Below are 144,179 nucleotides of genomic sequence, written 5' to 3'. Positions count from 1 at the left end.
AGATCCCTGTCCACCCTACAGACAACGAGAAGCACCTACTGTCCAAAGAACAACGCTGGATCTACAGATTGTCAGCCCACATGGAGGGTTTGAATGATAATATTCCGTGGAACAGCCTCAGTAGATAAGGAGTCCCCCCTGTCAATACCTGACACATCACACTCTCCCAGTGCCATCTCACCAACAGCACCCTTGCTGGGCCTGGAATGTCCCTGCCCTGCCACATGTTCCAATGCCAAACGTCCACAGTGAGACGTACTGGATCTAACACCTAGGTTGTGACCAACTCACTCACAGTTCCTTCTTAGAATGCGCTAACCCAACACTCTGTGGGACGACACTAGATCTCGCCCACTGATGCTCCCCGAACCTTACTCCACCGACAGGGCACTGAGCCTCCACGGCCCGACTTACTACACCGTGCCAGGGTATACACCCACACGGGACCATCACGACCCCAAGATGTCCCTTCCAAGGAGAGCGCGTGAAACACCACAGGTGTAATCCCCCTGCACATCCCCATGAGCCCCCACACAGCGGGTTTATCACCTCCCTTCATGGCAGAACCAATATGCATCAACATCACTGCATACTAGCGCCCGTTACCATCTTTGTCCCGCCTAGCTGCTGCAATATGCATAAATAGAGAGGGCGTCCCTCCATTAGAGTGCACAGATGGAGCACGACTGCCCCAATATGGATTAGCACTCTCCTACATGACCGCACACTTGCACGCGCATATCAACGATCTAGGCTTTTGTAATCCTGCCTAGCAGCGCCAATGAGAAAAATTAGAAAAAGCGCTACATACACCAGCATGCACGCCTTTCTTCTATTTTTCTTCTATTTCCTCTATTGCGGGTCTTTCTTCTGGAGAAGTGGAGAAGTGAGGCTCACTGGTTAGAAGCGGCATACCCTGAAGCAGAGGTCGGCCCGGGACCAGGGTTCAATTCCCGACGCGGCAGGGTCTTGGGTCAATGTCCGCGGACTCGATAATTCTCGCCTAGGTGCCTACGCTAACCATGGGTCCCACTCTGCAACTCTGGGCAATAGCTTGCTTAATCTTCACAACGGCCCTAGCAGCGCCGGGATGCCTGGCTTCACCTTGTGGGTGCCCTCTCACAGGGAAAGCCAGGACGGGTTCCCCAGCAGTATACAGCGCCAGGACGCCCCGAGTGATGGGGTAACAGTGCGCTTTACAAGTATACATACATACATACATTTTCTCTACAACAGGTACCTCCTCAAGACACCAGGAAGCTGAACACGCCCCGCTACAAGTACCCAGGCCAGAACACCTGACACTGCTAACAAGCAACACCTGGCGCTTTCTCCTGGTATTTAAGCGCTCTCCACACTGAAGCTCATTTCTCACGGAGCCTCTGCCCGGACAACAGGTTCATTGCGGGCCCAGCGACATCGTGCAGTAAGTACCTGAGCTCGACTTTGTTAACGGTACAGCCACCATTCATGCTGCCCCCGGCCGTGTTTGTGTGTGCATCCTTTTACCATTACCTTGTTGGGTCCAGACTACCCCCCTCCCCCAACAGCGTTTTTCCTTTTCTTCCCCCAATTTAGAGTGCAATTTAGAGTGCGTTTTCCCCCAAGCGCTCTTGCCGTGCTGACCCCTCCGCCTCCATTTTGTTGTTGTTGTCCTCCTACGTAGCCCGCCCCGCCTCCCAGCTGAGCCGCCCTCCCACAGACTACAACAGCGCTCCGTTACCTGGAAGCGCTGTGACTCGCTCTACGCTTCCGAGCTGAGTGGTCGCTCCCCTGTGGCTTTGGTATCGTTGTGCAGCGCATTGTACCGGAAACTGATTGAAATCTTTTGCCTGCTGTGTGCTTTGAATGCCGCTTTGTTTATCTGCATTTTAATATTGCCAGCGCTACTTTCCTGCTGTATTTGCGTTTTCCCCCAAGCGCTCTTGCCGTGCTGACCCCTCCGCCTCCATTTTGTTGTTGTTGTCCTCCTACGTAGCCCGCCCCGCCTCCCAGCTGAGCCGCCCTCCCACAGACTACAACAGCGCTCCGTTACCTGGAAGCGCTGTGACTCGCTCTACGCTTCCGAGCTGAGTGGTCGCTCCCCTGTGGCTTTGGTATCGTTGTGCAGCGCATTGTACCGGAAACTGATTGAAATCTTTTGCCTGCTGTGTGCTTTGAATGCCGCTTTGTTTATCTGCATTTTAATATTGCCAGCGCTACTTTCCTGCTGTATTTGCGTTTTCCCCCAAGCGCTCTTGCCGTGCTGACCCCTCCGCCTCCATTTTGTTGTTGTTGTCCTCCTACGTAGCCCGCCCCGCCTCCCAGCTGAGCCGCCCTCCCACAGACTACAACAGCGCTCCGTTACCTGGAAGCGCTGTGACTCGCTCTACGCTTCCGAGCTGAGTGGTCGCTCCCCTGTGGCTTTGGTATCGTTGTGCAGCGCATTGTACCGGAAACTGATTGAAATCTTTTGCCTGCTGTGTGCTTTGAATGCCGCTTTGTTTATCTGCATTTTAATATTGCCAGCGCTACTTTCCTGCTGTATTTGCGTTTTCCCCCAAGCGCTCTTGCCGTGCTGACCCCTCCGCCTCCATTTTGTTGTTGTTGTCCTCCTACGTAGCCCGCCCCGCCTCCCAGCTGAGCCGCCCTCGCCCCTCCCCCCCACCTTCCATATATGACAGCTGTTCCCGCGCGCAGCATTTACGCGCAGCGTTCGCGCCAAATCCGCGCCGAAGGTGCGCCAAAGGTAAGCCCGTCTACGCCCGTCCGCGCCTGTACCGCGCCCAGCGCCATACCCCCTGGCCCTCGCATTACATACGACTCCTCCACCCTCCTAGCCCTTAACCCCGGCCGCTCCCCCAACTGCGTCCAAGCCGCTCCTGGACACACCCATGGACCTTTCTCATGCTACTCCTGCAAGTTCATCGGCACCCTCAACAACTCCGCTACGATCGCACCTCAGATTCCCGACCCCAACCACCTACAATGCATCTTGCTCAACACCCGATCGGTCCACAGGCATGCCATTGACCTATGGAATCTATTAGACACCATCTCTCCGGACGTCGCCTTCCTTACAGAAACATGGATGAACGCCTCCTCCGCCCCAGACATCACCATTGCCATCCCACAAGATTATAAGATCATACGCAAGGACCGTACCGGCCACACAGGAGGAGGAATCGCTATCGTCCACAAGAAATCTATCCACATCTCAACCAGCTCTGACATCAATCTCGCCAACTCTGAACACCTTCATTTCCAGATCCACATCGACCCCAAGACCACACTCAGAGGCACCCTCCTTTACAGACCACCAGGACCCCGCGCACAATTTAGTGAGGACATCACGGACTTCATCACTCCACACGCACTCCCCTCCAAAGATTACATCCTTTTGGGAGACCTCAACTTTCACCTCGAAAAGAACAACGACCGCAACTCCACCACCCTTCTGGACAACCTCGCCAACCTCGGACTTAGACAACTGGTCACTTCCCCCACCCACATCGCAGGTCACACTCTCGACCCTATCTTCACCTCCAGCAATCATGTCTCCTTCAGCCACACTACGGCTCTCCTCTGGACTGACCACAGCTGCGTTCACTTTACCTACAACAAGCCCAAACCCAACAACCACCCCCAACCAACTCTGCAAAGAAACTGGAACAAAATCACCATCGACCAGATCTCCTCATCGCTTCTTCTAAACCCCCCAGCCCACTCCTCAAACCCCGACCAAGCCGCCACCAACCTCTCCCTATGGCTATCCAACAGCGCCGACAGCCTAGCACCACTGAAAAAGCGACAAAGCAAACTTGGCAGCAAGAAAACCTCATGGTTCAACGATGATCTTAAGAAATCCAAGAAACTCTGCCGATCCCTTGAGAAGGCCTGGAAAAAAGACCCAACCACCAGCACCAAGGACGCCTTCAAAAACGCCACCCGCATACACCACCAACTGATCCGAAAAGCCAAGAAAACCGCCTTCAAGGAACGACTAGATAACAACGCCCACAACAGTAAAGAACTTTTCAACATCGTCAAGGAATTCACCAATCCCTCGGCCAACTCTAACGACATCACCCCCTCTCAAGCACTCTGCGACTCCCTAGCCTCATTCTTCCACAACAAAATTGCAGACATCCACAACAGCTTCGACAACAAACCCGGAGACCAACCCTCCCAACCATCTACCGGACCTTCACCCCCCTCGAACACCCTTAATGACTGGAACCCTATCTCCACTGAGGACACCATCCGCCTGATGAATTCCATCCACTCAGGATCCCCCACAGACCCTTGCCCTCACCACATCTTCAACAAAGCAGACTCCATCATAGCACCGCACCTCCGAGACGTCATCAACTGCTCCTTCAAATCCGCCACCTTCCCAGAAAGCTGGAAACACGCCGAACTCAGCGCCCTTCTGAAAAAACCCACAGCGGACCCCACCGAACTCAAAAATTACCGCCCCATCTCGCTCCTTCCTTTCCCGGCCAAAGTCATCGAGAAAGCAGTCAACAACCAGCTCGCCGCCTTCCTCGAAGCCAACAAATCCCTCGACTCCTCACAGTCCGGCTTCCGAGCAAAACACAGCACTGAGACCGCCCTCATCGCAGCAACAGACGACATTCGAACTCTACTGGACAATGGAGACACAGTCGCCCTCATCCTCCTCGACCTCTCCGCAGCCTTCGACACAGTCTGCCATAGCACCCTTCTACAGCGCCTCAGAAACATCGGAATCCAAGGAAAAGCACTGGAATGGATCACCTCGTTCCTCACCGGAAGAACCCAGAGAGTCCGCCTTCCCCCATTCAAGTCAGAGGCCACTGAAGTCATCTGCGGCGTGCCACAAGGATCTTCACTCAGCCCCACCCTTTTCAACGTATACATGAGCCCCCTCGCGGCCATCGCACGCCAACACAACCTCAACATCATCTCCTACGCGGATGACACTCAACTGATCCTATCACTCACCAATGACCCTGGCACCGCCAAAACCAACCTACACGAAGGAATGAAAGAAGTAGCCGAATGGATGAAACACAGCCGTCTAAAACTGAACTCAGATAAAACAGAAGTCCTTATCTTAGGTACCTCCCCCTCTGCATGGGACGACTCTTGGTGGCCAGAAGCCCTTGGAAAAGCACCCAGACCACGCACGGAACCTGGGCGTCACCCTGGATTCCTCACACTCAATGAACAGACAAGTCAACGCCGTTTCTTCATCCTGCTTCAACATTCTTCGCATGCTCAAAAAAACATTTCGCTGGATCCCTACCGAAACTAGAAAAACAGTCACCCACGCTCTAGTCACGAGCCGACTGGACTACGGAAACACCCTCTACGCCGGCATCACCGCTAAACTCCAGAAAAAACTACAACGCATCCAGAACGCCTCAGCCAGGCTCATATTAGACATCCCGCGTAAAGAACATATCTCTGGTCACCTGAAAAACCTCCACTGGCTTCCCGTCACTAAGAGAATCACTTTCCGGCTCCTAACCCACGCACACAAAGCACTCTACGAAATCGGACCAGAATGCCTCAACACACGACTGTCCTTCTACACCCCCTCCCGCCAGCTACGATCATCCAACCAAGCCCTTGTCACAGTACCTCGCATCAACAAAACCACCATGGGAGGTAGATCCTTCTCCTACCTGGCAGCTAAAACCTGGAACTCACTTCCCACCTACCTCCGCCTTACCCAGAACCACCTAGCATTCAGAAAGCAACTTAAAACATGGATATTTGACAAGTAATTCCCCACCCCTCCTCAAGCGCCTTGAGACCCTCTGGGTATGTAGCGCGCTATATAAATTCTATGACTTGACTTGACTTGACATGGCCTGGCCCCCGGCTGAGCTCCATGCTGAGTTGTTCGCTAAAATCTGGTGTAAGCAACTCCCCTTTTAATGTATTATTCCTTCACCACAGTTTACTTCGGTTACGGTACTCAGGCCTAATTTCACATACATTAACGCATATTGTGAGATCGGCCACACTTTCACTACCCGCCACTGACGCCAACATAACCTCCTTGTCCGTGGTCACCTCTAGGCACCCAGCGCGGCCTCACTGAATGCTTTTAGCCTGCTACAAGGAGCCTTTACTTAAATGTTATGTCTGTTTTCTTTACCCCCACAGGTACAACTCGAGAGGAAACACCTTTTGCACATATAAGCACCATAGTGTGTGCTTTACACACAGGGCACTGACAAACTCATACAAACCCCTGTAACACCCTACACATATAAGGTCCTGAAGAAAGCCAGTAGAAGAAAAGGCCTGGCTGAAACTAGTTGATCGCACAGGACGTCGGAGGCCAGAAGCCCACTGTGCACGTCCAAAAGCCTTTGTTTTTATTGACTGCCTGGGGCCCACCATTAAAACAGTCTTTGGGACCCCTAGGACAGTATTTTAAACCTCACTCAGAGCACACTCACAGCACCTTCACGAACCAAAAAAACCCGCTCCGCGGTAACCTGGCGTCGAATCGGGTGGCGATGATGAAGCATGCCACCAACTAGGTTGGTGGGTGAGGGCCTTCATAAAACCTAATGGTTTTCCACATACAAACACTTTAAATCAGAGCTAGTTCTAATGGATTGCTACAGTCAGATTTCCAATTATTAAAACAGAAACTTCATGTATTCAAGATAAAATACCAATTTTTTTTTTTTTTGCAAAGACTTTTATTAAGTGCTTAAAAGTTTGCGATACATAGTTTTCAAGGAAGTGGTACCTCCCCCTTAGGGACGGCAGTCCACTTTAACTTTTTAATCAATGTATTTAAACATTTTACAAGTCGTCAGTTTGGGGTTCAAGAATGTCTGCAGATAGCGTTTGCAGTTTTTAATGGGGCCACTTTAAAGAGTCTAGTGGGGTAGAGGGGGGTGTTACAGTTCTTCCCCTTCCTGACTTTTATGCTTGTCCATGGCTGCATAGTCTCTAAGCAGGCTGAGCACCATCCTGCTGCACCCTTCTCGGTTCACCACCTCTCCATTGGTCACCAGGCGGGTCCTGGCGCACAGGAGAATGTCTTTAATACAGCAAAGGAACCTCTAGCACCCCTGGATAGCTTCCTCTGTGTGTGTCCCTGGAAACAGCCCATACATCATGGACTGTTCAGTAATGTTCTCGTAGGGGGATGAGGGCTACCAGTTCTTGGCGTAAGACAGCCCGTAGTCTCTGGGCAAAGGGGCAGGCCCAGAAGAGATGGTGTGCAGATTCCTCTGTGGGGCTACCCCTTGGACAGTTCCTGTGCGGGCAAAGTCCTCTGCTGTGCATGAAGGACCTTACTGGCAGGCCCCCCTTCACAGACATCCATGTCCTTGTGTCTGTTGGTCAGACTTGGGGAGGATACATTCCCCCACACGTGCGCTGCCGTTGCTGGGGGCAGGTTGCTTACTGGTTCGGTGGTGTCCCTGGTCCTGATCAGTTTGCGGATTGTCCTGGGCTTCCAAAGGCAAGGGATGACACAGTTCAGCCCAAATTCACCCACAAACTGTTCCACCTCCCTGTAGTACCATGGAAGGTCCCAGTTGAAAGTTACTGCATTTTCCCACTTATCCCATCCCAGCCGTCTTCACACCGGGAGGAGGAAAAAGCGGAAGACTTTGTAGGCAGAGTGGTCCTTGTTCATATTTAACAGAGTTATTCGGACGCAGCCACACACAAAGAAAGCCCTGAGGATTGTTGGGATGTCGGGGACTGCCTTCTCCCCTTTGCGGTGCTCCTTGTGCATGACCGACCGTTTCACCCTGTCCATCTTTGAGTGCCAGACGAAGTGGAACACCATGCTGTTTATGGCCCGTGCTACGTTGGCCAGGAGTGGCCAGGCCTGTGTCACATATTGCAACACGGGCAGGGCGTCGTTCCTGAGCACCAGAGCCTTCCCCTCAATGCTCAGGTTTCTCAGGCTCCAGAGACCCAGTTTCTGCTTCACCTTGGCCAGGCATTCGTTCCAGCTCTTCGCTGCTGCCCCTGGTCCTCCAAACCAGACGCCAAGGATCTTCATCAGTCCTGCCTCAATGGGGAAGGAGAGAGGCTCGTTGCAGAGGTCCCATCGCCCGAAGAGTTTGGCCTGCGACTTGTCCACGTTGATTCTCGCCCCTGATGCCTTTCCGAAGTCTGTGCACGCCTCCAGCAGGGATTTGACTGATTCTCCATCCGGCAGAAGAGAGTGACATCGTCCATGTACAGCGAACACTTGACCTCCTTCTTCGCGTCGCCGGGTGTCTGGATCCCTCTGATGTTTGGGTTCTTCCTGATGTACTCGGCAAAAAGTTCTATAACCAAAACAAACACAGGTGGCGAGAGCGGGCAGCCTTGTCTTACCCCAGACCTGATAGGAAAGGGGTCTGTTTTACAACCATTTACAATGACTGAACTGAAGATATTTTTATACATTACTTTAACGTAACCGCAGAAGCGCTCCCCCAGCCCAAACCCGCGCAGAACCCTCTCCATGAACTCATGGGAGATGTGGTTGAATGCCTTCTCCTGATCTAGACAGACCAGTGCAGCCCGGATCTTGCGGTCCGTGATGTACTGGATCGTGTCCCTTATCAGTGCCAGGCTATTTGCGCCCCTGCGCCCCGGGACCCCACAGGTCTGGTCTGGGTGTACTAACTCTCCCATGGCGCCCTTCAGTCTGTTCACTAGTGTCTTTGCAAGGATCTTGTAGTCTACATTCAGGAGAGAGATGGGATGCCAGTTCTTTAGGTCACATCTCTCGCCCTTATGTTTATACAAGAGAGCAATCATTCCTTCCCTCAGAGTGCGGGGCATGATTCCCTCGCTCTCCATCTCCTCATACACCTGCAGGAGATCCGGTCCCACTAGGTCCCACAGTGAGGCATAGAACTCGACTGGGAGACCATCACTACCTGGTGTCTTTCCTGACTTGAAGGATTTCACTGCAAGGTGCAGCTCGTCCAAAGTCAGGGGGCATTTAGGGCTTCTCTCACTGTTGGGGAAACAGTTCTTGGGATACCAGACAGAAACTTTTCTGCCTGGTCTCCCTCTGGCCTCTTCTCTGAGTAGAGGTCCCCATAGAAATCTGTCACTACCTTCTTAATGTCCTCCCTTGTGTCACAGAGGGTCCCCTCCTTAATGCGCAGTTGAACCAGAGGGGTGTGCGAAGAGTGGATTTTCTTAAAGAAGAAGGAGTTGCATTTCTCCCCCTTCTCCAAGTTCTCCACCTTGGAACGGAAAATGATCCTCCTGGATTCGTCGTGAAAGTGCTCGCTCAGCTCTTTCTTGACTTCTTCCAGGGGGCTCATGACGTCCCATCCCCGGAGTTGGAGGTCGTGCAGTTCTTGCAGCTCTTGCTGTAGTCTACTGAACTCCCTCTTTCTCCCCCTTTCAACCTGCCTGCCCACATTCTTGAAAAAATCCTGGAGCCTGCCCTTGACCCACTCCCACCATTTCCCTGTGGACTCGAATGTGTCTTTCATGGCCTGCCACTGGGTGTATGTCTCCCTCAACACCTCCATCACACCCTCTTTCTCCAGCAGAGAGCTATTCAGTTTCCAAGTGCCTGGACCTGTCAGGAACTTGCCCGTCGGTTCCCCTTGGAAGTGGATAGCTCTGTGGTCAGAGAAATGAACTGTCACCATTGAATGTTGCTTGAGCTTCACTGATTGAGAGGTGAAGATGAAGTCTATCCCGGAGCGCAAGGAACCATCAGGGCGACTCCAGGTGAAGTTCCTGGCGTCCGCCCCCATGGTCCCAATGACGTCTGTCAGGGAGGCCTCCCCCACCATCTCTACCAGTAGTCTCGCAGCGTCATCCATCCGTCCTTCCCCAGCCCTGGCCCCACATCTACCACCTGCTTCTAAAATACAGTTAAAATCCCCACCCATCAAAATTGTTCTAGAGGTGACCAACTGTGGCCTGAGGCGCTGAAACAGCTCCCGTCGCTCGCATACGTCAGAAGGGGCGTACACGTTGATGAGTCTAACTGGCTCTCCTGCCCACGAACCGTCGACGACAAGAGCCCTGCTGCCCTCCAGCTCGGTGACTGAGTCCATCGTGAAACGCCTTCCTCTGACTAAGGTAGCCACTCCTACAGACCTACTGCTGTTCCCCCCAGACCAAAAGGAAGGCCCTATGGTCCACTGCTGCTCTAGGTGGGAGTATGACGTTGCAAAGGGGATGGAGCATTCCTGAATCATGTACACATCACACTCCTGGCTGGCAAGAAAACTCAAAGTACTAGCACATCTGCGCCTGTCTCTAATACTTCTGACATTTATGGAAAATAATGAAATAGCCATCATTAATTAGTTTTTAAGAGTAAACTTAATACTTAAAGACTAATTATCAAGTCAAGGCAATTGGTTGCAAAAACATTCGACAAGGCTACTTACGGGGCTGGTTGAGCCTCCTGTCGGGTCTCTTGTGCTGGGCTTTCCTGCCCGGCGGCTGTTGCTTGCTGTTGCACGATGGCTGCTCCACCTTCTTGGCTGGGCTCGTGGTCTGCCTCCTCTGGGGTGACGGGCAGGTCTTGCTCTTGGCCCTCGATGGTGATCTCAACCTCTTCTACTCTTGTTGGCGATGGGGGTGGGGATGCTTCCATGGAGTTTGCCAGCGCCCTCATCTCCCTCAGCACTTCTGCCACTTGCTTGAGTTGCTCATTCGTGGTGTCTTGTGCCGGCTGCATTTCTTCTTCTGGATCCTCGAGCGCGGAGTAGGAATTGTGGGTGCTCAAGGGTCTCTTGCTTGCTCCTTCAGAGTCCGTTGAGTGTCTCATTTTCCTGCGCTCCTGTGTTGTCCAGGCACCTTCCTCCGGGGCCTCGGTGGCAGTTGGGGTGGGAGTCTCCATTAGCTCACTGTGCACACCGGGCTCAGGGATGGTATCGTTGGGTGTCTGTGTCTCTGGGACCTTGGCGGTGTCCTGCTTGGGCTTGGGCGCGTTCTGGTTGTGGCCCTTCCCTTTCCCGGTCCCCCTCTCCTGCCGCGGGGCTGGGACTGGATGCAGGGTCACTTCTGCCTCCTCCTCCTCTGGTTGGCTTCTCCACTGAGGTTGGGCAGCATGGGCGTAGGATTTGGCTCTTTTTGGGCAGTCCTTAAAGAGATGGCCTACACCCCCACAGAGGTTGCATGGGGTTTTCTATTTGCAGGTTTTTGCTGTGTGGCCTTCTTTTTTGCAGTTCCTGCATATTTGCGCTGTGCAGTCTTTGCCAGTGTGGCCTGGTTTGCTGCACCTGTTGCATAGTTTGGGCTGCCCAGGGTAGTACAGGTATCCTGAGTCGCGCCCTAGAGAGACACTGGAAGGGGGGTGGCAAATTCCATCTGGGGCCAACGGGTCCTCCTTCAGCTTCACCATTGCTGTCCATTTACCATCCCAGATGCCATCACTGTCCAGGTTGCGGGAGGGGGCTTTAGTCACTGTGCAGTGGCGGCGTAGGAAGGTTGTCAGGTCTTGGACATTGACATGTGGGTTGTAGACATGCACGGTCATTCTCTTGACCTCCAGCACGAGCTGGCATTCCAGGTGGAAGTCAGAGAAGGGTTTCTCCTCCCGTCGTGACCAGCACATCTGCCAATACCTCCTGCAGATTTGTTCGGACATGAACGTCAGCAGGTAGGTGCCTTTGGGTGCATCCGTCATGATGCACTAGATTTCTGCTGCTGTGAACCCCATCTTAGTTACCAGCAGCTCAGTGAATATCTTCCTGCTTAGGTGTTGTGTGGTGTTGTGTGGTGCCATCTGACTCCACCTTTCTCTGCAGCTTCACAGTGTTGTGGCACCATGGATTCAGAGGTCTGCTCATCCTGCTGCTCCGCTGTGCTGTGCCCAGGAGAAGAAGAAGGATTCCTCAAGGAGCTAGGGGGAGAACCAAGAAGATGCCTTCAAAACAAAGAGCACATATTGCTGAACGATTCGAATCGGTGGTGGTCCCATCCTCTTAGGACTACCACAAGCACAGTTATGGTCACAAATACAGTCCCAATTAAAAGCCCCTGCAAAGCATTATGGGACGAGATTAGCAGTGGGAAGTGAATATTATAGTATCCAAATAATTCTACAAAGAGCTGCAGTTCACCTCCTCATCCCCAGATGTCCCTGATGAGGCAAATGCAATAGCATTTAAAATATTATACATCAAGCTGCAGTTCACCTCGTTGTCCCAAGATGTCGCTGATGAGGCAAATGCAATAGCATTTAAAATAGTACACATCAAGCTGCAGTTCACCTCGTCGTCCCAAGATGTCCCTGATGAGGCAAATGCAATAGCATTTAAAATATTATACATCAAGCTGCAGTTCACCTCGTCGTCCCTAGATGTCCCTGATGAGGCAAATGCAATAGCATTTAAAATATTATACATCAAGCTGCAGTTCACATCGTCGTCCCTAGATGTCCCTGAAGAGTAAAATTCAAAAACATTGAAACCCTTTCATGAATGCTAATAATGATGCTAATCTTATCCCATAATGCTTTGCAGGGGCTTTTCGTTGTATTTTTGCCCATAACTGTGCTTGGGGTGGTTTTAAGAGAATGGGACCACCACTGAATTACTGCTCATACCTACAGAAGATTTAACAGATGAATTGATGGAATATTTACCTGCAACCTGTGAAGTCATATATACTAATGGATGTATTAAACAAACTCTACAAGAAATGCCAATTGTAAAAAATATATAATAAAGGAATACTTGTAACATCTAAGAAAAGTAACATGTTTATTTACTTTAATACAAAACTGCCTTAGAAAAAAAGTTACCATTCATTTACCTGTATAATAAAACTTACATATATATATATTCACTGACAAAACCAGTTATAGTTAGCTGGAAATTTTACTGACATAAAACCATTGAAATTCCCACGTTATAGTTAGTTGGACTCACTATAACTTGCGCGCCTGCAATGCACTGCTGATGACGTCACATATTACATCACTCATGACATGGTCAGTGACATCACTCATGACATCACTGATGACACCATCCAGTGAATGTGTGTCTTTCTGAAAAATAAATTTGTTTTATATATGTATTTGTAAAGGTCGATGGAAGAATAAATGTTTAAAAAAGTGTGTAAATGGATATTTTTTTAAAAAAAATTGGTTGGTTAACTGGCTTATTAAGTGTATCTTAGTGAATACATATATTAGCGAGTATTGTTTAAATATTTAAATGTTTGTATCAGTGTTTCTCTTTGTGTATAAGTGGCTGCAGGGGTTGGTGACTGACTCACTGTTTGTATGTGTTTTGAAGACAGCATATGTGCAGGACTGTATGGGTGGACGAGTGTGTATATGTGTGTGTTAGTGAGTGAATGACTGTCTCACTAGTGTCTTCATTAGTAACGAAATATGTTTTAATCTAGTATATGTGAGTATTGAGGTATATAAGTGAGTATAATATATATAGTGAGAGATTGTAGGAGTTCCTGTTTAAATAAGTATGTGTTTCTATAAGTGATTGTTTAAGAGAGTAAGTATGTGTAAGTTTCCTTAGAAGTAAGGTGGTAGTGTGTGTATAAATGTATATGCAAATAAATGGATGTTCAATAGTTTATGTGCATGTGTGAGTATGTGTGTGAGTAACTTTTGGATGACTGCTGATGTGTAACAGGATGTATAGGTGTATCACTACATATGATGAGTGAGTATATATATGAGTGACTATATAGAACTGTTGGTGAATGAGTGGATGAGTATATAGATGGTGGAATTACTGAATTGGTTGTTGTTACTGGTTTGGGTATCTCCATTTTTTTGAAAATGTTTGTTTCTATTTTTGAATATGTGTTTCAAGCGTTACATTACACTGAAATTAGGTCTGTCACTCTGTCACAAGGATGGTGTCATCAGTGATGTCATCAGTGATGTCACTGACCATGTCATGAGTGATGTAATATGTGACGTCATCAGCAGTGCATTGCAGGCGCGCAAGTTATAGTGAGTCCAACTAACTATAACGTGGGAATTTCAATGGTTTTATGTCAGTAAAATTTCCAGCTAACTATAACTGGTTTTGTCAGTGAATTTAATAGGTTTTTTAAATGCTAATTCCTAACTATAACTGGTGTGAAACCTATGGTTTTTTCAGTGAATTTCAAAGGTTTTTTAAATGCTAATTCCTAACTATAACTGGTGTGAAACCTATGGTTTTTTCAGTGAATTTCAAAGGTTTTTTTAATGCTAATTCCTAACTATATAAGACCTGAAAGCCCACCAGGAATCTCCAGTATGCGCCAGGGGACTGCATTGCAGAGAGGTGTAATGAAGCCACAACCCTTTTTACACCTCTCTGCAACGCAGCCCCCGTGCATGTTTGAAGAGGGGAAACTAATTCCCCTTGCATACTGGGGGCCCCTGGGGGCCAATTAGCCCACTTGGAACCTCCAGTATGCGCCTGGGGCTGCATTGCAGAGGTGTAATGAGACTATGCCCCTTGTTACACCTCTCTGCAACGCAGCCCACTGCCGCGTTTGCAGAGGGGGAACTAATTCCCCTTGCATACTGGGGGTCCCTGGGGTCAACTAGTCCACCAGGAGCCTCCAGTATGCGCGAGGGAGCTGCATTGCAGAGAAGTGTAATGAGGCCACACCCTTGTTACACCTCTCTGCAATGCAGGCCACTGGCGCGTTTGCAGAGGGGGGACTAATTCCCCTTGCATACTGGGGGTCCCTGGATCATATCTGCCCAAACACCGATATTCCGAACGATTGCAAATGACTTTTCTTGAGAAACATTTGGATTTGGATTATCATGTCCTATACTTTGGAATTTTTGAAAGACTGACTTTGAGGATGCTATAAATTACTCAAGTCTGCCCGAATTGTGTGGGTAAAATTGATACCTAGTCACTTTTAATAAGAATATACTTATGTCTTGTCTAACATTTGGAAGAAATATCTAGTTATATGACAACGGGATACCGACATAACTTGAAGGAAATAAGAACGCCCTGAAGAAGTTCTGTTGTACAGAACGAAACGTTTCGGCTGGCTGTGGTACATAAACTTAAGGAAAATAAAAGCATTTGAATATACACCAAGATTCAGCGCTTCAATAAGTACTCTAAGTGATATGATTTGATTGGACTCATTGTGAAAGTGGTGCTGTGCCAAACTTTGGAATATTCTCCACTACTCTCTACTACTTACTCTCTCCTACTCTCTATTACTCACTCTCTACTGCTCTCTACTACTCACTCTACTACTTACTCTCTACTACTCTCTACTACTCACTCTCTACTACTCACTCTCTACTACTCTCTACTACTCACTCTACTATTCACTCTACTACTCTCTACTACTCACTCTGCTACTCTCTCTACTGCTCTCTACTACTCTCTACTACTCACTCTCTACTCTCTATTACTCACTCTCTACTCTCTACCTCTCTACCTCTCTCTTCTTCTCTCTCTACTAATCTCTACCTCTCTACCGCTACCTCTCTACCTCTCTACCTCTACACCTCTACCTCTCTACCTCTCTCTACACGCACACATATAGACATATATGCATATATATATGTGCATATGCATTTATATATGAAATCCGATATCGTTTAATGCGCACAGCATCATTCCTCCATTCCACAGGAAAACGAACAAGTCGGACCCAAAGCTTCGTGCAAAAGTTAAGTGTTCTTTATTTCAGAGAAATAAAACCCAAGCAGTCCTGCCATTTATGCATTTATATATATGTATGTGTATGTATAAAAAAAACAACTAAACATTTTTTTTTCTAAACAGCTACTTTTAAAACTGTCATTCTTTTTCCCCATGGTACGCTCCCCGGTACGCTCCCCGGTGCGCGTACCGGGCGCTCCCCCCTTTTATGGCCCCCACATCAAACCTAGGGGGTCAAGGGGGGGTCTACTCTGCCCCCTTATGGTCATTTTCCTCTTTGTTTTGGCCACCTCTCGTGTCTCGATCCTACCGAGACACAAGATGGCGGCCGCTCCGGACTGTTTAGAATGTTTACAGACACCCCAGAGCCAATCAGCTTTCTGCGCGCAAGTCGCGTGGCGCGCCCGGTGCGCGTACCGGTGCGCGTACCGGAGCGCTGCTATAGATATATATATTTTTTGGAACCTTAATTACTCAAAATCCACTGGAGCACATATCTTGAGACATAGCAAAGGCACATCGGGCTACCAGTCCCTACAATTTTGCCAAGTTTGGTGGAAATCCATTCAGCCGTTCGGGCTAAAAGTGAAATCGACCGCCCTATAGAAATTAACATGGGAAAAACGCGTTTTGGGACCCCCCTTTTATCTCGGCCCCCGCTTGATGAATCCCCCCCAAACTTTCAGGGAAGGACCGGAACGCCACGAGGCCATTTTGAGGAAATTTTCAGGCAGATTCGTCAACCGGCGCCAAAGTTATTCCAAATAGAATTTTGAGATTTAACATTGAAAAAAATCCTAACTATAACTACCTACTGGCAACCGCCAGTAGGTAATATATATATATGACTTATTAAGAAAGATCCAAGACTTCGTATGGTGCCCTAATTATGTGCCCTAATTATGTCCTTGTATCTATGGATGTTACATCGCTGTATACAAGCATATTCCATGTTGATGGTTTAAGGGCCGTGCAACATTTCTTGGAGAAAAGAAATCCATGCTTCCATGACCATTCTAAAATGTTGTTAGATATGATCAATATCTGTCTTGAAAATAACATCTTTCTCTTTGCCAATCAGTTATTCATACAGACCAGGGGGGTGGCAATGGGGGCCTGCTTCTCTCCCAGTTACGCCTGTCTACATATGGGGTACTGGGAGGAGCAGGTCCTGAAGAAGAAATTTGCTACCGTAATGGACACCAAAGTTAAACTTTGGTTAAGATATATAGATGACCTGGTTTTTGTATGGGATGGATCTGAGTCAGAGGTGACCCTTTTCATTGAGGAATTGAATATTAACAACTTGAACATTCAATTCACGAGCACTCTGAGTAGGGTATCCATTGTATTTTTGGATGTGGAGTTATATGTTTGTGATAACAGCTTGCATACCAGATTATACCGCAAACCCACGGCTGGGAATACACTGCTGCATGCTGGAAGCCATCACCCAGCACATCTGATACGCAGTATCCCTTATGGGGAGATGCTGCGCATCAGAAGAATTTGCAGCAGTGAGGAAGAGTGTCGGCTGGCACAATCAGCATGTAGGGCCAGATTTGTTGAGCGTGGCTACAAAACAGATACGATAGACAATGCTACCCACAGGGCTAATAGAATTGATAGAAATGCACTCCTGGGCTCAGGTAGTGCACAGGCTAGCTCTGCCACTGTGGGCACTGATGGTGAGACAAGACTGATTATGGCATACAACAAACAACACAAAAGTATCCATAAAATAATCAAGGACAATTGGTCCTTAGTCTCTTGTGATCCAGTGATCGGATCAGCCATCAGTACCAATCCCAGCATTACCTATCGCAAAGCACACTCAATGAAGGATAGTCTTGTATCTAGCAGCCCTGAAGTGGTATCAGGAACATGGCTCAATGATAGTAAAGGCTTTATAAGATGCTCAAGCTGTAAAGCGTGTAAACATGGCATCAGCAAGACTGAGGTCTCCACTCCTCTTTCACCCTTTCCAATTAAGATCCAACAAAAATTAAACTGTAAATCAGAATTTGTTGTGTATGTCTTGGAGTGCCCATGTGGCCTAAGATATGTTGGCAGCACCAGGCCACAGGTGCATAAGCGCATACTGCAACATCTGCGTGCGATCACCCATGCAGATGCAGCTTACCCAGTGGCCAGGCACTTCGAGAGCAAACATGGAAAGGATGCATCCCTACTTAGGTATTTCGCGATAGATTGTGTTCCTCCCCAAAGGAGAGGCAGTGATAGGGAGTCCCTTTTAAGAAAGCTTGAGACTCGCTATATAATCTTTTTAGACACCAAGGCACCGCTTGGCCTTGATCCATGCTACCATATATCCTCATATAGTTAATATATTGGAGCGAATACCGCGCAATCCGACCGATATAATCAGTGAAGACAGAAGCTCCATCCGTCCATGCATCTATAGACCTCCGTCAGAACACTTTCAAGATAACCATCTACCAGCAAGTGGATTGATTCTTTTATCACACAACAGTACATTCTCATCCGCTTGGGCTTTATTCGCCAGCAGATTTTGGTGCATGAATACAGACTTCCTGAAGAAGGCTCACGCCGAAACGCGTTGAAAAGGAATGCACTTCTGTATTTTTTAATAATTAATCAAATTGTCCAGTTTTACACCATTTGCACATATTTTGTCTTTTTTATCTATAATAATTTGCACGTATAATGAACTAAAAAAACAATTGCTAAGAAAAAAAGATGTTACAAAAATAAAATATCATAAGAAATCAACACTAGAGTGTTTTCAGTCATTAGTTATTCAGTTTTCGTCCCCCTTCCTTAACAGGCACATAACCCGGTGCACTTTTGCTCTGTCTTTACCCCCCCTTAACACAGGGGAGGACTGCCACACCTATCTTTGATACTATCTGAGTGGGACACATTGAGCCAGCCATCCAAATCCTTGAGTTACTTTGAGTTGATGCATTTTGTACAGTATTGTGTGACTATGAACTGTAGATTGTACATTATGTTTAAATATTCGACATCCCCTTCTCCCTCCATGACCAATAGATAATTTTCTTCCAATTTTAACATTTCACGCACTTGGTAGCACTTTCTTGCCATCAACTTATGTTGCACAATTAGCATATTTTGCACAAGTACAATGTTTACATCTTTGGCATGGGTACATGCCCACTGGGGCGTTATTGCACTCAATTGATCTATGGATTTCAAAACATAATACCTTGATCAAATGTGTTTATCAATTAATTACAATTTTAGTTATATTTTAATATTTATATAACTATTTATAGGTCTTTTAACTTTTATAAGTATTTTAAAAGTTTATTATTGCCAGTGCCCTGTAAATATACATGCATGAATTTGTACTGTAATAAGAGTGAACGTTTTACATTGTGCACAACTTTATAACTTATATTGTATTAACATGCATTTGTGATGCTAATATGTGTGACATTTTGTAATATTATACGGGCATTCATGCCGTAATTATTTGTTTCGAGGACTAGAAACATTGAGAGTATTTTTTCTGTTTCTAATACCTTGTGATGGCATATTGCACTTTAAAAGGGTGATCAGCCCTCGTGACGTTGTCATGTGATCAAGGCTATCTCTATCCGAAACGCGTCATGGCGGACTGGTGCTGGGCTAAACACTAAATAAAACATTTGCACCAAACTACGGGTCTTGCTGGTTCCTGAGTTGTCTGATCGGCTGAATGCTGTATGCTGCCTAGGAGCGCCACGTACCTCATATATATATATATATATATATATATATATATATATATATATATATATATATATATATATATATATATATATACACTATACACTATACACTTTCAATGTTTACAAACTACATTGCACAAAAAAAGAGATTAAATACATTGTTTTACAAATATTATACAGCATAAGATTTTAACTAGAACTATTTGAACACTGATTTATAAAGAATTTCTTATTATACAATTTTTAGGCATTATGTCTTTGTAAACAATAGGAAAATGTTACTGTATATATTTTTATAAAATGTAAATAATAGTAGAAAAAAAGGAAAAAAATGTTTTTTACTTACATATAAAACTACCTTAGAAAACAAACATCATTAAATATTAAATAGTGAATATAAAATACTAAAGTATTAAACCATTAATTTGACAACAAATCTGTAAAAAGCGTAAAATGATAGAATGTCAAGCTAGTAAAACATAAGTTACATATTTCATTAAAAGAATGCATTCTGAATAATATAAGGGAATGCAATATAAAGAATTCAGAATCACACCAGTAGTAAGTATAAATATAACAGTAAAAGGTTGACCAATTGAAGACAATACACCATAGTCATAAGTCAGTGAACTAACAGTACCCAAAGGTCAATACAATATAATGAACAAAATAATCTAAGAAGTAAGGTTAGCAAGCAGATTTAAAAAAAAATGTATACTTGTTACTGGAAAACCTTTCCTCCATAACTTATTTTATTCTGTCTACAAAAGTTAAACAAAACTTCCAATAAATCATGCACTTTCAATGTTTAAGAGCTACACTGCAAAAACAAAAGTCAAAATTTTAAGAGGAGACAAATACACAGTTGTACAAATGTTATACGATAATGTTTTGAAATATATTGGATAAATGTAGCTTTATAATAAGTATCACATTTTACAATAGTTTGTATTAAAAAAATATTGTTTTGAAAGAATCACATAAATTCCTGCATATATTCTTTTAAGCCATTGCAAATGTCTTAACAGTACAACAAAATAACATTACTTATGCAAGTTAATAAAATAAATTACAACATTTAAAGCGTCATTAATTTTGTTTTTTGATAATACAAGTAGGCAACCATTATATAATAATTAAAATGATGATATTGTATACAGCACATACCAATAACATTGAAAGAATATTCTTTAGTAAAAATGACACCACTTAACACAAAAATATAGAGAGACTGATTGACATTGCCAGTGCTTGTTTAAAACAATGTTTTTCCAGAATTAAAAGTTATACAAACAACATGACGCAAACAAGTTGTTACAGGAACAATCAAGTTGATCAGTTTCCATGTTACCACTCCTGTGAAAGGTGCATCATTGTGGAACTATGAGGTACTCTATCATCAATGTTAACAAAGTTGTGTTCATAATAACGCACTACATACCCATGAGGGTCTCAAGGCGCAGAATAATGTGTAACCATAGAGACACTGTTGACTGTTGAGAGGTACCAGAGCGTCTATTCTGCTCACTTTGGAGCCATAACTGACCTTTGAACCCCTGCCATCCATGTGACCTCCTGTCTCTCCCTTTTTAGGTCTTGCCTAGGCAGCGCGCACGCGCAGCTCTAGTAAAAATTACCTCTTGGAATCGCTCTTGACTTCCGGCCTATTGCTTGCTGTTATGTGCATCGGCTCAAAAGTGCTCGTGCACCACTCGCGGGACTTCCGGCCTATGGTTTGCTGTAATGAGCAGCGTCTCGCAAGCATACGCGCACCACTCGCGGGACGCTGTAGCTGTATTCGTGGCCGGGCTTGTTTTAAATCAAATACGTGAATTGTTCCCACTTTGCTGTGCCCTTCTTGTCTACATGTGTAAGTGCATGCATTCCTCAAGCTAGGGAGGGCAGGCGTGTCCCTTCTCAGTCTTGCTTGCTTACACCAGCTGTCACAATGGAGATCACCGGTCAGTATTTAGGGCTTGCTAATCTTCACACTTCGGCAACACTGACCGATATATACCAGTCGGTACCTGTTGAAACACCAGCAGCCTGAATCATGAAGCGAAATAGCGCCCGCAATGGCTGTGAAAATGCAATTGCGGGTGCAAAATACGGAATTGGCATTCAAGAACAAAATAGCGAATTCGCAAACACAGAATAGCGATTATAATAGCGATTACGCTATAATAGTCGCAGATTCCCGGTAGTCGAGCATTAGCGATACGGAAATAGCGACCAACCACGGAATCTGCGAAATGAATAGCGAAACGCAATATCGGCATTCATGAAAAATATACAATAGCGAAAAACCCCAAAATCGCACTTTTGCGCGGCGCAAATTAAGGACAACTCAAAGCAGGTGGTAACCATAAAAGCCACGATTAAGTAAAATTTGAAAAACAGTTGGCCAATCACCAACAGGTCCAGGCCTGACCAATCACACATAAGGACATTCAGCAGCAGCATTAGGCGTTCCACAATGCCAGGAATGTACATGGTGGTGAGGCGGCGAAGGCTACAGCGAGCAGCACGGAGGAGACGCATGAGGCAGGAAAGGATTTACCGGCAGCGGGTCACCTTGCTGGGCCAAACCAGAGAACAGATATATGCTAAGTACAAGCTGAATGGGGAAATGATCATCTGGCTGATACATGAACTTGACCCCCTCATGCAGCACCCAACAAGGCGAAACAATTCGGTGCCTACACATGCGCAGGTATTGTGCAGCCTGCACCTCCTGGCCTCCGGCAGTTTCCAGGGCATAGTAGCGGCTGCTGGGGGGATATCCCAGCCCACCATGTCACGCTGCCTCCACACTTTCGTTGACGCCATGCTCACCCAGCTCCACCGCCACATCACATTTCCCACGAGCCAACAGGAATTGGACCTGAGAAAACTTCAATTTTACAATGTAGCAGATTTTCCCCATGTCCTCGGCTGCATAGACTGTACCCACGTCGCCATCTGCCCACCAGCTGCCACGGAGTATATGTACCGCAACAGGAAGTCCTACCACTCCCTCAACATACAGATGGTCTGCAATGCCAAGACCATCATCACTGACATTGTCGCCCAGTACCCAGGGAGTACCCATGACTCCTTTATCTTCAGGCACAGCGGACTCCACACATGACTGCTCAGGGGAGAGTTTGGGAAAGGACACCTACTTGGTAAGTACACTTTGTCGACAATGTCACATTGCAATGAAGTCACTGCGCTGCACAGGCAATCAACATCTGCTCCTCTCATTCAGGTGACAGTGGCTACGCCCTACGGGAATACCTCCTGACCCCTTACCTCAACCCTGCCACACCTCAGCAACGGCGCTACAATGTTGAGCACATCCGGACAAGGAACTGTATAGAAAGGACATTTGGCCTGCTCAAGAGCAGGTTCCGTATACTGCACAAGACAGGTGGGGCCATGTATTACAGTCCTGCTGCCTGCTGCCGCATTGTGGCTGTCTGTGCAATGCTTCATAACATTGCAACCAAGCGCCGGATACCTGTTGAGATCTCAGGCAGTGAATCAGAAGGGGACGACCGGCCACCAGCACATGAGCAGCATGCACGCGGGGAGAACCCAGCTGAAGGCCACAGACGTCGCAACCACATCACAGAGAACAATTTCTAGCCCACCCTCTTCCCCCACCCCACATATCACAATTGCATGCAAAATGTAATGATTACACAAGGCTAATGTGTGCTGCAAAATAAATATATTTGTTTCATTCACAAGAAAAAGGTAATCAGTACAACTATTTACAACTAACAGTATTCCTTCATACTGCAGTGTGAAAGTACATGGCAGGCTTATAGTCAGCCTGTGCCAGTGTTTTTCTGTCAGAGTCAAGAGCGCCTCCTGCGCGTTATGCCCAGGCGCCTCTGAGGCTCATCCTCTTCCAGGGCACCTGTACCAGGCGTTGCCCTGGTGCTGCGCCTAAGTGGCGGGACTAGTGTGGCAGATTGGCTGCTGACGCTGGAAGCCCCCTCACTGCCATCGTCACCCCCTACAGTGGCAGGTAGAGCAGGAGGGTGTAGTGCCGTTACCGCGGTGGTTAGGTGCTCCAGGACCCTGGTGATGTCCTCACAGCACTGAACTAGTTGGTGCTGCTGTGTGAGTGACCGGCGCGACAACTGTGAGGTGGCATTTGCAGCCACATAATTTGACCTGCTGTAGGAGGCCAGCCGGCTCATGATCTGGTGGTGGCGCCGGCTTGCTGCACTGCGCTGCTTGATCATCGCAGCAGTGTTTGCCTCCATGGCTGCAGTCATGCGGCCCATGGCTGCCGTCATGCGGTCCATGCGGTCTCCCACTCCCGCCACATTGCGCCCAATTTTGTGCAGCTGGAGCTGTATGGCACCTTGCTGCTGTGACTGGCGCTGATGGATCCTGAGCATGCGTCTCTCTACGCTCAAACAGGCATGGCGCTGTCCATTGCCCCCCTTGCTGATTGGAGCTGTGGTGTGACGGCGAGAACTCCCACGCCTGCTCTGCTGGCCTGTCACAGTGGCTGGCCGCTGTGTTGCTGCTGTCGCAGGCCCAGATGTCGTAGCACCAGCTGCAGGTGGTGTCACAGCAGGCGTTGCTGGTGCGGCAGGGACTGGAGGCACATTAGTGGAGTGCCTGGCTCTGGCTGCGGGTGGGACGGCAGATGCAGAGGCCACAACGGTGGGGGGCCTGGCTTTGGCTGCGGGTGGGACGGCAGATGCAGAGGCCACAACGGTGGGGGGGCCTGGCTTTGGCTGCGGGTGGGACGGCAGATGCAGAGGCCACAACGGTGGGGGGCCTGGCTTTGGCTGCGGGTGGGACGGCAGATGCAGAGGCCACAACGGTGGGGGGCCTGGCTTTGGCTGCGGCTGGAACGGCAGATGCAGGGGCCACAACGGTGGGGGGCCTGGCTGTGGCTGTCGGTGGTCCTCCAGATGCAGGGGCCACAACGGTGGGGGGCCTGGCTGCTGGTGTTGTTGCAGCGGCAGGGGCTGGTGCCTGGGTTTGCGGTTGAAAATCCTCCTCCTGGGCCTCCTCATCTATTTGCAGCCTCTCACTGTCGCTGCTTTCTGCGCCACCTGTGAGGGTAAGTGGATACTCATTAGTTGCATGTGACTGTCAGACGTGCTGATGTTACATGCATGCTGGGTGACATTCCCTGGATGGCTGTGGATTTGCGTACTTTGGAACCTGTCTGGCTGCATTGTGGTACTACTACATTGTGGACATACTACATCTCCCACAATGCTTCAGGGCATTTCCTGATGCGCAACAAAGGCATGACTAAGGGCCATTATGTGAGCCTATTTGGTCAGGGACGGTCATAGGGGACAGGGTCGCAGTCGCATGCCACTTACCTTGGGTGTCTTGGGTAGGGCGGGAGGAGTCCAGAGGTGTAACGCCAACGCACGCCTCCCTCTCAAGGGTGTTCTCGACCTGGTCCTCCAAGGGTGTGTTGGGAGGGACTGTAGGTCCGCCACCTCCAGTGCCCGATGCCTCTCCAAGGCGCTCCGCCACCCTCTCCTTGGCACGACCTCGGAGGTCATACCATCGCTTCTTGAGCTCCTCCAATGACCTATCGGCCACACCCACGGAGTTCACACTGGAGGCTATTCCCAGCCAGATCCTCCGTTTGTCTTGCTCTGGGACCTTCCTGGAGTTGATCCCGAAGAGTCTGTCGTGGTTGGCCACCACCCCTTCTATCAGATTCTCGAGCTCCTGCTCGGAGAACTTCAGTTTCCTCTTACACCCTGCGCTGTTGCTGGGGCCAGGAACAGGTTCCTTAGACATGGCAGCAGTTTGGTAGTAAAGTCGCTATCACTAGTTTAGCTGCTGCTTTCCGACTTGCTCCCTCGAGGTTTGCCTCACTGTGGTGTTTGGGGGTGGGAACTGCCTGCATTCTGGTTGTGATGTCATCACTGTGCTCGAAAAGCGACTTCCCGTTTTCCCGATCGCGCGAGATTGCGACTCGCATTCCCGATCGCACGAGATTGCGACTCGCATTCCCGATCGCACGAGATTGCGACTCGCATTCCCGATGCAGGTAGCCGGAAATAGCGATTATTCTGCGATTATAGTTAGTCGCTAACGGATTTAGCGCCCGCGTGCGAGTCGCTTTTTTTTTCCCGTAATGTACATGAATTCTGATTTGCGAGTTCTCTATAGCGATTCGCATTTTATCGCTATTTGAGACTCGCAAATGCCGTTTTTCATGAATCAGGCTGCAAGTGTCCACAGATGCTGGAAGGCTGCCGTGCTTTGCCGTCCATTGACTCTCTCAAAGATGACCTGTCCTGACCAGGGAGTTACTTTTGTCCAGTGTGAGTGGTGTGTGTGCTGAAGCTCTTGTTATGGGTGTTGGGATACGCGTGACCTATCTGTGGGAGACTGCAGCAAAGAATACAGGGGCATATTATGAAGGACAGGCGATACATTATCGCCGCTTTTATCGGCAGGAAACTGCCGATAACGTGGCGATAATGGCCTTGATAATATGCTCTATGAATTCCAATCGAAGCCCATGTTAGATGTGTTCACATCTAACATGGGCTTCGATTGGAATTCATAGAGCATATTATCAAGGCCATTATCGCCGCTTTAGCTGCAGTTTCCTGCCGATAAAAGCGGCGATAATGTATCGCCTGTCCTTGAGAATATGCCCCACAGTTCTGTCCTGGGAGCTGGGCGCTCTGTGAGCAGAAAACGAAGTCCCCTGACAACATGAAACCTCTTTTATCAAGACTCTGTTCAGATTACGCACAATTTGTTTTATTTTCTGACGTGTAAATGGCACAGTTGGGATGCCCTGACTTTGTACCCGTGTTTGTTCTTCAGTGTAGCACAACTTGGCAGGCGTAAAGTTCAAAAGAAAGAGCCAACTTTTGCCATTGCAAATGGTACATGTAGAGGGTGGCTTGGCAGGTGGTAAATATTGTCCAGGTGCTCCAGTGTGTTTTTTTTTGTTTTTTTGCATCTGGGAGAAGTGGGGGCTGGGAGATAAGCTCTTTGCTCCGAAGCCCTCATTTTGGTCATGTGGAGATGAGTGGTTTGGAGTCTAGATGCCCTTCGGCAGTCTTCAGTGTGGCCGCTTCACTCACTGCCTTTCTGTGTAGCCCACACATGGGTGCATGGTAATAAACCCTACCTCCATAGGCAGACCATGCAGTATGTGCCCCAGTTTTTGTGTCTCTTTTAATTTCTGGAACTGGGTTCGTTAGATATATATTGGCGACCCTGTTAGCTTGTGTCGTGGGTGACTGCCTAGTACTCTCATACGGCTGCACCACTCCTGTGTAAACCTTCATATGGGTGATAGCACCATAAAGGCAAAAACAAGCACGGCCCTTAATAACACGAAACTTAGAATTCTGTTTTTGATTGCATTTTGTTTCTGTCTCTTGTTCCAACTAGCTTCTGTGAAGTGCCATTGCAGCTGCCTGCAGTTTAGGTGCTGGGTTAAGTGTGGTCTCCTTAAGAAATGATCAAATGCATTTGTAAAACATCACTAGTAAAACAACCACGAGTTGCTGTTTTTACACTGCACATTTTTATTGCAAGCACATGGGGGCAGTGTTTATCATTTGCTTTCAGTCTGTGACACATGCTTCCAATTTAACTAAGAGTTCCACCTTCTTGCAAGGCTAGCACCATTGGTTTTGCAAATGCTTGCTTGATCGTGTTATTAGCTCCTGTTGGTAAGAACTCCTACAGCAAGCTAGAGCCTCGAAGGGCTGCATGAATCGAGGGATTTGTTATTTGTAGACGTGCAGTGAAGTCTGTGCTGGCCAGCCTGTGGCATGTTCATGCAGACTCGAGGGGGTGCTTTTCCTACAGTCCCCACTTTGTTTCTGGAACTCAGAGTTTGTTGCTTCGGCCTGCATGGCGGCGCTCTCAGGGGGCGCTGCCCCCACCCCAGATGACCCCTAAATGTACATCATTCAAGGTGATCAGTAAAAGGCGATGTTGATGAGCTGGTGTCTGAAGGGTGTGATCCTAACCTTGGCTTCTCCACTTGACCACGATTGCATGAACCTGTGACACGAATGTCTCGTCCTGCACCTCTGGCTCTCTACCTGGCGAGCACCGGCAGCAGACTGAACCTCAACATCAAGAGTATCTGTTTGGACCAGCCACGCCTAGAAGCGTCTCCCTCGCCTTATATTGTACTAGTCTCACTATTCACCATCTGGTGAAGTGAGACCATGAGAGCTGTCTCGTCTGCTACAATAATAACCTTTATGAAGCGCTGCGCCGGCGTCTAGGCCCTGTTCATCGGGTGAGGTGCATGCTAGGTGGAGGCCACGATCATGAAAGGCTTCTGCTGTGTCTTAAGAGGTTGGCGGGGTGCTGCTTGCTTGCGCTGCCGCAGTCCACAGGTGACCGGCCACTTCGACATGTACAGTGGGGTTGTAGGTGGTGGTGCTGTGCGGTGCATCCTGCTTTGTCCTTCCACACCGGCTGCTTTTGAGTGGAGTGGGAGTTGTAGTCCATGTGTGCTGTGCGGTGCATCCTGCTTTTTCCTTCCACACCGGCTGCTTTTGAGTGGAGTGGGAGTTGTAGTCCGTGTGTGCTGTGCGGTGCATCCTGCTTTTTCCTTCTACAACGGCTGCTTTTGAGTGGAGTGGGAGTTGTAGTCCGTGTGTGATGTGCGGTGCATTCTGCTTTTTCCTTCCACACCGGCTGCTTTTGAATGGAGTGGGAGTTGTAGGCCGTGTGTGCTGTGCGGTGCATCCTGCTTTTTCCTTCCACACCGGCTGCTTTTGAGTGGAGTGGGAGTTGTAGTCCGTGTGTGCTGTGCGGTGCATCCTGCTTTTTCCTTCCACACCGGCTGTTTTGGAGTGGAGTGGGAGTTGTAGGCCGTGTGTGCTGTGCGGTGCATCCTGCTTTTTCCTTCCACACCGGCTGTTTTGGAGTGGAGTGGGAGTTGTAGGCCGTGTGTGCTGTGCGGTGCATCCTGCTTTTTCCTTCCACACCGGCTGCTTTTGAGTGGAGTGGGAGTTGTAGTCCGTGTGTGCTGTGCGGTGCATCCTGCTTTTTCCTTCCACACCGGCTGCTTTTGAGTGGAGTGGGAGTTGAAGGCCGTGTGTGCTGTGCGGTGCATCCTGCTTTTTCCTTCCACACCGGCTGTTTTGGAGTGGAGTGGGAGTTGTAGGCCGTGTGTGCTGTGCGGTGCATCCTGCTTTTTCCTTCCACACCGGCTGCTTTTGAGTGGAGTGGGAGTTGTAGGCCGTGTGTGCTGTGCGGTGCATCCTGCTTTTTCCTTCCACACCGGCTGCTTTTGAGTGGAGTGGGAGTTGTAGGCCGTGTGTGCTGTGCGGTGCATCCTGCTTTTTCCTGCCACACCGGCTGCTTTTGAGTGGAGTGGGAGTTGTAGTCCGTGTGTGCTGTGCAGTGCATCCTGCTTTTTCCTTCCACACCGGCTGCTTTTGAGTGGAGTGGGAGTTGAAGGCCGTGTGTGCTGTGCGGTGCATCCTGCTTTTTCCTTCCACACCGGCTGCTTTTGAGTGGAGTGGGAGTTGTAGGCCGTGTGTGCTGTGCGGTGCATCCTGCTTTTTCCTTCCACACCGGCTGCTTTTGAGTGGAGTGGGAGTTGTAGGCCGTGTGTGCTGTGCGGTGCATCCTGCTTTTTCCTGCCACACCGGCTGCTTTTGAGTGGAGTGGGAGTTGTAGTCCGTGTGTGCTGTGCAGTGCATCCTGCTTTTTCCTTCCACACCGGCTGCTTTTGAGTGGAGTGGGAGTTGAAGGCCGTGTGTGCTGTGCGGTGCATCCTGCTTTTTCCTTCCACACCGGCTGCTTTTGAGTGGAGTGGGAGTTGTAGTCCGTGTGTGCTGTGCAGTGCATCCTGCTTTTTCCTTCCACACCGGCTGCTTTTGAGTGGAGTGGGAGTTGAAGGCCGTGTGTGCTGTGCGGTGCATCCTGCTTTTTCCTTCCACACCGGCTGCTTTTGAGTGGAGTGGGAGTTGTAGGCCGTGTCTGCTGTGCGGTGCATTCTGCTTTTTCCTTCTACACCGGCTGCTTTTGAGTGGAGTGGGAGTTGTAGGCTGTGTGTGCTGTGCGGTGCATCCTGCTTTTTCCTTCCACACCGGCTGTTTTTGAGTGGAGTGGGAGTTGTAGGCCGTGTGTGCTGTGCGGTGCATCCTGCTTTTTCCTTCCACACCGGCTGTTTTTGAGTGGAGTGGGAGTTGTCGTCCGTGTGTGCTGTGCGGTGCATCCTGCTTTTTCCTTCCACACCGGCTGCTTTTGAGTAGAGTGGGAGTTGTCGTCCGTGTGTGCTGTGCGGTGCATCCTGCCTTTTCCTTCCACACCGGCTACTTTTGAGTGGAGTGGGTGCAGAAGGCCTTGTAGCTACCTGCTGGTGTCCCTTCTATCCACCTGGTCCACCCCCTCCCATGCATACTGTTTGCACTACGCGCCTGTGCCACTGAAATCCTTGCACTGCCCCTACCTGCCCGCCACTGCCCCTACCTGCCCTCCACTGCCCCTACCTGCCCGCCACTGCCAGGGCATCGAGCTCTGGTGTTCATTGCAGGGCAGAAAGGCAAATTCCTCTTCTTGCCACTACATCTTCACTGGATGGGGCTTGGAATAAACCCGATCCTTCTCTGCACCCCTCTCCTCAGCCAGTCATCTATTAAACTTCACTCCTCCCAGAGCAGGCTCTGCTATCCACCCCTGCTAGGGGAGCTCCTGGTGCTCCAGGGTGGACCTTACAAAGCATGTTAACAAATTGCTGTATTTAGCGCATGCCTTCGGGTCCCTCACCTCTGGCCTGAGTAGACTCTGCCATGGATGCGTTATCCTGTCCTTGCCGTCGGGTGGACAGAGTAGAGAATGTACCGTCTGTAGCCTGTCTCTGTAGAGGGTGCTTCACGCCTGTGTGGCCCCGGTACAGCTTTACTGGCTGCCTGTAGTTAGTGTATGACATGGGTTACGGGAGTTGGTTTTTTTCTTTACTCCTGGGGGGAGTAAACCGGGGCAATGAAATTCTGACATTTCCATTTCACTTATAATTGGTGATCATAACTAGCTCACTCTCAATAACTCACTCACTAACTCTCTCACTCTCACTAACTAAATCTAACACTCTCTCACTAACTATCGGGAGGTGACAAGAGGTGGATGGGCGCAGGGCGGGCGGCGGTGGGGTCCCGGACTGCGGGGTCAAGGGAAGTAATGCTGGGGGGCAGGTTGGAAAGACAGATCGGTGGACATAAGTCAGGAGGGGGAAGGTCTACGTCTAGACGTTAAGTGCGGTTTAAAGTGATCGGGATGGTCTTGGTTGCGGTTACACGTTGAGAGAACGTCATTTGATTAGGAGGGCGATGCCAACTCTTAAATATAATAACCGGAAGGTAGATAAGGAAGGTGCGGAGTGACTATGGGATGCGCAAGAACGTACATGCAGGGATATCGAAAAAGGGCGCCAAGCGGGTAGCCATGGAGGAGGCATAATGGGGGTCGGATTGCGGGGTAAAGGGGGGATGAATGGGGTTGGGGGAGGGGGCCGTCCAGGAGAAAGAATGTAGGGAGATAGGGTTATGGGCGCGGGCGAGAGACGTACAGTTAGGCACCATTCGGAGAATAGGCCTCCGATGCAAAGGGAGCAGAATTAAGAAGAGCTATACATGTGTAGCATCAGCATATCGTTTGCTTGGCACTCGTGGCGAATAGGCACTAAAGGTATACTGCAGGAATTAGGCATAGATTGTGTAGCACGGAACTTGGTGGCCTTTGGGGGGTCCTAGCAGGGTGAACGAGAAAAAGTTTCACTTTTCCATGAAGGGATAACGATATGAAATTCAGGTGGGTTTGGGCTGCGGGGGGTGGGGGGGGGTTGGGGGAGAGGGGGGTCAGGGTGCAAAAGGAACAGGGGGCGGGGGTACGGTAAGGGCGCCACAAGGTAGGGGGCGGGATGGGGCTCCAACGCAGGCAGACAGGGATGACACAGCGTAGGGGGTTAGTGACAGGAGGGAGGGAATCAGCAAAGGAAAGGAATTTGTAAGATGAGGAGAGCAGGGAGGGCCGCCGATGGTAAGGCAATTTGGGGTAGAGGGGGGGGGGGGGGCGGAGCCTGCTCCACCAGGCATGGCAGGGAGCGGCAGATAAGGGGGGTGGGGGAGGAGAGGGTCAAGGGTGCAGGGAGCTTGGAGAAGTGGCGGCCAGGAGTAGTCGAATAAGGAGGCAAAGGTCAGCACAACAGGGATACGTATGGCTACAGAACAAGTCGAGAGAGTGAAGGTCCCAGTCCTGGCATCGGCGGGGAAGAGTGCGATGAGCGAAAATTAAAATCCGAAGCATTGTTTCCAGGAAGAGTGTGTGAGGGCATTTAGGACAATGGCACGAGCAATGTGCCGACGGGGGCGGGGGAACACAGATCGGCAGTTAAAGTGAGCATAATAGTGGATAGAGAAGGGAGGGTAGCAAGGCACACCGCTGGCGTTTCAACGCTTCATTGCCCTACTAGGGTCTCGTTCCGGCACAAGCGAGGACTGGGGCCCAGACGGTGTAATGTCTAAAGGATCACTTCAGAGTTGGCAGTATAGGAAAGGTGTGCACCCTATGGGTAACGTGGATGTGCTGGTGAAATACAACGCGACTGGGCAAATTGAACGAAACTCCTTACGAATTAATTAACTATCTAAGACCGTTCACTCTATACCCTTCACATGTCGGATGGTGTTCAACGCGTGCTGCTGGACACAACTGATACGCTGGCTGCCGATAGTATTTCGTGTTTACTTTTGGATACATTATTGCTGTAGATCCTCAGTAACATGTGTTATGGTGTCCTAAGAGTTGATGTTTGGGTTTGAATGCTCTTTGTAGCATTACGTACGGTTCATGCATTTTAATTTAAAAATGGTATTCACCATGGGATCCAAAAGTTAATAATGGGGTTATGTTATCTAGTTATATAAATGCCAAACTTCAGCAGATGTTACATTTTATGTTTCTGGGCTGTGATGTTAGAAAGGTCATTCAGTCACTGCGGGTCACCAACGTCAGCGAGTCCCTGTCTGTGAAACACACTCAGACCCCAGGGGGGCCCAGGGGCTGGTCTTAAAGTTCAGGGGTTGGTCCTTGTAATAGGATCTGTTTAAAGACCGAACTTGACAAGAGGGAGGTCCCCTCTGACCCATCAGAGCTCTTACATGCTGTGGGTGTCACAAATATGATAATAGGAGGAGACTGGGTTGAAATGCTGGGCCGTTGTCATACCTTTGCCCCTCGGCCACCATCGTCTCAACGTCAGTACCACCTCCTCTATAAAAGAGGCCTGACAGGAATGCAGTCTGAGGGGTCAGAGGGCAATCAGAGGTTACAGGGCCATAGTTGTATCAAGGAGGGGTGTTAACCTCCAAGCCCTGGGGCCTCCGTACTCTGGGCCCCCAAACTAGGGACCAGGCCCCCCTTTTAACACTTGACTCAGAATAACAAGACAGGGCAGCCGAAAGCTGACATGTATGAAAGGAACACAGGAGGATATTAAACTGCACCCTGACCCCATTAGTGCACACTTTTACATGTATGAAAGGAACACAGGAGGACATTAAACTGCACCCTGACCCCATTAGTGCACACTTTTACATGTATGAAAGGAACACAGGAGGATAATAAACTGCACCCTGACCCATCAGTGCACACTTTTACATGTATGAGAGGAACACAGGAGGACATTAAACTGCACCCTGACCCCATTAGTGCACACTTTTACATGTATGAAAGGAACACAGGAGGATAATAAACTGCACCCTGACCCATCAGTGCACACTTTTACATGTATGAGAGGAACACAGGAGGATATTAAACTGCACCCTGACCCATCAGTGCACACTTTTACATGTATGAAAGGAACACAGGAGGATATGACACTGCACCCTGACCCCATCAGTGCACACTTTTACTTGTATGAGAGGAACACAGGAGGATATTAAACTGCACCCTGACCCCATTAGTGCACACTTTTACATGTATGAAAGGAACACAGGAGGACATTAAACTGCACCCTGACCCATCAGTGCACACTTTTACATGTATGAAAGGAACACAGGAGGATATTAAACTGCACCTTGACCCCATCAGTGCACACTTTTACATGTATGAAAGGAACACAGGAGGATATGAAACTGCACCCTGACCCTATTAGTGCACACTTTTACATGTATGAAAGGAACACGGGAGGATATGAAACTGCACCCTGGAGTGAAGTGGAGAAGTGTGGCTCAATGGTTAGAGCGGCAGACCCTGATGCAGAGGTCTAGCTTGGGACCAGGGTTCAATTCCCCGCCTCGGTGGGTCTTGGGCTCAAAATTCCACGGACCTGATAATTCTTGCCTCAGTGCCTATTCCAATCATGGAGTCCCACTCTGCAACTCTGGGCAATAGCTTGCTTAATCTCCACAACGGCCCCCACAACGCTAAGGATGCTTGGCCTCCACCTTGGGGGTGCCCAGGAGTGGACACCTCACAGGGAAAGCCAGGATGGGTTCCACAGCGGTATTCGTACAAGCGCCTTGAGACCCTTGCGGGTGAGTAGTGCGCTATACAAGTATCAATTTACATTACATTTACATTTACACCCTGACCTTATCAGTGCACACTTTTACATGTATGAAGGGAACACAGGAAGATATTAAACTGCACCCTGACTCCATCAGTGCACACTTTTACATGTATGAAAGGAACACAGGAGGACATTAAACTGCACCCTGACCCCATCAGTGCACACTTTTACATGTATGAAAGGAACACAGGAGGATATGAAACTGCACCCTGACCCCATCAGTGCACACTTTTATATGTATGAAAGGAACACAGGAGGATATGAAACTGCACCCTGACCCCATCAGTGCACACTTTTACATGTATGAAAGGATCACAGGAGGAAATTAAACTGCACCCTGACTCCATCAGTGTACACTTTTACATGTATGAAAGGAACACAGGAGGACATTAAACTGCACCCTGACCCCATCAGTGCACACTTTTACATGTATGAAAGGAACACAGGAGGACATTAAACTGCACCCTGACCCCATCAGTGCACACTTTTACATGTATGAAAGGAACACAGGAGGATATGACACCGCACCCTGACCCCATCAGTGCACACTTTTACATGTATGAAAGGAACACAGGAGGACATTAAACTGCACCCTGACCCCATCAGTGCACAGTTTTACATGTATGAAAGGAACACAGGGGGATATTAAACTGCACCCTGGCCCCATCAGTGCACACTTTTACATGTATGAAAGGAACACAAGAGGACATTAAACTGCACCCTGACCCCATCAGTGCACACTTTTACATGTATGAAAGGAACACAGGAGGATATGACACTGCACCCTGACCCCATTAGTGCACACTTTTACATGTATGAAAGGAACACAGGGGGATATTAAACTGCACCCTGGCCCCATCAGTGCACAGTTTTACATGTATGAAAGGAACACAGGGGGATATTAAACTGCACCCTGGCCCCATCAGTGCACACTTTTACATGTATGAAAGGAACACAGGAGGACATTAAACAGCACCCTGACCCCATCAGTGCACACTTTTACATGTATGAAAGGAACACAGGAGGATATGACACTGCACCCTGACCCCATTAGTGCACACTTTTACATGTATGAAAGGAACACAGGAGGATATTAAACTGCACCATGACCCCATCAGTGCACACTTTTACATGTATGAAAGGAACACAGGAGGATATTAAACTGCACCCTGACCCCATCAGTGCACACTTTTACACCTGGTGTAAATATGGGTGCATAGTTTGATTCATAACTTGTTTACATTGGGCATGAATAAATATGGAAACATTTGCATTGATGAGTGTTTCATCTGACCCCCCCCCCCGTCCCCCCCCAGGCTGCAGGCGGATTCTACCTATTTTAAAAGTTTCCTCCATGCGATTCTTTTGAATTGAAATGATGTCAAAAAGGAACAATAGACAGAGAATGCCTACAAACAGGCCCGGCTCCAGGAATTTGTATTTGGGTGGGCCAAGGGTGCATTTGGGTGGGCCACTGCGGGCTCGATTTGTCGCATATATGTCTGAGCAGGCCTGCTTCAGAGCCCGCCTTTATCACTTTTTAGTCTTACAAGGCCCAGTAAGACGCACTCTTTTCCAAACCTCTTTCTATATATGATCACTCTTAAAAAATGTTTTTTCCATGTAATGTTCCTTTGATGGGAAGAGGAGGTTTCTGAGGTGGGAGGATCAGGCAAGTGACACTTAGCAGGCTCTCTCTGTGCGAGCCTTCAAGGAGAATCCCTCTTCATTACTACCTCGACCTGACCCCAGACTCTACAACACACTCCCTTACAGGTTTGATTATCCACTACTCCTCTCCAGTGCACTTTATCTCACAGCTAACCTTGGGCCCCAGCCCCATATCAGGCACCATTGGGCTCCACTTTCATTTTTCCGGGTAAAAACCACTAGTAAGGTCACCTTCAAACTTAAAATATTGAATGTAGCAGTAAATATAACTGGTACGCATTTTAAAGTATGTTCCACAGTAGCCCTTATGACCCGGCTGCTAAATAAATAAACAACAACAGAAAGGCCATGACAGGGTCGGCTTTATCGCTGATGCAAAAGTCTTTTTTGGTGCCACACCAATTACCTCTTTCTCCGTAAATACCTTTATAACCACCTTCCAACAGTGCCCCTCATCTCTCCGTAGCCCCCCTCATTGACCACCTTCTCAAACTCCCTCACTGCCACCCTCCAACAAAGCCCCTCATCTCTCCGTAGCCCCTCCCCCTCATGACCTCCTCCTCAGACTCCTTCACTACCACCCTCCTCCAGCGCCACTCATCTCTCCGTAGCCCCTCCCTCAAATGCATTTCATTTGTTGTATAGCGCTACTCATATCAGTGTAGGGTGTCACAGTACTTTACATCACACACACATTATACAGAGACAATGAATCATACAAGTATGTAAATCAGTCTATAGGGAATGTCACATAAGCCATTGAGGATTACAAGGTGCAGGAATCACGTCATCCATACTGGTGGGCAGTATATTTTAAGAGGGTTTGCTCTGGGAAAACACAACTGTAGGATTTAAAGAGTATTTCATGAGGGTCAGCTTTACTGATAAAAATGTATATCTTCCCAAAAATACTCATTTTGGCAACATTAGAATGATGAAAGACTGGGGAAGTTCCAACTATATCACAAAACAAAAAACGCAAAGTTCTAACTCTACCGTTCATGTTTATATGCAGCTCTTTGGTGACAGTTCATTGGTCTCTGTCCTATGTTAGGATTGTAACTTCTGAACTGGAAGTAACACAAGGATCTCTGTGACAAAGGTAGTGACCCACTGAGCTTCCACATAAAATACAGTTCATCTGCATTTAAAAACTACTAACAGACAAAAGATTGCTCTCCAGCAGGATCATTAATCACCAGCCTTATCTGGGCATTTTCTATTGTCTTATTGTTGTCCTGCGTCAGCCATGATAATGATAAAAATTGTTCAAATTAAGCACACACTGACTTTATTTATTAACTGTACAATGAATTAAAATAATTAAAGTAAAAAACATAAAAGCAAACAGCTAAAAAATAACCACTGTAAAAACATATGAAGTCCTCTAATAAAGTGTAGTTTCTGTGCCAAAAAGGATGTGTCCTGCTGGGCCTGTGCAGATTTTAAAAAGAAAAACAAATAGTAACACATTCTCTTACCTCCTCCATAAAACAAACTTTGTGTCACAGCCTAATCTGATATGCAGCTGCAGGGGTCACGAAAGGTGAATAGGATTCAAGAAACTTTTCTCCTGCACCGCATAGAAAATGTAATATCTACACTGCCGAACAGTAGGCAAAGGTGACCTTTGTCGCCTTTTGCCAGTGGGGATGAATGGGTGAAAAATAAACAAAGCCTTGTTAACATATCAATGGTCTTTTAAGGACCTGTAAAGTACACGGGTGCGGCTGCAATAATCTCAAGAACTGTCTGTGTGTGCGCTTGCCAGGGAAGCTGTCTCAGCCCGGGCGCACACACAGACACCCTTTGAGGCCAATTCTGTTGCGCGCCTGCCTTCAAGCCCTCACTGCGAGGGCCAAGGCTCCTGTTTGGGTGGGCCCGGCTTATGTTTGGGTGGGCCCGGCTTATGTTTGGGTGGGCCCGGCTTATGTTTGGGGCCCGGCTTATGTTTGGGTGGGCCAGGCTTATGTTTGGGTGGGCCCGGCCTATGTTTGGGTGGGCCCGGCTTATGTTTGGGTGGGCCAGGCTTATGTTTGGGTGGGCCAGCTTATGTTTGGGTGGGCCAGGCTCCTGTTTGGGTGGGCCAGGCTTATGTTTGGGTGGGCCAGGCTCCTGTTTGGGTGGGCCCGGCCCACCCTCTAGAACCGGGCCTGCCTACAAATGGGGGTTATTGTTTTTAACCTCAGAAATTCAAGTCACGGTGGGGTGGGGGCTAATACTACACAGAAATACGAAAATGCAAAAAGGGCTGTAGTATGTTTTCATGCAGAGCGTTATAACGTCGAGGGATGGAGAAGAGATAACTTGTCACTGGAGGGGGCGTGGCCAGCCACAAACATTTGCATACCCAGAAGCCTCTGCGGCAAACACCTGATTCATCACTGCAGCCGACACAGGCGTTTGTTTAATATTATAAGGAGTATATGTAGCTGTGCACACACATGCATTCATGAATGACACGTTACCGCTGTAACGTCGCCCTACCAGTAATAGGTTATATTTTTATCGTGACTGTGGGGACAAAACAATCATTTCAGAACAACATATTATAGCTCTCCGCGGTTCACGTGCACTTCGAGGGGCCGTGAGAAGCGGAAGAGTATAAATTTTTGGAGGGTTTCTGAATAAGAAACTCCGTGATAGGTTGAAATGAGAACAGCCGCGGTGTGTCTTCGCTCAAGAAGGCGCTATAGACGCGCGTGCGACACTGGACGACGTAAGACTCAAAACGAGGCGTCGTTCGTAAGGAGCACCACTATTTCCTGTCGCTAGAGGGCGGGATCGCCTGAGGAACATTTAGCGCGTCACTTCTAATCTGCATACCCACAATCCTGTGCGCGCCTCATAAAGCTGCTTTACTTTCATATACATGCAGGGCTCTTTGTGGCCTTGTAAACGATAAAGAGCGGACGTTTAAGAACGAAGGGGCAGAGTATTAGCCCTCTAAATTCCGGATTTTAGTGTATTGTACTGCTTGTTACATAAGCATTGTCAAAGCCAATAGTGCCCAATAGAGGGACCTTGAATACTGAGTGTAACTGACGGATCGGTGTCAGAAATGACGCCCTGACAAGGAAGTAAACAAATGAAATACATCCCCCATTACTGCAAACGACTCTGGACGTAAACTATGTATTTGGGATCCAAGAGCGCAAGTCCCCGTGGGGCTGCTGCAGGAGCCTGGCTGTCACTGGAGGGGGCATGGCCAGCCACAGTTATTTGCATACCCAGAAGCCTCTGCGGCAAACACCCGATTCATCACTGCAGGTGATACAGGCGTTTGTTTAATAGGAGAGGGAGCGCCTGTAGGTGTGCACACACAGGCATTCATGGGGGTGACTGACTCGTCACCGATGTAAAGTCACCCTACTAGTAGTAAGTTATATTTTTATTATGACTGTGCGGACAGGAAAAGTTCCTGCCATCAAAAAAGAAATTGGCGCTCCGTGGGTCAAGCGCACCTCGAGGGGCCGTGAGAAGCGGAAGATGTTGACATTTTTGGAGGATTTCTGAGCAAGAAGCTCTGTGACTGGTTGAAACGTGAGCTGATCGCAGGAAACATCTTGAGAGTCACACGTCCCAGCTCCTAAGTTGTACACACACACACATCTGGTTATTAAACACTGAGCTTTTTATATATATATATATATATATATATATATATATATATATATATATATATATATATATATATATATATATATATATATATATATATATATATATATATATATATATATATATATATATATATATATATATATATATATAAAATAAAAATATTTAAAAATAGTAATAATTGCTGATTTATTGGAACATCTGACCTGAGCAGAGCGGTCATACCGCATTGCTCGCTCTGTGGGGCATCTAGCTTGATTCTCAATCAATTTTAACAAACCTTCGTTTTTTGTATTTTCTTTAATTTTAATTTTGTTTTCCCTTGCTTTTAATAGCTGCTCCTCATACCTGCATTATAATTGTCAAACCACCGCGTTTTGCGGGTCCTGGGTCCTTTAGTTGCTGCCCCTCGGCAGTTGGGAAGTTCGGCGGCCATATTGGGTGAGGGGAAAGACGCTGGGCGTGCAGTACACGCTCTAGCGCCTAAGGAAGCTCGACCTCCTCTTAAGGAAGTCATGCTGACGCGCAGCGGTCACGCGCGGCGGGAACGCCGGATTACTGCCGGAGTCACGCCAGAGTCCAGCCCGTCTGCGCCCGTCCGAGCCCAGACGAGCCTAGGGCCACCCACTCTGCCGATTTCCCCAGGTACCCCTCGCACCTATTTTAGAGAAGCATTACTTCAGTTACGCTCTCTGCCACCTTCATATTGCTCCTTGTTCAATACGGATTCGGCACCTTTTACTCATTGCGCCCGATGCCACCCCCCTAACCCAGCATTGGGAAAACACACATTTCGCCTTGGACTGCTGAACTGCAGATCCCTCCCCAGACACTCGCTTGAGGTGAACCTCCTCATCCGGGAGCAGGAGCTAGATATCTTGTTTCTAACAGAAACATGGCTCACACAGGGTGCAGAGGCAGATGTGGTTAACGCTCTCCCCCCTGGCTTTCATATCCTTTCACAGGACCGGCCACTTGGTCGAGGAGGAGGCGTAGCCATTCTGTATAAGAACTCATTGACCTGCAGAACTCAGAAAGGTGAACTGGAAGACTGTGAGAGCTGTAAGTTCTCATTCCAAGTCTCATCTACCAGCACCTTGTCTGGGCTGTTAGTCTACCGCCCCCCTGGAAAGTCGGGTAATTTTATCAGTTCTCTTATGGAAACGGTAACGGTGGATGCTGCCTCTGCTACAAACTTCATCGCTCTGGGAGACTTTAATCTCCATTTCGACGACCAGGAAGAGCGGCTGGCGACTGCCCTCCTATGTGACCTCAAAACTTATGGAATAGATCTTATTAATCTAGATCCGACTCACAACAAAGGCCACCTGCTAGATCCCATATTTGCAAATATTCCCACCAATGAAAGCATCCCCCCCTATTCCTCTGCCATGGATGGATCATCTTCTGATCCCCTTCACCTGGGAAATTAAACGCGAAAGCATCCCCCCCTCTAATGTTGGTGTACCTGACAGACCATGGGCTAGGCTTTCAGTGGAGAATTTTACTTGCAGCCTAGAAGCCTCACGTCCATCTCTTCCACAGGATCCTATCTTGGCTGAAGCAGATTTCTGCAGGTGGATCTCGAACACTTAAGACGCTGTCCTTCCTATAAGATCGGCAGGCATAAGGGAGGCGTGCAAAAAATTGGAGCGCTCCTGGAGGAAGGACTGGGAGGAAGCTAGTAAAACGGAATATCGAACGGCAATGAGGAGGTATAAAAACGCCATCCGGTTGGCTAAAACTCAGTTTTTCGAGGAGAGAATTAACAATGCCTCTAACTCCTCAAGAGAAACCTTCCTGGTGGTCAAAGAACTCCTGAAAGTTCCAACACCATCTGCCCCTACGGAGAACTTGGAGGCCAAATGTAAGAATCTGGCGGAATACTTTCATACGAAGATTGAAAAAATTCTTATTTCACTTCCCCCGCCCAAGATTGGACCCGGGCGTTGGGAGGAGGAGGGATGTCCCCAGACAACGTTGGAATCCTTTGGGCCAGTCACCAGGGACGAAGTCCTCAAAGCCCTATGGTCTATTAAGAGTGGCTCCCCCCGGGATGTTGCCCCCATGAGAATTCTCAAACAGGTGGCCCCCTCCATTGTGGAACCCATCACCAAAGTCATCAATGCCTCGTTAAGCACTGGCATTGTCCCACCTAATTGGAAGAGTGCAATAGTGAAAGCCCTTCTGAAAAAACCCTCTCTGGACCCTTCAGACATGGCCAATTATAGGCCCATTTCGCTCCTTCCAGGGCTGAGTAAAATCTCAGGAAAATTGGTTAACTCTAGGTTATCCAATTTTGTCGAGACCAATGGAGTGCTAAAAAGCTCCCAAACTGGCTTTCGTCCGGGCCAAGGCACTGACACCGCCTTGTTGGCAGTCATGGAGGAGGCACGCTGCATTCTAGACTCGGGGGGATCAGTGGCAGTGATCCTCCTGGACCTGAGTGCAGCATTCGACACTGTGAACCACCAAGTGTTACTCCAGAGACTATCAGATGCCGGAGTGAGAGGAACAGCGCTAAACTGGCTTAGGTAATTTCTTAGCGAAAGATCTTTTCAGGTATGGGAAGGGAGCGCACGATCGGCATCCACCCACCTCCATTGCGGTGTGCCTCAGGGCTGTTCCCTGAGTCCTACACTATTCAACGTGTATATGGCTCCCTTGGAGGAGGTGGTGGCTCCATTCAACATCAAGATCGTGAGCTATGCCGACGACACCCAACTGGTGTTCGCCCTCTCCCAATCCTTGGAGAATTCCCAGATACTCCAAGCCTGCCTCTCACAGGTCCACTCCTGGATGGGGGACTCAGCACTCAAACTGAACGGGTCCAAAACGGAGATCATGGTGATGGGACCTAAAAACCCATCCCTTTCCAGCTTACCCTGGCCTAGTTGTTTAGGGTGTCTCCCTGAACCTAAGGATGAGATCAAGAGCCTGGGCATCTGGATGGAACGAGATCTCTCCCTCAGAGCCCAGGCATCCAAATTAGCGGGTGTCTGTTTTGGTCTCCTTAGATCAGTACGTAAGATACTGCCCCTCATCCCTTTTCTATCGAGAAAGCTCTTGATCCAGGGTCTAATTATGTCCAGGTTGGACTTTAACAACGCGATCTACCTTGGGGCCCCCGAGAGCACTTTGAACAGACTCCAACAAGTTCAAAATGCGGCAGCACGAATGCTCTACAACATCCCCATGTCCCGCTCTGCTAAACCAGCACTGAGGGCACTACACTGGCTGCCAATACGGGAAAGAGTGAAATTTAAATCCCTATGCCTCGCACACAAAATCTTGCAAGGCAAAGGCCCCCCCGTCCTTCAGAAGATGGTGATCCCGTACAAAGCGAGCAGAACGTTACGTTCAGACCAGCAACATCTGACGGTCGTCCCCAGGGTAAAAAAGGCCCGATCGGGAGGTAGGAGATTTTCGGTCAATGTTTCCACTCTTTGGAACGCCCTTCCTCTAGGTTTTCGCGCGGAACCATGTCTCCTGCGCTTTCGAAAACAACTTAAGACCCTCCTCTTCTGTTAATTTTTCTTCGTTTTCTGCTATCTCTGATGTCGGTAGTTGGCAAAAGCGCAGGGATGCTCCAGGGTAACCTGGCGCTATACAAAACCGATTTAATAATAATAATAATAATATTAATAATAATAATAATAATAAAACTCCACACTCCTGCACTTGGAACTAGTGAGCCCAGAACCACTCTTGGCGGCACAATTGGACCAACATGGATTTGTGCCAAAATGTAGCGCCACTCCAGTTCTGAGACAACGTGTGCTAAGGCCTCTATCCGCCAAGTCTCTCGCGCGTACTTGTCTTGTATCGTGTTGAGCGGTTCAGCGACCCACTGGGCCACAGCGACCACAGCATCAATCGCCACCTGACAATCTGTCCTGAAAGGCTCCGTCCTCCTCTTCCCTCTCCTCTACAACAGCAGGTCTTGCTGCAGTTCTCAGTAGACTTGGAGTGGGTATTGTTCATACTTCCTGATACTACAGGTACTTCCTGTTCGTTAGTACTGCCCGACAACACAATGGGGCATATTTACAATAAGTGGCGCATCCCTGCATATCAGCAGGGATGCGCCACTTATTGTGCGCATGCCTCCGCCACCATGGATCCGCCGCATTTACAATGCGGCACACCAAGGGGCAAAAACGTGACGCATTGCTGAAGTTGCATCGCAAGCGCGACGCAGCTCCAGCAATGCTCTAAGGGGCCCTATCTTGTTAATGCTGCTTCAATCCTTACGCCTGCTTCAAGCAGGCGCATGGTTTTGAAGCAGCATGGGCCCCAAAGTGACTGAGTGAAATCTACTTTTAGAAGGCGTTCCTGTGCCGGAACGCCCCCCCCCGGCCACTCCCCCTGCGCCGGAACGCCTCCTTCTGGCGCAGGGCTTTACAACATGACGCATCTCCAGGATCCGTCACGTTGTAAATACCCCGCACCATGGCGCATCTTTTGCGCCGCCGCTGCGTCACAAAAGTGACGCAACGGCGGCGTAAAAGAGGCGCAAAGGGCTTGTAAATCGGCCCCAATGTGTTTGACCGCATCACAAGAGGCTGGCGTGTTAGCCCATGGCCAGTTTGTGCTGGTCAAAGGCCTCGCTTATGTTCCACAGGAACCTACGGTGTAAAAATGGGAGCTGGAGCCCGCTGAAGTAGGGTACTCTGAAGCAACACCCCCAAACCCAGCTAGATCAAATGAATGGGGCTGACTGCAACTCCCGCACAGCAGAGGAGGGGTCGAAAGATCAAATAAGGCATAGATGCCACCTGAGATGGTAAGACAGAAATTAAAATGCTTTGTGATGCTCAGGTCTACTCAAGGGGTCCCTGGCGCCACAGACCTTTACTGTAGACAAGGCCGGGCCAAGGACTAGAAAGGGAGGAAGCATCCCTTGAGAGAGCAATGGAAGAGCCATCTTCCCAATGATGATGGATTGAGTTATCTGTCTTGGTTGAGCGCTTATTTGACCTTGTAAGGACTGTGACACGGACGAATGGTGAGTGGAAATGAAAGCAGTGGCTAAGCTAGCAATTATGAAGCAGATGCAGTGTCACTGGGATTTTTCAGGGTCAAATGCACTCAAATTATGGCTGCATTTTACTGTCACACCAGTGGATGTGGGGTCCATTATCCTTGCTTACTTCGGGGCCCATACCCCCCTTGCTATGTCCCTGAATGAAAGTGGACATTTCTGGTTGTTGTCGCAGTGTAAAGATTGTAGTTCAAGGAGGCTCGAATCAGCTTTACACCTATGAGTAAATCTTAAGCATCACAACATCTTTGTTTCAGATATCACAGCAGTAAACAGTTCTGATGTGCTGGGAATACATGTTAAAGGTGCCAGGGGAGAGGCTCATTAGTCTTTGTGAATCTTCTCAGCATTAATTTAAGATGTTTGCTTGGTTTCCCCAGGGGACATGAAGCCCTCACAGGCTCGGCCTGGAACAGCTTCAGCTCGGCCTGCAATGCATAAATAGAGCTGCTGCGCACATTGCCTCAAGACCCTGCAGTGGCAGAGAGGGCTGCTGCCGGATCACAGCCATGTGGGCTTCCAATCCAGTGGAGGTGTCCACCAGGAAGATGTGCCCATGGTAGGGAGGGCTGCCCCTGCCTATTGCACTGTCTGCTGGGAGCCCTGGCCAGGTATCTGCTGTGACCCCAGCTGAGACTTCCACCAGAGGACCCTGGCCCTGAGACAGACCACCTTCAGAACAAAAAGATATGTTTAATTACACTGTCTATATGTATATGATATTTCTATTGGGTAAACCTAACCAAAGGAACATTTTTTTAATCAATCAATCAATCAGGGCATTTGTAAAGCACGCTACTTACCCGTGAGTGTCTCAAGGCGCTGGAGGGGGGTGGGGGTGGGGGGGGGGGTTTGCTGCTACTGCTCGAAGAGCCAGGTCTTGAGGAGTCTTCTGAAGGCGAGTAGGTCTTGGGTCTGCTGTATGTGGGGGTGGGAGGGTGTTCTAGGTCTTGGCGGCGAGGTAGGAGAAGGATCTGCCGCCAGAGGTCATTCGTTGGATGCCGGGGACAGCGGTGAGGGCGAGGCTGGTGGAGCGGAGCTGGCGGGTGGGGGTGTAGAAGCGGAGTCTGCTGTTCTGGTAGGCTGCTCCGGTGTTGTGAAGTGCTTTGTGTGCGTGGGTGAGGAGCTTGAAAGTGATCCTCTTGTCGACGGGGAGCCAGTGTAGGTCTCTCAGGTGGGGGGTGATGTGGCTGCGACAGGGGACGTTGACGATCAGTCGGGTGGAGGCGTTTTGGATGCGTTGTAGTTGTTGTAGGTGTTTGGCTGGGATTCCTGCGTAGCGTGCGTTGCCGTAGTCCAGTATGCTCCTGACGAGGGCCTGTGTCACCGTTCTCCTTGTTTCGGTCAGGATGTACTTGTAGATCATGCGGAGCAAGCGGAGGGTGTTGCAGCAGGAGGAGACGGCGTTGACCTGCTTAGACATGGAGAGGGAGGAGTCGAGGATGAATCCTAGGTTGCGTGCATGGTCGGTGGCAGCGATGGGGGCTATCTCGGTGCTGTGGTTTCATCTGAATCCGGACTGGGACGGGTCCAATATGTTGTTGTCTTCCAGGTGGTAGGCCAATTGCATATTGATGATTTTCTCGATTACCTTTGCCGGGAACGCAGGGAGATGAGGTCCTTGGGGTCCGTCTTAGGCTTCTTGAGGAGGGCGTTGATTTCGGCGTGCTTCCAGTTTTCCGGGAATGTCGTTGTTTCGAATGAGATGTTGATGCCCTTCCGTAGTTGGGGTGCGATGGCTGCGTCTGCTTTGTGCTTTGTTGAATACGTTGTTTGGGCACGGGTCTCACGGAGATCCTGAGTGTATGGAGTTCATGACCTTGCGTGTCTCGTCGTCATTGACGTTGGACCAGGAGGTCAGGCGGCTGGCACTGGTGGTGTTCACAAGGGAGGTGGAGTCTGGCGTAGTCGGGGCGGTCGTGGTGTTGAAGCTGTCGTGGATGTCAGCAATCTTGCGGTGGAAGAAGATGGCTAGTGAGTCGCACAGTTCTTGTGGGGGCGGGATGTCGTTGGCGTTGGCGCTGGGTTGGAGAGTTCCTTTACGATGCTGAGGAGCTCTTTGCTGTTGTGTGCGTTGTTATCCAAGCGATCTTTGAAGGAGGATGTCTTGGCGTCGGCAGACCTATATTCTTTCCTGGAGGCAAGATGGCGGCCGCTTAGGACGGCTGGGAAGCAGCGAGACCGGGGAGATGCCGGTGTGAACACAATACGCTGACCTGGCATAAGATCCCACACCACCCACGGAGTATCATTGCTGAGGACGGAGGATAGTGTAAGGCGCATTAAGGAGGAGCGCTCAACTGTAAAGGCGGAGAAAAAAAAAGAATCGCCGTATGCTCCGTACCTGCTGTCGGCCGCTCAAACGGCTTCTTCAGGAGCTAGCGCAGACCGCAAGGAGGCTCACGTCGAGAAGCGTATCAGGAGCAGGATTACTAGCGGAGCTCGCGGAGTTTCTCGAGCAAGAAGGGCGAAGTCTAAACAGCGGGTGGAGCCTGCTGGCAAGGAAGCGGCGGAGGCTCTGGAAGCCCCAGCAGACGAGTCTGTATCAAAAAACGGAGGAAAAAGCACGGGGGGCCCTCGAGGCGGCAGTAGAAAAAGAAGGAAGAAATTGGGGCAATAGATTTTGCGGTAAGGAGCAGTTTGGGGACAAGGAAAGGAGGAGGGAGATTATGGCTCCCAAAATGAGTGCTAGTGCAAAAGCTGCTGCAAGAAGGAAGGCTGCAGCTGAGCAGGCAGAGATAATGGCAGAGAGGGAGCTAGATGGCAATAAGAAAAAAAAGCAAACATCCCCTGCCAAGAAAACAGTACAGCAACAAAATGCAGCTAAGGTTAATCATGGCACTACCCCGATCTCTGACATTTTCCAAAAACTAACTAAAGATAAAGACATTAATAATGAGGTTTTGGAGGAGCTGTCGGGGGAGGGTGGCAACTCTAAAGACAATAGTCTTGCTGCAGAGAATGTGGATATACCTGCTCAGTTCAACGACCCCACAAAGAAGGAGGAATACATTAAAGGGAAAGCTGATCTAGTGGAAGAAATCGAAAATGACACACCTCTTTCTTCTAAGTACCCTGAATCCGATATTGCCCCCCTGGTGCTGGAGGAGGTGCTGGAAGAAAAGGCCAGCGAAAGTACAGGCGACAAGAAGGAAGTCCCCAGTGAGGCTTTCTATTCGGTCTCAGAGGGGGGGCAATGGTCAGACGAAGTCGAAGATGAGGATAGTCTGGAGCAAGAGGTCAGCGGCTCAGCTACTGATAGTGAGCCAGAGAAAGAAGATTTCAATCCTCCTACTACTGCTGTGAAAGCCAATACAGGCGTAAAAATACATGGACATAAACGTGATCATACGACGATCTGCTGTCGTCCTCCCTATTCTAAAAAAATCTGGCCTAGATCCCTCCCTTCCCGCTAACTTCCGTCCCATTTCCCTTCTCCCCTACCTGGTTAAGATCCTAGAGACCCACGTTACCTCCTGCCTCTCCTCATACATCGAGGACAATGGCCTCTTAGCTTCCCACCAGGCAGGCTTCCGCCCTGGCCACTCTACAGAAGCGGTGGTTCTCGCGGTTTTGGATGAACTTAAGGGCAAGGCAGATGTTAACCTTCCCCAAGCCCTGGTGCTTCTCGACTTGTCCGCTGCGTTTGACACGGTCGACCACTCTATTCTTCTCGACCGTGTCAGCGCATCAGGCCGTTCATCTCTCTGGTTTCTCTGCCCCCTCCCGTCCGGTCACCTGTGGTGTTCCTCAGGGCTCCTCTCTTTCCCCTCTTCTCTTTAATCTGTACATTTGTCCTCTTGTTTCTTCCCTTCTCAAGCTGGGGGTCTCTGTATATAACTACGCAGATGACCTCCAGCTTGTCTTTGATCTGTCTTCTTCTCCCGACTCTATTCCCAAGTTCAGTTCTACTCTTATTTTTATCTCTGAGTGGATGAGCGCTAACCATCTCAAGCTCAACCCTGATAAAACGGAACTTGTCCTCACGGGTGGCCCTTCCAACCCTTGGTCCCCTGCTCACTGGCCCCCTTCTTTTGGTCCCCCCCCCACGCCCTCTTCCTCCGTTCGTACCCTTGGTATTAAAGTCAGCTCTGACTTAACCATGCACAGCCAGATTAGCTCTGTTGTGTCCTCATGTTTCCTTTCCCTCCGCCTTATCCGCAAAATCTCTCGTTTTTTTACCATCGACGCGCTTAAAACCATAGTCCTGGCTTTAGTCATCTCTCGCCTCGACTATGGCAATGGCCTGTACGTGGGTATCCCTTCCCACGAATCTCGACGTTTACAGGCCATTCAAAACCAAGCCGCTCGTCTCATTCTCTCCCTCCCCAAATCCTCTCGCATCACTCCGGCTTTGAAATCCCTTCACTGGCTCCCCATCCGCTTCAGATCCCTTTTCAAATTAGCCTGCTTTGCCTTTCGTGCCCACTCTCGCTCTGCCCCAGCTTACATCACTTCCCTTATTTCTTCCTACGTTCCTAGTCGTACCCTCCGGTCTTCTTCTCTCTCCCTTCTTCACATTCCCCGTTTCCGCAAAGCCAGATCCGGGGGCACTCGTCTTTCTGTCTTGGCTCCCCAGTTCTGGAACAGTCTCCCACTTCATCTTCGCTCCATCCCGATCTTTAGTCATTTCCGTAAAGCCTTAAAAACTTTTCTTTTTTCTTTGGCTTTTCCTTCTTAGGTTCCCTTTGTCCCCCTCTGTGAGTTCTGACCCAGGTCTCCCAGCGCCAGGAAGCCGCTTGGCAGCAGTGCGCTTTATCAAATATTGTTTTCATTTCATTTCATTTCATAAGTCCGTGTTGGAGAGCCCGGGAGGTGAAGCAGCACAGATGTCCCTTCTGGAGGTGATACACCAGGAAATAATTGATAATTGCACACAGGGAAGAGGCACGACAGGAAAGCCGCAAATCACAGGCTGCGGTCAGGAAAATACAAGGAGCGGTAAGAAAACTGGCCAAGGTGTGTACGAATCTGGGAGAACGGGTCACCAACTTGGAAGAAAGAGTGGTTTCGACAGAAGCAGAGGCTGCAGCAACCTCCAGCAAGGCAGATCAACAAGTTGAACAGCTGACAGACGTGCAATGGAAGCTGGATGCGTTGGAAAACAAATCTCGCCAGAATAACCTCCGTGTATTGGAGATACCGGAGGGGTCAGAAGATACAGACATGAGGGCCTTTGTGGTAAAGTTGTTTGAACATGCGTTCCCGGAGTTGAAGGGATGGGATTGGACAAAGGAGATTGAGAGGGCGCATCGCGTCCCCTTTAAAGTTCACAAAAATGCCAAGGAGGGAGATAAGCCCAGAGCAATCTTAATATTTTTTGGAAACTTTAACTTGAGGCAGGCAATTTCATGGAGGGCAAGACCGGATCGAAAAAAGAATATTGATGGATTCTCCTTCTTTGTCTGCCCAGATTTCTGCCATGTTACGGTGGAGAGACGCTGGAGATTAAGACAGATGATTAAACCATTTCAGGACAAGGGCATGCAGGCATATGTAATCAATCCAGCACAGCTTAAAATAATTAATGGTGGAAGAACATTGTACTTCTCCTCCGAAGTGAAAGCTAAGGAATATTTGGACACACAAGGGGCTTAGTATACTCCATAGATGCGATCAGATGCAGATACGAATAACTCCTTGGCAGATACAATTAATTTAAAAAATCTAACAAAATGTAAAACATTAATAGGTGGGGTGTGGTGTGGTTTGACATGTAGGGTGGTGGGGAATATAAGGGTCACAGGCACTATGATGGGTATTTAGAAATCTCCTCGGTCATCAATGCGAACCATCACGTGCACAGACCAGTAGGTCTGAGCGCCTCTGAGAAGAGGGGGTGGGAGAGGGGGGTTGGAGGGTTTGAAGGGGGGGAGGAGAGGGGAAGAGAGGAGAGGGGGATGGTGGGGGGAAGAGAGGGAGCGTTGAGGGGAACAAAAAAGAGAAAAACTTTGAGATGGAAATGGGGTTGATGTTGGCACATAGCAGACACATGGATAACAATCAGGTTAGAAGTAAAAACTATGTTAATAATGTCAAACATTAAGATATGTACTATCAATGTAGGGGGCCTAAATGATTGGAAGAAACAACAGAGATTGAGCCACTTTGCTAAATTTAATAATATCGACATAATGTGTATACAAGAAACACACTTGCCTTGGGCTAAAAGGAAGCTATTGAATATGCTCGGATATAGACTGCTAGGATGCTCTTCACAATCATCTACAACAAGAGGGGTGGCCATTATGGGGAAATGTAATGCGGGGGGGGTGAGACGTACTAAAACAGATGGGTCCGGCAGATGGTTTTTGGCGGAATTGGAACTAGGCATTACATTGTGTGTGATCTATGGATCAAATGAAGATGATCCAGCAGTATTTGATGGGCTAGAAGAGGAGTTGGCTAATTGGGGTACCCCTATGGTACTATGTGGAGACATGAATATCTCGGCTGTTTGGAGCCAGGGTGGTAAATATACAGGACGCAAACATAAGGTTCATAGAGCATTAGGCTCTCTCTTGCGGTTGCATGGTTTGACCGATGTTTGGGGGGAAAAAGTGCCTGGGGACCCGGGTTTTACTTATTTCTCATATCCGGCTCAGAAATATTCTAAGTTGGACTATTTTTTTGTCTCGACGGGGGAACTCAGCAAAGTTAAAATTGTTATGCTCCCAAGAATAGTATCGGATCATAATCCGCTGATAATGACATATAAAATATATAACATACCTAGGAGAACAACTAAGTGGACATTCGAGAGGAAATTACTAAACGATGATAGGTTTGTCAAGCATCTTAAACAGTGGGCGAAGGAGTTTTTCGATATAAACAGATATAGTTCATCCCGGAATGGGGTTTGGGAAGCATTCAAGGCATCACTAAGGGGGGAAACGATTAGCTGCTCCGCTAGGCTAAGAAAGGAGGATAGAAGTAAGTTGGAGAAGCTGATTGAAGAGTTAGTAGTGTCAGAGAATCGGCATACAGAGGAAATAGGATCAGGCAAGGATGGTAGGGAATCGGCTAGAACTATGGCTCTGATCAAGGGAGATATTTTAAAAGCGATTACGCAAAAGGAGATTAGAGAATATCAGACGTCCCGAGCAAAACGGTATGAGACAGGGGAACAAGCCGGGAGGGCACTAGCATTGCGTATAAGGCAAGAAACCAATAAAAACAACATCCATAAGATTGAAGATAATGGAATAGAATATACGGATCCAAAAGAAATAATGGGTGTATTCCAAAAGTTTTATCAAAAACTGTATGATCAGGAGGCGGGGTGGGTACCATCTAGGCATGAGTCTGGACTTGTATGTCTGGCTTTAGAGGATAAAGATAGGGAGATACTGGAAAAAGATATAACCATGGAGGAGATAAGGACTGCATTACAGGAGCTTGCAGCAGGTAAAGCGGCAGGTCCAGACGGGATACCTTTGGAAGTCTACAAGCACTTAGGAGAGGAAATTCTTCCATTATTTGTGGATCTCTTTAACGGAATAATTTGCTCCGGGAAGATCCCTGACTCTTGGAAACACACCAATATTGTAGTATTCCATAAAAAGGATAAACCTGTAGAAAGTCCGGGCTCTTATCGGCCAATTTCGCTAATAAATGCGGATACCAAACTGTATTCTAAGGTCTGGGCAAAGAGGTTAGGGGGGATCATTGGCCAACTTGTCTCTCCATGGCAGCACGGCTTTGTTCCAGGGAGAGGCACTACGGATCACACCTCACGGGCGATCTCGTTGTTCGATGCCACGGCGGTCACGGGGGGAGAAATGGCCATGATCCTCCTAGACGCCGAAAAAGCCTTCGACCGTGTGGTCTGGGAATTTATGTGGGAAGTTTTGTCCAGTAGAGGGTTCGGAGAGAAATGTATGAGAGCAATAAAAGCTATGTATTTAGATCCAGTAGCTAGAATTACAACTATGGGATTACAGTCGGAAGAGGTGGTAATTAGGAGAGGCACTCGTCAGGGATGCCCTTGCTCTCCTATACTCTTCGCACTATATATAGATCCCCTAATTAGGGAAATCTTAGCTTCGGATAAAATCTCCCCGGTCATATTAAATGGGCATACTACCAAATTATTGGCCTATGCGGACGATTTGGCAATTGTGACTACTAACCCGCAGACGGCTATAGTAGAACTGAGTCAACTGGCTAAGGCCTTCGGAATCCGATCCGGGTATAAGCTGAATGAGGAAAAAACCATAATAATTAGCACTATTAATATCTTTAAAGCTGATCAGAGGTATGTGGAATCTTCAGTCTATCTTGGGGTGAGGATTAATGCAAATGTGGAGAAAATTATACAGGAAAACTATGTACCCTTGATCACAGAAATAGATAAAGAGTTAAGAAGAATAGATGTTTTACACCTATCTCTGATAGGCAGAGTTAATGTCTTAAAGATGTCAATGTTTCCGAGAATATTGTATTTAGTTCGTGCCATACCTCTGCTAGTAGAAGAGGGTCTCTTGAAAAAAATGGAAGCTGTTTTCTTCCAATTTGTGTGGCAGTACGGGAAAATACGTAGATCTTTGGCTCGATTATCAGCACCACTGGAGGGAGGGGGTCTGTCTGCACCAAATTTGAGGCTGTATCACTGGGTGTGTCTAATGATGCAAATGAATGTGCTATTCAAATATGATGATATAGTTGTACCGACTGGTCTGGACAGAACCCCCACAATATTTGAATTGTTAGTAGGAAGAAAAGCACTGGGGCTTCTTACACGAGAAACAAACTGTAGGTATTTTAAAAGGTGTAAAAGCAAAGTGATGTTTAGTGCGCACCTGGCAATCCATAATGAGATTTCTGAAGATTCCTAAAATTAATAGCATATTAGACCTGTGGCGGTTAAAACCATTTGTGCATCTTGGACAGAACAGTAATAGTAGGTTATGGAAGGAGCTGGGTATTAGCTGTTTGGGCGATGTCATGTTTGAGGATGAACTACTGGGTTTTGACTCACTTCAGCAAAAGTTTGGTATACCGGCTAGCCAATGGCTTTTATATAGACAATTGGAGCAAACAGTTAAGTCTATCAGACCCAGGATCTCAATTCAGGCGCTTAACCCAATTGTGAGTTATGTAAGGAAGGGTGGCAAGAAGATCAAAATTGGGTATAGCTATCTGTTGCAGGGTCTGGGGATGACATTGGACAAATTGAATCAGATTGGGCGGACAGAATTGGAGATCCTGATATAGATATAGATTTTGCCCTAGCATTGAATAAGAAAGTATTAAGAGCTTCAAACTTAAAGGCACAACACTACAAGACTATTTTTAACCTATATTATACGCCTGCCAAGCTGTTCAAGTGGGGTAAGAGAGAAAATGATAGGTGTCCCAGGTGTGACCATAGCCCTGCAGATATATCTCACATGTTTTATAATTGTCAGAATCTTACTCCTGTATTTAAAGAAATTGAAAGATTTTTAACGGGGCTGCTAGAGATTCAGATCACTCTATCCCCTACTACTGTTTTGATCGGCAGGGATGAAAACCTAAAATTAGAGTACGAGGCTGAAGCATTTATCTTTCTATCTATGGCTGTTTTTAGGATTTTAATCTCCGCCGTCTGGAAAGATTCAGCAGCCCCCACTTTTCAGACGTGGTTAACTAGGCTGTTGGGAACGCACAATATAGAGGAATGTTTGTATGATTGTAAAGGAAAGAGGTCGAGAGAATTTGGTAAGAAGATATGGGCTCCTCTTAGAAATTGGAGAGAAATCAGATGAACAAGAGTTTAAAGATATATTGGTAACGCGGATTGTAGTCCCCTATGTACTTCTGTCCGAAACAAACTTGGTTTTATGATTCTTACGACTGTATTTATAAGATGTATTCTGTACTTTTAATGCCTGATTTTATTCTGGTGATTAATGTATTTTTTTTTGTGATACCCGGAACCATCTCAATTAAAAAAAAAAAAAATAATAAAAGAAGGAGGATGTCTTGGCTAATCTGATGAGGTGGTGATGTCTGCGGGTGGCGTCCTTGTGGACTTCGTGGTTGTCCGGTGTGCGTTCGTGGAGCCATATCTTCTCCAGTTTCCGGCATGCACGTTTGGAGGTCTGGAGCTCATCGTGAACCAGGTGGCTCTCTTGCTGGTGTGGCTGTTTGAGGGTTTCTTGAGCGGGGCGAGAGTGTTGGTGCAGTTGTCGATCCACTGTCTGAGGTTGCGGGCTGCGGCGTCTGGGTTGGTGGGGTTGGTGGGTGGGTTCTGGGCGAGGGTGGGGATCAGTTGGTCTTCGGTGACTTTGCTCCAGCAACGGCGAGGCAGCTGTTGGGTGCGATGGTGCGTGGTTGGTTTCTTGAGGGTAAAATGGATGCAGCGGTGATCGGTCCAGTGGAGTTTGGAGGAGTGGTCGAAGGTGACGTGGGTGCCTGTGGAGAAGATGTGGTCCAGCGTGTGGCCGGTGGCGTGGGTGGGTGTGGTGATGAGTTGTCTGAGGCTGAGGTTGGCGAGGTTGTCGATCAGGGTGGCAGAGTTGGCATTGTTGTGCTCGAGGTGGAAGTTCAGGTCCCCGAGGAGGATGTATTCCATGGAGGCGAGTGCGTGGGTGCTGGCGAAGTCGGCGATGGAGTCACTGAACTGAGCCCGGGGTCCGGGGGTAGATGAGTGTTCCTCTGAGGGTGGTGTTGGGGTCGGTGTGGATCCGGAAGTGCAAGTGTTTGGCGGTGTCATCTGCGTGGGTGGCAACCTTGAGGGTGGACTTGTGGACGATGGCTATTCCTCCTCCGATTCCGTTGGCGTGATCCCTGCGGGTGCCTTGTAACTGTCCGGGATGGCTATGGCGATGTCGGGTGCCGAGGAGTCGTTCCACCAGGTCTCAGTCAGTAAGGCCACGTCTGGGGCGGTGGTGTCGAGCAGATCCCAGAGCTCAATGGCGTGTTTGCTTGCAGAGCGGGTGTTGAGGAGTATGCAGCGGAGGTGGTTGGGTCCAGTTCTTGGAGGTTTGGTGGATCTGTTGCAGGTGAAGTTGCAGGTGCGGCAGGAGATGGGTCCGTCGGTCCGTTTCGGGGCGGCCTGGAAGCAGGTGTGGTTTCGGCCTGCGTTGAGTGCGTGGAGGGTACTGGTGTAGTAGTGGAGTCTGGTGTCATGGCGATCGCGGGGTCCAGGGGTTCTGGCGCTGGGTGCGGTCCAGGCGCGGCATATATGGGGAGGTGGGAGGGAGGGGCATCTGGGAGCAGCAAGTGGGCAGGGGGGCGGGGCCGCAGATGGCACAGCAGCGGGGAAACAGTGGTACAGTGGTACAGAAAGCAAAATAGGGCAACGAGTGGCGCAGAGGAGAAAACGAGGCACAAAAAGGGGGAGACAGTGGGATAGAAGGCAAAATGGGGCACACGGGGGGAAACAAGTGGCACAGAGGAGAAAACAGGGCACAAAGAGGGGGAAACAGTGGCCCAGAAGGCAAAAGGACAGAGGACACTTACCAGCAGCAGTGGCAGCGGCAGCAGGGGCACACAGTTGGAGCTGCGTGAAGGGGGAGCAACCTACCAGGAGGGTCAGGGGTCGCTCACCTCACCGCGCAGCGTTTGGCATATATGGGTAGGTGGGAGGGGGCCAGCTGGGAGGTTGGAGCAGCAAGTGGGCAGGGGGCGGGGCCGCAGGAGGCACAGCGGCGGGGAAACAGTGGTACAGAAAGCAAAATGGGGCACAAGGGTGGGCGGACGAGTGGCACAGAGGAGAAAACGAGGCACAAAGAGGGGGAGACAGTGGTACAGAAGGCAAAATGGGGAACAAGGGGGGAAACAAGTGGCACAGAGGAGAAAACAGGGCACAAAGAGGGGGAAACAGTGGCCCAGAAGGCAAAAGGACAGAGGACACTTACCAGCAGCAGTGGCAGCGGCAGCAGGGGCACACAGTTGGAGCTGCGTGAAGGGGGAGCAACCTACCAGGAGGGTCAGGGGTCGCTCACCTCACCGCGCAGCGTTTGGCATATATGGGTAGGTGGGAGGGGGCCAGCTGGGAGGTTGGAGCAGCAAGTGGGCAGGGGGCGGGGCCGCAGGAGGCACAGCGGCGGGGAAACAGTCGTACAGAAAGCAAAATGGGGCACAAGGGTGGGCGGACGAGTGGCACAGAGGAGAAAACGAGGCACAAAGAGGGGGAGACAGTGGTACAGAAGGCAAAATGGGGCACAAGGGGGGGAAAACAAGTGGCACAGAGGAGAAAACAGGGCACAAAGAGGGGGAGACAGTGGCCCATAAGGCAAAAGGACAGAGGACACTTACCAGCGGCAGTGGCAGTGGCAGCAGGGGCACACAGTTGGAGCTGCATGGAGGGGGAGCGACCTACCAGGAGGGTCAGGGGTCGCTCATTTAAAGATAAGATCTGTGTCAATTTATAATCTAATAGTGTTTGCAACTTCAGCCAGCCCTAACTGGTGTTATATGTAAGGGCAGGTGAAAAAAGGAGGCCTTATTTAAGTGTCAGAGTGCTTGCCTAAAGTCACAGCTTTAAATCTGATGCACAATTAGAATATATTCATTATTAAACACCTTGTCAAGAGGGTGAGGAAATTTAAATCACGAGGCAGTCAGTGTCCTGCTCTCCACAAGTGTTCTACACATATTGACACATCTCAGTGGCAGGTTGAAATTATTCATAAAGCGGCCCCCTGTCCTAGTCAGGACACCACTCAGTGTTGTTTGAAGACCCTCTCACACCCTATTGGTGTCATGCTTCATCATCGGGTCTCATCCTGGTCCCTCAACAGGGATGGGCTCAACTATCTTCCATGGAGCACTTAAGATCATTTCATGTACCGGGGTCTTATAGTAGGAAGAAGAAGGACACCAATAGGGTGTGTGAGGGTCTTCGAAAGAACACTGAGTGATGTCCTGAGCAGGACAGGGCCCACGTGATCAATAATTTTAACCTGCTGCCGAGATGAGTCGATACATGCAGGACACTTAAGGTGAGAGTTGTATTGAAGGGGGGTCGTGTCATCTCCTCCACTGCTTTTTTTTAGAACTTTGTTTCGAAAGACACCTGGATACTATTATAAGGATCCAAATTATGCTGCAGAAATCTAACTGTGGGAGCACAGGCTGGCCACACACTCACTACAAATCTAGAACAGGATACAGGCCACACACTCACTTAACCCCTTCGACGCGCGTGACAAGGTCAGCTCGTCATGGGCGTTACCTGCACTGCGCGTGTGACGAGCTGACCTTGTCACGTAACGAGGGTTTTTGCGAATCGCAGCGCACAGCGGGAAAACCCACTAGCGCGCATGCGGTTAAAATCTAAAACAGGATTCAGGTCACACACTCACTTAACACCTGGAACAGGGTGCATGCCACAAACAAACTTAAAACCATGAACAGGGTGCTGGCCACACACTCACGTAAAACCATGAACAGGGTGCTGGCCACACACTCACGTAAAACTAGGAAGAGGGTGCTGGCCACACATTGACTTAAAACCAGGAACAGGGTTCAGGGTAAACACTCACTTAAAACCAGGAGCAGGGTGCTGGCCATGCATTGAATACGACTGCAGATGTCGGATGCAGTCCCCACATTGTGCTTCACGTTGATATGATATACGTATACCCCGGTTAGGAGTATGTGTGACTGTCCTTCATAAACTCTCTGGCTGTTGAGATTCTGTTTATTTATTTATTTTTATTTAATTTCTTGTATCGCGCTGGAATCAATCCCATAAGGGTATCTCCGCGCTTTGCCAGCCAGAAAATTGTCGTAATCTTCAAGGTGCATTAGAGGGACTGAAATGCTTCCTGAAAGAGGAATGTTTTCAGGGCCTGTTCATCCTCATTTCTGTGGGAAGTTTATTCCATAGGGCAGGACCAATTGATGAAAAAGCTCGGTCTCCCTGCCTAGCTCTTTTTGTTGCAGGGGGTTTCAAAAGTGCTTGGTTGCTTGAACGAAGTGAACGGCTGGGTTGGTAAAGTTCAACAGATTGGGAGAGATATTTAGGGCTGTCCCCATATAAGCATTTGTGGACCATGCAGCATATTTTGAAACTGATGCGCTGCCGTATCGGGAGCCAGTGTAGCTCCACCAACAAAGGCTTAGAGGGGGTCCTAGCCGGCACACCCATGACCAGCCTAGACGCCGTATTCTGGACCACCTGCAAACGACCTACTGCATCAGCGTTTGCTAGCGTCAGCAGGCCGTTGCAGTAGTCTAGGCGGCTAGTAACCAAAGTCTGCACGAGTGTCTTCCTGTAAGTATCAGGAAGATATGGAAATACTCATCTTAGAAGGCCAATGGTGTAAAAGCATAGTCCTTCAATGTGATTGGCATGCTCCTTGAGGGTCAATTTTTGGTCAATCTTAACCCCTAGATTTTTTACATGAGGCTTTGATGTGGGGACTGGGCCCAAGTCTAGCGGCCACCATTCAGGAGACCATAGGAGGCTCGCCCTGCCAAAGAGCATAACCTCCGTTTTTGCAACGTTACATTGGAGGCAGTTTGCGGCCATCCAATGTGACACTGCCCTCATACCCTCAGCAAAATTTTCCTTGACTGTAGGACCAAGGGAGCTGAAAGGGTAGAGGAGCTGGGTGTCATCAGCGTAGGAAACTGGTATGAACCCATACTTCCGCACAATCTCAGCAAGGGGGGCCACATACACATTGAACAATGTAGGGCTGAGACATGAGCCTTGTGGCACCCCCTTTGTGAGCGCCTTCGAGGTGGCCCAGGCTGACAGATTGCGATCTCCCGGAAAGGAAACACTCCAGCCAAGATAGTGCTGAGCCTCCAATCCCTACTCCCTGCAAGCGGCTGAGAAGGATGTTATGGGACACAGTATCAAAGGCCGCAGACAGGTCCAGCAACACTAATATCATGGACCCTCCTCTATCCTGTGACATTTTGATATTATCAGTCACAGATAGGAGGGCCGATTCAGTGCTGTGGTTGGGCCTGAACCCAGATTGTGATTGGTCCAGGCCCCCTGTCGCCTCGATAAATTTGGAAAGGATGGTATTAGCGTGTTTCTCAGCCAGCTTGCTAATGAAAGGGAGAAGGGAAATAGGGCAAAGGTTGGAGAGTTCTGACCAGGGAAGGGTGGTGTTTTTCCGTATAGGGTTCACTACCGCTTCTTTCCAAGGTTGTGGAAGTTGTCCCTCGGCAAAGGAAAGATTCATAAGCTTCTGAATAGTAGGGCCTAATGATTCCACCAAGGGGGAAATCATTTTTGCAGGGATCAGATCAGTGGGGGAGCCAGTTTTCATGTTACCAATAAGTGTGGTCAGGTCTTTTAAAGTAACTTCTGGGATTGCATGGAGCGTTTTGTCAGGGGTCGTTGAGGGGAGGGTCTCAGGAGCCATAGTCTCTAAAGGACCTGTGACTTTCGTAATTTTCTTATATATCCCCTCAATTTTTTCTTCGAAGAACTGGGAGATGTTATTGCAGAGATCTTGAGTTAAAACATCCGGGCTCTCATATATTACAGGGTTGGTAAAGGTCTGTATGATTTTAAATAACTCTCGAGTGGAGTTACCTGCCTCTGTTATTTGGGAGGTAAGACTGACTTTCCTTGCTCTTTTGATATTTTTATAGTAGTTGGTCATAGATGTTAAATAACGATCTTTGTCTTCCCCCTTATGTGACCGTCTCCATAGTTTCTCCAATTTCCTGCACCCCTGTTTTTCTATTTTAAGGGCCTCAGTGTACCATGTTTTCCTTTTAGCTATGGTAGGTTGTTTGACTACTTTCTGAGGAGCCAGAACATTAATGGCTTCCATCAGTGAGGAGTCAAATTTTGAGAGAGCTGTCTCAATGTCATCCAAATTTGTAAAGACTGGCTGTTTCCAGACTTGGGTAAACCTATCTGGAGTGACTTTGTGCCATGGTCTGCGTTTGATAGTTTGCGTGATGGAACGATTGATAGGTTCGGGTAGATGGAGGAAGGAAAAGTCTAACATTTTGTGGTCCGATCAGTAGATATATTTAGGAGGGTGGCAGTAGAAGGCATTAGAGTTGTCACCCCTGCTCATTGCGCCATCAGCCTGGTAGGTTGGAGGGGATGCACAGACACCCTCTGGGACCCAATCTAGATGGCCAATATCTCATGAGAAACAATATAATTGTAAATGTATCTAAGTCCAAAGTAAAGCTGTGATAACTCTAATGTAAACGGCAGTGTGTACCTCTGGGGGGCGCTAACAGGTCAGAAGTCTGGCCAGCACATTATCAAAGATAGGATCAGCTTCCCACAGAGAGGGGTCTCTGGTACCAGATCACTCCTACATTTTGTGGTGGTGTCACAGGAACCTCTGGAAGTTGATTACAGTTGTCAGGGAGTGGCTTGTTTATTTAGGTTTTCAAACAGCTGAGACTGGGGATATCCTGGGGAGCTCAGAAGGAGTGCAGGCTTCTAGGAGTAGGAAAGGTTGTCATGTGTTCAGGCTCAGGGGGAGGAGAATAGACAACATGACTGCAGTAGAAACATTTACATGTTTTTGGCCCAGGATTACCAGACAAGGAGGGTAGATCCGACCTTAGCCATGGGTGAGCTGGGCCCACGCCCAGGGCGCCAACACTATAAAGAGTGCAGGGAGCTATCTGCATATGAGGCATATTGTAGTCTCCTAGTAGGCAGGAAGTACTTGGATCAGCAGTTGTTTGCAGATGTATTATTATGCAGCCCTGCTCCTCGACACAGTCCATTCTCTCCATCACTTCCGTCACTCATAAGGGTCTGTAGCACAACATGTAAAAAAAAACCTTGATTTACTTGATTGGCTAGACACAGAGTAGGGTTTCTATGTGACTGAAATGTTACATGCACTGAGAGTGGAAGATGGCTCAGTGAGTTAAGCGCTCACTACTGACATGTGCTTTGAGTGGAAGCTGTCAAACCAGACTTTCATCTTCCAGAGGTTGATAACTGAGTAACACTAACTCTAAGGATGATAATACAAAATATACTCAGCTCTCTGTAGTATGACGCGATCAATAAAAATGAGTTACACTGAAATCTAACTTCTTTCTGTGATGTTTGTATGAATATTTCTATAGCAATAACAAGGACGGTAAAAAGACTGGCAGACCAGTCTCAAGGAATGTAGGATTTAACAGAACTTAAACAAGTGACATAAAGATGATCTAATGAAATTCACATGTATATCTATTTCTGACTTTAAAACAGAAATCAGTGGGTGTCAGAAGGTTTTGTGAAACTGCTGTTTTGTCCAAGCTGAACACTCCCTGCCAGTGAGATGTTTGCTCATAAGGTGTTGCGTCTACCGATGGCTCATGACCTGTCCCCTGGTGGTGGCCGATGAGCCCGGGGACTAGACGTGTCTCACTCAGTGCAGGGTGCCCTCTAGCCTGCGGCGATCACGTCCAGGACCAACCCCTGTGGGTAGAACTGGGCCCTGGCTGAGGAGGATGCTGCCCCCTGGCAGCAGGAGCATTATACTAAGGTTGTCCAGGCGCCCATACAATATGGCTTCTTCTTTTTACCGTTTTTGTGAATGATGGACTGGAGTGTGGTGATGGAGACGCCTATGGGATTTAAATGACGATTGTATATATATATATGTGTTGGTATCGGCTATTTACCAGGTTATCGAATAAATAGTGATTATTTTCTGCTATTCACCCTGTCCCTTGCTTAATGAATTAGTAGAGATTCTGCACTGATCGGCCGGCGGCCATGCAAATAGCAGAAAAACTTTACTATTTATTGGTCCGCTGGCTAAAGAGTAGAGAGTCTGCACTGTTTGGCCTGAGTCTGTGCAAATAATGAGGAAACGCTACTATTTACGAGGCCACTGGCTAAATAGAAGAGGTTTTGTTCTATTCGACCAGCAGTTAAGCAAACAAGAAAAGTTCACGCATTACCCAGCTGCTGGCCTATTATGCCAGCAGTCATGTGAACGTATATGGCTGCTGGTTAAATAGCAGAAATTATATATTATTTGACCAATAGCATTTCAAGTAGCAAGGAAATTACAATATTTAGTCAGCAGCTAGGTAAATATTAGAAAAGATGTACTGTATTGCTGGTGGGCTGGCAAATAATCTATTTCATTAACTATGTAGATAGATAAATAGCAGAGAGTGTGCTCAACATGGGCAGTAGCCGTGCAGATGGCAGAGGAACTTCACTATTTACCCGGCTGCTGTCTAAACATCTTAACTTTCCTTTAATTATGCCTTATGCAGATTTCAACAGGTACGTACACCAAGTAGAACTGCAAACAAGGGAGAAAACAATTGGCACCCATCTTCTTATTTAAGTTATGGTCGTGATGTATTACTATTTCATTCTCAAAAAGTGGCAACAAATACAGCACATAATTATTGCGATTGAAATAGTCATAGTGCTTGCAGGTCAGGCCGCTCCCTCGTCGCACAGCTCCACCTGTGTTGCCCTGCCCTTGGTGACCAGCTGTTCTGCCGCGCTGTGAGTTCGCCCCCCTCCCCCGCTCAGTGTTATTGGCAATAGATAAATGCTATCGTGTTTTACCATCTCTTCAGCAAGAGACAGTAAAAGAGCGTGAAAAAGATCCATTAATGGCGCACTTGCTAAATTCGCCACCACCCTATGCGCAAAATGCCACAGCACCTCCGCAACCTTTAGTTGCACATCTGGTAGCTGTTATGCCGGCTCCTTTACAGCACTCACCAGCCGCTCTTCAGCTGGCTTCTATTTCTCTGGTGCAGCCTCCTCAAGGCTCACCGATCACATCTACTTGTCCTACTGTTCCTCCTACAACTTCGCCTAGCGCACCTTCTATTTTTTCTGATACTCGTTCTACGAATGCTTCTGTTTCTGCTTTGCGTGACTCTGTTCTGCCACCAGTTATTCCTCCACTTTCACCTTCCGTCTGGCATAAAATGGCCAGCATTGTTACTAACATTCATTCACCACTGTTTCGGTCGCCTAAAACAACCCCTAATACGGGACAAAGACAATTACAAAGCCAAATGCCTGATTATCAGGAGAGGGAATCATTGAATAAGTTAGCACGGAATTGGGCTATGGATACAGCGATGTAGAGTCTGTCATGAACGTCATCCGTCAATGGGATGAACCGACGCAAAGATATGTTTTTGAGCAGATGTGTGTTTTTCTGTGTGAGGATTTGGAAGATAATGGTCAAGAGAGCAACACGCGAGAATTGTGTAATGTACGATTTAAATTTGGGGAAGGTATGATCATAGGTCCCGACGTCGAAAAAGCAGTTGAGATATTATTATCATATCGAAGTACGGGTGGTAATTCTGGGTCATCATCTGAATGTGGTACATCTAGTAGGAAAAGAGCGAGACAGTACCCCATGAGAGAGGTTCCTCCGGTTTGGAGGGAAGGCGATGCGAATGCAGTACCGCCAATTCTGCCTCATTTCCAGCGTGTATGGGTACACGTCCCCTGGAAAAGATCAGAAGTTTTAGCACTCAAGCAGTCACTGCCTGATCCTCGTAAAAACCCGACTGGGTATTATAAGGAGTTATCGCAAACTGCAAGCTCATGTATAATGAATTTAGCGGATGTAGACATGCTGTTTGGGAACGTTGTTCCACATCCTTTATGGAGCAAAATCCGTCATACGGATCACGATCAGGAACTAGGTGACTCGTGGGCGAACATTACGACTACAGATGCTAGACAAGTCGGTGGTTTTAAACCTGAGCCGTTAATAGCTGAACTTCCCGGTAGAATTATAGCGTACATGAAAACAATAATGCCTGAAGTACGCGTAAATTGGGACAAGCTATCTGCGTGCAAGCAGAAGAAGGATGAGAATGTGTCTGACTTTTTCACGAGATTTGAGGAAACTTTCACCGATCATAGTGGTCAAGATATGGCTACCGAGGGTGGTCAAAGATTGTTTGTAGACAAGTTCGTACATAATTTGCTTCCTGAACTGTGTACTAAACTAAAAGATTCAGAGAGTGCTTGGGCTGTCTCTACGTCAGCGCAGATTTTAGCCACAGCCCAGTACTACGAAAATAGGCGCAAAGACGAACTAGACAAGGCAGACAAAAAGACTAAAGATTTGAAAACTAAGGTTCTTCTCCAGCAGGCTTATCCGCCTCGCACGGCTAGTCAGCCCAATTATCAACCACAACAGCAGTATTCGAGAAACGCGCAAGGAAGCGAGTTTTCCCATCAGCGTCTTCCTTATGGCCCGAATCAATGTGCATATTGCAAGGAAGAGGGTCATTTCAAAGGTAATTGTCCGGCTCTTGCGCGACGTTTAAACGGTGCTCCAGGTGTAAGGGGAAGAGGTGTTCAACTCGCCCCTAGAGGTAAGGGCCGTGGAAATTTCACCCAGAACACAGCTTCTTTTCCGCCTCAGAACTCGATGAACAGCTTTGACCAACAGAATAATACATCGTCTAGATCAGCTCAGTACTATGCTGACGACTATTACACCGAACAGGAAAATGAGGGTAATGATTGCTAGGACAGCCATGGACAAAGAGAGGGAGTTGTTTCAGTTCCAGTAGATCAGAATGGACCTTATGTCGAGGTGGTTGCCTCAGGAGTGTCAGAGCCATTTCTGCTGGATACTGGTGCTACAAAAAGTTCTATTATGCACTCAAAACTTCCTGGCGCACCTTCGTCTGGCGAAATGAATGTCTCAGTAGGTTTCTCTGGCGCCCCTGTTAGAAACCCGATCTCTAGTCCCATGTCCCTTTCTGTTGGCCCATGCGAATTAGAAGCACCCCTCATTTTGACAACAGGTTGCGGTGAAAATTTGTTAGGTTTGGATTTACTAAAAAGATTATATGCAACTTTGTACTGTTCTCCCTCAGGAGTACAACTTACTTTAGGTAAGAAAGTCATTTCTCCAATGTATTTGTCAAAGGAAAATATTCCAACTGAATTGTCATAACTTCCTGATATACTTTGGGCTAATGGTTCTAATGATGTAGGTCGTTTGGAGATAGCACCGTATGTCATAACTTTGAAAGCCAACGTTAGGTTGCCACGTATTCCCCAATACAAAATATCCAGCGAATGCGAAAAAGCGTAGTTGACGATTGTTTATGATCTGATTGACAAAGATGTCATCGAAGAAACAACAGGAAATGTTTGTAACAGTCCAGTTTTGCCCGTCTTAAAGCGTACTGATCCTTCACAGCCCCCTGTGTACAGGTTTGTGATTGACCTCAGAGAAGTGAACAAGATAGTTATCCCACAGTTTCCAGTTGTCCCCGACATTACTGCTTTGTTGACGATGGTTCCAGTTTCAGCAAATTGGTTCTCGGTGATTGACCTGAAGAACGCTTTCTTCAGCATCCCGATTGCTGAGGAGAGTAGAGACGTTTTCGGATTCAATTTAGGAGGACGAAGCTTCCGCTTCAAGTGCGCTCCTCAAGGCTAATGCGAAAGCCCATCAATATTCAGTCAGGCCTTGAAAACACAACTGGACACTATTGTTCTGCCAGATGGGTCAACTCTGATTCAGTATGTAGACGATCTGCTGATGGCTGCAGACACTGAAGAAATTTGCAAACAAGCCACGTTGTCATTATTGCGTCACTTATGTGACATGAAGCACAAAGTCTCTCTTTCCAAACTACAATTTTGCCGACAAGAGGTAACCTACCTAGGTCACATCTTGTCAAAGGAGGGAAGGAGACTGACACCAGAAAGAATACAGGAAATTGCAGAGCTGAGTGCCCCAAGGACACAGAGAGAGGTTCGAGCCTTCTTGGGCATTACATCGTACTGTAGACAATGGATACCGAATTTCTCACTACTAGCTAAACCCTTGCTGGCACTACTCCGTAAAGACACGCCCAATCCTATGCCCTGGTCTGAAGATTGTCAGACGAGTTTCCACGAGTTGCGTGATGCATTGTGTTCGGCTCCTGTGTTGGGAAACCCCAACTACAGTAAGCCTTTTACATTATACGTCCATGAGAAGGAAGGTTGTGCATTATCAGTCCTAACACAACACTTTGGGGACAAACAGCGCCCATGCGTGTATTTTTCGGCAACTCTTGACCCTTTGGCTAAAGCCCTACCAAGTTGTCTGAGGGCTACCGCCGCAGCAGCTGTCTGCATTCGACAGTCTGCTGGATTAGTCATGAATAATACTCTGATCGTTATGGTTCCGCATGCAGTAGACATTTTGCTAAACAGGACGAAGACACAACATCTTACTAGCGCTCGACTATCCAGTTACGAACTTACACTGCTAGCGAGTCACATACACATAAAGAGGTGTGATACACTCAACCCCGCTACGCTATTACCCATCCCGACAGAAACAGACACAGACAAGATTGATAACCATGACTGCTGCTTTAGGACAGAAGAAGAGACAAAAGGGAGAGTAGACTTACAGGACACTCCCCTTCCTGAATGCAACGATACTTTATGGGTTGATGGTTCATGTTTCAAGTTGCCGAATGGTGATACGACTGCAGCATATGCAGTAACGACATTACACACCATTATAGAGACCGCGCGTATTTCCCACAATTCTGCACAAGCTGCAGAACGTATTGCACTTACCAGAGCATGTGTGTTAGCAAAAGGAAAGCGAGTGAATGTGTACACGGACAGCCAATACGCCTTTGGCGTGGCTCACAGTTTTGGGAGATTGTGGCGTGAACATGGGTTCTTTACGTCACATGGTGCAAAGATACAACATGGTCAGCTAGTTAATGAACTCCTCGAGTCATTAACCATGCCGCTACAAGTTGCAATTATGAAATGCAGTGCACACAAAAAGATTCAGGACGATGTTGGCCGCGGGAATGCATTTGCAGACGAGGTTGCGAAAGAGACTGCAAGGAACACAATGAGTCGGATGTATGTTGCGGGTCCCGCTAGATGGATTACTGATGTGGGAATGTGTGAGGACACCATTGAAAGCGTGAAATCTATACAGGCCGAGGCAACTGAGAAAGAGTTGAATGAATGGAGAGAAAGTAAGGGTAGGTTAGATGCGAATGGTTGTTGGGTCGAATTGTCGGAACACCAGCGATGGCTATTACCTAATGCATACGTACTTGCAGTAGTAACGATGGCTCACGGAATTGCGCACATCAGTTCGAAAGGAATATGTAAACTATTGGCCCCAGTATGGAAGAATAGTAATATCCCAAAATATGCAGAGAATGTGGTCAGAAACTGTATGGTGTGTCTGAAGTACAATCCCGGTAGGGGAACCCCAACTCCAGCTGGTCATTTTGCGCCTCCAACGTATCCGTTCGAGGTTTTGCAGCTCGATTTCATCCACATGGAGAGGTGCAACAATCTAAAGTATGTGCTCGTTGTTGTTTGCGCCTTTTCAAGGTGGGTGGAAGCGTACCCCCTTAAGGACAATACCGCCTTGTCAACTGCCAAAGCACTTGTCAAAGAGTTCTTCCCTAGATTCGGTATGCCTAGAATTGTCTGGAGTGATAATGGAAGTGAATTCGTAGGACGCGTGATGAAGAGAGTGTGTGAGTGTCTAGGCATATACCAGAAGTTCCACGCTGCAAATCACCCCCAATCAGCTGGATTAGTAGAGTGCTACAATGGCACGTTAAAGCTGAAATTAGCCAAGATCCAAGCCAGTACAGGTCTTAAATGGCCTGACGCCCTGCCTCTAGCACTCCTGTCGACCAGAATGACTGTCCATTCCAGATTAGGACTTAGCCCCCACGAGATAGTGTTTGGCCGCCCAGCCAACGTCTGGGGCGTGCCAAGGCCAAAGAAACTCAGCGAAATAGAACACCCCGTACTGCTTGACTATTTGTGCGAATTGACAACTAAATTGCGTGTTTTACATCAACAGGTTCTCAGTTCCTCTCCGCCAGCCTCTGACGATCCAGATCACACCATCGTACCCGGCACGTGGGGTTTGGTGCGGAATTTCCAGCGCACCAACAACGGACAACCGAGGTGGACCGGACTATACCTGGTACTTCTTTCCACGAGGTCAGCCGTTCGGGTGGAAGGCAAAAAGAACTGGGTACATGGGACCCATTGTAAACGGGTCCCTCTGCCCCTTCCATACGACCGGTGGGTCAATGAAGGACTTGCCGACTCAGAGACAGAATCCATACCTCGTTTCATCCCTTTCAGCGATGCACGTTTGAAAGAAACTAGTACCGAAAAGGAGAGTGATCATATTTTACAAGGACTTGTGTCACCGTCTATGCAATTGGACACTACCGAACCTGAGACATTGTTTGAAGACCACACCGTACCTGGGAAACGACGGTACAACCTAAGATCTAGCCCAAGAGACTAATAAAAAAAAAAGCAAACTAATGTGATTTCCTTTTCCCCTAAGAACTATTTTTGATTTTTCAGCTCTCTCGTCCCAGGGAACTTGCTCATTTTTGATTTTCGAACCGCCATCCGGTTCCGCTGCTAGGGTCGCGGTTGAAGTCTGGGGAGTGCAACTGGGGAAGTTTTAGGTCAACGGTTCTGGTTGGTCCGAGGGAGTTACCCTGGACTGAACGGAGCGCACTCCCTGGCAGAATCAACCTACCTTCACATAGAAAAGGGGGATTGGTCCTTACTAGGGTGGTTCTGGGAACTGATCACTTCCTGGGAATGGAAAACACTGATCTTCATTGGGATGATCTTAGCACTTCTGTTTATGTTCTGCCTGTGTGTACAGTGCGCTCCTGCACTCTGTGTCCTCTGTGCTACTTCATGTGTACGGAAGCCTGTGTTAAAGGACGAACTGAGCAACAGAATGATGTTACAGCAGCATCTCCACAAATTCCTTCATACAGATTTAGACTCAGATTAACATGAGTTATTGCCTTACATAAGGGCAAAAGGAGGGTCTGTGGTTCTGAAAATTTGGGCCCTGTTGTTATCCCGATATTGAGGTCCAACACCCGTGTCACAAAATATCAACGTACCATGACGAATTGGGTGTCTACGAACCGATAATGATTAGGACATCATTCCTATGCGTTTGCGTCATGATCGAGGGTTGCTAACACCCCTAAATCGTAGTTTCCGTCCCGACCCCTTAGACTCCATTTTGTAAACGGCATCCATCTTACGTCTTGCCCTAATGATAAGTCAATTAAAGGTCGAGCTTGATCTAAAAGGACACGTCCACCTTCCCTGACTTCCCCCTGACCTGTCCCAACTGACTCCATTGCCTTTAGCCAAACCTGTATGGGCAGCTCCTCGCCCAGTGGCCTAATACGATAGCATCAATGCATAACATTCCACAAACCATTCACTACATACAGACCCTGCTTTCTACAAACATGCACCTGTCCACGTTCCCTGTTTATGGCCAGTTTTATGACTAGGAGGTGCCTTTCTTTATTGGTGTTTCGTCGATATCTGATGGGAGTTCCGGGCCTAACCGGGTAATCTATCACGAACTGGACATCTAAAATGTGGGCTTGCTTACATGACTTCGCTATTTGTATTATTTTAGAAATATGTGTATAGCCATATCATAAACTCAAGAATTCTTGCTTGCAGCTATTATTTCTGTATATAAGGAGAAGGCTGGTTCTGTAAAAACGAACAGTCTCCCGAGAATATACTCCCCGTGTGGTGTACTTCTGGGACACGTGTTACTTGGTAGCTGCCAATAAAACTTGATCTCTGACTGCAACTAGAAGACTCAGTGTTTCTGTGGTCCGGAACAAGGGAGAACTCAGAGGTCTTCGGGTGTTATCCCCTGGCACCACCGGGTTCCTAAAAACCCGGCACCTCAGAAGTTTTCAGGGAAGAGGGTTACCCTGTTAGACTAATTACTGATAATGGAACGCAGTTGGTTTCAGAGGATATGGTCACGTTTTTGGATGCTTGTGGTATTGTCCGCACCAGCACCTCATTATACAATCCACAGGGTAATGGTATCGTCGAGAGGGCTAACAGAATGGTGAAGGGTGCAATTCAGATGGCTCTTAGTTCTGGTGGGTGTGTGAGAAACATGGTTAACGACTTAGTTTGGGCATATAGGACTACGGTGAATGGTGTCACCAGTAAAGTTCCGTTCGACTTGATGAGGGGTAGTTTGGCTGGTACCAAATTAGTTCCAGCTTGGATGAAAGAGTGCATTGGACTGGCAGATTTGGGTGGTGATGCATCCAAGACAGATTTGGGTGGTAATGCATCTAAGGTTTCTGATAGGTTGATTGCGAAAAGATTGGCAGTGAATGATTGGGTAAAAGTTAAACCTGGTCGTGTTTGTTCAGGTTTAACCAAGTTCAAAGTTAAGTCGGACCATGACAAATTTGTGACACTTTACAACGGTGAACGTTGGAATTTGAGGAGGGTTGCCCTCTACAAGAAAGTGAATGGCGACAATGGTGGTGATCTTCAGTCTCATTCTTTTCCTGATAAACAAAATGGAAATGATACTACCGTTCTTGGTGATACTAGGGCTCTTCCACAAAGGATCAGAAGGCAACCCAGTTATCTTCAAGATTTTGTGTGCCATTAAGCTTGTGTATGGAAAGTATGTGCATATGTTCTTGTTGTTTTTTTCCTTTTATTTCCTGTGTTTTGTTTTTTTACTTTTGATTAGAAGGACCCAGGATATGTTGTATTCTCTTATTTTATTTCTGCTTGCATTTCACTTTAATTGAGAACATTCTATCTTTGCTGATGTCATGATGCTACCTGCTGTCCTTGCATTCTCTGTTTGCCAGTTGCTCCTGAGCCTTTACTGGGTACACCAGCTTCTACTCTGTACTTGCATTAATCTCTTAATCCTTTATATTGCTTCCATGACTTTGTATCTTCGATTATATCACCCACACATGGGTGCATGCCAATGAACCCTATCTCCATAGGCAGACCATGCAGTACGTGCCCCAGTCGTTGTGTTTCTTTTAATTTCTGAAACTGAGTTCTTTAGATATATATTGGCGACCCAGTTAGCTTGTGTCGTAGGTGACTGCCTAGTACTCTCATACGGCTGCACCACTCCCGTGTAAACCTTCATATGGGTGATTGCACCATAAAGGCAGAAACAAGCATGGTCCTTTATAACATCGAACTTAGAATTCTGTTTTTGATTGCATTTTTTTTCTGTCTCTTGTTCCAACTAGCTTCTGTGAAGTGCCATTTCAGCTGGCTGCAGTTTAAGTGCTGGGTTAAGTGTGGTCTCCTTAACACACAGCTTTCCAAACTTTCTATGTTGGTGAGACACCTTTTTGTGGAAAAAATTTCAGGGACACGGTAACGCGAGCGAGCGAGCACAAACCACAACCACCCGATACACACAACCCCCAACACACACACACAACCCATACCCTTACAACCCCACACACCCCCATCCCACCCCCCCACACCCTCCCCCACACACAACCCCCCCCCACACACACACACACCCCACACATCCCCCCCACACACACACCCACACACACACCCACACCCACCCAAACACACATACCCCCTCTCCCCCCCACACACACACCCCACACACACACACACCCCCATACCCCCCCACACACACACGCCCCCACACTCACACACACACCTCCCACACACACACACACACACCCACAGCAGCCAGGCCATTGACACCATTTGAGTAATACCTTCTTATGGCCCCCAAGGACTCACGTGCAATATCCAAAAATATAGGGCCTGTGAGAAAGAACTCCACATTATGTCAGATTCAGACCTCTGGCAAGAGATACTCCAGCGAGTGACTTACTTTATCTCTCATACTGCCAGGAGAGTGCGAACACTCAACATCTTATGTAGGTGGCAATACATTCCACTGTGCATTGCCCGTATGAATGGGGAGGGAAGCCCTTCACACTTGGAGGAGTGTAGTGGGGACGTATCTCTGACACACATCCTCTGGACCTGTCCAAAGATTCAGACTTTCTCTGCATGTATTTTGATAGCGATACACCTGATTGAAACAGACCTGCTGCCCGGAATTTATTTTATTGTGCAACCCAGACGACGAGAACGATCTCCTGGGATGTAGAAAAGGACACCTCATCTCTCTCCTACTGCTGGTGGCCAAACAATCTGTGCTGGCCCTACTATGGGGACAGATTTCATCACCTAAGGAGGCACAATGGATCGAGAGGCTGTGGAGGCTTCTGACGATGGAAACGCTTTTTAAGTGAGCTAGGGGAAAACGAAAGATTTTAGTACACAATGGGAGCTCCTATTGCACTACTTTCAGGTGGATAATAAGGAGCTTACCTGCTCTCTAGGCCTGCACACCGCCGCTGAGACTCCAACAATGCCAAACACAGAAGAGGGGCGAGGGTCAAGACTATTTATACTCTACCACCCCAGACCCCCAAGAAACTCTAATGTACGCACAAAGGGGGTGTATAGAGTGAATAACAAAAATAAACAAACAGAGAAAGCCCCAATAAGGCAAATCACTCTATTTGAAAAAACTACCCTCACTCACATACCGAAGTATGTGACATGCTTCATCATCGGGCCTGCTTGGAATACGCCCTGGTGTAGCCACACACAGGGTGGCGCATTAGGGAGGGGGAAAAATAATAAACTTCACTTAACAAGACATACAGTCAAGACAAGTGGACATAAACGACATGTAACACAAATCTTGGTGAAAGCCGTGCGAGCACCAAGTGACCACCACTGAAAAAGTGCGAAGAAAAGTGCAGTTAGGAAAGGTGATTAAAACTGATTAAGGGTGTCAACCAGAACACAACCTTTATTAAGCTTTTCTTGACACCCCTATCAGGATTAAAAATAAGGAAGAGGATGGGAAAAAGCCACAACGAGATAGTTAGGAATCTCAAAGCTTCCCTCCTACCACTGCCAGAGTCAACATGTTTCGATTGCTCTGTATGTGCCCATCGGGTCACTCCGGTCTTCTTCAGGACCGTCGCATTCAGTGCCACTCTCAGTTTCTCCGTACTTCAGAGAATGATACCTCTAGGGTGAGGTAGGTCCACTAGATCCGTACCCCTCCCGTGATGAGTGTGGAGACAGTTCCCTCAGATGCGGGAAAACATTCACTGTCGTAATAAAAGAGACGATAGTACAGACACTCTTAGTAGTCACTTATTCTTGCTATCATTCCTTTTCCGTTATGTCTCTCTAAGGTAAAAACCATTAGAGCCCCATTATTTAGTGTAGAGCTATATTCCCGGTAACAAATTGTACCCTTCAGTCCTGCTCAAATATGTCTTATCACTTGCCCATTCTTGACCTGATTTATGCAGAATGCAGGCCCTTTCAATCATTCCTTTCCTCACATTTAACATGGTCATTCATATCTTATACCTAGCCCCCTTGTTGTTCATGAGGCTGTCATTAAACTACAATCTACTTCCTATCCTATCTCAGTGCCCCCACTCGAAAAGAGTGTTTATATAGTTGTGCACTTACCGAGGTCATAATATTTACAAACTCGAACTGGTGTCCGGTGAGAGGGACGCCAAGGAACACAATCTGGAATGAAATGGAGTAAATACGGGAGAAAATGTTACCTTAGACGACTCCACCGCCCGATGTGCACCTCTGTTTACAAACGCTTAAGCGAAGTCTAGCATTATGGTGCCTTCATCGGGTCTTCGCCGCCTAATGCGCTCCAAGCGCTCACCCCCTTGAGCCCTCTACTTACCGTTCTGCAGGCGAATCCCGGCTTAGTCACCTGCAGACCGTGACACCGCGCAGATGATACGCGCGGTGTCTTTCAGAGCTTAAAAGATGTTCACTGCCGATTAGAGCGTCACACGTGACCGCGTCATCAGCGTCGTCACGTGGAGCGTTCTCCATATCATGGGAAATGTAGTTTTACAGGCATGTAACGGCCCACATCGTAGGTTCGAGGCTCCTACGGCGCCACGGTGTGTGTTGCATTGCGTAGCAAGCGCTCTGCAGTCTAATACATGACATTACAATAGCTCGTATTTTACCGCAGTGTGCCCCCTAGGTGTCAAAGTAATAATTAATGGGGTAACCCTGCCAATGATAGCCCTGGGGAATTATAGAGTCAGGTGGTCAATAGGAATAGAACAGTCATTCCGGGGTAAGGCAACCCACGACACAATCCCATCCATTCCATATGTGGTATTGCCATGGCTGTAATGTGTGCTTTATGTCATAGGGACTGTATTACTACAGCTCAACAGGTGAATCACTTCCTTAAGATCGAGCTCAAACCCCTGTGGACCATTATAGTTGTCTCTCCCCGGTCGCATTGTTAACTCCCAAGAGCCCGAGAATAAATATTCGCGTTTAGATGTTATATCTCTTAGGGAATCTTCAGGATTTGGGAGGGGAAATGATGTATAGGCGGTAATAGCCCATGGAGCCATGCAACAGCCAATAAGGGATTCTCATTGTTTTCAATGGAATGTACAAGGTGATCAAAGTTATCCAACCTTATTGCTTAATAGCACTTCACTGCCTGCTCAATGCTTGCCATGGGATATCATCATTTAGTCCCACCACATGGCTCTTCAACCGGTACACCCATCTCTGCTCCCGCTGGAGCAAAAGGCTTTGTTCGGCAGCTTGGTGTCTACCAAATTGAATTTTCTCAATAAAGGTCCACCTTAGGTCATCAATACCATGTCCTTTTTCTAGAAAGTGGGCAGTGAGTCTTGTATTAGTCTTTCCACACCTTATCGTGCTCCGATGTTCAGTGATTCTCACGCGCACTTTTCTACTTGTCATCCCCACATACCTTTTTTGGCAGGGGCATGTTATTAGGTATATTACTCCCTGGGAATTACAGTTGGTATGGGATCTCTGTTCCCAGGGAGTACGGAGGCCGAGATCAAGAGTTTTAGAGTTGCACGTAAGGTGACAGACGCTGCATGAACCGCATCTGGTGTGACCAGTCAGTTTTGGTAAGCCAGTTAGTGTGTTAGTTTCCCTCACTCCTCCCAGGTCCCTGGGTCTAGTGTGTATCAGGAGATCTTTCAAGTTTTGGCTGCGCCCGAAGGAGAAGAGGGGTGTTTCCATATTCGTACCCCCGTGTTGAGAATTTTCCAGTTCTGTAGGACCAGACGTTTTATTTGATGTGTTGCCGTGTTAAAGGTAGACACAAACACTGGCTTTTTCATTTCCGGTCTAACAGTTTTCGTGAGTAATAACTCCCCATTAGCATTAAGGGCCCTTTTCCTAGCCTTCTTAATCACTCTCTGCGGGTAGCCCCTCTGTTGCAGTTTCTCTGTCAAAATCTCCGATTTGGCCACAAAATCCTCCCTATCTGAACAGTTCCGGCGGATACGGAAGAATTGGCCCACTGGTAAATTCTCCCGTAAGGAGAGCGGGTGGAAGCTCCCAAATGCCAGTAAGGAGTTCTTGTCTGTTGGTTTGTGGAAAACCTTGGTCTTCAGGGTGCCATTAGAGGATTCGATCACTAGGTCCAAGAATAGTAAATGGGTTTTGGTGATAGTCGAAGTGAAATGGAGGAACGGATTCTGGGCGTTGAGCCACTCCAGAAAAAGGTCTACAGATGTTCTCTCGCCCCTCCAAATCACTAGGACGTCATCGATATAACGCCGCCACAGTTGCAGATTGTTAGCCCATGGACCATTGGCATCAAGGATCGTCATCTGTTCGAAAGCCTCCACATATAGCCCTGCTAAACTAGGGGCGAACACACTCCCCATTGAGGTCCCGTGGGTTTGGAGATACAATGACCCCTCAAATTCGAAAAAGTTCCTGGTCAAGGCTATTTCGGTCAGATGTAAGATGAAGGACCGAGGTGTTTTGTAGGGCCACTACCCCTCAAAGTGTAACGTTTCCAAAACCCTGAGGGTTTCCCGTTGCGGTATATTTGTATATAGGGCTTCTATGTCAAGCCCTATCAAGAATTCCTTGTCCGGGTTGAACGGCATCTCTTTCAACAAGTTCAGAACGTCTAAAGTATTTCTTAAGTAGGTCGGTAGTTTTTGGACCATTGGCTTTAAATAGAAGTCGCAGAACTCAGAGAGGGGTTCCAGCAGGGACCCCATCCCGGAGACAATGGGTCTCCCGGGAGGGGGTCACACTGCTTTATGGATCTTAGGCAAGGCATAGAAATACGGAGTCCTTGGTTGGTGTTCACTAGGAACTCCGCTTCCTGCTGTGTGATCCAATCATTCCCCTTCGCCTCCTCAACCATAATTACAATTTCTGTGGTGATCTCTTTGGTAGGGTCTTCTCTCAATTGTTGATAGGTTCATGGGTCAGCCAAAAGGCGGAGACATTCGCCTCGATAGGTATCAATGTCCATGATTACAGTCGCCCCACCCTTATCTGCAGGCTTCAAAATGATTTCTTTATTTGACCCCAATTCCTTCAGTGCTTCTTTTTCCCGATTCGAGAGGTTGGAGAAATATCCCGAGTCTGCCAGATTTAATGACTCTAGATCATGGATCACTGCTTCCTCGAAAGCAGCAATCTGGGGTGGGAGGACTGCTAATTGCGGTGTAAAAGTCGACTTAGGGCGAAAGGGTGTATCGCCTTTATGTCTATCCAATGAGTCTTGGTTCTCGAAGAAGACTTTCAATCTTACGTTCCGGAAAAAGACCGCTAAATCCTGTCGTAATTTGAATAGATCAGGATAATTCGTAGGGACGAACACCAAGCCCTTTTCAAGAACTTGTTCCTGAAGGTCAGATAAGGAGTGAGAAGACAAGTTGACCACTAATGATTGTCTCGGCTCGTGCTCAGTGTCGTTCCCTGTGCCATGCTCCTGGTGATTCGTTGGGTAATCTCCGGGTCCTGGTTGGACCAGTTGACCCTCGCTGATGTCTTTTGCTTGCCTCCTCCCCTCCCCCGGGCCCCCCCTAAAAAAGGCCCTTGGAAGTTTTGGAACTGAGCATTCTGAAACTCCGGGTTCTGGAATTGTTGGTTCCCATATGATTGATTTTGATATTGCCCCGCAGGTGGAAAGCCCATCACTGGCCAGTTAAAGGCTTGATTAGGGTATGGTTGGAAGGGTTGTTGGAAAAATTGGGGTCTCGGGCCCCTCCAATTACCGCAACCTCATTTTCACTCCCTTCACTTGAACTGCTGGTGGTATATTGGCGAGGGCGGCCTTGTTGGTTGTTCTTATTACCTTCTGCCATTTTCTGTTTGGCATACTCGTCTGATGTATAAGGGTATGCCTTTTCCCTTGTAAAATTCTTCAAATCTTTTTGTAACTTGGCGATTTTAGAGTGAATCAAATGGTCCCTGTACTCCGCCAGTTTCGTGTTAATCTGATCTAATTTATGGTCAAATGTTGCCATGACGATATCCGCCTGTAGACCTGCTTCGGTCGTCTGTATTTTAATCAATAGAGCATCTGACAATCGTTTTGCTGTTCGAATGATTAGCACCAACCAGTCTCTGGTGCATTTCCATGACACCAGAGCCCAGTTCGTCTGAATTCCTCATCCTCCAAGAAGATAAGAGGCTCGTTGGTCACAATAAGGCCTCTAGGGGTAGCATTAACCCGCAAGTATTCAGTGCAGATTGCCCCATGAATGATAGTTCTAACTTGGTTCTTTTTGAGCTCCAATAGAGTATTCCAACCTTCCCCCTGAGCTAGCACTGCCGTGACAGTCCTATCACCTAAAAGGGAGGGTCCTGCCAGAATATCAGAGACAATATCCACCCCAAAGGATAGACCTGGAATAAGATCCATCAGTGACGTTTATTCGGAGATGACTAATAAGAAATTGAGGTGGCACTAATAATGTAAAAAAAGGTGTAGGAAAGGAAAGATACTAAAATGTCTACCCTAGTTGGAATGAGGTGTAGAATTAAAACCTAGTAGCCCCTGCGGCTAAGCTGCCGCACAGAAGAGGGGTGAGTGTCAAGACTATTTATACTCTACCACCCTAGACCCCCAAGAAACTCTAATGTACGCACAAAGGGGCTGTATAGAGTGAATAACAACAATAAACAGAGAAAGCCCCAATAAGGCAAATCACTCCATTTGAAAAAACTACCCTCACTCACATACCGAAGTATGTGACATGCTTCATCATCGGGCCTGCTTGGAATACGCCCTGGTGTAACCACACACAGGGTGGCGCATTAGGGCGGGGGAAAAATAATAAACTTCACTTAACAAGACATACAGTCAAGACAAGTGGACATAAACGACATGTAACACAAATCTTGGTGAAAGCCGTGCGAGCACCAAGTGACCACCACTGAAAAAGTGCGAAGAAAAGTGCAGTTAGGAAAGGTGATTAAAACTGATTAAGGGTGTCAACCAGAACACAACCTTTATTAAGCTTTTCTTGACACCCCTATCAGGATTAAAAATAAGGAAGAGGATGGGAAAAAGCCACAACGAGATAGTTAGGAATCTCAAAGCTTCCTCCTACCACTGCCAGAGTCAACATGTTTCGACAGCTCTGTATGTGCCCATCGGGTCACTCCGGTCTTCTTCAGGACCGCCTCATTCAGTGCCACTCACAGTTTCTCCGTACTTCGGAGAATGATACCTCTAGGGTGAAGTAGGTCCACTAGATCCGTACCCCTCCCGTGATGAGTGTGGAGACAGTTCCCTCAAATGCGGGAAAACATTCACTGTCGTAATAAAAGAGAAGATAGTACAGACACTCTTAGTAGTCACGTATTCTTACTATCATTCCTTTTCCGTTATGTCTCTCTAAGGTAAAAACCATTAGAGCCCCATTATTTAGTGTAGAGCTATATTCCCGGTAACAAATTGTACCCTTCAGTCCTGCTCAAATATGTCTTATCACTTGCCCATTCTTGACCTGATGTATGGAGAATGCAGGCCCTTTCAATCGTTTGTTTCCTCACATTTTACATGGTCATTCGTATCTTATACCTAGCCCCCTTGTGGGGCTGTCATTAAACTACAACCTACTTCTTATCCTATCTCAGCGCCCCCACTCGAAAAGAGTGTACATATAGTTGTGCACCTACCGAGTTCATAATATTTACAAACTCGAACTGGTGTCCGGTGAGAGGGACGCCAAGGAACACAATCTGGAATGAAATGGAGTAAATACGGGAGAAAATGTTACCTTAGACGACTCCACCACCGGATGTGCACCTCTGTTTACAAATGCTTAAGCGAAGTCTAGCGTTATGGTACCTTCATCGGGTCTTCGCCGCCTAATGCGCTCCAAGCGCTCACCCCCTTGAGCCCTCTCCTTACCGTTCCGCAGGCGAATCCCGGCTTAGTCACCTGCAGACCGTGACACCGCGCAGATGATACGCGCCGTGACACTCCAACAATGCCTCCACTGTAGGATCCAGAACTCACTGCAACACTACACCCACTGAGTCCGGGATCGAGCGCCTGACCTCAAGGCTCTCCTCTGCAGCTGCTCCACCTTACGCCTTGCACGTCACATGCACTTCACAATCCTTAAGTGAGGGGGCTCGAGTCGCATTCCCCGGCCTAAAATTGGGCAGACGTTATTGCGTTGCATCGCGCGACACACCTACGTGTGGGGCGCGACACAGTAACGTGTCGCGCCACACAGTTTGGAAGGCTGTGTCTTAACAAATGATAAAATGCCTGTGAGAACTGACAGCATTGGCATTTGTAAAACATCACTAGTAAAACAACCACGAGTTGCTGTTTTTACACTGCACATTTTTATTGCAAGCACATGGGGGCAGTGTTTATCATTTGCTTTCAGTTTGTGACACATGCTTCCAATAAAACTAAGAGTTCCACCTTCTTGCAAGGCTAGCACCATTAGTTTTGCAAATGCTTGTTTGATCTTGTTATTAGCTCCAGTTGGTATGAACTCCTACAGCAAGCTAGAGCCTCGAAGGGCTGCATGAATCGAGGGATTTGTTATTTGTAGACGTGCAATGAAGTCTGTGCTGGCCAGCCTGTGGCATGTTCATGCAGACTCGAGGAGGTGCTTTTCCCACAGTCCCCACTTTGTTTCTGGAACTCAGAGTTTGTTGCTTCGGCCTGCACGGCGGCGCTCTCAGGGGGCGCTGTGGATGGTACTCCCCACCCCAGGTGACCCCTAAATGTCCATCATTCAAGGTGATCAGTAAAAGGCGATGTTGATGAGCTGGTGTCTGAAGGGTGTGATCCAAACCTTGCCTTCTACACTTGACCACGATTGCATGAACCTGTGACACGAATGTCTCGTCCTGCACCTCTGGCTCTCTACCTGGCGAGCACCGGCAGCAGACTGAGCCTCAACTTCAAGAGTATCTGTTTGGGACCAGCCATGCCTAGAAGTGTCTCCCTCACCGTGTACTGTACTAGTCTCACTATTCACCATCTGGTGAAGTAAGACCACGAGAGCTGTCTCGCCTGCTACAATAAGAAGCTTTATAAAGCGCTGCTCCGGTGCCGGCGCTGTTCATCAGGTGAGGTGCATGCTAGGTGGAGGCCACGATCATGAACGGCTTCTGCTGTGTCTTAAGAGGTTGGCGAGATGCTGCTTGCTTGCGCTGCCGCAGTCCACAGGTGACCGGCCACTTCGACGTGTACAGTGAGAGTTGTGGGCCGTGTGTGCTGTGCGGTGCATCCTGCTTTTTCCTTCCACACCGGCTGCTTTTGAGTGGAGTGGGAGTTGTAGTCCGTGTGTGCTGTGTGGTGCATCCTGCTTTTTCCTTCCACACCGGCTGCTTTTGAGTGGAGTGGGAGTTGTAGTCCGTGCGTGCTGTGCGGTGCATCCTGCTGTTTCCTTCCACACCTGCTGCTTTTGAGTGGAGTGGGAGTTGTAGTCTGTGTGTGCTGTGCGGTGCATCCTGCTTTTTCCTTCCACACCGGCTGCTTTTGAGTGGAGTGGGACTTGTAAGCCGTGTGTGCTGTGCGGTGCATCCTGCTATTTCCTGCCACACTGGCTGTTTTTGAGTGGAATGGGAGTTGTAGTCCGTGTGTGCTGTGCGGTGCATCCTGCTTTTTCCTTCCACACCAGCTCCTTTTGAGTGGAGTGGGAGTTGTAGGCTGTGTGTGCTGTGAGGTGCATCCTGCTTTTTCCTTCCACACCGGCTGCTTTTGAGTGGAGGGGGTGCCGAAGGCCTTGAAGCTACCTGCTGGTGTCCCTTCTATCCACCTGGCCCACCCCCTCCCATGCATACTGTTTGCACTACGCGCCTGTGCCACTGAAATCCTTGCACTGCCCCTACCTGCCCTCCACTGCCAGGGCATCGAGCTCTGGTGTCCATTGCAGGGCAGAAAGGCAAATTCCTCTTCTTGCCACTAAATCTTCACTGGATGGGGCTTGGAATAAACAAGTTCCTTCTCTGCACCCCTCTTCTCAGTCAGTGATCTATTAAACGTTACCCCTCCCAGAGCAGGGTCTGCTATCCACCCCTGCTAGGGCGGCTCCTGTTGCTCCGGGGTGGACCTTACAAAGCATGTTAACAAATTGCTGTATTTAGTGCATGCCTTCGGGTCCCTCACCTCTGTCCTGAGTAGACTCTGCCATGGATGCTGTATCCTGTCCTTGCCGTCGGGTGGACAGAGTAGAGAATGTACCGTCTTTAGCCTGTCCCTGTAGAGGGTGCTTCACCGTCACGCCGGTGTGGCCCCGGTACTGCTTTACTGGCTGCCTGTAATTAGTGCATACCATGGGTTAGAGGAGTTGTTTTTTTTCTTTACTCCTGGTTGGAGTAAACCGGAGCAATGAAATTCTGACATTTCCATTTCACTTATAATTGATGATCATAACTAACTCACTCTCAATAACTCACTCACTAACTCTCTCACTCTCACTAACTCAATAACTCTCTCTCACTAACTAACTCGCTCGCTAACTCTCTCACTCTCACTCTCTCACTCTCTCTCACTAACTCAATAACTCTCTCTCACTAAGTCACTCGCTAATCTCTCACTCTCACTAACTCTCTCACGCTCTCTCACTAACTCAATTACTCTCTCTCACTAAGTCACTCGCTAACTCTCTCACTCTCACTAACTCTCTCACTAATTGTATCACTCTTATTAACTCTCTCAATCTCTACCTAACTGTCTCTCACTAATGAACTCACTAAATCTATCACTCTCACTAACTAACTAACTAACCTTCACTCTCCTGTTATTTATACCACCCCTTTAACAATAAACACCATAAAAAGCAACAAATAGAACAGGCAGATACAAGTTGTCAGCATTCAAACATAAAAAAAACCTCAAATCATTACTTCTAATTATTAGTTTTTTATCATCGTCATTTTCTTGTAGATTATACATCATAACTAAACTAACAAAAATGCTTTGCACACTTCTTTATTATAACATGTCAGCATACTGCAGACTTCTGCACAACACAGCTTAAAAACAAACACAAACTCAATATCTCTGCCTTAACACTTATTAGTTCCCAAAGGCAAGACCTATTGGCTATGCCAATGCTTGTTTTGTTTATTTCAGCAGGATTACTTCTGGTGGGACTTCTAGTGTCACTTTTTGTCACTATTAAATTAGCTTCACACATACCCTTTATTGCTGGATTTTGAGATTCTTCATAGCCTGGATCCAGAGCACAAGTCCCCAGGGGGCTGCTGCAGGAGCCTTGCAGGCACTGGAGGGGCGTGGCTAGCCACAAACATTTGCATACCCAGAAGCCTCTGCGGCAAACACCCGATTCATTACTACAGGTGACACAGGCCTCTGTTTAACAGTAGAAGGAGCGCCTGTAGGTGTGCACACAGAGGCATTCATGAGAGCGACCAATACGTCACCGGAGTAAAGTAACCCTACGAGTAGTAAGTGATATTTGTTATCGTCATTAAGCGAACAGGTCAGCTTGCATCCAACCTTTTTTACTAATTGTATCACTCTTATTAACTCTCTCAATCTCTACCTAACTGTCTCTCACTAATGAACTCACTAAATCTATCACTCTCACTAACTAACTAACTAACCTTCACTCTCCTGTTATTTATACCACCCCTTTAACAATAAACACCATAAAAAGCAACAAATAGAACAGGCAGATACAAGTTGTCAGCATTCAAACATAAAAAAAACCTCAAATCATTACTTCTAATTATTAGTTTTTTATCATCGTCATTTTCTTGTAGATTATACATCATAACTAAACTAACAAAAATGCTTTGCACACTTCTTTATTATAACATGTCAGCATACTGCAGACTTCTGCACAACACAGCTTAAAAACAAACACAAACTCAATATCTCTGCCTTAACACTTATTAGTTCCCAAAGGCAAGACCTATTGGCTATGCCAATGCTTGTTTTGTTTATTTCAGCAGGATTACTTCTGGTGGGACTTCTAGTGTCACTTTTTGTCACTATTAAATTAGCTTCACACATACCCTTTATTGCTGGATTTTGAGATTCTTCATAGCCTGGATCCAGAGCACAAGTCCCCAGGGGGCTGCTGCAGGAGCCTTGCAGGCACTGGAGGGGCGTGGCTAGCCACAAACATTTGCATACCCAGAAGCCTCTGCGGCAAACACCCGATTCATTACTACAGGTGACACAGGCCTCTGTTTAACAGTAGAAGGAGCGCCTGTAGGTGTGCACACAGAGGCATTCATGAGAGCGACCAATACGTCACCGGAGTAAAGTAACCCTACGAGTAGTAAGTGATATTTGTTATCGTCATTAAGCGAACAGGTCAGCTTGCATCCAACCTTTTTTACATTTTAAATAAGCAAATGGTACACTATCTGAGGGGTTCCACATTGAATCGGGGGTCAGACAAGGATGCCCCTTATCACCGGCACTCTTTGTATGTGCAATTGAACCTCTCCTATGTGCCATCAGGAAGGACAAGTGCATAACTGGCCCTCTGGTACCGGGCAGCCAAGGCAAACAGGTCAAATGTGTAGCATACATGGACGATGTCACCATTGCTTGCACTGATACTAGATCCATGAAAAGAACTCTCCTTATAACCCAACTCTTTTCCCTAGCAGCTGGGCTACAGGTGAATGTGGAGAAAACACACTGCATGACGGTGGGACAATGGGACAAACTGTCTCAGCTCCCAGTGAAACCTTCCAAAGACCCAGTAAAAATACTGGGGATTCTTTTTTCACAGGACATGAAGGGAGAAATAAACTGGGAGAAGATCCAGACAAAGCTCAAGCAGAAAATGGCGCTCTGGACGACAAGAAAACTTTCCCTGGAAGGGAAAGTCTTGGTGCTGAAAGCAATATGTCTACCAATCCTGATGTTTATTGCCATGATTTTCCCTCCATCATACAGGTGGACAAAAGTGACACAAAGACTTTTTGCAAACTTCTTTTGGGGGTCAAAAATTGAAAAACTAAAAAGAGACACAGTTTTCAAACTACCCACAAAAGGAGGGAAAGACCTGCCAAACCTCCATGACTTCCTGATGTCACATTTTGTTAAAAACATACTGGGGAATGCAAAGAAAGACTCACATGTGGCTGCCTACACTCTGTTTGCTACAAGTTTCATCTTATCAAGAGAGGGCATATGTAATCTGGACAATACAAAGCCTTTTTTACTAGAACCACCCCCTGCGTACAAAGGCATCAAGCCTTTCTTCAAGAAGCTGGAAGAGAGACAAATTCAAGCGAAGGACATCACACCCCAGATGGCCTTAAGCAAAGAACTGAAAGAAACAGACTCAGTGACAATGGTAAACAACTTATCAGAGAAGCAATCAGGGAAGGTTTGGGAGATGGTGAACCACAAAGACTTGACAAACTCCCAGAAAGACTTGGCATGGATGATGGTATCCAAATGCCTACCCGTGAAACAATTCCAACATGCAAGGAAACTGGCAAAAACAGCAAGGTGCCCAACACCAGGCTGTGCAGCAGATGAATCCCTGATGCACTTCATTTGGAACTGCGGCGGAGCACAAAGCATGTGGAAGGCAATGGGACAGCTCATTAAAGAATTAACAGGACAGGCATCCCTGTCCTATGAACTGGTTCTATATGGGTTGGGCATGAATTGCAATGCAAATAAAGAAAGGACACTATGGAGAATAATAAACTGTGTGAAAGAGGCGATGTGGGAAAACAGGAACCTTTCCTTGTACAAACACCAAGCAATCACGGAAAAAGAATGCCAAAAACTTGTTTTCACTAAAATGTTCTCTTACATGTGCATAGACACCCATAGATTTGGACAAGAGTGGGCAAAGGAAACCTGGAAAATCAGGAGTTGGTCTGGATGGGTAAAATGAGAAATCTTGATGGAAAACCACCAAAGATAGCCTAATGCGCTACTTTGAGAATGGTTAAATGTACAGCACCCAAATATAAGGGACTGCTTAAAATGTAAACCTGACAAATAATTTTAAATAAAGTATATTTTTACAAAAAAAAAAAAAACGCGCACCTCAAGGGGCCGTGAGAAGCGGAAATGTCTTCAATTTTTGGAGAGTTTCTGTACAAGAAACTCCGAGATTGGTGTAATGATATCTTCCTAGGGACGGTCGGGCCTCCTCGGCCGCCGACGAGGGGAGGCTCCCGCAGGCGCCATTGGAAGGCGTCACACAGTCACGTGACGCAGAACGAGGCGCCGTGCGTAAGGACTGACGCGCCCCTACGTGAAGGAGCGGGAGGTGCAACGCTCCCTTATGTCGCTAGAGGTCAGGATGCTCGAGAGGAAGAGTCAGCGCGTCACCAGCACTCTGCATACCCACAATCCTGTGCGCGCCTCATAATGCTGCTTTACTTTCATATAAATGCAGGGGTCTTTGTGGCATTGAAAACGATAAAGAGCGGACATTCAAGAACGAGGGGCCAGAGTATCAGTCCTCAAGCAGGAAGACACGAAGCGTAGTTAGGCATACTACTTTACTAAGGGAAATTTCGCCTCATTAGTGTTTCGTGCGCAAACTCATGATTTTACAAGAAAAACAAGCATTTGCAATGCAATTGGTTTGACTTCATGGACCGTCTTAGTATCTCCTCTTGCAGCGCAGGCTGGCACAGTTGAGGAAAAGGCGAACACTTGGGATGTTTAGGTCACATACAGCCTGATTCATCATTCTCCCGTTTTGCGAGGCCCTAATAGCGATTCATAGCGAATCGCTATTAAGGACTCGCAAAACGGGATTCATGTAGAAATTGCATGAAGATATGCGATTCCTACATATTCCTTATTTGTGATTAGCAAATTGCTAATCGCAACTAAGGAATACCTCGCCATTCATTCCTATGGGCCAAAAGGCCCATAGGAATGAATGGGGAGTATTCCTTATTTGCGATTAGCAATTTGCTAATCGCAAATAAGATAGCGATTTGAAGGGTGCCAGGGGTGTCCAAAGGACACCCTGTAGCACCCCTCAAATGAAATTTTACACAGGTGTTGCACACACACATGTCCACACACATGCATTTTTCTGAGTTTTCGCAATTTACCACGCGGTCTGACCTCGCGGTAAATTGCGGCTAGAAATTGCGAATTCGCAAAATTAAATTGGATGATGAATTGCATTTAAGGAATCTCAAATTGAGATTCCTTAAATGTAATTCCTCGCAAAATTGCGAGATCGCAATTAGCGATTTTTACATTTGGGATGCTGAATCCCAAATGCAAAAATCGCTCTCGCAAAGCGCCAGATTCTCAGAATCTGGCCCTTTGCGAGCGCTATTTTCTTTGATGAATCGGGCAGTAAGTAGGCAAAGGACGCCCACACACTCACCTCTTTAACACCAATCTTGTTCAATTCCGGCCCCTTTTAACTCTCTAGATAAAGCCGCCTCCTAAGAAAATAATGCCCTCACCCCCTAAACACCAAGTACTGGCACATTCTGTCTTTGCCAATGCAGGCGATATCGGCAAAAAGAGGAAGGGGGGACTTAGAATGAGGAATTACCACTGGCACCAGTATGCAATGCAATCAGAGAAAGTTAGAGCTATTGGCGTTGCAAATTACACTTTTTTTAGTTATGCTTTTTTGTTTGCGGTGGAGTGATCATTTGCCCTAGGAAATGGGATGGAGAGGAAACAGTGGAGAACAGGGGTGGTAGTAGTAGGGGTTTGAAATCAAAATGAAAGACTTTGGGGCAGATTTACAATAAGTGGCGCAACTCTGCATATCAGCAGGGATGCACCACTTATTGTGCGCCATGCATCCGCCACCATTGATGGGGCAAAAACTGCACAGAAGCGCGGCGCATCTGTGCCGTAAAGGCGGCGCATTGCTGGAGTTGCGTCGCAAGCGCGACGCAGTTCCAGTAATGCTCTGGGGGACCTATCTTGTTAATGCTGCGTCAACCCTTACGCCTGCTTAAAGCAGGCGCAGGGTTTTGACGCAACATGGGCCCCAAAGTGACTGAGTGAAATCTTGTAGATTTCACTCAGCCACTTTAAGGAGGCGTTCCTGCGCCGGAACTCCCCTCCTGCGCCGGAACGCCTCCTTCTGGCGCAGGGCTTTACAACGTGACACATCTCCCAGATGAGTCACATTGTAAATACCCCGCACCATGGCGCATCTTTTGCGCCACCGCTGCGTCACAAAAGTGACGCAAAGGCGGTGTAAAAGAGGCGCAAGTGGCTTGTGAATCTGCCCCTACATTTATGCACATGTAACGTGCACCCCATTGCTGCAATTGCACCACTGCACAAGACAATAGGAAGAGGACACACAGGCAAGCACGCATGTGCAGGACATCTAACCTGGGATTCTATTGGAATTCTATAACGCATATTAGCAAGCCCATTATCGCCATTTTAGCGGCAGTTTCCTGCCGATAAAACTGCGATAATTTTAACGAGGTTCCTTGCTAATATGCCCTTCAGTGTTTCAAATAAAACAAGTATTTCCAAATTTTGTGTTTGTGATATAAAAACAGACCTAGTGCAAACATTTTTTTAAATATAAGTTTCTATCAGAAGGACAGCACTTTTACATTTACATTTCTTTCGGGGCGCAGGCACCCAGGCTTGTTTCTCCCTCGCCTCCCACATCATGGAGTCAAAATACTGGCGGCACCTTATCGGCAACTCAAGGTCGGCACTGTGGGCCCGATTCACAGCATGAATTTAAGACTAAATCCTAAACTTACTACTATTTGGTATTCACAGAATGCACTTACTACTATTTGGTATTCACAGAATGCACTTACTACTTTCGGGATTTACAGAATGAACTTACTACTTTCGGTATTCACAGAATAGATTTAAGACTACTAACTTTACGTCCGCACTCGGAAATTCCGGCCCGGGGGTGGAGTTTTCTGCCTGGAGGCGGAGCTTCTGGCTTGGGGGCGTGGCTCAGCACGGAGGCGGATCTTCCGGGCCGTAGGTGGAGCTTGCGGCCCAGAGGTGGAGATTTCAGCCATGGCTAAAACCCCACCTCTGAGCCGGAAGCTCCGCCTCCAAGCTGCAAGCTCCACCTCCGGGTCAGAAGCTCCGCCTCCAAGCCGGAAGCACCGCCTCCGGGCCGGAAACTTCACCCCCGGGCCAGAATTTCCGGCCCGAGTGCGGACGTAATGTTAGTAGTCTTAAATCTATACCGAAAGTAGTACGTTCATTCTGTAAATACCGAAAGTTGAACGTTCATTCTGTGAATCCCTAAAGTATTATGTTCACTCTGTGAATCCCTAAAGTAGTAAGTGCATTCTGTGAATACCAAATAGTAGTAAGTTTAGGATTTAGTTTTAAATTCATTCTGTGAATCGGTCCCTAACTGTTCAGGAGTCGTGCTGGTTGTTTTATTAAAGCAAAAAGTGGGGGGAACTGTTTATGTAAAATTAGAAAAAGGCTCTTCAAGTCGTTCCCCAAATAAATTCACCTCTCCAACCACTGCCGCTTTCAGCTCAGCGTCTTGCAAGGCTTACCAAAGCCTTCAAGTTCCAAAAGCCGTCCCTGGTTCCTCTTTCTAACCTGTCACAGCCTTCCTCTAAACCGCACCATGAATATTGGAAGAACAAACACCACACGTTTTCAAAATAACTAACAGGATCAAGGCATCAATTATCATGTTTTGAAGAAGTGCGCTGAAGTACTTCACGAGTCAGCAGAGTGATGACAAACGGAGGAAGGACAAGAGAAACGGAAGTGAGGGGCAGGCCGGGAGGAAGTCAGGCAAAATAGAGTGCGCATTGAGTCAGCCAATCCCAGTAAAAATAAGCATTTATAAATGCAATAGGACTCGTATTTAAACAAGCCCTATTGCATTTTTTTTAAAGTGCGGGAGTCGAAAAAGGCATGAAATGGAGGGGTGGGGGGAGTGGTGCAGGGGGTTGAAAAGTGACGGACTGCAGGAGAGGGGGGGACACAAGGAAAAAATAGCATTACGGTAAAGGGGCTGATAGCCTCGGACGGCTACAAATGACAACATGACCGTTAAGAGGAGGGACTAAGAATGGGAAAACCAATGAGAACACTGCATTTATGATGTAACCCAATCAAAACATGGGTGTAGAGTCGGCGGAGCTTAAATTAAGCTTACCCAGTATAGTGTATGCAGCATGCCTCACAGAGCGATGGCAGTGTGTTGCACAGTAACGCTATACGCAAGACCTAAAAAGCATTGGTATAACCTTTAGGTGTCATTGTTGGGACATTGATGATCCAAAAGCTTCCTTCCATATATGTTGGATAATTGATAAGCATTATTAAAGAAAAATGCGACATTACATTGTTGGCAAGAACACAAGTAGGAGTTTGTAGCAATCAAGAATAAGGTTGTAAATGCGCCGTGTTTGAAGTTGTTTGTAATGGGGGTGGATTCAGGTAGGTTCACCTAGTCTGGGGTCTGGCTGGGAGGTCTGACTCTGCTCCCCAACACTTGAAGGTGCTGGGCCTGCACTCCTTGGCTTGTCTGAGATCAGGCTGCGCACCAACGAGTAGAGGGAGGAGGAGTCCAGGGAGAACTCGGGGTAGGCCAACTAAGGGGCTGGGACTCGTATCTGGTGAGGCCGCGCTACCTGGGAAAGCCAAACTTGAGGGACACCTGCATCATGCGGACGACTGGTCACTGCACATAGCTGAAGGACGAAAGGACTGAATGCGGCTCCAATTTTACCGCAACCAGGAGCCCGCCGGCCGTCTGGGCTCCCTCCACCTCTGAGGGAATCTCACACCTGAGCCCGGAACCCGTGAGACGCACGTCCATCCGCCACCCCTGCCTGCTGCGACAACTCCACCTCGGGGCCCCTCCTGCCCTTGACCCGCAGGACCAGACTGCCCAGTGTCGGAAGAATATCGCTCCAGACTTAAATCGCCAGATTTTGCCCCCCCACTGCAAAATCGAGCGCACGTCTGTCGCCTCCCACCCGAGCTCCACACGAACAGGAGCTCAACAGTGAGTGTCGGGACAACAGACCGAGTGCTACTGAGTTGAACAGGGGTTTCTTATTTCACCATTCCTAGCCGGTCACCCTCTCTCCCTCTCTCACTCTTAACAATGATGGCTGTGCAGTGGCTGACCAAACAAGCACATAAACAGGAACTATTTCTCCCTGGGAGATGGCGCCAGTATGGAGCGCAATGGGCTCAGACTCGCAATATCATAAAAATGTGCCAAAGCAAGTGTAGTGTAGGTCCTAGTTTCCCACTAGGCCCTGCGCATTGGAATAACATAAACAGTAGTATCGACGTAGAAGTGTGGATCTTCCAGGCCTCTACTGACTATGCTAAACTTAATTGGGTTTGTTACCAACTAGCTCAGAGGTCACTGGAAACTTTCTTGACTGAAATAGGAAGTGATCAGCTTCCCTGGCACAGACAAGAAGGGATTCAGTTTTCCAACAACCGTGCAACATGACAACTTTGCTCCTCAGATCAAGAGTCGATCTCTAGGGTCGTGTGAAACAATAGACAGTTATTTTACTCAGTCAGGTTGGTGCAGATTACTTTCACAATATGTAGAGAATAGAGAGACGGGCGTTTGTCAATAAAGGGTTAACATTTATTGAACAGTCTTTCTTCTCGTACAAGAGAAATGAATTGCCACAATTGCAAGACTTGTTATTATAGAAAGTACGTACAGTAAGATAAGTATTGCGAGATAATACTGTAAAAGCATTGATATGGTTTCTTAGCCATACAATGGTTTAAAAGTAATAAAACATATATACAGTCATATATACATTAGGCTAAAATACTCAACTGGTGCTTCTAACTACGCCTACCCCAGTGTACCTGACCTAAGCCTAATACGTGGGAGGGGAGTAAGTAAGTAGCTTTAAGTTAAGTTGGTTTTGCCAAGGTTTGCTTCAAGAATTCTCTTCTAAGGGTTTAGTCAACACCATACCTCTGAATAGAATGATGGAGGTCTGGTATCTCCCTCAGGGCTCGATATCCCAGTCACCCGCAAGGGTAGACCAGAAACGCTGGAGCTGGATTTCTCTGCAGGAGAAAGACAGCGTCTCTCTTCAGCGCGTCGAGGAGGAGGAGGGGGGACAGCGTCCGCGGGCAGCTTGCATCTGCTGGGCTCTTCGCAGAGGGACGGCTGTTCAGCTCCTAAGTTCACCACACCATCGTTCGCGCTTTAGCAGCAATAATGGTATCAGTAGCTTCACCAACAGCAACGAGACAGCAGCAGCATCAGGGTACTGCAGACAGCGTTGGCATTGATAGCTTCAGCAACACAACAGCATTTGCTTAAGGCAACGTTGGTAATATTTATACCTGACAGGTGCCTGGTTTGACGTAAGTTTGCTGGACATAAGACGTCAATAAAGATGTCACTTAGGAAGTGATCGCTATCAGTTGCTCATTAGAGTTCTATTACTAATCAAAACATAGCAAGCGGGGATTTCCAGGTTTACAGAGTTTTTATCTTGTTGAAGAACTCGGAGTGTTAATCTAGGAATCTCAGATAGTGACTTCTGCTCTGTCATTGCACTAATTGGTTGCAAAGGAAGTGGCAGAGAAAATTATTCTGAAATGTGGCTCTGTTCGTGTGAGGCCAGAGATGACTTTCTGAATATTGTACTTGAACGGTTATGCCAATATAGGGAATAAATGGATTCATAGCCGAATAGGGGCATAAGGTCACAGTATCGATCAGGATCCTAGATAAGCACGCAACACCCACTCCACGGGTTCATGCCCATCAAATTACTAAAACTGGAGCAATAAGATGCATGTGTAACATTGCCCACCCCAAAATACATATATGCATTTGAAATAGGCGTATATTGTAATACGTAAAAATTATAGGTACTGTACGTTTTTGAAGCATAGAAATCATTCAAAAATTATAGCATATGAAATCAATGAACGATTTTGCAAAAAGAATTACACATGAAATATCTCTGAAACAGAAGAAGGGCGAGATAAATCATCACATATAAATGCATTGCAATAACATGTGCTAGAGGCTGGTGTAAAGTTATTATGTCTCTATATGTGTTTAGAAATAGAAGTTGAAGCTTCTGTTCTCTAAGAATAGTTTTTACCTTAAGCAAAGAATTGTTCGTGCCAAAAAAAAGGTCAATATTAAAAAGTGTTCAATTCAAAAGAATTATTGTTTGAACGGGGAAATAGAGTTCCAACGCTTTTAGCAGTTTTTGTTGTTCAAAACTGAAGGCCAAATTTAGAGTTCATGGGAACGCTGTGTGTCGGAATGCTTCTATAAAGTTATTGTTTCTGTTCGGGTGAGAACATCATATCAGACAGGCTCTCAAAGAATTGGTCTACAAAATCAGGTGACAGTTCAACCAAATTCGATAGCGCTGTAACTTGGCAGGTGTGAGAATGATTGCTGTCATCATAGTCAGGATCAGCAATGCTCACAGATGGTCGTACCTGGATGATGTTGCTTTTGTCACTCACTCCACTGTTACCACCTAGTCGTAGCACAGGAGTCTCAATGAATGCCGTCATCAGGATTGGTAGCCGCTGGGGACAACACAATGCGTGAGCCGTTATCGGACTGAGCAAAGTATCGACGTCCATTGGTACTGCTGATGAAAGTGAAAGACAGATGTCCAACACGCACTCATCTCCGCATAGCATACATCGAAGTACCGGTAAGATACAGTTCTGCCATATAGGTCTGAATGAAAGGAACCAGGTCATGTTTAGATCTCCCAGGCTGGCCAATCCAAGGACGTTAGTTATCCTGTCCCGGTAGCGCATTGCTAGGATTGTCTCTTCCATTCCCATGGGAGCTATGTCTGAGCTTTGGCTTGCCATAACGAAGCAGGACGGTCAAAAATAAAATCCCTGCTACAAGTCCCAAAAATAAGGGTATGCCGCCAAAAACAGAGTGAACAAAATTAGGAATGATTCGCAAAATTGCTTGAAAAGGTGTTAGCAGTCCCGTAAAAATCGTCTTAAATATGCCTGGGATGCCTGTGGCACTAGACATGTTAAGGAGTTGGCTAAGCATTTCTACGAAATGCACGGGGCAATTTGTTGATAAAAGTTCATGAACTTCCGTAGCTGTCCTTGCAACTAGGAGATCATACGTCTCTTTTGATGACGTTATGGGCACTGTTGTCTGTAAAAGCACAGACTTCATTTTGCTTAAAGTATCAATTCGTATAGAATAGAGATTCAGACGACGCCAGATGGTAGTCTCTGTGTCTGCAAGCCCGCTCGGGAACAATGCCTGCATACAGCATTTGACCATGGATGTTACTCTTACTAGATAACTTTTCCCTGGAACAAGGCCACAACATCTGTGATCCGTCCTAAGAATGTAACTCCCGTTTGCAAGTTGCATAAAGAAGGGCTCTATCTGAGTTGCAGGTGTGACTAGCTGGTGGCACGAAAGGTTGTTAGAATTACCTTCACAGGCTCCATGTAAATTAATACCCTGGCACAAAAGTATACCGCTTAGTGAATGTTTACAGTTTTCACCACTAAGAAATACATTTTTGTCGCTGTCACTATAGCAAGAATGTGTGTATGGTAATTTCCATTCTGTTTTTACATATCCTTTACCCAATCGTTCATACTGGCCAGTAGGTATGTACTCAAGGCACTTTTTGAATCGGAAAGTTGTTTTCGGAATAGTGATAATTCCGTGTAATTATCCATTCAATGACAGGACTCTCTGACATTGTCAATGGTAATCTCTCAAGTTTTTCGATGCTCAGGATTGTATAGTCTGCTCCTTTCTGTGCCAAGCTGATTTGTTTATCAGTAAGGTTAAAGATGGAAAATAATGACGTTGTGTTGATTAAACGCCAAGGCACATAGCCTGAACGAAGATATTGCAGCGTCCAGCCCAATTGTACAATAGAACGTAATTGAGATTGGCCATGTTGTAACATTAGCAAGTCTCTGTCTATTATGTCAAAGGCAGAAGATACAATATTGTCCAACGAATATATTCTGGAGGACAGAGTCATTAACCCATTGTCCACTACAGAAAGTGATTTTTCCAAATTAATACGATCAATTTCTCGTATTTTTTCTGCTGTTTCAATTTGTGTGACTTTCCAAGCCTCGTTGTACGCAGCATAGATACTGGTCGCTATGAAACGCTTTTGACGCTGTTTGCGTGGTCCAAGAATGAAATCGCGCAAATCAGCACCATCTTTTAGTAAAGACAAGTGTTGCTTAATTTCAGCCAGTGTGGATGTTCCTAGCCATTCGAGGCAGAGCTTCCCTACACTGTATGTTGTTACTATCCCTGGATGTTGTCTCTGGGAGTATCTAGGGTCTTGTCTGGTCATTTTTAACCCCTGTGTTTTATTCAGGAATCTATCTTGACAGTTGTTTGTGTCTGTAGGCCAGATTAACCACTTTTTCCAATCAGGATGTGTTCTGTTAAAATGTAAAATATGTGAAACGTCTAACTCAATATCTGTAGTTGTATTTTCAGGTATTGGCTTTGGAATAGACGGTTTTTTAACGTCTTTGATCTTAGCTAGGCCAAGACAGAATGTTTGGTGTATTGTGTCATTTAAAAACATCATTTGTTCTGGTATCATGCAGGTTCTGAATTGTGCTTCAAGGCCTTGTACCTGCCAATCTTTTGTACCCCAAATTGTTTTCGTTTCAATGTTATTTTTCCAATAATCAAAACCAAATGTCATCATTTTTTCATAAAATGCTTCTGAATATATCAATTTAGAATTTGTCAGCATTGTTTTCATTCCTGTTTTATCTAACAGTTTGTTATAAAACGTTTCTGCATCAATGGTGTTAAACCCTGAGAAGTACTTGAATTTCTCAAAGAATGTCTTAGAACTGCTTTTAGGTGGTGTAGCACAATGTTCCCATTGATTATACTTAAAAACATTTCTAGGCTGTGCAGATTTATGCAAATAATGATTGCCATAATGTGTGTAGCAGAATAATTGCTCATAACTAGATGAACCTTGTAAATAATCATGATCTGTGAATCTAGCTGACATTACTAAATCAGACATCATATCATTAATACTATTAAAGTCCCAATCATCAGAGAATGTACTAGGTTTTACAAAGTCACTTAAGGAAACCTTCAGTTGATGAGGATACTTCAGGATCTCGACCGGACCATAGATCTCATAGTCAGTTTTCTCCCATACTACCCCACCAGGTATTGGAATTGCTGTGACATTTACTGTTGACAGTTCTCTTTTCTTCACGTGGGATGATCTGTGTGGTTTCAGGACTAGGTTGATGTTCTGACTTGCTGTGTCCATTGTACTGTATTTTCCCTCAATGAATTTTCCCAAACAAAGTACCATGATGAGCCAAAGCAGGAGGAAAAATACACCTAGACCGAACCAGAACTCTAACCAAGGGGAAATAAGGTAGATTTCCTTCAGTTGATGAAAGAGTTCCGTAGCTTTTTCTTTAAAGGTCTTTTTTGTTTCTGGCATCACTTCGGGGTCGTTTTGATCTTCAGAGAAGTTGTCAAAGTTGATGAAATAACCAGAGGCAGTTCTGTCAATTGTTGGGATTGTTCTTTCAATCTGTCTCTCGGTAGCATTTTCTGATGCCACATTATTGTAGACTGGTGTTTCCTGACGAACTGTTTCAATCTGTGTCTCAAGAGGCACGAGTTCCATGGCATTATTGCATAGTCCTTCACTGTGCACTGCAGGCTGATCGAATGTGATGAGTCTTTAAGTTTGAACCTTTTGGATTGTTGCAAGTTTGGGTATTCTGTTGTTTCTTGGGAGTCCACTGGGCCTACTGTTGATTATAGGCCACATGCTTGTGGTTTTACCAGGTCGATAGACACAACTCTGTTCTCCTTTTTACCAGCAAGGGGCGGTAGTACTACTGATCTTGTTCCGATGACTGCTAAGACAGGTACTGCTTTTCTGTAAGAAGGCCCAAATTCCTTCTTCACCGCGATTTTTTCTCTGACTAGATCCCCAATCTTTGGAACCCAGACAGGCCTTGCTGGGGCTGTTGCTTGTGGTGCCTCGTCAGTGGTAGATGGCTGTTGCTTTAACTTTATGTTGCTTAAGGATTTTCTTGTTTCATTCAGTTCCTGTAAAACAGCCAAACGATCTTTGATGTCAAAGACTGTTGTTTTTTCTTGTACCACTGATATCTGACTATCGAGGTCCTGAATTTTCATTCTAATTCCGAACAATAGTTCGTATGGGCTGAAACCTTTTAGAGATTTTCTTGGCAAATTGACCCACCCAGCGCCTGAACCTAATACCTTCGCTGTTATAGATCGCTTTATGTCTCGGTTTTTTCTTTCTACCACACTATTCCCTTCGGGGTGCGACGGACAAGAATACCGCAACCCAATTCCCATGCTGGCCATGGCCTCCTTATAAGCTCGAGAGCTGAAAGCAGGACCCTGGTCAGAATGGAACGTGGTAATTGCGTATGTGCCGATAAAGACTCGCAGATCTCTCTTATAACAGTTCTAGCGTCAGCCGAACGCTGGCGGCCACATCTTTTAAGTGTGTTTAGTCTTAACTTTTAATAGGACGCAGGATGGGGTGTAGGCAGCGTTATGCTATTTCTGATTGGTAGCCGGTAGCATGGTTCACCACTGCGATCCCTATTGCAGTTTTCACAGTTGTTTGCATATATCTGGTGTTGTTCACTCAGTCCCGCCCACCAGTATACTGATTGCAATTCAGTCAGAGATTCCCTCATCTGAATGTGCCTTGGACCTTCACCCATGTGTGCGTCTGCTATTAATAATATTCTCCGGTTCGTGTTTGGAATTACCCTATCCCCCACTCCAGGGATTCGAGCAAAAGGAACGGAGTTTGCATCGATTACGTATGCATAATTGAGTGGATAGTTCATGGGTAGTGCTGCACAGTCGCCTTTTACGGTCGTTTTTACTGCCAGCATGGTTTCCCCGTCTATGTATTTTTCTGTACGCTTTTTTGTGGCTACGGAAGCCGGTTTAGTTGCTTCCGCTGTGGCTGTATTAGCCAATGAATTCCCTGCAACGTGAACGCCATCACGTTGAAGACTCTGTGCGTGTATCATGTGAGTCTTTTGTAGTTCTTTGTGTAAAAGAGCTACCTGTTTCCAGAGCAATTTATGCTTTATTGTGGCACCTGTGTCATCTTTGTAATCGTTTTCAATCCACCTCTGCAGTTTATTATTGTAAGAGTTGACGCAAAAATGAGAATCGCACACGATAAGTGTCGGGAATTCACGTTCTGCATTTTCGAGCGCCATCTTTAAACATCTGATTTCAGTTCTGTGAACCGAACAGTTTCTTACAGATTCAGTTTTTGTTACTTTCGGTCTGAATTTACCGCACAGCCAACGACCTTTAATAATCGCACATGCTGCATCGTAGGATTTGCTCTCTACGTTGAAATGCTGTACAAATCTATCTGTATAGATTATACAGTCGTATTGTGGGAGAGGCAGAAGTTCGATTGGCAGAGGATATTCTTCTTCATATTCTAAATCATTCAGTTCTTCTAATTGCAGAGCGAAATAGTATCTCACATCTTCCACTCCTAGAGAATCTACACACTGTATCCATTTCGGATCCAGTGACACTGTAGGCAGGTTTACTGGGCTGAATAGCGCCTCGAAGGCGGATTCCGCTGTGAGGATATTAATCCGTTTGCCGTGTGCTAGTTCTCTTTCATTTGCTAATGCAATTTGCACTGCTTTCACAGTTCTTTTTGTGGGACTGAATGTTTTTTCTGCTTGTGTGTACAAGTGAGATTTGATTGAAATTGCTACCTTTTCACCCTCATTAGAGGTTAGGTACGTGAATCCGCATCTTCCTGGGATGACTCGGATTACAAGACCGCGTGTGTTGTCACGTGTATCTAATTTAGTTTTAGCTAACATGTCTGTTTGCAATGATCTCAAAATTTCTGTGTGTTTTTGAGTCCAATTGATTTGTTTAAAATCAGGTTTAATTAGTTCGTAGAGAGGTTTAACCCTCTCTGCGTAATTTAGAATGTAAGTTCTACCGAAATTCAGAAAACCTAGTATGGATTGTAAATTCTTCAGCGTTTTTGGAGCTTGGAGTACAGCGCACTTCTCTAAGAAGTTGTCCGCTAGGCTTTTCCCTTCACTTGATAATTCGTACCCTAAGAATAGTACTGTCAGATGGGCAATTCGAGACTTTTTAAAGTTGAATTTGTAACCCTCTGCTGCGAACCCAAGTATAATGGTGTTCACTCTTTTCAAGTGAGTATCCAAGTCGTCGTCTGTGAGATAAATATCATCTACGTAAGATAATGCTTCATCATCATACATTTGTAGTAACTCTGTTACTCTAGCTGAGAATAGTCCTGGGCTGTTCTTGAACCCCTGTGGGAGTCGACAGAATTTTTTCTGCGACCCAAATGCTGAGAAAGCGGTCAAATATCTGCTTTCCGGTGCAATGTTTTGACAAAAGAAACCATTAGATATGTCTAATGTCGTTTTATATTTTTTCCTAACTATGTTATTCATTTGGGCTGCACTATGCGAGTTTTGTACTGCAAATGTTTTGCAACATGCATTAAGGTGTCTGTAGTCCAAAACTAGACAATATGAATTGTCTGGCTTGGAGACAAGAAACAAAGGATTGTTCATTTGAGAGGTGCATGTTTCAATCACCCCTGGTATTCAAGTTGATCTAAGATCTCCCTGACTTGTTTTTTAGCTTCTTGCTTAATGGGATACTGCCGTTGGGCAGTTGGTTCACTTTTTAACTGGATTTTGTGAGGAGGAGAGTCCTCATCCCATCCTACATGATTTTTATATAATGCCGGTGCCTGGGCTACTGCCCATTTCCTTGCATAAGTATATTTTTTGTGAATCGGAATGTGATTGGAGAAGGCAGGCATAATCATTTCTTCGCCACGAGGGCACTCCCTGACAAACTCTGGGGGCCAATCCTTTTCAGCTAACAGAATATCATAGCCTTTTGAGAGCTTATCCCAAAATAGACCCTTTATTTTCCTAGTCTTATCACCCTCTATACGCAATGTTATTTCGTATATTTTATGGGGCTCGCTAAGTCTGGTGTCGGCAGTTTCAACCTGAATGAATTCATTTGTGTCCACTGCCTCCAGATGACTCATCAAGATCTTGCGCGCTATACTGATTTCTGCTGCACTGTCCAACATTGTCAATGCCCACTCCCCGTTTTTCAACTGTGTCCTCAGTATTCTCGGCATGGTTGATTACTCTAATACAGGCTACCTTCTTTTTTGGAAATTGAGATTTTTTACTCTGAGCAGGTTCCTTGTCTTAGGACTTGGTGTGCTCTCCTGGGTCTGACCGTCCTCTTCTTTCCGATTTCTGCGAAAAAGATTGAGAGGGACGTGTATCAATACTTTGATATCTATCAGGTTTTTTCAGATTATCCCTATTTCTAAGGTTATATCTTTTCTCAGAGGGCTCCCTCTGGGGAGACTGGTGTTCTCGAGTCGGAGTTCTTTCCCTCCGTCGAGGAGACCTTCCTCTGGGCTGGAAAACTTTTTCCTTGGGAGTGGATTGTTTATTTCCATCCCAGCTCTTTTTAGGAGTGTTTAAATTATTTTTAATAAATAATTTTTCAGGATTTTCGAGCAGTTGGGGCTTTACTGGTTTTCCACCCAAGCTGTCTCTACCTAATTCTTCATAGCATTTTTCTATGATTCTGGCAAGCTCAACTGGCTGCTCTGTTATATCTGTTTCCTTCAACTTCTGGCGGATCGCCACAGATGCTGCTTCTCCCTTTATGTTGGCTAATAATATAGCCGAGACCTGCTTGAAGTCTTTCAGTAATTTCATACCAAGATTTAAAGCGGGCTCTGGACCGTATTCATTTTGAATCTGTTTTAGCACTTCTGGTATTACCGCCATAGACGGAACACCGTGTGTTTTTGTGTAAATGGAAGCAAAGACTGTACCCCAAGTGTGGTGCGATTCCCATAGGAAGGCAGATTGTCAAGATTCTGTGTTTCTCTATAGGGGTAGTATCAGGAAATACTGCCTCTATTTGAGTGATTTTCTGTGCTAACCAGAAAGGAATTTGTTCCCGTTTTACGGGTGTTTTACCAAGACATGACTGTATGTTCTGTGGTGTAATTTTATTAGTGTTCCCCTGATGAGGGGTCAGCTGTGGTATATTGACAGCTGGTTGGACTATTGCAGTCCTCATTACATATTGGACTAATTGCGTATGTATTTTAATTAGTGTTTTTAGCTGTACTAACAGCTCTTCTCTAGACATTTTTGCAATGTCAGGATGTGGTGTGTAGCTGGCTAGAACCGGCCACGTTGCTCCTGGTCTACCTAGTGGACCGAGCCTAGTTATGTGATCATTATGTTTTAGGGCGCCATTAAACCAGAGCAGGTGCTCTTGGAATTTTAGTGGGATTTCAGTCTCCTCGAAAGGAGCGTACTCTTCCGGAGGTTCCTCTATTTTGTAATAGTGAAACTCTTTTGTTGTAGCGTTTGCCGCTGGAAAGTTTATCCATGAATAGAATACCTCTGTCTGCCGATATTCGTGAGCCTCTATCACGAAAATTACTGTACCACCTTGAGGTGTCAGTCCGTTCTCTATAAGTTTTAGAGTTATAGATTTTCTTAAGTGGACCGGGATGATAATAGCATCCGGGTCAGTGTGTAGGAGACTCGAGTCTTCCTCTATTAGTAGGGCTGCCAGCCTAGCTGCTTCCCTTTCCTCTTCACTGTCTGACATTATATAAATGCAGGTTTTGCAGAGTAGGTCTCCAAGGAGACAAAGATTAGGTGCACAATATTTTGGAACACTGTATCCTTCAACGTTGAATAAACCAGAGCTTTACATAGGAATCTCTTCCTACTGAGTTCGGGCGGATTTTAACCTTTTACCCACTCCAGATGTCTATTGGAGTATTTACGGGAGAAAGGGGTCTGTGTGAAATATGCACGACTGAGTTACTCTAACGTCTTGCGTTAGTTTATCGCCTTACCAAACGTTTGGGCGCCATGTAGTGTAGTTCCTAGTTTCCCACTAGGCCCTGCGCATTGGAATAACATAAACAGTAGTATTGACGTAGAAGTGCGGATCTTCCAGGCCTCTACTGACTATGCTAAACTTAATTGGGTTTGTAACCAACTAGCTCAGAGGTCACTGGAAACTTTCTTGACTGAAATAGGAAGTGATCAGCTTCCCTGGCACAGACAAGAAGGGATTCAGTTTTCCAACAACCGTGCAACATGACAACTTTGCTCCTCAGATCAAGAGTCGATCTCTAGGGTAGTGTGAAACAATAGACAGTTATTTTACTCAGTCAGGTTGGTGCAGATTACTTTCACAATATGTAGAGAATAGAGAGACGGGCGTTTGTCAATAAAGGGTTAACATTTATTGAACAGTCTTTCTTCTCGTACAAGAGAAATGAATTGCCACAATTGCAAGACTTGTTATTATAGAAAGTACGTACAGTAAGATAAGTATTGCGAGATAATACTGTAAAAGCATTGATATGGTTTCTTAGCCATACAATGGTTTAAAAGTAATAAAACATATATACAGTCATATATACATTAGGCTAAAATACTCAACTGGTGCTTCTAACTACGCCTACCCCAGTGTACCTGACCTAAGCCTAATACGTGGGAGGGGAGTAAGTAAGTAGCTTTAAGTTAAGTTGGTTTTGCCAAGGTTTGCTTCAAGAATTCTCTTCTAAGGGTTTAGTCAACACCATACCTCTGAATAGAATGATGGATGTCTGTTATCTCCCTCAGGGCTCAATATCCCAGTCACCCGCAAGGGTAGACCAGAAACGCTGGAGCTGGATTTCTCTGTAGGAGAAAGACAGCGTCTCTCTTCAGCGCGTCGAGGAGGAGGAGGGGGGACAGCGTCCGTGGGCAGCTTGCATCTGCTGGGCTCTTCGCAGAGGGACGGCTGTTCAGCTCCTAAGTTCACCACACCATCGTTTGCGCTTTAGCAGCGATAATGGTATCAGTAGCTTCACCAACAGCAACGAGACAGCAGCAGCAGCAGCATCAGCGTACTGCAGACAGCGTTGGCATTGATAGCTTCAGCAACACAACAGCATTTGCTTAAGGCAACGTTGGTAATATTTATACCTGACAGGTGCCTGGTTTGACGTAAGTTTGCTGGACATAAGACGTCAATAAAGATGTCACTTAGGAAGTGATCGCTATCAGTTGCTCATTAGAGTTCTATTACTAATCAAAACACAGCAAGCGGGGATTTCCAGGTTTGCTGAGTTTTTATCTTGTTGAAGAACTCGGAGTGTTAATCTAGGAATCTCAGATAGTGACTTCTGCTCTGTCATTGCACTAATTGGTTGCAAAGGAAGTGGCAGAGAAAACTATTCTGGAATGTGGCTCTGTTCGTGTGAGGCCAGAGATGACTTTCTGAATATTGTACTTGAACGGTTATGCCAATATAGGGAATAAATGGATTTATAGCCGAATAGGGGCATAAGGTCACAGTATCGATCAGGATCCTAGATAAGCACGCAACACAAGGACACACACAATTAAAATTGAAGTCCAGGAGGAGGAAAGAAATGTGAAAGGTTTACAATACATTGTTTTACTCGAAAAATTGTTTAAGTGGAAATAGATCAATTAAGATGTATTCAGGAATATCCCAGTAGGGGAGTGTATGACTTTAATTTCACTAACGAAGCAACAGTAGGCAACGTAATGTATGGCACATTTATTTTTAAAAATGAAGAGGCCATGAAGGGAATAACCATGACCAATGCAACTGCGATAAAGGAAATCCCAATAACAATCCACATGTATAACCCTTATGTCCCTGATCAAGATGTTGAGCTGTTCTTACGTAAATACTGTGAAAAAATCAGAGGGGGTGGCACCTGAAAAATTCCTTGGGAGTGTGGAATGGAAAAAGGAGGTACCTATGGAAACGTAAACAAGATGAAACAGGCATGGGGAACCTCAGACACCCACCCGCTACCTACTCAATGGGGGCAAACAAAGGGTTTCTCAACTATCCCAACCAACCCACCTTCTGTAGATCCTGCCAAACTTGAGGACACACCAAAGAAAATTGCAACAAAGAAGTATGCAAGAACTGCAATGAAACCGGGCACAAAACCTTTGAATTCCCTCAAACCTTAGAGATGCAATATGTGGTGGAGCGACAAACACTTATTCAACTCATGCCCCATGAGGAAAAACTCCTATGCCCAGGTAACAAAAGACAAAGGATAGAGCGCATCAACAAGCAAAAACAACTACCCCTTCAATGTAATAGATCAAACAGAAGGGGCCAACAAGATCAAGAAATAGACATAGACTGACCATCTGGAAGCGTTTGAGAAACTCAGAGAAGAAATCATGAAAGACACAGAACAAAACCAACAAGCAGATCCCATGAACAGTGAAAGCAATAACACAGAACAGCAACAAGGAAATAACTCACAAAGGCAAGAGACCAAAACAAACAACACAACCCGAGAACCACAGGGAAACAACACACCCAAATTGTGATAACAGTTCAACAGATGGAGTCAGTCATAGAAAAAATAGCACGAGGGAAAGAAGAGAAAACAAAGCTTGATACTCAAAACGACATGGGCGATGAAGGGTGGCAACTCCCAAAAGGCCACAAGAGAAAGGTCACAGAAACCATAAAAGGAAAACGCCAAACCACGCCCAAAAAAACTAATTCCCCAAAGCAAAAGAGATAGTAGTAAAGGGGAAGTTCAACGTGCTACAAAACCTCTCTGATGAAGAGGAGGTTCAGGAGGAAACTAAGGGGCATATTACCAAGAAGTGCGTTAGTAAATGCACAACGCACATCCCCATATCGCCGGCTATCGCCGGATTTCATTGCCGTTTTAGCACGCAATTATCAACACGCATCACGTAGGCGAATTGAAATCCGGTGATAGTCGGCGATATGGCATATTATTGCATGAAAACAAACGTTGTTTTCATGCGCTAATGTGTGCCTTGATAATAGGTTAGGTTGATTGCTTTATTTCGATATGCATATATCATAAAAGCAGTACAAAAGATAAAAACAGCATGTCGAAAAAGTATGACTGAACATTAGATAAAAGAGTAAAACACATTTGGTCAGCATACATTAATTAAAAAAAGGATTAAATTGATATGGACAGTCTTCTAAGTCTAATCAACCAAGCCCATTTTAAAAACTTGGCAACGGCACAGACAATAGGAGGGGCTGTATTGGTTAAAAGAATCCGAAGGGCAACAGAGTGCTGGCGGGTACCCAATTCTCTGCAGATAGGTCCAAGCCAACGTGATCTGGGGCGACCGTAGTCCGGGCATTCAAAGAGAAAGTGTGGCACCGTCTCTGGTTTGTCAAGGCAAAGGGCACAGTAGCGTGATCAGGGCTGGGATTTATTCCACCTGGAGCAGAGGTCGGCCAAGGGTAGGGTTCCTAACCGGAATTTGATATACAGGGACCGGTCCATGGCGATTGTTATTATGTCCATGTACGGCTCGTAGGCGACGACATCTTTTATCAGCAGGAAGGCTGCGGTGGTTTTGCAGTGCTGCTGATTGTTGATCCGCTTCACACGAACCGACTCCCCAAAAAGTTTTTTTAAGGACTCCTTCGGAGGAGCGGAGTGGCTATGCCAGCAGGAGTCCAGGCCAAGGTCCCCTAGAAGATGTTTAATATCCTTCAGCCATTTGATGCTGTGCCAGCCGTCGGAGTGCATCACCTCAGCTAGGCCATCGGCATAAGATTTTAGCTCCGGTACCCTCCACAGGCGAGCCCAGAGCAAGAGGGGTCGAAGACGGGCCTGATCCCCTATTGCTTTACAGCCAGCATCCATGAGGACTGGGATAGTCGGACTACTCGATGGAATGACAAGGAGATCTTTGATGAATTTGTTTTCAGCCTTGCTCAGTAAATCCACTTTGCCTAGGCCCCACAGTTCAGCTCCATAAAGTGACACAGAAACCGCACGTGCTTTAAATATATCTAATAAAGGGGCGACACAATGTTTTGTTGAGTTGTTAAACTCCTTGAGGAGGGCCCCCCCCACCCTTTTGTGAGCCATTGTCATTTTATTGATGTGGGCGGTCCAGCTCATCGCATCGTTAAGTCGAATACCCAAGTAGTCGAATTCTGCCACTCTTTCAAGGGGTATAGAGTTCAAAATGGGAGGACGGCCAAGTTTGCGGGGTGGGTGCATAACTAAGTACTTGGTTTTTTCCACGTTGATGACAAGTCCCCTGGTGGTGCAAAAGTCCTGGAAGCGATTCAGTAGTGTCTGGAGACCTTGGGGGGCTTTAGAGATGAGAAGGGTGTCATCGGCGAACAGCAAAGTTGGAATTTTTACGCCTCCCAGAGTGGGAGCGTCTGCTGGTTCGCCGAGTAGATGATCTACCACCCCATTGATATAGAGGGAGAATAGGGTGGGGGCCAGGACACAACCCTGCCTTACTCCCCTCTCGACCCTGATCGTGTCGGTCTTTTCCCCATTCAACCCCCATCTAACCTGGGCATAGGTGTTGTTATGCAGTTTGATAAGGAGGTTTAGTAAATACGGGGGCATCCCTAGTCCGTGTAGCACCCTCCAAAGTTCCTACCTAGGAACCAGGTCAAAGGCAGTCTTTAGGTCAATAAAGGCCAAGTAAAGACTGCCTTTGCCTAGCTCCACCACCTTCCAATGCAATAGCAGGAGCCTAAAGACCTGTTCGATAGTTCCGGTGCCTGAACGGAACCCGGCTTGCATATCGGACAGGATGTGGTTTTCATCCACCCATTGTGAGATCCTCCCCAAAATGGCTTTCCCCGCCAATTTCTGGCTCGAGTCTATTAGGCTTATGGGCCTATAGTTCCCAGGTAGATCCCTGCTGCCCTTTTTGTAGATGGGGACTACCTCAGCACCTCTCCAGGAATCTGGTACAGGGCCTCCCTCAACAATTGCATTAAGAAGTGCAGAGATTAATACCCCCCATTCTTCAGGATAGGCTCGGAGGATATCTCCTGGGAGGCCATCCGGACCAGCTGCTTTTAATGGTACCAAGGTTTTAATCTGCTTTGTGAGATCCAAAACAGAAAAAAGTTCCAGGTCTTGAACTAAGGTATAGGGAGGGAGGTTGAAGGGGTCGTTTAGTGGGCCTTCAGCGGCAGAATAGAGTTTTTGGAAGTGGGAGAACCATATCTGGGCATTGATGGTACAGGTCCTCAGAGTGTCGTCGGGACGGTTCCTATTGCCCACCAAATCCCAAAAACCTTTGGAGTCTTTCCCACGACTGGCAGCCAGGAGGTCCTGCCAGAAGTTATCCTCCCACTCCATCTTGGCGTTTTTTTGGCAGAGTGCGTAGTGCCTCCTGGCCACCCTAGTCCTAGATGGTATTTTGTACTTGACTGCTTCAATGAGAAGCGACTTCGCCTCCCTGCACTTCTGATTGTACCAGCCCTGTCTAGCTCGTGAACTTGGTTTCCTTCTATTCATATTAGCTGGAACTACAAAGAGGTCACTGATAGCCTGGGTTATGATGCAGAACCTAGAGGCCACCTCCAGCAACCCATCCTCTTGGGGGTCAAGATTGACTAGGGCTGAGGCAAGAAGCTGCCTAATGGCAGAAGTTTTCTCCTCTGAAAGTACCAACTTCGCCCACTTTAGCCGCCGTCCACAGTTAGAAACTGCTGACAGGTCCGGGGCGGGGTTACGAGAAGTTCTGGTCACAGTGCTAGTTAACCACCTGTGAGACAAGGTGAGAGAGAGGAGATTGTGGTCACTCTCTACAGATGGTATAATCACCATGTCCTCAACCATACTCCACAGGTGTACGTCAAGAAGGAAGTAATCAATTCGTGACGTGTGCCCTGGCCTATTGTAGGTATGGACCCCTGCTTTGTCGGACCCAGTCCTGCCATTGGCAGCCCTCAGGCCAAACTCCATAGATATTGAGTTGATCTGGAGGGCCACTTCTGTCCACTTTTTGATAGGACTAAGTTCAAGGGACGGAATCCCCCACCTAGTATCGTGTTCCTCTTGATCTGTTAGGATTTCGAGGTCCAGGGGCTCAAAGGTACAATTGAGATCGCCCGCCACCAAGGTACAAAACCTGTGAGGTGACGAGCGAAGCTGGGCTTCTAAGCAAGATATTTCTGGGGATTCTCTACCCCCCTTTGTGCCTCGGGCGTAAATGTTAAAAATGTTTAGGATGACTCGGCCCTGGGGGGTTTTCAGCAATATGTTGAGGAGGTCCGGGCATTTGGTATCCCGCTCCACCACCCTGCAATTAAGTTCTGAGGCCACCCAAATGAGGAGGCCACCAGAAGGGCGGCCCCTGCCAGTTCCACTATGGACGGCTGGCAAGAAATGGGTGGAATATCCTGCCTTGTGCAGGGGCACCCTGCTCCAGGTTTCCTGGAACAGGCATATGGAGTGTTGCTCCACTAGCGAATTCCAGTCCGGCAACTCTAGCTTCCTCTCGAGGCCCGCCACATTCCAGCTGAAAACCCTAAACGGTGGGTCCGTCACAGCCGCAATGCTACAGTTCCCGACAGGAGACAGCGTGTCCACAACACCCACAGCAGGGAGGCTAACCAGTGGGTCAGGAGATGCCCTGGTCTCCCCTTGGTCCTTTACAATCTCAGCAGGGACCTGGCTTTGTGGTGTGATCGAAGGGCTACGGATTTTGGAGAAGGGGGTAGGCTCGGCAGCAGGACTCCAAGCCACAAGGGCCTCCCCAGGGACGTCACAGAGTCAGCAACCCCAGGAACCCCAATTCCGCATTACTGGAACTGGATATAACTGATGTGGAAAAGTTCCCGGGGAAAGATGACCATGGACGATGTTTTGAGATGGGGGCCCAGCAGGGCAGAACGGGGTGGTCAGGACCGGCCTCGGGTAGAAAAAAGTTAGGTCGACAGCATCGACCCCCGTGCCGGCTGTTCGGCCTTGGGAGCATATTGAGTGGGCGGCTCTTATATCTTGAAAGTTGACCACCACGCAATCTCCCTCAAAAGGTTTTTTCCCATGCCCAATCCAACCCACCCTGCGCACCCCAAGAATCAGGCCATCTACACCCAGTGGAAGTGGTCTATTGGTTTTCATCCAGTGGATGACTTTTAGCGCCTGATGGGTTTCCTGCTGTGATTCTTTTAGGGGGGGGACTTTGGTGAGGACAACAACATACGGGTGGCATTCGGGAGGGAGATTTACCGGGGGGCACTTGCGTGGCGGAATCTGCTGGGTAGCCACTGGGGGGGGGATTTTTTGGCAAGGAGAGATTTTTAGACAGAGGGGGATTTTTAGGCAAAGAGGTGGAAGGGATAGCCTTAGAGATTGATGCTGCTCCGTTGGTTTTAACCAGCGCAGCGGAAGCCGAATGCACATTTGGACCAGCCCCTTTCTTCTGAGAGTTCTTTTGAACAGGGTTCGGCGCAGATGCCGTCACTGCTGTGGGAGGAGTGCCGTGCACCTGAGCTACATGAGTGGAATCACTCGGCCTTACCTGCTTCGCACTGGCTAGAGGGGCTGGGGAAGGAGCTTTCCCTGTAGCCAGTGTTTTGGCCGGCAGTGTCGACTGGACTCCGGATGTTTGGCTTACTGGGACCTCCTTAGCAACATTCCTATCTGGGTTGATCTCACTAGGCTTAGGTTGCAATTTCAACAGAGTTTTCAGGGAGAAAAAGTTGTCCCTAGTGGCCTGTTCGAAGTTATCCAGTCTGACCCCCAGGCTCTTAACTTGGTCAAGTAATGGATTAAGCAGAGACTTTACCAGTTTCTTGAGAGATTCGAGAGAGGTACCCTGTTTTGGTAGGACAAGTGCTGCTGGAGGCAGGGGGGACGGTATCCGGGACTCAGCTGCGTGCTGGGGGGAGCTAGAATTCCTGAGGAGTTCCAGCTCTCCAGCATCTGTGTATGAGGTACCCCTATGGAGCTGTGTCCTAGAGCGCTTGTAGAGCATGGAGTGACTTCCCCTCCGAATATTAATCTCCCTTTTCCTTTTCCTATGTACCCGTGAAGGTCTAGTCTGGGGCAATGGTTGTGGGTCAGGTGTGGGAACAGTAGGATCAGTTTGAGACCTGTTGTCAGGAAAGCTGGCTAAGCAGTGGGATGGTCCAGAAACTATAACCTCAGTACAGCGACTGCTTGGGTAAGGGATTGATATGAGGCTTTCTATCCTATCTAGTCCTGCCTCTAGCGCTACAATGTGTTGCTCGTCAGATAGCGGCCCAGGCGGAGGTACATTGGAAATGAAAGTAGGCGGGGACAAGGCGTGTGCCGCAGCTCCCAAGGATGAGCGCTTGGATGGAAGGAGGTCAAGTGAGAGGCGGCGTTCCGTCATTGCGATCTCCTTTTCAATGACGTTGGCCACCCGAGTGATAAATTTGTCCATGGTGCCAATCATCGTGGAGCCCCCTAAAGCACTTGCTCCACCGCCCCTCAGGGCTTTACCGGATCTAGTGGACATAATGGATGCAGGACCCACAGTTGAACTCTGAGGGATTGGAGCCGTAGCAGAAGATGGAAGGGGGGAGGCCCAGCCCAGCCTCTGCCGGCCCCGGACGGCCACAGACGGCCCGCCCTTTGCCCGGGCTTCGCCCGGCGTCCCGCTTGCGTCCCGCAAGATGGACTCTCCTCTGATCTTGTAGAGTGGCGGTGGGGGTGGGGCACGCAGGGGGGCGCTGACCGATGACTCGTGGTCGTGCAGGGACTCCTGGGATAGCGAGTCCCTGCAGCGCTTACCCCTGAAGCCTCCTCTGTTGTAGCTCTCCCTCGGCAGCCAGGCAAGTTCGTTTCCGCGTTGGTGGGTCCCCCCACAGGCGAAGCGGCTCCTGCGCAGCGGGAGCGGCGAGCAGTCCACAAAGGTCACGGACGGTCAGGCAAGTTCCCGCGTCACAAGGGTACGCCAGGGAAAAGGGTCACCTTGATAATATGGTGGGGGTGGATTCAGCGTTATGATCCACTCCCCCATGTTATCAATGCCCTAACACCTGGTCAGAGCAGGCGTTGGGAGACCTGCGATAAACGAGTTTATCGCAGGTCTCCCTCTCCCAACGCCTGCCTAGGAAATAGGGTGTTCCCACCTCCAACCACATTTTACATGTGGTTGGACGTGGGAACGCCCACTTTGCATGTCATTAGCGATGTTAATCGCCGGCATGCAAAGTGGGCTTGCGCCAGGCTTTAAAAAGCCCTTGTTAATAGGGCTCTAGCAGTATCGCTGTTTCTCGGCACAATTCGCCGAGAAAGCGGCGCTACTTGCCCTTGGTAATATGCCCCTGAGATCCCAGAAACCCAGGAATCTCAATTACCAGCCAAATCACAGGACACAAACAACGCCATCTTTTCTCCATTCTTCGGGATAACAGAGGAATATGGTCCACTAACCCCCATAGTGAATGGTGGGATGTCAGAAAATATGGATTCACCATGGTCACCATCATAACAAAACACATATCACGATGAGTACACAAATGATACTAATGGCGATCACACTCGCTACTTTAAACATTAGAGGATTTGGGCAACACTCAAAGTAACTGAGAGTAAAGGAATACTGCAAAAATGTTGATGCGGATATCATATGCTTGCAAGAATGTTCTTTAGACCTAAAAAAACTATGCAGAGATAAAAAACTGGCGGACACTAGTTCCAACTGCATGGTCAAGGGGAGGGAACAGAAATGCCGGCATAGCGATCCTCTGCAAAAACTGTAATACACAAATAACCAAGGAAACTATTATAAGTGCAGGAAGGGCAATGCTAACCACAATTAACTTGTATGCCGAAACGTTTCCAAATATTTAATGTTTATGCATCACCAGACAAAAAAGAAGGGGAAGCATTGTTTAACATAATCACATTTTTCCTTACAGGTTCACACCCTACCTTCCTAGTAGGGGATTTTAATTGCATTTTAAAGGAAAAAGACAGGATAGGGAAAGCAACCAACTACAACTTACACATATCAGCAAAAACACTGCACGCTCTCCTCAAAGACATAAACCTAAAAGACACATACAGAGACAAACACAAGCCTGGCTCACATTTTACATGGCACTCAGACAAAGGCATCACTAAATCACGTATTGATTTCATCTTCTGCAACAAAAACATCAACACCACACAAGACAATAAACGAAAGGTAGGAGGCGCACTCAAAAGGATCAAGAAGGCAATGTTATTGTTCAAAAAAGTTCTCTTCTTTATTTCGGTAATTATACCAGATAAAACAGCCAACGCGTTTCGTTACAATGCGTAACTTCGTCAGGGCTTAAAAAATTGTGATCCACAGAAGAGTAATGACGATGTGGTAAAGGTGTAAGTTTCGTAAATACTGCTTATCTTAAGTAGTTAATCTCCTATCGCTAAGCTCCAAATAGCGGGTAATATCGGAGGGCTCCAAGGTTTTATATGTCACCTTATAATTGTATGTGGCATCCACAAGTTCGTAACGGCATTAGCGTCCCTGCATAATAACGGGGATAACCGATACCACATCCTTCTCAGACCACTCCTTGATAACCGCCACCTACCAGATACAAGCAAACAAGAAAAGAGGTATAGCGTATTGGAAACTGAATGTTGCCCTCCTCCAAGAAGAAGGCACACTGAAGGATTTTGAGGCAATATACAAAGACCTAAGAGACAACAAACTACATCACACATCCATGGCAGACTGGTGGGTGCAAAAAAACAACATATAGCCGCCCATTTCAAAACCATAGGGAGAGAAAGAAGCGCACAAAAGGCAGAACAATTTGACATCCTGCAAGATAGAATAGCTCTTCTTCACAAGTTAGATGGCCTAGAGAGGAAAATACAACACGAAATGACAAAGGCAAAACAATAAATGAACACATGGTTAGAAGAAAAAGGGAAGGAGACTATCTACAACGCCAGAATAAAACACTATGAAGAGGGAGAAAAATGCACCTCCTTTTTGTTTAGGAAAAAACCACAAGTTCACAAAGAAATTCAGGAGCTGATAGACGAGGAAGAGGAAAGTCAGGAAGGGACAGAAAAATATAAACAAGTGGCAAGAATGTTTTATGAAAAACTGTACCAAAGAGGAAATGAAAGCCAGGATTTAATTTCACAACATGCTGACTTAATTAAAAACTGTTGGTAATCTAATGAAAGTGATTTTATGAAGAAAGAGCTCACAGTGGAGTGGTGCGGCTCACTGGTTAGAGGCGGCAGACCCGGAAGCAGAGGTCGGCCCGGGACCAGGGTTCGATTCCCAACGCGGCAGGGTCTTGGGCCATGGTCAGCGGAGTCAATAATTCTCGCCTCGGTGCCTACTCCAACCATGGGTCCCACTCAGCAACTCTGGGCAATAGCTTGCTTAATCTCTACTAACGGCCCCATCAGCGCCGGGGATGCTTGTTTTCACCTTGGAGATGCCCAGGAGGGACCATCTCACAGGGAAAGCCAGGATGGGTTCCCCAGCGGTATACAGCGCCGGGACGCCCCTTTGCAGGGGCAGCTGTGCGCTTTACAAGTATACGACATTTAACATTTAACAGGGGAAGAGTTCTTGCAAGCTCTACAGAAATGTAACAAGCTATCTAGCCCATGGGTGGATGGGCTCCCATGGGATATCTACAAAGTTTGCCTGCCTATCATAGCCACCGATGTAATAGAAATGTTCAATAAATGTGTATGGAACAACTCCATCCCAGACGGTTTTTGTCATGGGATAATATCTCTGATACACAAAAAAGTACCAGAAAAAAACATTGGTAACTGGAGACCAATCTCCCTTTTAAACGTGAACTACAAGCTTTTCAAAAAGGTTCTAGCCAACAGGATGAATAAAGTATTACGAACCGTAATACACGAAGATCAAACCTGCGCAGTCCCAGACAGACAAATCTGGGACAACCTTATAACACTGAGGGATACAATCGGGTCAGCCAAAGACAGGAAAGAAGCAGTCAGCATCCTTGCAATAGACTTCAATAAAGCCTTTGACAGAGTAGCACACACTTTCCTCCTACAAGGACTAAAGAAGATGGGGTTCCCCCACGTCTTCATACAAACAATTGAAATGCTATATACAAATGCAACTAGCTGTGTAAATATAAATGGATCACTGTCAAACCCTTTTGCATCCAGACAGGAGTACGTCAATGCTGCCCCCTATCCCCAGCCCTCTTCATATGTGCCCTGGAACCTTTACTGATACAAATCAGAAAAGACAAACTCATCAGAGGGACACTAATACCAGGAGCCAAAGGGCTGGAGGCCAAATGCATTGCTTACATGGACGACCTCACAGTAATCTGCAAAACACCACAAGCAGTTAGGAGATATTTTGCATTTACAAATCTTCAGCCAAGCATCCGGACTAACCCTAAATGAGGCGAAAACAACAGTTCTCACCAAGGGCCAATGGGGCAACCTAACCAAGCTACCAGTCAAGACCACCACAGAGCCCACGACAATCTTAGGTATCCACTTCTCCCAAGACACAAAGGGGAAAAAACGGGCAAGAAGCAACAAAACAAACAAACTAGACCTCTAGGGCACAAGAAAGCTAAACCTGGAAGGGAAAATCTTGGTCACAAAAGCTGATGTACTACCAATCCTTTTATACATAGCTGTGGTTTCCCTCCAACCAAAGCCATGCACAAAAACTGGACAGGCTACTTTTAGTATTAAATCTTTTTTATTGAGCAACAAAAAAGAACTTTGCATCTCATACAGCCATCTGCACCAGCCCGAGCACGAGGCGGTCAAAGACAGTTCCACTGTGTATACATGACTATCGGGAGCCCCGACCGCTAGTATTAACACAGCAAGCCGCCTACAACCCATCCGGGCCGGTTGCGTCATAAAGATTGCAATGCAGGTGTAAATGGCGCTGATAATGAAGCAGGGATGAACAGAGAGAACAAAAGAAAAAAAAAAACCCTCCTCCCACAACCAGCCCTCTCCTCGTCCACAGAGCAAGAACGAAAACCATAGTTGGTCACCTCTCTAGTGTGCGTCATCAAGTGTAGCGCTTGCCGGGGCTTTGCGTTTGCGCGGCTGCGTCTTAGGTTCTGGAAGCGGGGTGTCCGCAAGATGCAGCAGTCGTAAGTAGCGGGGCTACTCCAGTCAGCAGGGTCAGAAACAGCCGCCAGAGCGCTGCAAATTCTGCCCCTTTCCCTGCCTTAGCCAAAGAAAGCTTCTCCATTCCCAGGATCGCCCAAAGCCTATGTAGCCAGCCCAGTTGCAGTGGGGGTTGGACGGCTCTTCAATGTGCTACAACATTCTGTATGGCTGCCCCTAATGATAACGCAATAAGCCTCCCTCTCCAGGATTTCAAGGGGTACATCAGGGCGTTAGGAAGGCCCAGCAGGACATAGGCCGGGAATCTAGGTAGTTGAGTGTCTAGGTGTGAGTCTATCAAATCCAGGATTGGGGTCCAGTAAGGCTGGAGCCAGGCACAGCTCCAAAGCAGGTGTTCTAATGTTCCGAGTTCCCCACACCCTCTCCAACAGCGGTCGCTAACCCGGGGGTCCCATCGATGTAGCCGTTTGGGTGTATGGTACCAGTAGGTGGCAACTTAGGTCATGATAATACGGTGAGGCCTGTGTGGTACGCCAAGTGCCTGGCTCTCTAATAAACCCCCTCCCATTCCTTCCATGTGAGTTGTCGCCCCAGGTCCCTCTCCCATCTGACCCTCCCAGCGTTGTAGGTATGTATGTTAGTGAGGAGCAGGTGCTGGTAGAGGTCTGAAATCAGCTTTTTGTCGGATGTGCGTGTCAACAGCCACTTCTCGTATGGGGTGAGTTGGAGCTGTGCCCCGGGTTGTATCGATGGTTGTAGAACCCAGTGTCGGACCTGCAGGTAGGGCAACGATCTGTCTCGGAAACACCATAGTCCTCTTTCACCTTCTGGAAAGGGAGAATGCCTTTGAGGTCGAACATATGTCCCACGTTCCTGCAAGGAGTCGCCCTCCAGGTTGCATGGGCCCGAGAGTCGAGGCCAGGTGTGAAGTCAGGATTGTCCAAGATCGGTGTCATCATTGAGGGGAAGGAGGTGAGACCCCATGCCATGGCCACCCTGTCCGACACATCAAGGACTGTGCTAGTGATCATTGAGGCATAAAGATTGGGGGTCTATGACAGCGCAGCAAAAACGGCATGCCCTGGAGTGGACGGCCCACCACCGCCTTGTCATGAAAGAGCCAGTGTTTTCCTTTCGGTGCCACGCCCGTGCTGCCCCGGTGCGATGATGCATCTGTTCCAGTTCCGCCACTCGTTGAGTGAGTTCGGCTCTTTTCTGCACGCGTTCCCTATTATTAGCTGTAGCTATAGTGATAAATTCACTGCGGAGGACCGCTTTAAGGGCCGCCCTTTGTGTGGCTTTAGATGTATCCTCAATGGCGTTGTGCGTAAGGAACTGAGCGAGCGCTGTTCTAATCCGCTCCAGCGTGGCCGGAGTCTGTAAGAGGCCGTCTCGCAGTCTCCAGTGCCTCTGGGGAACGGGTGCGGCCGTGACGAGAAAGGACGCCACTACCGGCGAATGATCAGACAAAGAGGCCGGGAGTATCTCCACATCTTGTGCCTGAGGGATCAGTTGGGAAGAACACAAAAAATAATCAAGCCACGCATACGTTTTGTGGGCCGCTGAGTAGTACGTGTACGCCATTGCGTGTGGGTGAGCATGCCTCCATAGATCAACGAGATCTAAGTCCAAATGTCAGTGTGTCCTGCTGCTGACAGTGCCCCCACCTGACCGGACCTCTGGCCAGAGCGGTCCGCAGTGTTGTGAAACACGAGATTAAGATCACCCCGAGTAGTAAGTGTGGATGTGTAGTGGCTGTGGCCGCTTCCAGAGCAGTGTGCAGAAAGTTCTCTTGACCTGCATTGGGAGGGTATACAGTGCCCACTAAAAACGGTTGGCCCGCTACTTGGAAGCGATGGACAAGTAACCTACCCCTGATCTCAGCCTCCTTCTGCAGGACCCTCCCCCCAAAGGATTTGGCTACTTGTATCGCTACCCGGGCTACCTTTTTATGGGCGGACGAAAAAAACTGCCAAGGAAAGGATCGGGACTTGAGTCTATGCTGATCTCTAGGCACCAAATGTGTTTCCTGTAGGAGGCAAATGTCTGCTTTCGAATGTTTCAGGAAGGATAGGACCGCTTTGCGCTTGACAGGGTTATTAAGCCCTCTCACGTTGAGCGAGAGAACTGTCAAGGGATGTGTCATTGTAAGTGGTCTGCGGGATTAGCTAAGCGCGGCGCCGGGCCTGCAAAAGTCTGTAGCGGGGTCATCCCCCGTCTTACGTGGACCGGCCTATGGATCCAGAGTGTGGACTCAGAATTCCGTGGACAAGGAGAACCTCCCCTCCCCCCCTCTCTTCCCCCAACACCCCTAGCTCCCAAACTCCCACTGCAGCCTCCCATTCCCCACCCTCCTACCCCTACCCCAACTGTGAGTGAGTCATAAGCGAACATTGTCCCAGTTCCAGTCATCAGTTGAACTGGATCCGTGGTAAAGTGTAGCGTTGACGGGTAGGCAATAGCAACGGCAACCTGTCGGCTCCCCGCCCCCACCCTCTCGCCGCTTGGCGGCTGTGCTCATCAGGGGCCCCAGTCACAATGTCTCATGGTGTGCTGGCTGTGTCCTTGGTCACTTCTTGGATAGCGGCTGCGTGTTCCTGTGCCACGGTCTCTGGGTCCGGCTTGCTGACCTTTTTCTTAGGGCGCTTGTGCCTCACTTTTTGCCAGCCATCTCTAGCGCTTGTTGGGGGCCCCGATTGTGACAGGGCGCGCCAGATTCGTCTCCCGAACCCTCCTCCTTGAGTTGATTATTTTTCATGCGGTCTTTTTGTCAGAAGGGTGGTTGTGTTGCTGTTGTTGTTCTTTTCCAGGTGGAAGTTGAGGTCTCCCAGTAGAATGTAGTCCTCGGAGGGGAGGGCGTGTGGGCTGATGAAGTCAGTGATGTCTTCGCTGAATTGTGTGCAGGGTCCTGGTGGCCTGTAGATGAGGGTGCCTCTGAGTGTGGTCTTGGGGTCGGTGTGGATCTGGAAGTGAAGGTGTTTGGCGGCTACGAGGTTATCGTCGGAACTGGTCGTGATGTGGATGGTGTTCTTATGGACGATGCCTCCTCCTGTTTGGTTGATGCGGTCCTTTCGGATGATCTTGTAGCCGTCCGGGATGGCTATGGCGATGTCGGGTGCTGATGAGGCATTCATCCAGGTTTCTGTAAGAAAGGCGACGTCCGGCGAAGTGGTGTCGAGTAGGTTCCATAGTTCAATGGCGTGTCTGTGGACCGAACGGGTGTTAAGCAGGATGCACTTCAGGTGGTTAGTGTTGGAGTTCTGTTTGGAGTTTGTGGATTTGGTGTGGGTCCTGATGCAGTCGAACTTGCAGGAGTGGCAGGTGTAGGGTCCATGGGTGTGTCCTGGGGCGGCTTGGTAGCAGTCTGGGAGGCGGCCGGGGTTAAGTGCTGAGAGGGTGGTGGCGTCGTACGTTATGCGGGTGGAGTGGGTTTTACGGGGGGCAGGGGGTCTGGCGCTGGGCGCGGTGCAGGCGCGGACGGGCGTAGACGGGCTTACCTTTGGTGCGCACAGGGCGCGTCCGCTGCACGTGGATGCTGCACGTAAGTGCATCTGTCATTAGTAGAAAGTGGAGGGGGCCGAAACGAGGGAGGAGCAGCTGGGAGGCGGGAGCGGGGTGGAGGGCCAGGCTGGGAGGCACAACAACAAACAACAAAATGGCAGCAAGCCAAAAGCCAAACAGGACGAGACTGGGACCCCAACAATCGCTATGAAAAGGGAAGCGTCACCAGCACAATCAGGCACAAATAAATCAAGCAGGTAAAGGCAGCTATGCACACTCGAATAGCAATTAATGCGTAGCTCAGCAGTATAGCGCTACGATACAATTACAATCAGGCACAAATAATTGCAGGAGCAATGCGAGCAAAGCGCAACTGATTTCAGAGGCAAAGAGCAGTCTGGCAGTATAGCGCTACGATACCAGATTCAGAGCAGGGAGCAACGTGAGGAGCGACCGCTTCTGATGAGCCAGTGTTTGCCTGATTCTAGTTGGTGCCATTCCACTAATGTGCGCAGCTGCGTCGCCTGGAAGTATAGCGTGAGATCTGGCACGCCTACACTACCATGTTCAGGGGGAGCATGGCAATCGCATGTTTAAACCGCGGACTTCGACCGTTCCAAACAAAGCGCTCCAAATCCAATTGTGCCTTCTGAAGCCACCCTGCCGGTGGACGTAAAGGGAGGGTCTGGAATACATAAAGAATCTGGGGCAGCAGGGTCATCTTGGCAGCTGCGATCCGGCCCAGCCAGGATAAGGTGAGGTGTTTCCACCTCCTGAGATTGTCCCGGAGTCTCGCGCTGAGTCTAGTGGAGTTGGCCTCCGCGGTGGCCTGCATCGTCGGCGCCAGCAGGACTCCTAAGTAAGGGATGGCTGTAGATCGAATTCTGCCTTGGCGTCCTCCAATACCTCCGGTGACAGTGATACATTCAGGGCCTCTGATTTCGCCACATTGATCTTAAAGCCCGACGCCAGTGCAAAGGTGTGAAGCTCTATAAAGAGAGCCCGGAGCGACTGCATCGGGTTGGTCAGGGATAGTAAGATATCAACAGCGTATAGACTGATCTTGTGCGTGTCTCCGCCAAAGGGGATGCCAGAAATGAGGTTGTGTTGCCTCACTCACTGCGCCAGCGGCTCCATATAGAGCGCGAACAGGAGGGGAGAGAGTGGGCACCCCTGTCTGGTCCCTCTGCCAATTTCAAACCGCGGGGAGGTGTGGCCGTTAACCCGGACTGCAGCATTAGGTTGGCGATAACAATTAAATATACGGTGCGAAGGGTCTCTCCTACTCCAAAGCGCTGTAGCACCAGGTCTAGATAGGGCCACTGCACCCTATCAAATGCCTTCTCCGCATCGATACATAAAGCCCGGCCTCGTCCGCGACCCGGCCTCGATGAGGTGAAGGACCCGCCTGGAATTGTCGTTCGTTTGCCGTTGTGGGATGAAGCCCGCCTTATCAGGCTCCACTAGTTGCTGCATATACGGTGCTAGTCGTTCTGCAAGGATGCCGGTATAGAGCTTCAGATCGATATTCAATATTCGTTGAGTGAGTTCGGCTCTTTTCTGCACGCGTTCCCTATTATTAGCTGTAGCTATAGAGATAAATTCACTGCGGAGGACCGCTTTAAGGGCCGCCCTTTGTGTGGCTTTAGATGTTTCCTCGATGGCGTTGTGCGTAAGGAACTGAGCGAGCACTGTTCTAATCCGCTCCAGCGTGGCCGGAGTCTGTAAGAGGCCGTCTCGCAGTCTCCAGTGCCTCTGGGGAACGGGTGCGGCTGTGACGAGAAAGGACGCCACTACCGGGGAATGATCAGACAAAGAGGCCGGGAGTATCTCCACATCTTGTGCCTGAGGGATCAGTTGGGAGGAACACAAAAAATAATCAAGCCGCGCATGCGTTTTGTGGGCCGCTGAGTAGTACGTGTACGCCGTTGCGTGTGGGTGAGCATGCCTCCATAGATCAACGAGATCTAAGTCCGAAATGTGAGTGTATCCCGTTGCTGACAGTGCCCCCACCTGACCGGACCTCTAGCCAGAGCGGTCAGCAGTGTTGTGAAACACGAGATTAAGATCACCCCGAGTAGTAAGTGTGGATGTGTAGTGGCTGTGGCCGCTTCTAGAGCAGTGTGCAGAAAGTTCTCTTGACCTGCATTGGGAGCGTATACAGTGCCCACTAAAAACGGTTGGCCCGCTACTTGGAAGCGATGGACGAGTAACCTACCCCTGATCTCAGCCTCCTTCTGCAGGACCCTCCCCCCAAAGGATTTGGCTACTTGTATCGCTACCCCGGCTACCTTTTTATGGGCAGACGAAAAAAACTGCCAAGGAAAGGATCGGGACTTGAGTCTATGCTGATCTCTAGGCACCAAATGTGTTTCCTGTAAGAGGCAAATGTCTGCTTTCGAATGTTCCAGGAAGGATAGGACCGCTTTGCGCTTGACAGGGTTATTAAGCCCTCTCACGTTGAGCGAGAGAACTGTCAAGGGATGTGTCATTGTAAGTGGTCTGCGGGATTAGCTAAGCGCAGCGCCGGGCCTGCAAAAGCCTGTAGCGGGGTCATCCCCCGTCTTACGTGGACCGGCCTATGGATCCAGAGTGTGGACTCAGAATTCCGTGGACAAGGAGAACCTCTCCTCCCCCCCTCTCTTCCCCCAACACCCCTAGCTCCCAAACTCCCACTGCAGCCTCCCATTCCCCACCCTCCTACCCCTACCCCAACTGTGAGTGAGTCATAAGCGAACATTGTCCCAGGTCCAGTCATCAGTCCAACTGGATTCGTGGTAAAGTGTAGCGTTGACGGGTAGGCAATGGCAACGGCAACCTGTCGGCTCCCCGCCCCCACCCTCTCGCCGCTTGGCGGCTGTGCTCATCAGGGGCCCCAGTCACAATGTCTCATGGTGTGCTGGCTGTGTCCTTTGTCACTTCTTGGATAGCGGCTGCGTGTTCCTGTGCCACGGTCTCTGGGTCCGGCTTGCTGACCTTTTTCTTAGGGCGCTTGTGCCTCACTTTTTGCCAGCCGTCTCCAGCGGTTGTCGGGGGCGCCGATTGTGACGGGGCACGCCAGATTCGTCTCCCGAACCCTCCTCCTTGTGCGGGATGCCCAGTAGGTTATAGGTGTCACTTAGGGATCTGAGCTGCTGCAGGGTCCCTTTCCATTTAAAAATGATGCCAATGTACATATGCCTAGAACCCCTCATGGTGAAAAACAAAGCTCTACTACAAGACATTGGGGAGAAAACTACAGCAAGACAACTGACCACAGACATTGAAAATCAAACAACAATGAACACTATCGCCAACTGACTGGAAAAAAAGACAGCTGAAACATGGACACAAGTAAGCTGGAAACACCTGACCAATGAGCAAAGATACTTAGCCTGGATGGTTGTCCACAAATGCCTCCCCACCAGACAGTTCCAACATCGCAGAGGGATGGCGAGAACACAAAAATGCCCCAGAGAAAGCTGCCTACACGAAGAAACCACAACTCATCTGATGTGGATCTGCCTATATGCACAGAAACTATGGAAGAAGCTGGGCAAGCTCCTAAAACACTTCACCTCCATGACAAACCTACAACATGAGAACATTCCATTCTCTACGGCCTGGTTCTACCCTCCGCAGACAAAGAGACCGCATGAAAAATAATCAACGCAGGGAAAGAAACCCTGTAGCTCTCCACAAACAACTGACCACAATTGAATTATTAAAGTTATGTTTCAATAAAGCAATGATATATGTAATGTATGACATTAAAAATTTAGGCCAGGCGGAAGCTAGCCAAACATGGAAATATAAAGAGTGGGCCAAATGGCTAATTAAAGCATCACAAAAGACCCCCCAACATGGGGTAAGTCTTAATATATTAATGAATCTAGATGGAAACCACCAAGTTCAAGTTCAAGGTTAAAATTTGTATAGCGCACTATTCACCCAGAGGGTCTCAAGGCGCTTGAGTGCGGGGGGGGGGGTCGGTACTTTACTTATCGAATATCCAAGTTTTTAGTTGTTTTCTGAAGGAGAGGTGGTTCTGTGTAAGGCGGTGGTGGGTGGGGAGAGAATTCCAGGTCTTGGCCGCTAAGTTGGAGAAGGATCTTCCCCCCATAGTGGATCTTTGGATTCGTGGAATTGCGGCAAGGGCTTGATTGAACGATCGAAGTTGGCGGGTGGGGGTGTAAAAGGACAGGCGCGTGTTGAGGTATTCGGGTCCTAGGTCGTAGAGGGCTTTGTGTGCGTGGGTGAGGAGACGGAACGTTATTCTCTTGTTAATGGGGAGCCAGTGGAGGTCTTTCAGGTGAAAGGAAATGTGAGCTTGGCGGGGGACGTCTAGGATGAGTCTGGCTGAGGCGTTTTGGATGCGTTGGAGTTTTTTCCTGTAGTTTGGCTGTGGTTCCGGTGTAAAGGGTGTTTCCGTAGTCCAGTCGGCTTGTGACCAGTGCATGGGTGACCGTCTTTCTTGTTTGGGTGGGGATCCAGCGGGATTTTTTTTTGAGCATACGTAGGATGTTGAAGCATGATGATGATACGGCGTTGACTTGTCTGGTCATCGAGAGGGAGGAGTCTAGGATGAACCCCAGGTTATGTGCGTGGTCCGTTGGTTTGGGTGCATTTCCCAGGGCCGGTGGCCACCATGAGTCGTCCCAAGCGGAGGGGGATGATCCTAAGATGAGGACTTCCGTTTTATCAGAGTTCAGTTTTAAACGGCTGTTATTCATCCACTCGGCTACTTCTTTCATCCCTTCGTGTAGGTTGGATGGATGCGAGGGGACTCATGTATACGTTGAAGACGGTGGGGCTGAGTGATGATCCTTGTGGTACGCTACAGATGACTTCGGTGGCCTCTGATCTAAAAGGGGGGAGGCGGACTCTCTGGGTTCTTCCGGCGAGGAAAGAGATGATCCAGTCCAGTGCTTTTCCTTGTATTCCGACGTTGCTGAGGCGTTGTATAAGGGTGCTGTGACAGACTGTGTCGAAGGCTGCGGAGAGGTCAAGTAGGATGAGGGCAGCTGTTTCTCCGTTGTCCAGTAGAGTTCGAATGTCATCTGTTGCTGCGATGAGGGCGGTCTCGGTGCTTTGTTTGGCTCGGAAGCCAGACTGCGAAGGGTCAAGGGATTTGTTGGATTCGAGGTGGCCTGTAGTTGAGGGTGCCTCTGAGTGTGGTCTTGGGGTCGGTGTGGATCTGGAAGTGAAGGTGTTCGGCAGCTGCGAGGTTATCGTCGGAACTGGTTGTGATGTGGATGGTGTTCTTATGGACGATGGCGATGCCTCCTCCTGTTTGGTTGATGCGGTCCTATCGGATGATCTTGTAGCCGTCCGGTATGGATATGGCGATGTCGGGTGCTGATGAGGCGTTCATCCAGGTTTCTGTAAGAAAGGCGACGTCCGGCGAAGTGGTGTCGAGTAGGTTCCATAGAGTGAAGTAGTGTGGCTCACTGGTTAGAGGCGGCAGACCCGAGAGCAGAGGACGGCCCGGGACCAGGGTTCGATTCCCGGCGCTGCAGGTTTCTGGACCAGGGTCAGCGGACTCGATAATTCTCTCGCCTCGGTGCCCACTCTGATCAGCGATCACACTCGGCAACTCTGGGCATTAGCTTGCCTCATCTTCACTAACGGCCCCACCAGACCACCGGGGATGCCTGGTCTCACCCTGGAGATACCCATTAAGGGACCATCTCTCAGGGAAGCCAGGAAGGGTTTCGCAGCGGACGAAGCGCCTTGGGACCCTACGGGTAAGTAGTGCGCTATATAAATGCCAATACATTTACATAGTTCAATGGCGTGTCTGTGGACCGAACGGGTGTTGAGCAGGATGCACTTCAGGTGGTTAGTGTCGGAGTTCTGTTTGGAGTTTGTCGATTTGGTGTGGGTCCTGATGCAGTCGAACTTGCAGGAGTGGCAGGTGAAGGGTCCATGGGTGTGTCCTGGGGCAGCTTGGTAGCAGTCTGGGAGGCGGCCGGGGTTAAGTGCTGAGAGGGTGGTGGCGTCGTACGTTATGCGGGTGGAGTGGGTTTTACGGGGGGCAGGGTGTCTGGCGCTGGGCGCGGTCCAGGCGCGGACGGGCGTAGACGGGCTTACCTTTGGCGCGCCTTCGGCGCGCATAGGGCGTGTCCGCTGCGCGTAAGTGCATCTGTCATTAGTAGAAAGTGGTGGGGGCCGGAACAAGGGAGGAGCAGCTGGGAGGCGGGAGCGGGGTAGAGGGCCGGGCGCTACGATACCAGATTCAGAGCAGGGAGAAGCGTGAGGAGCGACCGCTTCTGATGAACTCAAGACGGTCACAGCGCTTGCTCTGGAGGATAGAGCCTAACCTTTCTATGGGAGGGAGGAGCAGCTGGGAGGCGGGAGTGGGATGGAGGGCCGGGCTGGGAGGCACAACAACAAACAACAAAATGGCAGCCAGCCAAAAGCCAAACAGGACGAGACTGGGGTCCCAACAATCGCTATGAAAAGGGAAGCGTCACCGGCACAATCAGGCACAAATAAATAAAGCAGGTAAAGGCAGCAATGCACACTCGAATAGCAATTAATACGTAGCTCAGCAGTATAGCGCTACGATACAATTACAATCAGGCACAAATAATTGCAGGAGCAATGCTTGCAAAGCGCAACTGATTTCAGAGGCAAAGAGCAGGATGGCAGTATAGCGCTACAATACCAGATTCAGAGCAGGGAGCAGCGTGAGGAGCAACCGCTTCTGATGAGCTCAGGACGGTCACCAAAGTACATGTCTGCGAGCACCACACTTTGGACTGGTAAAATGTACACCACCCCACAAGGGATTGGTTAAAATGTATCATGCACCAAAATCTTTACAAATAAAGATATATTTTTACAACAAAAAAATCTGTAGGTGCCAGTGGTTACTGAGTAGGAGCTGTTCTATCCCTAAAGAAGGATGGCAATGAGTGGGTGGTTGTATATGCATCTCGCACCCTGACACAAGTGGGCAGAAGATTTTCAATAATAGGGAAAGAATTACTCGCTCCAGCTTGAGCTGTAGAGTGTTTCAGGGTGTCTGTTCGGGGCAGGAAATTCAAAATCTGTGCAAACCATAACTCTTTTGTGACTATTTCAAAAACAGGAGGTGGGAAAAATATAAGAGCACAGTTAGCACGATTGGCTTCAAAGTTGCAAATGTAGTAATATGATATTGTATGTGTTCCAGACAAAAATACTTGTGGTGCTGATAGGTTGTCACAGTTACCAGTGGAATCGTGCAACGCACAGGAAATGGATGAGAGTGGACGTGATGTGGCGTACATGTATGAAGATGTGATGTGTTGTAGGAACAGAGATGTGGTGAATGGATTGGAGTTGCCTGAGGTGAAATGGATAGAGGAAATGAAAAAAGATGTGGTGGTGTTGGATGTAAAAAAAAACAATTGTAAATGGGTGGCCATTGGACTGGAAATTGCAAGTTGAATTTAGCACATTTTGGAAGGTAAAGGAGGAATTATCCTTTTCTAATGGTATTGTCCTAGAGGAGATAGGTTTGTATCGCCTATTGGGAAGCGCAAGAACATTATCAAGTTAGGACATGAAGGCCATTGGAGGATGTCAAGCATGTAGTGAAAAGTTTAAGAAGAAATTTGGAGGTCAGGTTTGGATAGTTTGGTGGATCGCTGGGTGAGGGAATCTTATGCATGCATATCAAGTGACAAAGGGATTAAACTAGTGGTGGTACCATTGCAAACAGTACATTTATGTGATGGGCCATGGTGGAAAGTAGCAATTGATATTATGGGGCCATTTACCACATTACTATCCAATGAGGCATATGCCATTGTTCTCATTGGGCATTAATCTAAGTGGGAAGAAGTTCATATGAATGGCAGTGTGACCACAGAGGTGGTTATTGATTTTTTGGAGGATGTCTTTTGCAGGGAAGGTGTACCAGAGTCGTTGATGTCTGATAATGGGGTGGAGCTTACATCAAGTAAGATGCAGTCGCTTTTGTAAAAGTGTGGTGTTAATCATGTAAGCACGTCATTGGATTATCCCAAAAGTAATGGCCAGGTTGAGCGGTTCAATGGAATTGTCAAATAGGAAATACAATTGGCACTTAAGTTTGGGCTATCATGGAAGAAAGCGCTTCAAAGTATGTTGTTATAAAACACGATTACACCTCATTCAATAACAGGTAGAATGCCATTTAAGGTGTTAAGAGGAAGGACACCTTCTTCAAAACTTGTACCTTGCTTGTTGAGCATTAAGAAGGAAGAAAAAGGGAAGTCAGAAGTTGAGCTTCTGATGAAGAAGAATGTGGAACGGAGTCAAACTGAGGTCATTACCAGAATCAACATTATTGTTATTATTATTTGAAGCTTGTAAAGCGCACAGCTGCCCCCAGCGGGCGTTTTCCGGCTCTAAGACAGGCGGCAGGTGCGGGTACTCATAGAGGGCTAAGAGTGGGAAAACAGCCAGGTCTTCAAGTGGCATCGGAAAATAGATTTAGATTCAGCCATCCGCAAGGACATTGTCAGGCTGTTCCAGGCTTTGGCCGTGACCACTGCGAAAGCTCTGCCACCCATTCTGGAGCGGCGAAAACGGAGAGTCACCTAAAGGCGGAGATGGTTTGATCTGAGTGAGCAGTTAGACTGAGCATGCTTAAGTCGGGCTCTAAGATTATTGATCAACCTGACTGCCGCGTTCTAAATAATCTGTAAGTGTTTGATCAGGTAGGCAGAAGCCCCAGCGTGAAGACAGGTGGCATAGTCCAAATGTGAGGTGATCAGGGTGTGAACAATGGTATGGCAAAATTCCTGAGGGAGAAAAGGGAGAATTTTGCGAATCATGTACAATTTACCGAAACACGCTGATGAAACCTGGTCAAATTGAGATTTACAGGATAACTCGTTGTTGAACCGCAATCCGAGATTCCTGGCTGAGTCCACAGGTTCACCACAGTCCACCATCATAGAGGTGCAGGAGGGTTTTTTGGTGAAAAAACAGCACCTCGGTTTTATCAGAGTTGAGCCTAAGTGTGTTTGATGCCAACCGGGTGGAGATGTTGCACAAGCAGTGTCTAAAATTAGAGAAAGCTGCTTCAGAGTAATGCTTAAATGAGAACACCAATTGTGTGTTGTCAGCATAAGAAATCACTCTGACACCACAAGATTCTACCACTGAGGCCAGAGGAGGGAGATTTACATCAATAGCGGGTTCAGTGCGGAGCCCTGAGGGACTCCACAGTTAAGTGGTTTTCCTCTGACACAAATGGCTGAAGGGAGACCGGTTGAGTGCGGCGATCTTGAAAGGATCTGATCCAGGCTAGAGGGGTACCCTGAATCCCAAGATTGTATAATCTCTCAAGCAAAATATCATGAAAGACCGTATCGAATGCTGCGGACAGGTCGAGAAGCACCAACATCGCTGCTTCACCTGTGTCCAAACATTCACAAATGGTTTCAGAAACCTCCAGCAGCGCAGTCTCTGTGCTATATCCGGATCTAAACCCGGATTGTGAGTCGTGTAAATGATGGCACACCTCAAGATAGCTCGATAATTGCTCCTGGACTACTTTTTCCTGGACTTTGGCTCGTTTAGGTAGCAGGGAGATAAGCGGTGTTTTTTTAAAAACGGAAGGATTCGCATCTGTTTTTTTCAAAATAGGCATTAGCATGGTCTGTTTCCAGGTCGAGGGAAAGCCCCAGTTCACAGGGAGGTGTTCCAAATCAAGTTCAAACAAGAGATAATGACAGGGGCTAAAGAGCTAAATAATAATGCCAGGCAGGGGTCCTTTGTGGAGCTTGATTTACAGGCGAGCAATTTCTGGAGTGCTAAATGAGTGGAGATCAGGTGAAAGGTGGTGAATGGCTCACTATTGGTTACCACTGAGTTTTGAACCGGGCAATCCAGAGTAGGGCCGAACGTAGCGTAAATGTCTAACATTTTATCTTGAAAGAAGTCCAATAGTCCATTGCAGAGTTCCTGAGTAGGGGGAATCATGCTAGATAATGCGAATGGTTTAGTAAAATCTTTCACTATTTAAACAAGCCTTTACAATGCAATAGGTCTTGCATTTGTGAGAGAGGTATTGGCACTGAAAATTAAGTCTGGGCGAATTTTGCGGATTTGCGATCTGCAAATTTGCCCGAAATCGGCAAAAAAATCCGCGAGTTCGCAAAAAAATTTGTGAACTCGCGGATCTGCCCAAAAGACTGTTTCCCACTGTCTACAGTGGCTAACAGTAAGTGCTACCTCGTTGGGTAAATGTATAGTGCTTTTCCTACACTACAGCTGCGTAAAGTGCCAGAAGAGTTGTCTCCAGTGACCATGTGTGTGTTACTATGCCATCGCGCCGAAGGGCGCAGGGGTTCCTTGAGTTAGCTGTTCATAAAAAATGTTAAAAAATCCAACGGCTCGCGAGTTTGTGAATTTTCGGCAATTTCGTGAGATTCGCTGAACGCGAAATTGCCAAAAATCCGCAAATTTCGCGAGCGTAACGGATTTTTGGCCCATGCTTACTGAAAATGACAATGTGTTTTATCTATGTGTTTTGGTTTGGAGTGGAGTGGATGTAAGTAGTTTGGAGTGGAGCTATTTGGGCAGAATTGAAATTCTTAGTTGTGGTGTTTTATGGGGTGGAATTGTGTGGTGTGCAGAATATTTATGTCGTGCAATTACGTCACATGTTGAATACGTGGGTGAGAGCTGTATAGAATAGATAGAAATTAAGATATAGAGGGATAGGTAGTTTATGCAAGAAGTGATGAATGAACTCTAGATGGAGTAGCAGAAAGTGTGTGAGGGAGAGAGAAAGAAGGGGAGAGCATGCTACAGATGCATAAAGAGGGAGCACCAAGTGGCAAGAAGTGTTATAAACAAGTTACCTATATTCCACTTCAACCGCACCAGTTAATAAAACCCTAAACTCCCCCCACTTTTACAAATCACGTCCTCTGCTTACACAAGCCCCAGATGCTCACTTGTTAGGTTGTAGAATTTGTTTGTTTTGAGAAGTGCCGAAAGGCTTCAAATACCCCATTGTACCGCTAGATCAATTCCAGGGCAAGTTTCTGCAGCATTGCAGCACCAAGAAAGTGCAAGGAAACTGCTGAACGGACCTCACTCCTAGCCCGCCTCGAAAGTGCACTCCCACCAATGTAATTCTGACATTGGACGTCTAGCCAGTAAGATGTGTACCTTGTTCCTTCACTATATGGCTGTTATTAATGCCTGCTGCCAAAGTATAATTAGAAAATATGCGTCTATATTTTTTATAACTATTTATATGAATCCTTTTTTTCTGGTTTAACGACAGGTATTTTCTATGCAAAAAAAGTGCCATAAATCACAAAACTTTGATGAATACATATAAGAAATTTTTATTATGATTGTCTAAAACTTATTCATTTTTTTATGTATGTACTTTTCCTGCTTTAGTGTTTTTTGAAAGTGAGAATATTGGCAGTTTTAAGATGACGGGTTTATTAGTGAACCACACAGTAGGGTTTGTTCTCCAAATAAGCTACAAACATTGAGCAGCTGGGATGAATTTAGATCTAATCCGGGCGGGAGGAGGTGGTGGTGGGAGGGCAGCACGGTCGAGATTAAGTGAATTACAACAGGCACAAAAGCTTAACATGCACCCTCAGTGTAACTCGAGCATGTAAAGGATTAGGAACACAAAACGAATGTAAAGCACAGCAGACTTGAAGTGTGCAGTGTGCTGAGCATGAGGCACACAAAAAAATAAGCGAGGCAGCCGTGAAGTGAGCTCCATGATGAGCCAGGAGAAAAAAAGGCAAAACAGAAGACTTATAAGAAGTGCTTCTGGCAGTCAGAGTAGAGAGCACGCACCCACGGTTAAACATGAGCAGGCACGAAATAAAAAAGGAGTCACCAAAGGAACACATAAACACCAAAAGCATAAGGATACAGTACTTGGCCGGTGCTCCGTGGGAGGAAACAAAAAAAGCCAAGATATACAGGATGCTACATTATCAGATTGCCTTTTGGATGAAAACAGATTAAGTCAGCAGAGGATCACTGAAATTATCTCTTTCTTGGCAAACCACAATCTAAATCAAACAACATCCAAGTTAGTGTGGCACCTGGTGAACTAGATCATGTCTAAAGGATCATAAACACGGAATGTAATCATGAAACATTCATTTAGTTTAACATTTCCAGTATTGGCCATGTGTTGCATTGATTGCATTTTTATAAACAAATTAGCCCAATGATGCAAGTCACCGAACAGGGTCAGGCAAAAGCCAGTCTTTCCTCACATGCAAAAGCTGTGTCATAAACATTCAAACCATGAGCTCTACAACAGTAACAGCTGAAGGAAATGCAATGGCTGATAGACCATCATTCAGCTAGGAAAAGTGTAAAAAGATACTGTCCCGCTACAGCTGGGCACTCAGAGGCATGGCTGCCTCGTGGAGAACCAATACAAATCTGGTTACGGCTCTCCTTTTTCTCAATGCTGGTTGGTCTCACACTCCAAATATGGCCAAATGACAGTCATGTGTTAATGTTTTTATTTTTTGTTATCATAGTCCTTTTAGCTCATGGAAAAGGTGGCATAATGGGATGGGGTTAATGAGATTTTCTTTTAATACTTCTTAGTTCCCATGATGCCTCAATCTAGATTTCCACTGATTGCCTTGGAGACGGACTAGATGAGGCTTTTTAGCTAAACCTGTTATATGTAGAGCACGTTGAGAAGAATCCGCAGTAAAAATGCCTTCTCTCCCCAACTGGACCAAGAGACAGGATTTCAGAAATACTGGGGCATATTATCAAGGGGGTTTATCTCCGCTTTTTTGGCTTTAAAAGCCAAGAAAGCGGAGATAAAATTATCTCCCTATTACCGAGCTGCCGCTAACACCAGTTAGTGACAGCTAGTAGGAGATAGCGACCATCTTGGGCCCCACTTTGCATGTCAGTGATATTTATCACTAATGAGATGCAAAGTGGGCGTGCCAAGATGTTAGAGACTGAAAACAGTCGCTAACATCGCTATCTCCTATTACCAACTTTTGGAGATATTCGCGCTAAGCGGGAATATCTCCAAAAGCTAACACCTGCCCTGAGCAGTTCTTAGCCATGTTATCCAATGGGAGGTGGATAACATGGCTAAGAGCATTAGCTCGCTAAAGCATGAATATCGCTGCCTTTTCAGCGATATTCATGCTTTGCGGCGATTTTTACCGCATTTGCGTTAAACCTTGGTAATACCAAGGTTTATTTGCGGTAAACATCGCCGCAGCGCTGCGGTAAATTATTGTCTCTAACCAAGCAATAGCGATAATTATCACTATTGCTTGGTAATATGCCCCACAGTGCTTTGCATGGACTCATTTAGACTCCTCGAAATGTCCAGTGCTAGCTGTAGGCAAGCAGTTCTTATTGCAGAAGTTAGCGGGAACGTTGCAATGAACTACAGTGTGCGCAGTTTATCACAAGCAAAACGGGCAACGTCCACTATGCAAATAATATGCGTTTCATTTTTGGTTGAAGTGACAGAGTTCATATAGTGGTCAGTAAGGGAAATCATTTACAATTTTTGACCCCCAATCACATTTAAGAAAGTACAAAACGGAAAAAAAACGTATTAATGCTTGCAACTGTACTGAAGTAGCGGTCGGGCTTCAAGGAGCCTTCAGGGGGGATGTATGTCATTACGACGCGGTGTTTACACCATGCTACCATTATAACGCAGTTATCACAATGCAAGTCGTTACAACGACTTGCGTTGGAGGGCGCTGGATTGTGGATTATTTTAATTTTCTATTCCAACTCCAGCCGACGTAACAGTAAGGAAGGTGTTGGAATCTAGTAACGACTTGCGTTGTGATGGCTGCGTCGTAAAGGCCCCGCGGTGTAAACACTGCGTTGTAAAGGATGTTTCCCTTCAGCGGTCACTCAGGTGCCAATGTTTGTTGGCAAAGCACTGGGGCCTTGGGTCTTCAGTGCCATCATTGTTACTGTTTCACACATGGTGAATAGTAAATGGGAAAAGACGACTACAGAAGAAATAAAACAGCACCTGGGATAGACGCTCTAGAACACCAACGGTACTTCTGCACATCGAAGTTGATAGCGGTTTAAAGCCTGCCGAGAAAATCCTCTTCGGTCGAGGGAGCCACTTCTCTGGTCTCTCCCACACGTATCCCTACCGCCTATGACGCTTTTGCTCGCTGTTCCTAACGCGACTGTGACTTTGTTTCCTGTGACAACTCTCCTAGTCACGTTCTATGCAATGAATTAAGGGATTTAGCTTCATGCAAAAATGCCTTTCAATAACAATGGGAAAGATATAGTTGCTTAGATCAACTTAAGAGTTACTTCAAACATCTCGGGCAGATTTACAAGCCCCTTGCACCAATTTTTAAAGTGTAAAAGTGACGCAAAAGTGGTGCAAAGGGCTTGTAAATCTGCCCTGTCATCTCCTATCCATCAGACCTTTGAGAAAGTTAAAACTTTCAGTACAATTGCTTAAAAAAGCTTAAAATTGCTTAGGTGTTGAAAGGTGCAGTGAAACTTGAAGATGGGAGAGTGCGGATTTTATGGCATGTGAGTGAGTGCAAGAGAGTTAGCGGACATAATGGTCAGGAGTGTGGTATGCATGACCCTAAGTGGATACTTGATGGGTGATAAGGTGTGTTCAAAGGTTGAAGCAAACTCTAGGGTGAGTGAGATGTGTGGGAGTTGTGGGGTAGCCAATGGTGGAGGTCAGAGGGATCCAGATGTGAGAGTACTTCGAAGTGCGAGAGGCAGTAAATTGCGTGGTCATATTAAAGAGTTTGTGATGGAATAATATTATATTTTAGTTATTTACAGTGTGCATATTTATTTCTTGGTAGTTGGTGTTCTAAGAGGGAAATGAGCAAGTGTCATTCATCTATTGTTGTTTTGTTGTGTTTGTTATTTGTATTGAGGGGAAGGTGTGTGGGACATTGGAGTGTTGTGAGTGGTAGGTTGGTGAGGGACATGATCGGTATTAGAATAGGAACATTGGGGGCAGTTGGCCAGGAGTAGCTGTTGTGCTGGTCTTGCTGGCATGGCTCTCTATGTATGAGGAACCAGGAACCCATGAATAAACACTTTGAAGTTAATATTACCTATCGGAGGTGGAGTCATTCTTAACCTGTGGTACTGAAAATCTGGACCCTGCTATAATGTGGTACCGAAGCCCAACACTCGTGTCAGAAGATATCATCATACTATGACGAATTTGGTATCGGCAGACCGGTAATGATTAAGGCATTGTGCCTGTGCATTTGCGTCACGATCGAGTGATGCAATCACCTTAAAATCGTACTTTCTGTCTTTGAACCCTCGGGTTCCATTTTGTGAGCGGCATCCATCTTGTGGTTGCCCTTACATAGTCAATCGAGCTGAAAGGACACGTAGACCTTTCCTGACTCCTCTGTGACCTGGGCGAGCTGCCTTCACTGCCTCCAGCCAAACCTGTTCGGGCAGTCCCCAACCCAATGGCCAAGCGAGATTAACATCAAGGCGCAACATGTCATAAACCATTCACTGCATACAAACCACGCTTTATCATACACACACCTGTCTCTGTTTCTTCTTTATGGCTAGTTTTACAAGGAGGAGGTGCCCGATTTTATTGGGGTTTCATCAATATCTGATGGAAGTTCTGGGCCTTGCTGGGTAATCCTTCACAAACTGGACAAACGAATATATGGGCTAGCCCTCATGACTCTGCTTTTCCTTTGTTGTGAAAATATGTATATGACTAAACTGTAAACCTAGGAATTCTTGCCTGAAGTGTAATATTGTGTATAAGAAGAGAAGGCTGGCTCTGTAAAAATGAACAGTCTCCTGAGAATATACACACAGTGCTGTTGTACTTCTAGGACGCTTGTTACTTGGTTGCAGCCAATAAACTCGATCCTTGACATCACCTAGAAGACTCTGTGTTTCTGTGGTCCAAAACAGGAAGAACCAAGAGGTCTCTGGGTGTTGTTCCCCTGGCACCACCGGGTTCCTAAAAACCCGGCACCTCAGTTGGCGCCCAACTCGGGGCGGTATCAAGCGGTGTCGGTCCAAGCCAGATGTTCGTGAGGAGCTTCGTGTGAAAATTCCAGAGGACGGCCAGCCACTTCAGCGACCCCTGTATGTTGACGTGGTTCCGAAGGTCTTTGCTGCGAGGTTCACCGCGTCCCGACGGCTACGAAGGACTGCTGCCCTGACTATCGCCCTGTTTTGGACCCATTGATGTTTGGTAGAGCGAAACGATAGACGAGTCTTCTAGTGACGTCATCGATCTTCAATACTTCAGTTAAGTATAAGTGGAGCGTCTCCCAGTCCTTAGTTTGATTCTTAGTTTTTGGTATCCTTGAGATACGTTTTGTTTGGAACTTGCAAGCGCCAAAACCAAGGGACTCGTGTATTCACGAGAATATCGTAATCGATAATCCTTTGAAGTTTGAAGCTAGACTAGAGAGCGAAGATGCCTGGTCTTAGCAGACTTGGAAACTTGTTTTGTCTTGGTTATAGTAAGGACTCCCGATTAGAGGATTCGTGTCCGGTTCCTCCAATTGGAACTCCAATATATGAGCTCTATGTGAAGCACGCCGTAGGCCCTATCACGTACAATGAAGTGTGGATAAAATACACCAGAAATGATGGTGTTTTAAAATGGCCTAAATACGGTAGCTTTGATACAGAAATCCTAGATAATATAGAGGTGAAACTTTTTAAGAAGAAAGCCCGGCCGGCGATGTTTGACTCTTTTCGCCTATGGCGCAAGGAAGCCAAACAGAAAGAAATGAAATTAGCAAAGAAAAATAAAAGAGGTATGTCAATGGTACAAGCTGCCGTTGCATACAGGGATAATGAGGAAGAGCAAGAGAATGAACAAATGCTTAGAGGTAGGAAGCTAGCAGTAGATAAATGCTACCCAGTTCTGCCACAAAAAGGACAAGGATCAACTGAGAAACTTGATAGCGATCCCTTAATGTCCCATCTACTAAGTTCACCACCCCCTATGCACAAGATGCTACTGCACCCCCGCGACGCTTTGTTATACCACGCCCCGCCGCACGAACTCCAGTCCCTGTTCAAGCACCAGCCCCTCTTCAGCTGGTTTCTACTTCTCCGGCGCAGCCCTCTTAATGGCCGCCGCCTTTGCTACATACCCCATCTACCTCTTCTATGACTTCGCCTACTGCTCCAATCGCTTATCCTAATACTGTTTCTGCTACTGCCTCGACTTCTGCTTTACATCAGCCTGTCTTTTCTGACGTTTCTGCCGTTCCACCAGTTTCTCCTTCCGTTCGACAGAGAGTAGCAAACACTGTCACTGGTCTTTTCTCACCTTTCTTTGGGTCGCCTAAGACGACCCCTAATACAGAACGTAGACAGTTGCGGAGTCGACTGCCTGACTAACACGAGAGAGAAGTGCTGAATGAGTTAGCACGTAAATGGGTTACTGATACTGTAAAATATGACGTTCAGTCTGTTATGGAAGTTTTCCATCAGTGGGAAGCCTCTACACAGAGATATGTATTTGAACAGATGTGTGTATATCTCCGTGAAGATTTGAGGGGAAATGATCCAGAATATGATATGATATGAATGAATTATTCTGTGTACGATTTAAGTTCGCAGAAGGCATGATTGTGGGTGCTGATGTTGAACCAGCAATAGAGATGTTGTTGTCTTATAGGAGTAAAGGAAGCAATTCTAGTTCACTGTCCGATCATGACATGCCAGGTAGGAAAAAGGCGCGACAGTATCCCATGAGAGAGGTTCCTCCAGTTTGGAGGGAAGGCGATGCGAATCCGAATCCAGCAATTCCGCCGCATTTTCAGCGTGTATGGGTACACGTTCCCTGGAAAAGATCTGAAGTTTTAGCTCTAAAACAGACATTGCCTGATCCCCGTAGGAATCCTGCAGGTTAAAATAAGGAGTTATCACAAACTGCCAGCTCCTGTATCATGAATTTAGCCGACGTAGGCATGTTGTTTGGAAATGTTGTTCCACAGCCTTTATGGGGAAAGATTCATCATGCAGATCATGATCAAGAGTTAGGTGACACATGGGCAAATATCGCCGCTACTGATGCTAGACAAGTTGGTGGCGCTAAACCTGAGCCTTTAGTAGCGGAACTCCCTGGTAGAATTATCACGTATATGAAGACGTTGATGCCCGAATTGCGCGTAAATTGGGACAAGTTGTCTGCATGCAAACAGAAGAAAGACGAGAATGTGTCTGACTTTTTCACGAGGTTTGAAGAGACTTTCACCGATCATAGTGGTCAGGATATGGCTACAGAAGGTGGCCAGAGATTGTTTGTAGACAAATTTGTACATAACTTACTTCCTGAACTGTGTAATAAATTGAAAGATTCAGAGAGTGCCTGGGCTGTTTCCACGTCAGCACAGATTTTAGCCACAGCCCAGTACTACGAAAATAGACGCAAAGACGAGCTAGAGAAGGCAGATAAAAAGACTAAAGAATTGAAAACTAAAGTCCTTCTCCAGCAAGCTTTTCCGCCTCGTACTGCTAGTCAGCACGACTATCAGCAACCTCAGCAGTATTCAAGAAGCTCGCAAAGAAACGAGTCTTCTTAACAGCGTTTACCGTATGGTCCGAATCAGTGTGCGTATTGCAAGGAAGAGGGTCATTTCAAGAGTAGTTGTCCAGCTTTATTGCGACGTTTGAATGGTGTTTCAGGTGCAAGAGGTAGAGGTATTCAACAGGCTCCTAGAGGTGCCTCAGAATATCATGAACAGCTTTGACCAACAGAATAATGCGTCTTCCAGGACGACTCAGTACTATACTGACGACTACTATGCAGAGAATGAGAATGAGGGTAATGATTGCTAGGACAGCCATGGACAGAGAGAGGGAGTTGTTTCAGTTCCCGTAGATCAGAATGGACCTTATGTTGAGGTGATTACATCAGGTGTGTCAGAACCTTTTTTGTTGGATACTGGTGCTACAAAGAGTTCTATGATGCACTCAAAACTCCCTGGCGCACCTCTGTCTGGCGAAATGAATGTTTCAGTAGGTTTTTCTGGCGCCCCGGTTAGGAACCCGATCTCTAGTCCGATGTCCCTTTCTGTTGGGCCATGTGAATTAGAAGCACCCCTTATTCTTACAACAGGTTGTGGTGAAAACTTGCTAGGATTGGATCTGTTAAAAAGATTACATGCGACTTTGTACTGTTCTCCTTCGGGAGTACAACTTACCTTAGGTAAGAAAGTGATTTCTCCAATATACTTGTCAAGGGAAAATATTCCAACAGAATTGTCTTCCCTTCCAGATATACTGTGGGCTACTGGATCCAATGATGTGGGTCTTTTGGAAATAGCGCCATATGTTATAACATTGAAAGCCAATGTGAGGTTGCCAAGTATTCCGCAATACAAGATCTCCAGTGAAGGCGAAAAAGCGTTGTTGGCGATCATTTATGATTTGATTGAGAAATATGTTATTGAAGAGACAACAGGCAACATTTGCAATAGCCCTGTTCTGCCGGTTTTAAAGCGTACTGACCCTTCCCAACCACCTGTCTACAGATTTGTGATTGATCTTAGAGAAGTGAATAAGATTGTTGTGCCACAGTTTCCAGTTGTTCCTGATATCACTGCCCTATTGACTATGGTTCCAGCGTCAGCCACTTGGTTCTCGGTGATTGACTTGAAGAATGCTTTCTTCAGCATCCCGATTGCCGAGGAGAGCAGAGATATTTTTGGCTTCAATTTAGGAGGCCGAAGCTTCCGCTTCAAACGCGCTCCTCAGGGCTACTGTGAAAGTCCATCAATATTCAGTCAGGCTCTGAAATCACAGCTTGATACGATCATTTTACCTGATGGTGCGACTCCTATTCAGTATGTCGATGATTTACTAGTCGCTGCAGATACTGAGGAGATTTGCAAGCAAGCCACTTTGTCATTGTTACGCCATTTATGTGATATGAAGCACAAAGTCTCTCTTTCAAAATTACAATTTTGTCGACAAGACGTGACCTACTTAGGTCACATCTTATCGAAGGAGGGAAGGAAGCTGACCTCAGAGAGAATACAAGCAATTGCAAAATTGAGTGTCCCAAAGACACAGAGAGAAGTGCGTGCTTTCTTCGGCATTACATCATATTTCAGACAATGGATACCAAATTTCTCCTTGTTGGCCAAACCTTTGGTGGCATTAACTTGCAAGGATACACCAAAACCCATTACGTGGTCTGAAGATTGTCAGAAAAGTTTTCACGAATTACGTGATGCATTGTGTTCGGCTCCTGTGTTGGGTAACCCCGACTACAGTAAGCCTTTCACGTTATATGTCCATGAGAAGGAAGGTTGCGCATTATCAGTCCTGACACAGTCCTTTGGGGACAAACAGCGACTCTAGATCCCGTAGCTAAGGCATTGCCAAGTTGTTTGAGAGCCACTGCGGCAGCAGCTGTCTGTATTCGACAGTCTGCTGGGCTAGTAATGAAAAATACCCTAATTGTCATGGTCCCACATGCAGTAGACATTTTGCTAAACAGAACAAGGACACAGCATTTAACTAGTGCTCGACTGTCAAGTTATGAACTGACACTGCTAGCGAGTCACGTACACATTAAGAGGTGTGACACACTCTCAACCCAGCCACGTTTTGCCCATTCCAGTAGAGACAGAGGAGGTCGAACAACATGACTGCTGTTTTAGGACAGAAGAAGAGACAAAAGGGAGAGTAGACTTGCAGGACACTCCTCTTCCTGAATGTAATGATACCTTATGGGTTGATGGTTCATGTTTCAAGTTGCCAAATGGTGATACGACTGCGGCATATGCTGTGGCAACACTGCACACGATTGTTGAAGCTGCACGTATCCAACACAATTCCGCGCAAGCAGCAGAATTGATTGCACTTACAAGAGCATGTGTGTTGGCAAAAGGAAAACGGGTGAATGTGTACACGGACAGCCAATACGCCTTTGGCGTGGCTCACAGTTTTGGACGATTGTCGCGTGAACATGGGTTCCTGACTTCGCATGGTACAAAAATCCAACACGGTCAGTTAGTAAATGAGCTTCTCGAGTCACTGACCTTGCCATTACAAGTTGCGATTGTGAAATGCAGTGCACACAAAAAGGTGACAGATGATGTTGGTCGTGGAAACGCGTTTGCAGATGAAGTTGCAAAAGAGACCGCAAGGAATGTGATAAGTCGAATGTATGTTGCAGGTCCCGCAAGATGGATTGGTGATGTTGGTATGTGTGAAGACACGATTGAGAGTGTGAAGTCTATCCAGTCCAAAGCCACAGAGAAAGAGGTGAATGAATGGAGGGAAAGCAAGGGTAAATTGGATGCGAATGCTGGGTTAGTAATGAATAACACTCTGATCGTTATGGTCGCACATGCAGTAGACATTTTGCTAAACAGAACAAGGACACAGCATTTCAAGTCAAGTCAAGTCAAATAATTTATATAGCGCGCTACATACCCAGAGGGTCTCAAGGCGCTTTGGGGAAGGGTGGGGATTTGCTTGTCGAAAATCCAGGTTTTGAGTTGTTTTCTGAAGGCTAGGTGGTTTTGAGTGAGGCGGAGGTGGGTGGGAAGGGAGTTCCAGGTTTTAGCCGCTAGGTAGGAGAAGGATCTTCCTCCCATGGTGGTTTTGTTGATGCGCGGAACAGCAGCAAGGGCTTGGTTGGAGGAGCGTAGCTGGCGGGTGGGGGAGTAGAAGGATAGTCGTGTGTTGAGACAATCGGGTCCAAGTTTGTAGAGTGCTTTGTGTGCGTGGGTGAGGAGGCGGAAAGTTATCCTCTTATTGACAGGTAGCCAGTGGAGGTCTTTCAGGTGACCAGAAATGTGGTCTTTGGGGGGGATGTCAAGTATGAGTCTGGCTGAGGCGTTTTGTATGCGTTGGAGTTTTTTCTGAAGTTTAGCGGTGGTGCCGTCATATAGGGTATTTCCGTAATCCAGGCGACTTGTAACCAGTGCGTGAGTGACCGTTTTTCTAGTTTCGATGGGGATCCAGCGAAATGTTTTTTTGAGCATGCGAAGAATGTTGAAGCAAGATGATGAAACGGCGTTGACTTGTTTGGACATGGAGAGTGAGGAGTCCAGGATGACGCCCAGGTTCCGTGCGTGGTTCGTTGGGATGGGTGCTTTTCCTAGGGCTGCAGGCCACCAAGAGTCGTCCCAAGCGGAAGGGCAATTACCTAAGATGAGGACTTCAGTTTTGTCTGAATTCAGTTTAAGACGACTGTTCTTCATCCATTCAGCTACTTCTTTCATCCCTTCATGTAGGTTGGTTTTGGCGGTGTTAGGGTCTTTGGTAAGTGAGAGGATCAGTTGAGTGTCATCAGCGTAGGAGATTATGTTGAGATTGTGTTGGCGTGCGATGGTCGCTAAGGGGCTCATGTATACGTTGAAAAGGGTGGGGCTAAGATAGGATCCTTGTGGTACGCCACAGATGACTTCGGAGGCTTCTGACTTGAATGGTGGGAGGCGGACTCTCTGAGTTCTTCCGGAAAGGAACGAGGTGATCCAGTCCAGTGCTTTTCCTTGGATTCCGATGCTGTTGAGGCGTTGTATAAGGGTGCTATGGCAGACAGTATCGAAGGCTGCGGAGAGGTCGAGAAGGATGAGGGCGACTGTTTCTCCATTGTCCAGTAATGTTCGGATGTCATCTGTTGCTGCTATAAGGGCGGTCTCAGTGCTGTGTTTGGCTCGGAAGCCGGACTGTGAGGGGTCGAGGGATTTGTTGGTTTCGAGGAAGGCGGAGAGCTGGTTGTTGACGGCTTTCTCGATGACTGTGGCCGGGAATGGTAGGAGTGAGATGGGGCGGTAGTTTTTGAGTTCGGTGGGGTCTGCTGTAGGTTTTTTCAGGAGGGCGCTGAGTTCGGCGTGTTTCCAGGTTTGCGGGAAGGTGGCGGAGTTGAGGGAGGAGTTGATGACGTCTCGGAGGTGTGGTGCTATGATGGAGTCTGCTTTGTTGAAGATGTGATGAGGACAAGGGTCTGTGGGGGATCCTGAGTGGATGGAGTTCATCAGGCGAATGGTGTCCTCAGTGGAGATAGGGTTCCAATCATAAAGGATGTTCAAGGGGGGTGAAGGATCGGCAGAAGGTTGGTTGGGTTGGTCTCCGGGTTGGTTGTCGAAGCTATTGTGGATGCTTGCAATTTTGTCGTGGAAGAACGAAGCTAAGGAGTCGCAAAGCGTTTGAGAGGGGGTGATGTCGTTGGAGTTGGCAGTGGGGTTGGTAAACTCTTTGACGATGTTAAATAGTTCCTTGCTGTTGTGGGCGTTGTTATCAAGTCTATCTTTGAATGCGGTTTTCATGGCTGTCCGGATTAGTTGGTGGTGTATACGGGTGGCGTTTTTGAAGGCGTCCTTGGTGCTAGTGTTTGGGTCTTTTTTCCAGGCCTTCTCCATGGTGCGACAGAGTTTCTTGGATTTCTTAAGATCGTCGTTGAACCAGGAGGCGTTTTTACTGCCAAGTTTTATTTGACGTGTTTTCAAGGGTGCTAGGTTGTCGGCGCTGTTGGTTAACCATTGTGTGAGGTTGATGGCTGCTTGGTTAGGGTTTGATGAATAGGCAGGGGGGTTTTGAAGAAGCGATGTGGAGATCTGGTTGCTGGTAATTTTGTTCCAGTTTCTTCTCAGAGTGGGTTGAGGGTGCATGTGGGTTGTGTTCTTTTTGTATTCAAAGTGAACGCAGCTGTGATCGGTCCAAAGGAGAGCTGTGGTGTGACTGAATGAGATGTGTTTGCTGGAGGTGAAGATAGGGTCGAGCGTGTGTCCTGAGTAGTGGGTGGGGGTTTTAACTAGTTGTTTGAGTACGAAGTTGGCAAGATTGTCCAGAAGGGTGGTGGTGTTGTTGTCGTTGCATTTTTCCAGGTGAAAATGGAGGTCTCCCAGTAGAATGTAGTCCTCTGAGGGGAGGACTTGTGGGGTGATAAAGTCAGTGATGTCTTCAATAAATTGTGCACGGGGACCAGGTGGCCTGTAGAGGAGTGTGCCTCTGAGTGTGGTCTTGGGGTCGGTGTGGATCTGGAAGTGAAGGTTTTCCGCGGTAGCGAGGTTGGCGTCTGAGGTGGTAGAAATGCGGATGGTATTCTTATGGACGATGGCGATGCCACCTCCTATTTGGTTTGTGCGGTCTTTTCGGATGATCTTGTAGCCTTCCGGAATGGCTATGGTGATGTCTGGAGCTGAAGAGGCGTTCATCCAAGTTTCTGTTAGGAATGCTACGTCTGGAGAGATGGTGTCAAGTAGGTTCCAAAGGTCGATGGCGTGTTGGTGAACCGAGCGTGTGTTGAGAAGGATGCATTTAAGGTGGTTAGTGTCGAAACTCAGTTTGGTGTTTGTGGGTGTGGTGTTGAACACGGAGCAGGTGAACTTGCAGGAGAGGCATGTGAAGGGTCCATGGGTGTGTCTTGGAGAGGCTTTGGCACAGGTAGGGAGTATGCCAGGGTTGAGTGCTAGGAGGGTGGATGAGTCGTGTGTGATGCGGGTGGGCTGGGCATTGCGGGGACCAGGGGGTATGGCGCTGGGCGCGGTCTTGGCGCGGACGGGCGTAGACGGGCTTACCTTTGGCGCACCTTCGGCGCGGCCGTAGCGCGTGGACGCTGCAAGTTGGGGCATTCGACTTAAATGGATAGTTGAGGGGGCGGAGCGTGGGAGGGTCAGCAGGGAGGCGTAAGCTGGGAGGGTAGGCGGGACAATCGAGTAAACAACAAGCCAGGTTCCAAAATGGAGTTTGGAAAGTGAAACTGGGACAGACTATGTTTAGTGCAAAGCTAATACCACAATGAATGCACAGTCGAGGCAGCACAAGAATGCAGATTAAACAATGTCAGCAGTAGCTACAATCACGTGAAGTTAAACCACAATGCAGAAAATGATGCGAGGTACGGCGCTATTAATTAGTCAAAGCGCTATGTTTAAAATAAAAATTTCTATCGTGCGCAATGATGCCAGGTCAGTTTCACTCAGGCGCTGTGCTTCAATGTCGAGCGCGATGTTCAGAATGCACTTTAAAAGCTAATTGACTCGAACCCGATGTTCAGAGCTCCTTACAATCACGCACTATGTTTAGTATGCTAATGCAGTCGAGCGCGAGTTACAAATGCTGCTTTACAGCTATGCGCGATGAAATAAAGTAATTGCAAGTGAGCGTGATGCTCAAAATTCTACAATACCAGCGAGTCACATACACATAAAGAGGTGTGATACACTCAACCCAGCCACGTTATTGCCCATTCCAGTAGAGACAGATGATGTCGAACAACACGACTGCTGTTTAAGGACAGAAGAAGAGACAGAAGGGAGAGTAGACTTGCAGGATACTCCCCTTCCTGAATGTAATGATGCTTTATGGGTTGATGGTTCGTGTTTCAAATTGCCGAATGGTGATACAACAGCAGCATATGCTGTGACAACGTTGCATACGATTGTAGAAACTGCACGTATCCCACACAATTCTGCGCAAGCAGCAGAACTAATTGCACTTACAAGAGCGTGTGTGTTGGCAAAAGGAAGACGAGTGAATGTGTACACAGACAGCCAATACGCCTTTGGCGTGGCTCACAGTTTTGGACGATTGTGGCGTGAACGTGGGTTCCTGACATCGCACGGTGCAAAGATTCAACATGGTCAGCTAGTGAATGAGCTTCTCGAATCACTAACCTTGCCACTACAAGTGGCGATTGTGAAATGCAGTGCACACAGAAAGGTGACGGATGATGTTGGTCGTGGGAATGCATTTGCAGATGAAGTTGCAAAAGACACTGCAAGGAATGTGATGAGTCGAATGTATGTTGCAGGCCCCGCGAGATGGATTGGTGACGTTGGCATGTGTGAAGACACGATTGAGAGTGTGAAGTCTATTCAATCCGACGCCACAGAGAAAGAGGTGAATGAATGGAGAGAAAGCAAGGGCAAATTGGATGCGAATGGTTGTTGGGTCGAATTGTCAGAACATCAGAGATGGTTGTTACCCGATGCGTATGTGCTTGCGGTGGTTACAATGGCTCATGGAATGGCTCATATCAGTGTGAAAGGGATCTGTAAGTTGTTGGCTCCAGTATGGCAGAATAGTGGAATACCCAAATGTCCAGAGAACGTGGTCAAGAACTGCATGATGTGTCTGAAGTACAATCCTGGTAGGGGAACCCTAACTCCAGCTGGTCATTTTGCACCTCCAACGTACCCGTTCGAGGTTTTGCAGTTAGATTTCATCCACATGGAAAGGTGCAACAATCTGAAGTACGTACTCGTTGTTGTTTGCGCCTTTTACAGGTGGGTGGAAGCGTATCCCCTTAAGGACAATACTGCCTTATCCACAGCGAAAGCCCTTGTCAAGGAATTCTTCCCTAAGTTTGGAATGCCGAGAATGATCTGGAGTGATAACGGGAGTGAATTTGTGGGACGAGTGATGAAGAGAGTGTGTGAGAGTCTAGGCATACACCAGAAGTTCCACGCTGCAAATCACCCCCAAT

At 47.4% G+C, this 144,179-nt stretch overlaps 1 pseudogene; it reads right to left on the bottom strand.

Annotated features, from left to right (window-relative positions):
- Positions 1-10,363: 10,363 nt before the first annotated feature.
- Positions 10,364-11,774, bottom strand: LOC147737784 (uncharacterized; annotated as a pseudogene).
- Between the last annotated feature and the right edge of the window lie 132,405 nt (positions 11,775-144,179).

The sequence above is a fragment of the Lissotriton vulgaris genome, chromosome 1_1, assembly GCF_964263255.1.
Source record: "Lissotriton vulgaris chromosome 1_1, aLisVul1.2, whole genome shotgun sequence".
Lineage (NCBI taxonomy): Eukaryota > Metazoa > Chordata > Amphibia > Caudata > Salamandridae > Lissotriton > Lissotriton vulgaris.
The sequence above is the reverse complement of the archived record's forward strand: the minus strand, read 5'-3'. Positions and strand labels throughout refer to the sequence as shown.